Source organism: Pseudorasbora parva, chromosome 23, assembly GCF_024679245.1.
Source record: "Pseudorasbora parva isolate DD20220531a chromosome 23, ASM2467924v1, whole genome shotgun sequence".
NCBI lineage: Eukaryota > Metazoa > Chordata > Actinopteri > Cypriniformes > Gobionidae > Pseudorasbora > Pseudorasbora parva.
This window is the reverse complement of record NC_090194.1, coordinates 16,930,415-17,073,809: the sequence shown is the minus strand read 5'-3', so window position 1 is coordinate 17,073,809 and position 143,395 is coordinate 16,930,415. Positions and strand designations below refer to the sequence as shown.

General features: G+C 38.1%; 2 protein-coding genes across 5 annotated transcripts; one reads left to right on the top strand and one right to left on the bottom strand.

The window, feature by feature from the left end:
• Window positions 1-66,151: 66,151 nt before the first annotated feature.
• Window positions 66,152-90,922, bottom strand: smad2 (SMAD family member 2). Of its 3 annotated transcripts, XM_067434201.1 has the most exons (12): window positions 90,775-90,922; window positions 90,458-90,532; window positions 85,724-86,162; window positions 74,078-74,167; window positions 72,048-72,241; window positions 71,784-71,918; window positions 71,460-71,534; window positions 71,127-71,180; window positions 70,763-70,975; window positions 69,908-70,045; window positions 68,908-69,052; window positions 66,152-66,899 (listed from the first exon to the last, which is right to left on the bottom strand). In XM_067434201.1, exons 3-12 carry the CDS (start codon window positions 85,960-85,962, stop codon window positions 66,776-66,778), a joined length of 1,407 nt encoding a protein of 468 aa, XP_067290302.1. In that variant the 5' UTR covers window positions 85,963-86,162; window positions 90,458-90,532; window positions 90,775-90,922; the 3' UTR covers window positions 66,152-66,775. The 3 variants fall into 3 exon arrangements, with proteins under 3 accessions (XP_067290302.1, XP_067290304.1, XP_067290303.1); XM_067434203.1 differs by lacking the exon at window positions 74,078-74,167; XM_067434202.1 differs by lacking the exon at window positions 90,458-90,532.
• A 2,120-nt stretch (window positions 90,923-93,042) lies between these two features.
• Window positions 93,043-136,277, top strand: si:dkey-88l16.3 (low-density lipoprotein receptor-related protein 1B). Of its 2 annotated transcripts, XM_067432917.1 has the most exons (52): window positions 93,043-93,117; window positions 94,130-94,249; window positions 94,377-94,607; window positions 95,136-95,249; window positions 95,390-95,509; window positions 97,688-97,813; window positions 97,885-98,088; window positions 98,180-98,348; window positions 98,418-98,586; window positions 98,664-98,892; window positions 99,652-99,771; window positions 99,867-100,085; window positions 100,722-101,042; window positions 101,130-101,348; window positions 101,426-101,593; window positions 102,476-102,742; window positions 102,827-103,042; window positions 103,833-104,039; window positions 104,117-104,377; window positions 104,455-104,670; window positions 106,270-106,479; window positions 106,561-106,821; window positions 106,918-107,133; window positions 107,402-107,557; window positions 108,686-108,949; window positions 109,027-109,242; window positions 109,444-109,596; window positions 109,684-109,950; window positions 112,816-113,031; window positions 113,139-113,291; window positions 113,367-113,633; window positions 113,718-113,933; window positions 117,038-117,223; window positions 117,311-117,511; window positions 117,824-117,991; window positions 118,076-118,291; window positions 118,809-119,038; window positions 119,759-119,888; window positions 119,971-120,164; window positions 121,142-121,328; window positions 121,542-121,757; window positions 123,089-123,272; window positions 123,356-123,557; window positions 125,141-125,305; window positions 125,421-125,624; window positions 126,609-127,158; window positions 127,600-127,725; window positions 128,142-128,249; window positions 128,886-129,119; window positions 132,117-132,414; window positions 132,502-132,619; window positions 136,123-136,277. In XM_067432917.1, the coding sequence occupies exons 1-52, from the start codon at window positions 93,066-93,068 to the stop codon at window positions 136,162-136,164; spliced, it is 10,302 nt and encodes a 3,433-aa protein (XP_067289018.1). In that variant the 5' UTR covers window positions 93,043-93,065; the 3' UTR covers window positions 136,165-136,277. The 2 variants fall into 2 exon arrangements, with proteins under 2 accessions (XP_067289018.1, XP_067289019.1); XM_067432918.1 differs by lacking the exons at window positions 103,833-104,039; window positions 104,117-104,377; window positions 104,455-104,670.
• The last annotated feature ends 7,118 nt before the right edge of the window (window positions 136,278-143,395 follow it).

The following is a 143,395-nucleotide window of genomic DNA, read 5'->3' as shown; positions in this document are numbered from 1 at the left end:
AACTTTATAAAGCATTAACAAAGAAAGGTAACTTGAATTGTGCAATGGCCTGATTGTGGACCAGATTTGGCAAACAGCATGTGGGCCACATGAGGATTGTGTAAAAGACCAACTGTGGCCCACATTAGGGTCAGTTCTGGTTTATATCGACCAAAGCAAGGTATTAGATCTGGGCCGGACCTGGGCCAGAATTAAATTTAACTGTGAGCCATATGTGGGCCATATGTGTTTTGTTCATGGCTGACATGTGGCATTGCTATTGCTTGATTGTGGCCCAAATCTGGGAAACAAAAGTGGACCACTCAAGTGCCATCATTTCACACGGTATGTGGGCCAGAGCAAGGTATTAGATATGGGCCAGACCTGGGCCAGAATTAAATTTAACTGTTAGCCAGATGTGGGCCATTTCTGTTTCATGTGTTTTGTTCATGGTTGACATGTGGCATTGCTATGGCTTGATTGTGGCCCAAATCTGGCAAACAAGAGCGGACCGCCCAAGTGCTATTATTCCATGTGGTATGTGGGCCAGAGCAAGGTATTAGATCTGGGCCGGATCTAATACATACACATGAAGCAGAACTGGCCCACATCTGGGCAACAGTTGTGGGCCAGTTCTGCTTCATGCGTTTTGTTCATAGCTGATATGTGGCATTGCTATGGCTTGATTGTGGCCCAAATCTGGCAAACAGGAGCGAACCGCCCAAGTGCCATCATTTCACACAGTATGTGGGCCAAAGCAAGATATTACATCTGGGCCGGATCTGGGCCAGAATTCAAATAAACTGTTGCCCAGATGTGGGCCATTTCTGCTTCATGCGTTTAGTTTATAGCTGACATGTGGCATTGCTATGGCTTGATTGTGGCCCAAATCTGGAAAACAGGAGCGGACCGCCCAAGTGCCATCATTTCACACAGTATGTGGGCCAAAGCAAGGTATTACATCTGGGCCGGATCTGGGCCAGAATTAAAATAAACTGTTGCCCAGATGTGGGCCATTTCTTCTTTCATGCGTTTTGTTCATGGCTGACATATGGCGTTGCTATGGCTTGATTGTGGCCTAGATCTGGCAAACAGGAGTGGACCACCCAAGTGCCATCATTCCACGTGGTATGTGGGCCAAAGCAAGGTATTAAATCTGGGCCAGAATTCAAATGAACTGTTGCCCAGATGTGGGCCAGTTCTGCTTCATGCGTTTTGTTCATGGCTGACATGCGGCGTTGCTATGGCTTGATTGTGGCCTAAATATGACAAACGGGAGTGGACCGCCCAAGTGCCATCATTCCACGCGGGTAGTGGGCCAGATGAAAGTGTCAAGTGTGGGCCGTATCTGGGCCAGAGCAATTTTGCTATCTGGGCCAGATGTGGGCCAGTTCTGCTTCATGTGTTTTGTTCATGGCTGACATGCGGCGTTGCTATGGCTTGATTGTGGCCTAAATCTGACAAACGGGAGTGGACCGCCCAAGTGCCATCATTCCACGCGGGTAGTGGGCCAGATGAAAGTGTCAAGTGTGGCCCGGATCTGGGCCAGAGCAATTTTGCTATATGGGCCAGATGTGGGCCAGTTCTGCTTCATGCGTTTTGTTCATGGCTGACATGCGGCGTTGCTATGGCTTGATTGTGGCCTAAATCTGACAAACGGGAGTGGACCGCCCAAGTGCCATCATTCCACGCGGGTAGTGGGCCAGATGAAAGTGTCAAGTGTGGCCCGGATCTGGGCCAGAGCAATTTTGCTATCTGGGCCAGATGTGGGCCAGTTCTGCTTCATGTGTTTTGTTCATGGCTGACATGCGGCGTTGCTATGGCTTGATTGCGGCCTAAATCTGGCAAACGGGAGCGGACCGCCCAAGTGCCATCATTCCACGCGGGTAGTGGGCCAGATGAAAGTGTAAAGTGTGGGCCGGATCTGGGCCAGAGCAATTTTGCTATCTGGGAGGGTTCTTGTTTGCATACGTTCATGTTTAATGGGTTATTTCAGCCTTTTCTACTGATAAAGTAAGTTTACGAGCTGTTTAATTCAACCTTTTAAGCTTCTATAGACTTGTACAAGATTAGACTTGTGTCCGTGTTTGCGCTTGCGCTTGCGCGTGTGTATGTGTATGTGTGTATTAATGCCCCATTATGTTTGTGGTGTGGGTGAACAGAGCTCGCTGCCTGCATACAGAACTTTGTTTCTCAGCACATTGAATCTGTCTGCGACACCACAGGGGGCTCATCGCCTTCAGTGTGTGTTTGTATATGTGAGTTTTTTTCTGAGACGATATTGGTAATGCTTGAGGGTTTTAATGTATGTGCCTGCTAGTCTTACAAACATATGGAACAAATTCGTTGACATTTGTCAGTGTTTTTAAGTTTTCTTTGCATTTCTGCAATACACAAAGTATGGTTTCATAATTAATTGTGTGTATATTGAAACTGAATTGTTAATGATATCTATTAAAATGTTCAAGTTAACGCCAAAGGTTAATACAGCTCATACCGACATGCCTATAAGTAGCTGTTCATATTGACTGACAGCCCTGCAGATTGACATTCTACAAATGTTACAAATTATTGGGAATATTGTTTTGCTTTATGATAACTTTATTTATGCTGTTATTGTTTTTGTAATTACTGTTACCTAAATGTTGTGTGGTGAATTTATGCTTGTCTGGTCTAGATATATTGATTTAAATCTATCTGTCTATTTGTAAGTAATCTATGAATACATAAAAATGAAATTTAATGTCAATGTCAATAGGTTTTTTAAGACACATTTTAAATATAGTTAGTAGATATTAAATGTTATTAAATGTGATATTATATGTTAAATTTTATGACTTAAAAAATGGAAATATGTTGGAAAGATGCTCTGAGAAATATACCTGCAAAGCCAAGTAAAAGGTTTTTAATGCTGTGACGGATGTGAAGGATGTTTTCAAACAATAATGTCATAAATAGATGTTAATTATCAATGAAAATTATCAAATATGATATTTGGTGAGACATGATGATGGTGAGATCTTATAAGATGTTGGATTCCTTGTGCATGCACATATCTCACTGGATTCTCAATCTCACAAACTTTTCACTGAGAGAAAGGGAGGTAAGAGGGAATTATGCCAGATCTTTTTGATGAAAACACTAAAGCAGCGGCCACATTTACCTTCGTTTTTAAAGGTCGCGATGCCATCTTTCAAACTTTAGTTAGTGTGTAATGTTGTTGTTAGAGCATAAATAATACCTGTAAAATTATAAAGCTCAAAGTTCAATGCCAAGCGAGATATTTTATTTAACAGAAGTTCCCTTTCAAAGCCTACAGCGAACGGCCCGTTTGGACTACAGCAGGAAGTGCAGGGAAGTAATGACGTCACTAGAACCGTTTGTTGACTAACCCTCCGCCCACAAGAACACGCATAATAGGGGGCGTGGTCTTGTTGCTCTCTCACGTGGAAAAGAGCGCGCATTCAGCGCTTGCATCTCCCCGTTATGGTAAGAGGCGGGACCTTTCCGGGCAAAGTGCGCTAAGCTGCTGTCCAATCACAACACGGGAAGCGCTGGCCCAATCAGAACTTGTTACGTGTTTCTGAAGGAGGGACTTCATAGAACAAGGGAATCATCAGGCCGTTTTTAGGACAGAGGAAACAGCGCTGTACAGATAAGTAAATTGTGTGAAAAATACTGTTTTTTTACACACGAAACATGAACTCATGATATATTGCACACTGTAAACATAATCAAAGCTTCGAAAACCCTCGAAGAATGGGACCTTTAAAATTTTCCTTAACAAAATTCAGTCATTTCAATAGGAATTAACACGAATGGAAATTCTGCGTGAATTGCACAGGTTTCGCAACAGGTTGAAATCAGTCACTTTGCTGCAATGACCAACAGGAAGCTGCTCGGTGAATATCAATGCAAAAAAAAGCTGCTCGGTGAATATCCAAAGCAATGACATAATTCGCATTTAGAAGATATAACCATTCAAAAATGACAGTCTCTCACTTCCGCCAATACGGATCAATGATTTTGATGACATCACTCCGCACTTCAGCGCCTCAGATTTTCTGTCCAATCAAATGCTTTCTTGAATCTGAAGCGCCCCGCCCCCTACATTATAAATAGACGCTGAAGCTGCGGCTGAAATCAGTTACGGCGAAATAGTTGGATGGCACATAGTGCACTATATAGGGGATAGGAAATGATGTGCTTTAATATGCTTTTCATTAGGACGAATGAAATCTGGTTTCACATTAGTTTCACGTAGGGCTGGGTGATAAAATGATAACGATAATTATCACGATATCATTTTCCTTGATAATGATTGAACGACAACAACAGTTAGATAAATTCTTGGTATAATGTTTACGCGCTGTGCGGAAAGCTGCGCATCCGTATTGCAGACCGGGCTTCTGGGTGCGGCACGCACTGTTGTTTACAGTCACAGACAGTGATTGACAGGATTGGAGGATCGGAGTGAAGTGGAGCGAGAATAATGAGAGAATAAAAAAAATTAAGCGCTCACGACCAGCTCGGAGGACGCAGATATCGTTGATAATTTCGTTCGCTCAACTTCAGTGATTTGGAGATATTTTAGCGAACCCATCCGACATAAAAGAGCGACGTGCGTGTACTGCTTATCATAGGTTCACCACACGGAATTGAATTATTAAATTATCTTGCTTCTTCGAAGTTCTTCCATATAACATTGAGGCCAACACAGCAGTAAATCTACATTAGATTAATATCAGTTCACGCACAGGCTTATCAACTTGTTAGTTGTAGTGGGTGACTTACAAGCTAACGTTACCAAACTATAATCACTCAAACACCGGACTTGTACATCGCTATCATAATTGGGTTTTTTTTGCCCGTTTGCATTTTTTGTGTTTTACTACTTGCACAATTAGTAGTGTAGAGTAAAAAATGCTGACCACAGTTAAGATTTTAATAAATAAATCTACCTCAGTTGTAATAAATTGTTCACCTGTTTGGGAAGTGAAACCCATGTTTTGACAATAAAGGATAGTTTAAAACCACCATTAACTCTTTCCCCGCCAGCGTTTAAAAAAAGTTACCAGCCACCGCCAGGGTTTTTGACAATTTTCACAAAAATTTAATAGCCCATAGAATATTTTGTTTATTGAATATCTGAGCATGCATTATATCAAAATAAAGAACTGACCCTCTTCTTTTAAACAAAAAACAATACTTGAATATAGGTAGGTGTCATTAAAAAAAGCAAAATTTTGAGCCAAAAGCTGAGAAAATCACGTATTTGTGAAAGACTGTTTCCAGATCAGATTCAGAGTGATGATCAAACACAGATGGAGGAGATCGAGTCCATCAACAGCTCTAATGCATGCACAGTCCTGTAGCTCGTCCTGGGTTCACATCTCATTCAGTAACATTAGGCAGTTTTGATTCATATGCTGTTTATTGACGATGATCACGTTATTTTTCATATGCATATGATGACATGTGATCGCTCGTTTCACTGCGTCTTACTCGCGTGTGTTTTGATCAGGAGATTCAGTACTTTCGTTCGGAAGATGCGCAATAGCGCCCCCTAGCGTCCGACAGTGAAAACACGAAAAGACAGAAAATTCCATTATTGGCCTGGAAGCGTGTTCTCACAAATAACGAAAATTTCTGTGTTTGGCGGGGAAAGAGTTAACTGTCTGTTTTCTACATCTTTCACTCAGGAGCAAAAATATGCCTTTAAACTTTAAAGAAATAAAAAAATACATTTATCGCCATATTTATCGATATCGACTGATATGTTAAATTATATTGTGATCATTTTTTTGGGCCATATCGCTCAGCCCTAGTTTCACATGAACAGCCACAGCGATCCGGTCCAGAGACATGATAGCACAGAGCGGATCATACACGTACTAAGGCACAGACCACAAAGCGTATAAGACCCATTTGAATTCAACACAGAATGCTTTATTTTAAAGCGATATGGAGGAGATCTGGAGGAGAAACAATAAGAGATTAGGAGGAAACTGCGGCTTTACCGAGCTCAAGGACTCTGGCTGAGCTATGATATGTTACCAAAATGCTTGGCTATTTTAAAAAGGGGAGGGGCTGTTTGTCCCGCCCAGTCTTCCTGTTTCAGTGGAAACTATGTCAACACATTGAATAATGCTGCATGTTTTAAGGCACTTCAGTGGGCCTTTAATACATTGGAAATTAACTAGCGCTGTCAAAACAATCAAACCATTAACTTTTATGTTAGATGCAATTAATCGATTTGACAGCATTACAAATTTCACTAATGTGATCATATCGTAAACAATTTTTTGGGCATATCTTTTTTGTGTTCTACCAAAGAAAGACAGCCATGCAGGTTTTTAATTATATGAGGGTGATTAAATTACATAAATGATGACATCATTTCCATTTTTGGGTGAACTATATTCCCTAATCCTAACTACAATAAACCCACAAATATGTATGCTTATGTGGGAATAATTTTGTGTAAAAAAGCAGTAATTGTTCGATGTACATCAACCTTTTTTTGTCAAAGCTCTGTCAAATGTTTGTCGAGCCCTTTCTGTCAGGCAAGGCTATGAAGCAGCTATTGATTTATGCTGATGTGACACCACTGTGGCCCAACAAAAAGTTTCACACCTTTGAGCGATAGTTTACCACCAACTAGCTGTGGTCCCTTCCTGTATGCATGGAGAGAGAGATGTCCTGTCAAAATGCTGCCACTGTATTTCTCTTCCAGTAAGGAGAGCAAATTCATTTTTTTTTCCTTTCGCCTCCTGTTCTTGTACACAGGCCAAGTAATGCTGGTCACTCCATCAAACATTTAGTGCAGGTAGGTTGATTGTTCCCTGGTAGATACAGTGGGTGTATAACTTGCAGCTCTTTTTGTCATGTTAACTGCAGTCGATCAATGACTGGAGGTCAGGGGCTCCTGATGTAGGTGCGAGCTTAAGCGCGAAAGAGGCAGAGAGAGAAAAAAAGTGTCCGAGATCCATTTTTTTTCATCTCATAACACACGGGTCAGTTATTTTTCTCCGTTTAGCACTCACCGCTCTAAGTGGATATTGATCAGGTACCTTAATGCAAACCTGTCAAATTAATTTTGTTGGTAGAAAGCTATGACTGCTCTAAAATTGCCTCTGCAATCGCTGTTAGCCGCTAGCCTATGAATTTTAATCATTATCTGAATGGGAAGCTGGCATTGAAATCTCTCTCTCTCTCTCTCTCTCCCTCCCTTTATACAAAAGCAATCTAGTCAGAAAGTGAAAAGAAAGAATGCTTAAAGCTGCGTTTGCATAGTCTGAGCACAGAGTATCTGATCCGTAGCCATGGCTGTCATTTGTTCTATGAAAGTAGTAATTATGAACTTTATGGATTTGGTTTTATTCAGTGTAGCTTTATATTTCAACAAGAGTTTCAGTTGATTGACACATGATTTCACTCTTTCAGTATGCAGTTCTGACAATGAATATGGCAGTTCTGCGAGCAATGTAGCGAAACGTACTTGAGTCCATCACAACATCAAGGGCATAGAATCCCATGAAAACCATAAAAAAATAAAAGACACTCCTACAAATATTCTGAAAATATGGATGGACATGAAAAGGTAAATAGCAGAGTTTGCAAATATCATATTGGGTGTTACTGATTTGAACAAACCATCTTTGGATGTGAATGTATCCTAAAATAGTGTAACTTGTTTAGTAGAGGTATGTTATTTCTTTTCTAAGCATTTCACCTAATGGCCATCCCCAAACTATTGCCAAGTTGGGAGCATGAAATTGTCCAAAATGTCTTGGCATGCTGAAGCATTAAGAGTTAATTTCACTGGCACTAAGGGGCCACGCCCAACCCCTGAAAAACAACACCACACCAGAATCCCCCCTCCACCAAATTGTACACTTGGCACAATGCAGTCAGGCAAGTACCGTTCTCCTGGCAACTGCCAAACCCAGATTCGCCCATCGGATTCCCAGAAAGAGAAGCATGATTCTCACTCCAGAGAACACATCTCCACTGCTCCAGTGGTGGCGTGCTTTACACCACTGCATCCGACGCTTTGCATTACACTGATGATGTAAGACTCGGATGCAGCTGCCAAACACACAAAGTTTGGAGGTCTGTAGCTATTTACTTGGGGACTTCTGCGCACTGTGCGCCTCAGCATGTGCAGACCCCCGCTCTGTGATTTTTTTTTAATGTGGCCTACCACTTTGTGGCTGAGTTGCTGTTGTTCCCAGTTGCTTCCACTTTTTATTATAATACCACTAACAGTTGACTAATATTTAGTAGTGAAGAAATTTCACGAATTGCACAGGTGGCAACCTATGGCACAGGTGGTACCACGCTTAAATTCTCCTGAGAGGGACCCATTCTTTCACAACTGTTTGTAGAAGCATCTGCATGCCTAGGTGCTTGATTTTATACAAGCTGTGGAAGTTAGGTGTTCCAAACACCTGGATTTAATTATTTGGATGGGTGACACAATACTTTTCGCAATATAATGTATATTCACAGTCCTAGCTTTTCTGGTTTTCTTTTTGAATGATGGAAATAGACTACTGCCACCTGTTAGTATGGAGAGTAATTTCCTCTCACGTATGTGGTATTTTGGCCCAGACACAGGAGAAATTAGGTGCTTGTTCTTTGATGTCGGTTTGCTGTGTCTGGGCCTTAACAATCACCCAGAATACCCTAGTAACCACACAACAAAATAATCCAGAGCACACTGGCTACTGTATAACACATGACAACATAGAAATTTCCTAGCAACCACTCAGAACACCCTAACAATTATGTTACAACCCTAACAACCTAATGTTGCAATTATTCATTGAACTGTACCTGGTTGTTCTTACAGACTATCCATTGCTTTACCTGTTCTCACACATTACTTATTCATTCTCTGTTCAATTCCGCTTCACTCTCATTCCAAACACATTTTCTATTTATTCAAAACCCATTTTCCCCTCAATTCTGGATCCGAAGGATTGGATTGGGTTAATGTGAGCAGGTCTGGTCCATTCATCTCTGCCTCACCTGAGGGCCTGTTGTATCTGTGTTAATGCACTGAGCACTATCTGACTCCAACCTTGACTCCCATCCAAGAACAAAGAACGAGAATGAAGAAATAAGCAAATTGACAAAGTTACTATAACTTTTGACAAATACCAATAGTAGAGCATTCAGAACAATACAGAAACGTAGATGCTACGTGATTGTATGCCCAGACAAAATAAGGTATTACACAAATACAGCAGTAAATTTAACAATCTTTTTCAATAAGTGTCAAATTTGAACTGGGCTCATTCTTAAAACACCGGCAAATCACCCATTTAAGGAGTTTTAACATGGACAGAAATGTTCCATACAAGCCATAATATCATCTGTTTGAGGGTAGGAATTTTGTAGGGGTTTTTACATTGAATATTGTATATTTTTAAAGTATATAAATAATATAATTCTATTTAGCTTTATTTTTACTTAAATTTTAGTCATTTCATTATATTAACTTAGGGTACGTTTACACAACAAAAATGTACTAAAAATGTAACTGTCATCTGTACATGAAAAATGCATTGTGTATAAATGTGAAAAATACAAAGGAAAAACAAAGTTGTCAAAAAGATCCCAGATCCGCATAAACGACGGAAAACGCTGTATTCTGCTGCCAGGCCAGCAGTAGTGGTGATGCCACTTTTTAAAAGAAATGCTATGCACCTATAGACTGAACATGTATGCGCATGATGTCACTGTTTTCCCAAATTCACGTTTTTGTAGTTTACACAGAGACGATAACACTTTCGTTTAAAAAAAATAAAAATGTACACTGTGAATCACGTTTTCCTAAGTTTGTGTTTTCAGGTTCCCAAAATGCAGCAGTCGTGTAAATAAATGTAAATGGCCCCTCAAACCAAACGGCAACCTCCCGCGATCTCTCTTTTAGCCAATACGGATGTAATGTAAACTGCAATTCGTCGACTGGTCACTAGGGACAGGCTCCAGAAGGGAGCAAAATCTCTTTGAGCCCCATGTTAAAATTCCCAACTTTACAGCAGAAAAAAAACATGTTTACAACCTGGTACAAATTGTGGTTTTGGTCTATATGGCTATTTTGCCCTTCATGACAATTGTGAGGCAGGTGAATTTTTTTATAACTCATTCTTTTACATTATATAAAGCCTTAAAGGTCTGCATAATTAAGGGCGTTGTTACTTTGAGTGACATGTGGATAGCCATTTATCCGCCGTCTATAGTCATTGCGTCACCTAAGCTCCGCCCACGTCCTGCCTCTTTACCCATTTTCTGTTATCCGGGAGTGACGCGCTTGCAAGATATTTTACGCTTCAGAGTGGCTTATCGGAATCTTATGGGTGACGTCATGAACACTACGTCAATATTTTTTTACAGTTTAAGCCTCAAACGTATTAATTTTCAGTTTTTTTTTGGTTTAGTTATTTATACTTTATTTCACCTATCAAACGTGATTTTAATATTTCACAGTAATAACAACAGGCTAAGTGGTTAGCTTGCTGAAATAGGAAATGCATGACGGAACAGTAGATTAGCATCATTTTAAACGTTTATTAACTGTAATACAAAGAACCCCTTAAAAGGTACATAACACACACTATTTCTGCCAATCTCATGTTAATATTGAGTGCCTATAGAGTATTGTATCCTTCATATCTCAGAAGATTTTTACAAAAAACAGAAAAGCTGTAATTCTTTCTGAAAACAGCCAAGCTTGTGGAGCCATGCAGTGGGCGGAGCTAAAGATTCACAAGCACGCACGATACATCATCGCATAATCCCTGGATAACTTTCGAGTCACTATACGTTCATGTTGTTTACATTATATGCACTAATTTATTGCCAAAAAACACATAAGATGCTGGTTCACTCACCGCCTGCGGTTTCGACTCATGACCGGGAACAAAAAAACACACACACACACTTGCAGAACTCTGTTGCTACTCCGGAAAAATTAACTGCGTCTAATGTTTCCTTAACGATGGGTAATTTGGGAAGCTGAACAAGATTATCTTTCACTCACAACCTGAAACACACTTTTTTTAGTCTTATTGTTAATTTTATGGTCTAAAAATGGGCTACTGGCTGCTATCATAACCTTGTTACGCAAGGTTGCAAGCTTGTTGATGGTCGCGCTGTTGCTCTCACTCTGAGGTGCGTTTTCCATACAACAACATAACTCACTGCTTAACTACCATAATACGATGCATCGTTGAAGAAATCAACTAGCTAATCACGATTATTTCCCCGAAACCGTATTGTTGCAAATCAGCCATTCAACCACGTTGGTTAATGATGCCATGCAGGTGGTGGAGTAATAGCTGCTTTTAATTAATTATTTTGAGATTGAATTCATGCTAGATTTTTTGCTATATGGACATAGCACTTGAGGACTAATACTTATTTTTCTCAGTTATTTAGCTTTATTTCCAGATTTACTTGAGCCAGCTGCACATGCGCACTCTTAAAAAAAGTTGCTTTAAATCTCTTTACAAACTTAATGCTGCTGTCTGTAACTTTTTGGGGTTCAAAATTATACATTTTTGAGCAAGTACATAACCAACCAGTGTTCAAAACTATCTGCTTACCATGGCTCGATTTTCAACAGTTAGCTTGTAATGTTTTTAATTCCAGTGGTTCTGGTGGATTTCCGCGGGAATTTCAAGCATATCTTTGCGTTATTGCGTCACATCTGTACACATAAAGAAAGAGTCCCGGTTAGCAGGTTATATTGCTCTATTTCCGATTCATCCGTTGTAAAATGCAAAAGTCATCAGACTTGGAGAGGCTACAGAAAAAAGAGACTTCAACTGGGCCAATGCAAAAACAAGGATTAAAGCTACACTGTGTAACTTTTTTAGTTTATTCTTAGCTAAAAACACTTTATAACAAATATATGTGCTCATTAATGTATATTTACTTCTTTCAAGTAATAAAGTATTCTCTTAAGTTTATAATATGCCATTGAAAATACATACGGGTGAGGGGTTCGAATGCCGGTCGCCATGTTGCCCCTCCATCTTGTAAGTACATTAGCCAAAGAGGGACATACCCTTAAATTCAAGCTTCGTTTTTTGCGTTTTAACACTCGATGGCAGTAATGAACGAGGTCGAACTGGAAGCCATGTTAATCTTGGACTAAATTGGCCACCGTAGGAGTTAAAACGAAATCAGAATTGAGAGGAACAGAAACTAATATTCACTGGATGGTCCTATACCTTTACACCGCTAGATGGGGGAAAATATCACACAGTGTAGCTTTAAAAGGGCTCTTAAAAGTGGCGTGAACTCCGTGTTTTGAAGGGGTTTTTCAGCTTTTTTACTGCTGGACAGGTAAGACATTTCAATGGTTGATTAGGCTATGTAACAGTAGCACACTTTTTCGCATAATTCATTCCGTTACAGAGTTTTCTTTGTTCTGCCTTTCTCGTTTCGCTATGTGCGTTATGGCAAACATCAATTATTTTGTGCTAGCTCTGAGAGGAAGCAGTTCACCTCTAACATTTCTCCACATTGCACAGAAATGGAAACTGAACTACTGGTAGCCCTACATTAAATGTAGTCACGCATTGCTGATGTTAACATTAACATTTTGAAAAAGTATAATTTGCAAGGTTTGACGGGATATGATTCACGATGATTAAATCTGAATCACGACGATCGTTTTTTTATTGCGATGCTTTTCCACCCTTAGTTGGTCAGAACAAAAGTGGATGTTAGCTACTTACGTGTTCAGCATTATTATGTCGGTCTTACTTTCAAAAAGTAGAGTCTGTGTTTCTGAATGACGGTATCCACACCGGCGCAGTGACTGACAGCCGCACATTCTCCTCTAAACATCGGATTCCTTCGCGCTGTGCCATCCGAGGCACAAGTCACCTAAAGTTGATACTTCTGCGAATAACTGCAATTGCAGTTTTCGAACAGAGATGGTGACAAAAAGGAAAAACTATGGACTGCAGCTTTAAAAGACATAAATTACATTTGTATGTACTTGAAATAAAAGATATAGATTGTACTAAATGTCAGCTTGCTTATTTTGTTTTTTTAGGATTTATTTAGTCCACATGTCATGCAAACAAGAAACTCTGCTTTACCACAGGTCAAGAGCTGACGTTGCAACCACACAATTTTGCGATGCTGTATGCGAATGTTCGATGGAACGATGGTTTCGAGAAACACTGACTTGTTGAACTATGTTGATAACGATGGAACTTATAGTTGGCTAACGATGCTTTTGGGAAACGCTCCCCTGTTTGATGTGTGCTCGTGCTCATCCAGGAGAAGTGCCCATATGAAAGTCCGCCCTTTATAACATCATACAGGGCCATACTGTGAAAAAAAGCCTTTCCAAAACGTATTCGAATCCTAAAGGAGTGTATTTGCCGCCGAAAGACTCTGTCATACGTCCAACTCGTTTCTTTGGCCATGTTTAGCTTGAGAATCTCTGTAAACTCTCTGTAAATATATAAGTCAGAATGCATGAAATAGAATCACTACTTCAAAACAAAAAACTACTTGCACTGTGTCTTCTCCTCATCAACTCAAATCAATATTTCATGTCCATTTATTTATTTGGTAAGTAGCTGTGTAATAAGCAGGATAATGTGCAGTTAGACAGTACATTAGCCCTTACTTAATTGACATAATTGACATATTTCTTGCTCTCTTAACCACTGGAATCCAAGTGGGGCTGTCAACTGTTTCCCGGCAGATGATTTCGGTGGTGGTTTGTTTCTGGTAGCAGTACATAAAGTATAAAACATGAAAAACCATAGCTTGTGTGAACAACAATAGTTTTAAGATGACTACTATACCATGCCTAACTTTTTTTCTGAGAGTTTTATACGTATTTCTCCTTTCTTTTGGGACTAAACAAACTGGCAAGTAACATTTGTGCCTCAATGCAATTTTCCCGTCTCTGGCCTATCAGCTCACACATCCCTTCCCACAGAGTCCATTACAGGAGCGGCTGAACGGATGCTCATGGCAAACAGGTTCCTCCAGGCGCCGCGGCCACGTTCTCAAGGTAGAATGTAGATTGAAGCAGACATCAATAAATAATTACGAGTCTTGAGACTTTTAAATAGGAATCTATGCAGTGTGAAGCGGCGTTTAATCGAGTAACTTCTGACACTGTATCCATCATTGGAAAAGCAGCAGACATCAGCAGAAAACGAACAAGCCTGCTTCTGAGATTTGCCTTCATTTGCTTTGTCTCTGAAAAGAGGCGCTTGGTGATATTTAAATTCATCAATTGACTTGAATTTGCACTGGTCTCTGGGTGCACTGCAGAGCTAAGAGTGAAAAATCAAACAGAGACTATAATCATAGCAAAGTAATAAAGAGAAGATACGAAGAAAATAACATAAAATTGGTACCTTCGACTCTAATTTAATGAGTCTAGCTATACAGAGAAGTTTGGCTGGCCCATTTGCATTTAGCTGTAATCATATCATTGGTGATATGTATTATTTGTAGAAGTGTACCCAAAATGCAAATTCATGGATTTGATTTTCTTCGCTCCATGTTATGAGTGCATTTCATTGAAATTAAAAGGATTTCATATTCTGTTGTATCATCAAGAGTCAACAAGCAAAGCTCACATTCCCTATATTATCAGGACAGATATGATTATGCTGTACAATACAGTGCTTTCTCCGTTAGAAAACAAGCAATAATTTACATTTTAAAATGCTTGCTGAAGGAGTCTAAATTATACTGGTGTAGTTAGATTCTGTTGTCAATTTGCTAACTTCCAACCTTTGATTACTCATTTTGCATAGCTGAGGAACCAAACACGAGGGACTCGCTACCTGGTTCAGTCATTTAACAAAATATACAGCAATTCTCATGCCGCGGCCCATTTTAAATGGAATTTTTTTGATGTGCTTGTGGCTGGGCTTATTGATTTTTACATTTCTCTGAACTGAGAGTTGGCGAGTAGGTTTATGGAGACCGTGTAAAAGTGTCTCCTGAATAGAGAAGCTCAGCTCCTCCTGGTTATGAATAAACTATCTTTATAAGATGTCATTTGGCCGGCAATAGACAGTAAATAAAAGCCAATGGCTAGTTGCAGTTAAATCAAACTTGTTCGGGATTTTCCAGAGATTTACAAATGACTTCAGGGATTTGACTGCGACAAATGCATTTACGCATCGAGGTGCATGAGAACATGGATAGAGCACTACTATTCACTTTCATTCATTATAGCTAATGTCCTCTGCAATGCAGTTTCATTGTGGGTTTCAGCATGGTGGGAGTTCTTAAATAATAAACCACTGAAAGTTTTGTATAACATTTGTGGGATGTTGCTTAAGTACAGATGGCTGTTAATTTAATGCAATAAAGGAATCAGATATATTTAAAACAGACCAGGAGAATCTATCATAAGTCAGGGCAGTGTCATTTAAAAAAGCAAATATCAGGGAACTTGACCTAAGCATGAAACAAGTCATTCTATGAGCATACTGAGCACAAAAATCTAAGTGAAATTAAACCCGATTAAAATCATAAAATGTAGGTTTGACAAACTTCAATTATATATATCTTATTGCTTATATAAGCTTTTTTAAAAAGTTTATTAAACTTTTTCCTCACACAATTCTTTTCTCAATTGGTGAATTGCGAGTACATTTATTTTTGGACTTTATAACTCTCAATTCACCAAATGAGAAAAAAAGTCACAATTGTGCTCTTAATTTTTAAAAAATTCTTACTTTATAACTCACAACTGCGAGTTTATATAACCAGATGTACAAGAGTTTTCTTGCAATTGCGAGACAAAAAGTTGCCACTACCTTTTTAATTTTTTATTCCATACTATATTCAGTCATACAAATTATATTAAAAATTGTGGAGCAACACTTAACCAAAAACATGGTGCACAATGCAATTTTACTACGATTTAAAGACATTCTTTAAATATTTCAGAAGTTTACTAAAAAACGAATGGAAAAGGCCCCTGGTTTCATAGACTGACATGAATATTGAAAGTCCTGTCAATGCAGAAGCTCATTTCCATATGCGACGCTTTTGCTTAATACTCACCTTAAACCGAGATCATGCATCAATGGCAATTAGATTATTATACTGTATTTGACTGAAATAATAAGACTAAAATAATCATAACTCACTGAGATTGCTTATAGATCGGCCCAGCTTGCACCTCCCTGGCTTCAGCTGCCCAAAAGCAAGGTGCTCTAGAAATCATTTCTGATTGAATCAAAAGTATTGGCAGCTTTCACATTACGGCTCTTCAAATGCATTGTTGTTGGAGCGGGTGGGGGTTCGCTTTGCGTCTGCAAACCAATCAATCTAGGTGAGAATCACATTGGCCTTCTAAGCAAAAGCGCTTGGAGAGATTTCTAGGCCATGGTGTCACCAATCCGATTTCCACCAGTGACCTCTGATCTGCGGTGTCATGGGCCCAGCTGACACACAGTAGTCAACAGGAATCAATAGCCACTGCTGGGGTCACTTCACCTTGTATAAAAAAAGACATTATATATTTATTTGTATTAAAGCTTGACACGTTCAACTTCCACTCGAAATGAACTGCCGAACTAATGAAACGTCAATCTAAAGGAAACTATGAAGAGGGGGAGAAAGAGAGTTTTTGGATGGAAGGAGGAGGTGAAGGAGGTTACATTTAAAAGTTCTGAATTCAGGAAATGTTGCATAATCAATGTGAGTATGTAGCTATATTTAAAAATGATGGAAACATCAGCAAATTACATATACATGTGTACAAAAGGGAACCAAGTACACATTTACTTGCATTGCACATAAAAAATGCGATGATCTTTTTATTTCAAATGTTTTTAATAAAACAAGCATCAATTTACAAATTTACAAATGTGGTGCATATGCATCACAAGGGTAATTGTGAGAACATTTTAACGTGTTGCTATGCAGTTACTAGGGTGATCTTTTTGTTGGAAGTGGTTTGAGTTAGGTGCTGTAGTGGGTTGATAAAGTGGAAGTTACTATGGTGTTTCTAAGGGGGTTGGAGTTGTGGTTTGGGTGTTGCTATGGTGTTGTTAGCGCATTGCTCTGTATCACAAGGTGTACTTGGCGGCTGTTTAGACAGAGTTGTGGCTTGTGTGTTGATAAGGTGTTTAGGGTCATCACTGAGGTGTTTTGGGTGATTGATATGGTGTTGCTAAGGTATTTTAAGTGGTCACTAGGGTGTTCTGGGTGGATTATATGGTGTTTGGGGTTGTTGCTTTGGTGTTGCTGTGGTATTCTAGGTGGTTTCCAAAGTGTTGCCAATATAGTGTTCTAAGTTCTTGTTAGCACAACGCTATACATTGTAAGATGTACTTGATAAGTGGTTAGACAGAGTTGTGGCTTTGGTGTTGCTAAGGCATTCTGGTTAGATTACTGAGGTGTTTTGGGTGGTTGATATGGTGTTTGGGGTTGTTGATTTTGTGTTGCTAAGGTATTCTGGGTGTTGCCATGGAGTTCTGAGTGGTTGCCAAGGTGTGGCTATGTGGTAAAGCCACTACAAGAAATGTGAAATGACATCATACTTGATGTCACATGAGTCATTTGTCAAGACATTGCTATGTGTTGCTAAGGTGCTCTGGGTGTTTTCTATGGTGGTTGGGGGTTGTTGTTTGGGAGTTCGATGTTGTACGGCATTGATCTGCATTGCAAGGTGTACTTGGTGGTGAGTTATAACTTGGGTGTTGCTAAGATGTTCAGTGGTCTTGGGCATTGCTGTGGTGTTCTGCGTGGTTTCCAGGGTGTTGCTATGGAGTTCTAAGTTGTCGTTAGTGCATTGCTTTGCATCGCAAGGTGTTGCTGAGGTGTTCTGGTCACTAGGGTGTTCTGGGTGGTTGATATGATGTTTGAGGTTGTTGCTTGGATGTTGCTATGGTGTTCTGGGTTGTTTCCAGGTTGTTGCTATGGTGTTCTAAGTTGTCATTAGCACATTGTTCTGCATCATAATGTGTACTTGGTTGGTTGAAACAAGTTGTGTCTTGGGTATTGCAAATGTGTGGGGTTGCCAAGGTGTGGCTATGTGGTAAAGCCACTGAAATGAATGTGAAAGGACATCATACTTCTGAGTCATTTATCAAGACATTGCTATGTGTTTCTAAGTTGTTCTGTGTGGCTTGTTCTGGGGGTTGTTGCTTGGGTGTTGCTAGGATGTTCTGGGTGGTTGAGTGTTGCTATGGTGTTTAAAGTGGTTGTTTGTTTGTGCATCTCTTCGCATCATATGTATGTAAGATTATGGCCAAAACTGGTACTGCAGGTGTATCCCCTCTCCCCCTCCTCCCTGACTCACGGTTGCCAGATAAGCTGCAGGATCCAGCAGGAACGTTTGTAGCTGCAGCTGTGGTAACTAGAGCAGATCTGGCAACCCGGGATGCCGAAACACTACTGACTTTGTGATTTGTAAATAGGTGGAGGGTGGAGCTTCACCCCAAAACACAACATTTCAACATCAACATCAGTTGAGGGCTGCAACAACAACTTTTAAATGACAATAACCTGGCCGAACTACTGTTGTCAGTGGTATAAGTATTTGAAATTAACAAATACTTTCTTACTGTTTTTCTTAATGTCTAGTGACATATCATGGCCATTGTATGATTCATTGAAATACATTTCTTACATACAGTTCCTTTAAGTGTTCTGCGTGATTGCCAAGATCGCACTAGCCACACTAGACTTTATGTATGCAAAATTCTACATTTCTTCCGACCCTGCAACTTATGTGTCAATACACTTCAAAGCGATTTGTTAGCACATTGCTATGTGTCATTAAGGTGTTCTGGGTGGCTGCTAGGGTGTTGCTAGAGTGTTCAGGCTAGTTGTTAAAGTTCCAATATTATTGCTATGACGTTTTAAGTGGTTGTTAGCACATTGCATTGCTAATGTGGTTGCTAAGGTGTTCTAGGTGGATGCCAGGGTGTTGCTATGTCTATGTGGTATCTAATCATGCTTTTGAGTGACTTGTTAGTGCATTGCTATTTATTGCTTTAAGGTGTTCTATTAGGTCCCTAGTTGGTTGATTACTGGTCTGCAGTGATGTATCTTTTGAAGAAAAAAAAATGGAATATGCACAATTAATACAGATGCTTAACTTAGACTACAGCCTTAAACCCTTTTATTTTTACTACAACATATGGTGCTCTTATGTAAAGCCAGCCAGTTTATGACAGTATAAGCTCATATATCCATGATGGCTGAATGATGAACTCTCTTAGCCATTAAAGTGAAACATATTTGTCTCATCATTTCTGTTATTACACACATTTGCATCCACCTTAATTAAATTCACACTAATGTATACACACTCGCTTCACAGGCCCATAAAAGTGTATTTCTTGCATTGTGTGGCTGGTTTTATTGTATTCTCAGTGGACTCTAGGGAGGTCAGAGCCCCATCCCCACCCCAGAGTGTGTTGTTTGTGCTGTCAGGGGCCGTTGTTTTGGTAAATGGGGAGTTAAACAGATATATCCAAGCGTAAAATCTGAAAGTGTCCCCGGTGGGAGCCCGAGGGCTAGTGTTTGAAATCAACTACATATCAATTGAGCGGCGTAGAGCAGATCGTATGATAAATTCTATTCCTCAGACGCCTATAAATTACTTTTTCCCTCACTACATCTCCTTCCTTTTTGCGCAGCAGCTCAAATCCCTCTTTTTCTTCGTATCTCTCCCAACCCACCACAAACTACACCTTTAATAGTGTCCCCTGGGGCTCTGGTGCTGCAAACTACAATTTTGTGTGATGTTCAGATGGATATTTTCATAGCGTGAGTGACAATATTAACAGCATGTGTGTGAGTGTGTGTGTGTGTGGCCTATTCTCCAATGGATATTTCCTCCAAATTCTTGGCCTCTCATCCCAGTTCAATCGTCGTGTGTTATCTGGCAGTTCATTATCTCAGTGTTTTCTGTAAGTAAGTAAGCTTAGATTGAATTACTAGGGGCTCTATTGTCTATTTGGAATTCTCCTTCCATGTCGCCCTCGTAATGAATGGGCAATTTGCTCCGTCTTTGTGAAGGCTGCTTGTGTGTATCAGTCACTTAATTACTCTCAGACTGTTGGCGGAGGTTTTATTGGCGATACAGGGCAGTAAAGGCCCAGTGAGCAGAGAGGAGACGGGAAATTCTCAAGTCAAGAGAACCGCACAGCAATGCCGAACAAAGTTTTAGTTTAGCAGTGAAAAAAAAGAATGCATTATATTTATGTTAAGGTGATTCACTTTATTGTTAAGGTTAAAGAAGTTAAAGTTTTGAAATAAAAATATTTTCGAATGATAGCTGGGTTCCATTACCCTTCAAATTGCACAAACTGAAATCGTATTGAAAATACACCGAATGGAAACATAAAAATGTCCATATTTCAAACAAAACAAAAAAATGAAAAATTGAAAAACTTTAATGAAAACAGGTCACCTGGTATTTGAAAAGTCGATCATTCTTTTAAGATGGTATGTTCTTTATTAAACTCATAAAAGACAATACGGGAATACAGGATTCTAAATAACAAAGAAATGCCGCTATTAATCAAGACCTCGAAGCGGATAGGAGGGAGAAACACTCAGAAACATTTCATATGTGGCCACTCCCAAGTATAAAAGGCTTTACTTGCCATTAAATGTGCAATTTGCACTAAATTTTAGCGGCATCTAGTGGTGAGGTTGCAAATTGCAACCACCCACCACTCGCCCCTTCCTTTCTAAGCACATAGAGAAGCTATGGTGGCCGACACAGGATAGCTACCGCAAAAGTTTGTCTGTTTTGGGCTGTAAAAACACGGCTCGCAAAATGGCGACCTCATTGTAAGGGGACCCGCGGTGTATGCAGATGGAAATGGTTCATTCTAAGGTAATAAAAACATTACGGTTCATTATGTAAGGTATTTATGCACCACTGAAAACCACTGCATTTATGTCAATACATCCTCATAAATATTAAACACTGTACACACTTTTAATGTTTGGGTAACACGCCTACGTCTCTTTCGGTTAAAAATAATGGCTAGTGCGGTGGCTGCGATATATGTAAGCTTACCAACGTCCATTGCCATTATTTTTGGAATGACTTGCAAGAGGAAAAAAAAATGTTTTAGTTGCATAACATCTGTTAATGGAAACAGCATCATTTGGCGATACTTTTTTAAAATCAACATCAAATCAAAATAACGCAATCTGTAACGGAAACCTGTCTATTGAGTGTGTACATTAGCATTCTTTTGTGTGCAAGTACAATTTTTTGTACTTGCACACAAATGGTTACACTTTATTTTAAGGTGTCCTTGTTATAGTGTAATTCTACATTTAAAAACTGAGTAATAATAATTGGCTACATGTGTTTACTATAGGGTTAGGGTTAGTATTAGGGTGGGTTTATCTTAAGTAACTACATTTAACACATGTAACATTTATAAATATAATAAAAATAATAACAAACAGTTTAAATTTAATTTATAGTGTTGTGAGAAACTGTAGTTTAAATAGTATATTTTAACACTTTATTTATTCAAATTATTTATTCAAAACAAAAGTCATGGAGCCATATTTGCTGTATAGGGTTCAAAACAACTTTACATGCTTAAAATTTGGTATGGCCTTTCTTGGTCAAAAATATGGATGATGATTATAAAGGAGCAAATGAGCAAATTATACAGCTACCATATAACAATCCTTATTAAAATTGTTTTATAATAAATCTTACATAGTAACCAGTTTAACTAGTATTTAAAGTAAGACCTGTGCACATAACTGGGTTTCTTTTAAAATTCTAATACACATTACAAAAGAAGAGCTAACTACAATGGATCTAATTCAAATTCATTGGATTCTTATATTCATATAATAAACGTAATTATATTTTCTGACAAAACACTGTATTTGGAGTTACTCTAGTAAAACTGTGTTAGATTTTCTAAGGCTTAACCAAAGTATTTAGAAGAATAATAAGAACAATGACATGTTTGTTCAACCCATTAGTCCAAAGATACTCCACATAATAACTTTTAGTATTGAACTTGTTTTTATTGACTGATGTTCTCCATCTGATGTAACAATATCAAAAACCGTGCTGCTAACAAGGCCAAAAGTGCGGCAATGCAAAAGACACAATTGAGACGAATGCTAATTCAACCAAGCCATGGTTCAAAAACCTGTCCTCCTTCCCAGAGCAGAGACAATGCCACTCCACAGTCTCCCCCCATTTAGTACTCAGACCTCAGCCTGATGGCGCTCAGCAGGATAGCCTGCAAATGGGGGATAGAGGGGGGGAGAGAGAGAGAGGAGAGAGAGAGAGAGAGAGAGAGAGAGAGAGAGAGAGAGAGAGAGAGAGAGAGAGAGAGAGAGAGAGAGAGAGAGAGAGAGAGAGAGAGAGAGAGAGAGAGAGAGAGAGAGAGAGAGAGAGAGAGAGAGCGCCGCGGGCCAAACGGTTCTCAACCCCCTCAGAGCTGCCCTGTGCTTCCAGCGGCTGTACCTGAATGAGGAGCGGGACATGGGCCTGCTTCCTCCTCTATGCACCAACAGCCAAGGGATTTGGAAATCTGGCAGGTTAACTGGAAAATCTCCATATGATCCAAATGTGATTCAAGACCCCCATCCAAATAGTGGTGAACAGCCCCCCCAATAATTTCCACAGGGGTTTCAATGGCCACTAAATGAGAGTGAGATTGTTAACAAATTGTGTTTTCTTTATAGGATTAAATAAGGTTTTAAGGATAATTCTGCATTGTGCAAATAAATGCATTGTGAAAATATTTAATATGCATTGTAAGCAAATCACACTAATGCAGTTCTGGGGTTTAATTTTGAATGTTGGGGTCATTCATTAAAAAAAATTATACGATTCGGCATAAATGAATGCATATCATTATTTATAAAAAAATGTATGTATAAATATAAACCAAAGTATTTTAAAATTATCATTTGATTACTTATCTAATTATGGCATTACATTAAAAAAATATGTAAATAATTGTATTTTTGTATCTTTACAGTAAGGATAATTGGGGGCAATCACAATGAAAGAAAAGGTACATCTTAATGACCCTAAATTATTTATTTTATTTTTAATTTAATTTAATTAAAAAAACATGTTTTAGAAATATGACTTGGACTAGTATTACATGGCATTTTATGTCCTACTCCGTTACAAAATTGTACCATGATTACTAGCGTTCCTGCCGAAATACCATAGTTAACTAAGAAAAATTAAACTGTCAAACTTTAATTAAGCCGTGGTAACCATAACTGTCATAAAAACAAGAAATTACAGAAAGAATTTGAAATCTCATATTAATCTGTGGATTTCTACCAAATGTGGAACTCTCTACCCCGATCACTCCGTTTTGTTAACACTATCCCTGAATTCAAATCCATGCCCAAAACACACCTCTTTTCTGAATGTTATAGGTCTTAGAATTAATTCCCCCCTCCCCCCTTATAAGTATTGTACTTGCACTCTAAATTGACTACTGTTGTTCTGTCTGTTCTTTTTGTCAATTTCCTATTATTTGTTTGTTTATTGTAAAGTGTCCTTGAGCTCTGGAAAGGCGCTATATAAAACGTATTATTATTATTAATAATAATCTGTTATTATTATTTTACAGTTACAATAATTGGTATTTTCCAGAGACTATGGTAACCCCAGTAATTACTTGTGTTTTCGTTACAACAAATCCAAACTATTTTTGGATAGTAGCTATTCTTGACCTCTTCAAGCAGTTAAAATATTGACTGAGCTCAAGCAGCCAGGATAAAGTGAGTCAGCTAAACCTGCTAAGTAGCAATTAGTAAGCGTTAAATACAGGTTTAGCGATCATCAGTTTCCACTGTGCGGAGATTAGCCGTGACAGCTAGCACTACAGATGACTGATGACGAGGAAGGGACAGGCTCTCACAGACGCAGCGTCAAGACAAATAGCAGCATAACGACATGAACATCTCAAATATAGCAAGTACATAATGTTTTCTTTACAAGCGTCTTCAAGTAAAAGGTACTCTGAAACAGAAAAGGTAACATTTTTGTTACAGAGTTAAAATGTATTGAAGCTTGTTTCCTTTGCGGAATAATGATGTTTAGATATTCAAACTTTTTTATTAGAGGGTTAGATATAAATATACAGTTCTGAGAAAGAAAGTCTAAACTGTGAGATAAAAAGTCACAATTACCTTATTTATTTATTTACTCCTTGTGATGGTGACTATGAATTTTTGGGACCGTGGTATAGTCCGTTTACAGCATACCTTTAGCTTTTTACTTCTGGTGATTGCATTTAAGCTTCAAGATTCATAAAAGTTATGTTCATCTGTGATAATTATCTTGATGGACAAAATGTGTAAGTATCAATCTTTTGTCCCTCACAGAGCTTGTTTTTAGCGATTCAAAAGCCTATGGGAAAATCCGATTTGGATTTTCTGGAGGGAACCAGGGCAATGCAACTGCCGGTTGGCCTACAAAGTGACGTCATACCTGCTCAACTGGATGGCTGTGCCCATACCACAGGATTGTTGTTATTTGTTTTATGTAAAATTCAGCACAAATACTTCTTCTAAAGACACTATCTCAGTTTACAATCATTAGCTGAGTATTGTGAAACAAACAAAAGGGGTGTCATGATATTCTGATGATATACCCCTCCAAATCATTGAGGTCATCCAGGTGTTCCAGTCACTTCCATGGCCAGACTGCAACAATTGTGAAAGAATTGGTCGCTCTCAGGAGCTCAGTGGATTCAAGCATGGTATCGTGATAGGTTGCCATCTGTGCAACAAGTCCATTCGCGAAATTTCCTCACTACTAAATATTCTAAAGTTAACTGTTAGTGGTATTATAACTAAAGTGGATGCAATTGGGAACAACAGCAATTCAGCCACAAAGTGGTAGGCCACATAAAATCAAAGACCTCCAAACTTTGTGTCGCCTTATATTAGCTCAAGAAAAGTGCGTAGAGAGCTTCATGGAATGGGTTTCCATGTCCGAGCAGCTACATCCGAGCCTTACATCACCAAGTGCAATGCAAAGTGTTAGGATAAAGAGGTGTAAAGCACACTGCCACTGGACTCTAGAGCAGTGGAGACATGTTCTCTAGAGTGATGAATAACATTTCTCTGTCTGGCAATCCAATGGACGAGTCTGGGTTTGGCCGATGCAGGAGAAAAAGTACTTGCCTGACTGCATTGTGTCAAGTATACATTTTAGTGGAGGGGGGATTCTGGTGTGGTGTTGTTTTTCAGGGGTTGGGCTTGGGCCCTTAGTTCCAGTGAAAGGAACTCTTAATGCTTCAGCATGCCACGACATTTTGGACAATTTCAAGTTCCCAATTTTGCCCCTTCCTGTTCCAACATGACTGCGCACCATTGTACAAAGCAGGGTTCATAAAGACATGGATGAGCGAGTTTAGTGTGGAGGAATTTGACTGGCCTGCACAGAGTCCTGACCGCAACCTGACTGAACATCTTTGGGATGAATTAAGCCGGGTGCACACTGTGCGATTTTGGCCACGATTTGGCCGTCTGAGACAAATTTAGCAAATCCTAAAAGATTCCTCTGATCCTAGGCTAAAATCTGACGTCTTTGGTCGTTAGTTTGACATGTTCACCGGCAGCCGATTAATGACCGCTGCGATCAAATTTTACCTCAGACGAAATTCTGGCAGTGTCAGAAGATTTGGTGCACAATCCTGCAGTGTGACTTCTCCTACGACGACAGTCAAATATCTCGGTTTTTCAAGACAAACTATGACCAAAGCGAGAGCTAGAGATTTCTTTGTAGCCAGCATTTCAGTCCTGCGTGTAATGCAGCTCACTGTCACCGAAGGCATCATTCATTGATGATATAAAACACCACACGAGTTTTCTTGCGCTCGTCCGTTTTTAGCGTGCCTTCACTATCGTGCAGTCTGACATTAATGCCAGCTGAGATCTCACAGTGTGACATGGCTTACATCGGGGATCATGTTCGTACAGTCTGACAAGGGACATTCGCAAATGATTTTGAAAAATCGCACAGTGCAGGACCCATTAGAGTGGAGACTGCGAGCCAGGCCTTCTTGTCCAACATTAGTACCTGACGTCCAAAATGTGCTTAAAAAAGAATGGTCAAAAAACCCCATAAAGACACTACTAAACCTTGTGGAAAGCGTTTCCAGAAGAGTTGAAGCCGTTATAGCTGTAAAGGGTGGGCCAACTCAATATTAAACACTACGGATTAAGAATGGGATGTCATTAAAGTTCATATGCGTGTAAAGGCAGGTGTCCCAAAACTTTTGGCAATATAGTGTACATAAGAGCAATTCAAATCTTGCCCTTAAGGGCCAATGCGCTGCAGAGTTTAGCGCTAACCCTAATCAAACACACCTGAACATGCTAATCAGAGCTAAACTCTGCAGCGCATTGGCCCTCCAGGGCAAGATTTGAATAGCCCTGGTGCACATGGTATAGTATTGTGTAAGTCTAAATTAAAAGTTTAAAATATTGATTAATATTGTTAATTTCCTTCTTAAAACTGGCCTCTTACTACTGCAGAGCAAGGACTTGCTACTATTAATAGATACACAGACTCTGCTATGAGCATGTAAGACATGCTGTTGCTGCATAAAGAGACGCATAAAATAAATCCTGATGCAGAACTAGGCCGGTGGAGATGGGGGAGGTGGAGGAGTTCAGAGGAACTTTGATAGTGTGTTGCAGGACTAGCTCAAGGGCTCTCGGCGCGTCCTGCTTCATACTACCATAATATTAATAAAACTAATACATTTGTTTATTCATGAACACAGTTTCTGAGTCCATCAGATTCCTTTCAATCGGCAGTGGAGGTAAAGATTCAAGACTACAACCCCCATGATTTCATGCTCATTCATGGGCCATCAAGCTACGCACTTTGTTTTGAATAAGCGGCCTCTAGTTGCAAAACTTACATACCGTGCCTTTAAGGTGGTTGTCAGTGTATTAAACAGATTTTAGTATTTCAGTAGATTGGTGTATGTATATATATATATATATATATATATATATATATATATATATATATATATATATATATATATATATATATATATATATAAATATATATATATATATATATATATATATATATAAATATATATATATATATTATATATATATATATATATATATATATATATATATATATATATATATATATATAATTATTTGTTTATTTTTTACGGTAAAGTTCTAACAAACTTATTTTGCAAGTTTACTGCACAAATCCCATGCCATGTTGACTGTGAAATTCCTATTTTTAAAAATCATGGGTGTTTCTGTTCTGTCCTGATTTAGACTGCGTTCTGTAATATATTGTTACCTGCCCTGAAAAAAAAAAAATCATTATTGCAAGCTCATAATGTACGGCATTGAACATCTCTCGTAGTTTCTGTCCAGGTTGGCGTCATAGGTTGTCCTTGTGCCACATGTTTAAAATGGAGTAATTTGGGGGTAAATTGTAACTTGGCAGGACTCATCATCTGTAAAACCATAGTTCCACAGGGACGTGTGTGATGTACGTGTGCCTCATGGATTCGTACAAAGCAGAGCGTGGCCCCTTAAACCCAGCCTGAGACTCCAGCAAATTGTCTAAGCCAAACTGCCAATTAACCTCATGTCCCTCACCGGTGGAGAGGGGAGCGTCGGGCGGAGGCTCGCTGGTAGGTTAATTGCTTCATGTTGAAACATCGGAACGTGAGTGTAGCACTCAGAGTCAAGGGACTCAAGATAGACTGTACGACAGATACATACTTGTGTTTGTGCGTGTTAATTGTAACTGTAATAAATTACAATTTTACACATTTAGAGACTGGAGAACCCTGGTAACACATGTACTAGATTGTCTATTTAAAGCATTAGTTCAATCAACAACAAAAAAATGTCATCATTTACTCACTCTGATATCATTTCAAACCCGTAAGACTTTTATTCATCTTCAGAACACAAATTAATAAATGTTCTAATGAAATCTGAAAGATTTATGTCCCTCTGTTAAAAATCTATTCACCCTAAACTCTGAAGAGTTCGTAAAATCACTCAGATATGGTATCAGATACCAATGAGGTTGACGCATTCTCGTGTAGCATGCCAAAATGTTTGTATGGAAGGTAGTTGCGACTTTTTATCTTGGAAATTCGACTTTTTTCTTGCAATTGCGAGATTATATCATAATGTAATGTTTGCTAGTGGGTGTTCTCGGCTTTAAAGGTCCCGTTCTTCGCGTGTTTTCGAAGCTTTGATTATGTTTACAGTGTGCAATATAACATGAGTTCATGTTTCCCGTGTAAAAAAACACAGTATTTTTCACACAATTTACTTATCTGTACAGCGCTGTTTCCTCTGTCCTAAAAACGGCCTGATGATTTCCTTGTTCTATGAAGTCCCTCCTTCAGAAACACGTAACGAGTTCTAATTGGGCCAGCGCTTCCCGTGTTGTGATTGGACAGCAGCTTAGCGCACTTTGCCCGGAAAGGTCCCGCCTCTTACAAAACCGGGGAGATGCAAGCGCTGAATGCGCGCTCTTCTCCTCGTGAGAGAGCAACAAGACCACGCCCCCTATTATGCGTGTTCTTGTGGGCGGAGGGTTAGTCAACAAACGGTTCTAGTGACGTCATTCAAGCAAGGAAGTGCAGGGCTGTAGTCCAAACCGGCCGTTCGCTGTAGGCTTTGAAAGGGAACTTCTGTTAAATAAAATATCTCGCTCTGCATTTTTTTCTCAGATATAATTTTTAAGAGCTATAAACCAATTGTGATTTATAAAGTCAGAATCGAGAGCTGATTTTTCTCCTTCAGACTTTATGATTCTGAGTTTGTCACAAATCTAAGAAAAAAATAAATCTAAATTGTGAGTTAAAAAGTCTCAATTAGCTGTTTGAGCTTCTGCAAGAGCCAATGAGGTTTGTTCTCACGCGTCAAGCAAGTACAATTGAGCTTCTGTTTACCATTTTGCTGTGCTCTATGTATGATAAAGGTTTATATTTTAATAAAAGTCTAAATTAAATCTGTTCATTATATAATGCGATCGTGCCTCATCAGAAGACTATTAAACCACTGGATTCATATGGATTTAGTTTTGTCGTGTCCGTTTTGGGTAAATAATAGACTTTCAAAAGAGGGATGGATATATCTCAGATTTCTTTAAAAAATATATCTTGATTGTGTTTTAAAGATTAATCAAAAAGTGTTATTGTTTGGAACATGAGGGTGTGTAAATGACGACAGAATTTTCATTTTTGGCAGAACTATCCCTTTAATGCGTTTATGTCTAAAATAGATACATTTATAGTGTTACAGTAAGATATCGCACTAATATATTTTCTGTCAGAAGATAAAATTATACACATTAGGTGTGGTCTTTTGGTAACACTACTTTAAGGTGAAGTAATTCTACATGTACTTACTATAGTATTAACAGCAAATTATGCATAATTCCAAGTAACTAACCCTAAACTAAACCATAACTCTATATAATAAGTGTATAATGTGGTTAATTCATATTCCTTAGTACTTATTTGAGTAATTACAATGTAATTATATAAGCTTAAAATAAAGTGTTTATGATGTTTATGATGTCTTGCTCTTTTTAAGATGTTTTTTTGGATGTTTGTACATGAAGAGAAATGTCAGATCCACTGAAAGTGTAAATGTTTTTATTTTGACGAAATGTGCGTTAATCGAAGGTTTGTTCACTAGATCGTAACCACATCTAAAACGGTGGCACTTATGTTAAATGCCTCAAAGCTGTGTGTCTTATCTTTGAGCTCTTTATCTTGAGGCCTGCTTACACTGATCAGACGGTATCTTCTCATTGACTCCTTCCATGTGTTTTTTGAGACGGATCTTATAGCTAATTCATGATGTGAGAAAGTGATATTTAGGGAAAGGTGGCGCTGTAATTACACTCCAGACACATTAGCTAAACTCGTTCTCCATTTGGTTCCCTCTCGCATTATTACACTTTGACGTGACGACTCGAAAGAAGATCCGGCTTTGCAGATGAGCACTTTGTTTTATAAAGTTTTATAAAAACAGCCTGTTAAAATTATAGGAAAAGTAAGTTGTTGTTTTTTTACTTCATATTTCATGTACACAGCAAAAAACATGTTGGGAGATTTATCACCACGGGTGTTAAAATTATCACTTTCCGGGTGAACATACAGGTCCGTCTTTGCTAGTGTTAAAACAACACTGACGAAAGTGTTCGTTATACAAACACTGTGTTAGTGTTTCTTTTTAGTCACTCAAGGTGTTGAGAAATGTATTACTCATAAGTGTACATTTAACACTTTATGGTGATTAATCTCACACACCCAGTGTATTTAATGTTTATTTAATGTAAATACTTAAGTACTAAAATGGCACTGTGAATGAAATTTAAAACAATTTATATATATTATTTTATTTTTTCCCCAAAAAAATCAAGTGACTACAAATTTATTTGAATATTTATTGAAATTGTAATATATCAATTCCATTACATTTATGTATTTGGAAGACACTTTTATCCAATGCGACTTACACTGCATTCAATACCATTTTTAATAAATAAAAAAAAAACATTTTTGTCAGTTCTTGCTTTCGCCGGGAATCGCTACAGTAAAGCCATTGTTGTCACACATACAATTGAATAAAACAATTTCTTGTTATACTCCAATGCTATATCTTACCATGATAAATCTCTACTGCGTTTCAAACAAGATTAAACAAAGAAACATTCCTCAAGTAATGTTTTAATTGAAAATACAAAAATTCAACATTGTATATATTAAATCAACCTTAATGTTAAAAAACTGTCTGGTTTGTAATTCATTCTGATAAAAAATACTATTCCTTTATAAATTAATACATTTACATTTGGCAGATGATTTTATCCAAAGCGACTTACATTGCATTCAATGTACGCATTTTTACATTTTGTCAGTTCTTGCTTTCCCAATTCATCGATCCCACGATCTTGGCGTTGATAGCGCTCCTCAAAATGATCCAAACACATAGTATCGTTCCTGTTAAAGAGACACATTTGGTTAAAACAAACACATTAAAAAAATCTAAGATATAAAGTTTCAAACATCTTCAATCAACAGCAGAGATACTTACATAGCCTGTCTTCCTTTCAGGATCGTTTAGGTTTGTAGAGTAATAATGCCAAGGGCATACATAGATTGTGGCCTTAAGTGGTTTCCTTCTGCAATAATAAACAATATTCCATGAAACAAAAATCCTCCAAAGCAGAAAGCAAACTAAAAGACTCAAAATAATCAGGTCACTTTGTGTTTTACTTCAGGTTATCTTTATACCAACACAAAGCAAGAAAATGTTATATTCAAAACATAAGCACTACTGTTACAGATTTACAATACTACAACTAGAAAAGGCTAGAACTAAGTTGTACAGAAAAAATCGCGCATGGAAGGGCACTAATGCATGTCTGCTCAACTAATACAAAATAAGACAAAAAATGTCAAATAGTATGAGTGTGCAATTTCGGCTTGCATATGATACGCACTTTATGGCGTATATATGACACGCTCTCTTGGGTAGGTTTAGGGTAGTGGGGTGGGGGGTTCGTATGTATAATACGCCATAAATTGCGTATCATATGCACACAAAAAACAGCGTATCATATGCACGCCAAAATGAGTTTTGGCGTATACATTCCACGACATTGCACACTCGTACTCGATCTTGAGTTTCTATATGACTGAAGCAGTTCATGAAGAAAAGCGTGTCCTACGATGTTTTCGACATTTTGGAGCGCTGTACAGAATGGTCGGCGTATGTTATCAAAGTACCACGAGAAGATTGCTAGAACACAGAGAGCATTTCACTCGCAAAATGTTGCAGGCCGATCAGTATGCGCAGCGCCGACAATGATGGACCGTGCTATCCGTGGGTGCTCGGCAAGGGATCGAGCCCCGGCGTCACACAAGAAAAAAAAATAAGAGCAATTAATTCATTCGATTAACGTCTGCTTTCTCATTTGAATGACATTTCAAAACACCAGAATTAACTCGTAGTTACGGGGTGAAAGATATAAACGGTCTTATAAAGGTTGGAAGCCCTAAAGATACTTAACGTTATGCCAAATGAGAAGAAATAACTATCCAAGTCCAGTGAGTTAAAAAATGACACATAATGTTAATGCTGCTACATTATTACAAAATTAATACAACGAAATTAAGTCACTTACGTAAATCTCGTCCTCCATTAACGAATTTAGTGTGTTAGTGGGGGTTATTCAGTTATGTTAAACTGAATGGCGGATCAAAAGCGCGCTAAATTTAAACTGAGGTAAAAAAAAACAAAAAAAAACGCTAAGAGTTAAGTCATCCACATCGGCTACGTTACTCATTATACAAGCTCATTAATAAATCACAAGTTGATAAGATAATAATACTATACTATACCTTGTCCTTGTAACCGTTGTGTGTGCAGGGAAATCCATAAAGATGGAGAGACCGAAGGATGAGCTGGGAAATTTAAAATGCTCTGCACATGCGCAGATGTTGATTGTTAACACCCAAAGGAAACACTGTGCTTTATCACCCAAAGGAAACACTGTGCTTTAACACTAAACAAGTGATAAAGCATATAATATTTGTAAATTAACACCAGATTTTATCACTAGATGCCCAACACCAGGTTTTTATCCCTCAGTAATTTGCTGTGTACAGTAGTCATTACAGCTTAAGCATTTTAATAATAAAAGACAAACAAAAGTAAGTTTTAGCAGAGTATAATGCATCCTTTTAATTGCGACTTATATATCGCTATGTGACAATATGTCACAATTCCATCTTTTTTCTTGTAATTGTGACTTCAACTCACAGTATCTCGTAATGTACCTTTATAACTTATGTGACTATTTGTTATTGTAACATTAATTATTGTAAGTACAACTTTATATCACACAATGTGACCCATTTCTCATAACTGTGATTTTATTTCTTGTAATTGCAACCTTATATCTCACAGTGTGACTTTATTTCTCATAACTACAATACAAAAAATTGTAATTGCGACTTAATCTTGCACTGTAACTTTATAAGTAATGTGATGTTATTTCTCATCATTGTGACCCTATATTTCTTGTAATTGCACATTTTATCTATTGTATTGTGACTTTATTATCTCACAATGTAACTTCTCATAATTGTGACTTTATTTCTCATATTTGCAATTCAATTTCTTGTAATTGCGAATTTATCATCTCACAAGGGTTTATTTCTTACAATTGCTAATTTTTACTCATAATTGTGGCTAAATATCTCCCACTGTAACATTGTAAGTAGTAATGTGCTTTTATTTCTCATAATTGTGATATTATTTCTCATAATTGTAATTTAATTTCTTGTAATTGCGACTGTATCATCTCACAATGGGTTCATTTCTTACCATTGTGACTTTATTCTAAAAATTGTGACAATAATTCTCATAATTGCGAATTTATATCTCACAATGTGACTTTATAACTAGTAATGCTCTGGTAATTGACTTTATTTCTCATAATATTTGACACTATTTCTTGTAATTGTGACTTAATATCTCTCACTTTAAAATTAGTAATGTGATTTTATTTCTCATCATTGAAACCTAATTTCTTGTAAATGTTGTATTTCATTTCTTTTAATTGTGACTTTAACATCTCACAATGTAACTTCTCATAATTGTGACATATCTCAGAATGTGACTATTTCTTGCAATTGCATCTTTCTTACAATGTAACTTTAAAACTACCAATGTAGCTAATTGTGACTATTTCTCATAATTGTGACTTTACATCTTACAATGTGACTTTATTAAACAATCTCACAATAACCTTAAAAATAAATAAATTAAACATTAAAGATGTCATGAACTGGCTTTTTTGTTGTCTAAAATCAACTAATGACTTTTGTGTTGTTTTTACATTCAAAAACATCATAACTAATAAGTAACAGGCTATTTTCGACACTGATTTTGAGGCTCTCTCCTGAATGCTGGGTTTTGATTGGCGTGCCGCACTAGAGAATTGGAAGTAAACGCCCACGGCTAGGATTGGATAATATTTGCATATTTAATGAGCTTTAGCTTCCCTGTCAGTTCAGTTCGCATGAGGGATTGATTTGAAAGCAGAAACTTGGGAGATTATCTCACAGGGCTCGTAATCGTCTTTACTAAACAAACACAAATAATGATTTATTTCTCAGGAATATTATTCCTGTATTACATGGCCCGCATGATCGGTGGATATAAGTGTGAACACGCGCATGCGCGTGCCCAGATCAAGAAAGGACTACTACTACATATAAAAAAGACCTTTTGCTCACATAAGTGTGTTGCACCATTCCTGTCGGATTCAATATAGAAGGCAACGCATTGTGTCTGCAAATCCAGAACTTGAGGCTTGTTTACAAATGATTCCGCAGTGAAATGAAGCAAACACACAAACAGTCTTCCCCATGTGAGTTGGAACTTCATTAAAAATAAATGAAGTGTCACACATTCCTAATATAATCCAAAGGAAACTTATGCAGCGACTGTTCTTCCACAATATCTTGTTATCTTCTTTGACGTGTTTATTGCTGCTGGTGCTGGCTAGCGTGACCCGATGAGTCAGAATTACATGTGCTTATTATTCTGTAGAGGCATGTTTCGTCACTCGATGACGTCAAGATGAAGCTCACGATCGTTTTCTGGGCCTGGTGTCTATAAAAGCTTTTTTTTTTACTAACAAGGACGTTTTCAGCTCAGAAAATTACAGGATAATCTTATATTACCATGATATATTTTATATATTTAAATATCAAAATCTCAAAGGAAAGTTGATTTCTCAATTCATCGCCCCTTTAATTTAAGGTATAGAAAATGGCAGATTTTTGAATCACTTGACTAAATGCATCGCTCCATTGTGGCAGCGTTCTGAATGATGACAGATAAAGTGTATTAAGGAGACACATTTGGATGAGGGATTCTGGTATAGCTGTAGTTCTCTGTGCTGAAGCAAAGACTGGGGCAGACAGTGTTTACTGCGGCCTTGCTAACTGAGTGTCGGCCTGTAACGTGAACGCCAATCTGACCTGAAGTCTAGCCGATAAATAAGTAAAGATGGGATCTCTCAGGTTGCCTGCCAGACTGCTTGAGGAGAGGCCCCTCCGCATACACGTCACCCATGTGCCAATCTAACCAGGCTAACGAACAATATTGACAGCTTGCGATATGCTGATCTGTATAAACTACATGTAAGCAACAGCACTTTTAGCTAATAGAGTTGAGTTGGATTTACTATATTAATACTACATTTATCAAATAAATATACCAAACCAGCATTTAAATTCAGTGCGAATAATAGCTAAATAATGTAAAACGGTGTGTGACAGGGAAAGTGAGAGTATATGTGTGCATCACTGTCAGTAACTTGACTTAACGTCTACAACAAGTCTAACTCAAGGTCAATGCATGGAGATAAAATTTCCATTTGAACGAGAGGCGGACAGGGTGCAGAGTATCATGCATTGCAATACTCCATCTATTGGAATTAATGGAATTTCATCCGATGCACATCCATTATGAAGAAACAGTTAATCCACAAGCCATATGTTACTAACATATGTTACTCACTTTAAAGTCAACATAAAATTTAAACTGACCCTGTGACTTTTATAATCCATATTTCCCCTCATTGTTTACTGAAGGATCATTGTTTCAAAGAAAAAAATATATCTGCGTAATCTTTCATCAAAATACAATAACTTGTTTGTTGAAGGACGTCACAAATTTTCTTTCAGCCCCTCCCGTTCATCAGGCTTCTTTTGTGTGATGCAATATTTTTCATGATAAATCATCATCAACACTTTCTTACCTTTTTCTTATTATCAAATTGTGTTGCGTTTGGAAATGTATCATGTTACTGAAGCAAAATGAGTAATTTATAACTCAAACTTAAAGCATAAATAGCTAAATGTCTATATTTATACAAAATAAGTATCAATGAGAAGCAAGTGTGTTTAATGACTGACCCTAATAACTGAGTCTAAATTCCTCTTTTATCACACAATATAATATGAATATTTGTTTATAATTCAATCATTTTGAGCTAATATGTTATAAGTAAAATCAATACACAAATATCGGAATTATGTTTACTAGCAACTGGTTAAATTGGTTAGATTAACAAAGACCACATTAGTTAATTAAATGACACACATCCTCCTATGGAGAAAGACAGAAGGTCTACAGGTCCCCCTGTAGTCAATCATTTTACCCCTTAAAACTCCTCTTTGATCACCAAAATGATATATTTAAATGTTTTTTTTTTCCTTGTGAAAATGTTTTATTCATGCCTTATAGCTTAAATGTTAATACACCCTTGCTTCATTCATACGTGAAACCATAAATATGCAAATTACCCCACCTCCACTCACTCACTCACAATTTACCCGTTATATTGCTAAATGTACACTGTACGATTTTTCATATCATTAGAAAAATATAACAGGATAACCAGGTTTCTCTTGAGACTCCCCTGCTTCAGAGAATAGTTAATGATATGCTTAAGCCCGCCCACATGTTGACTTCATTGGTTAGTTTGTGATGCAAGAAATACTGCTGGTTTCAAACCATCTTTTTTTTTCACTGCAGTTTTACGAATAAAATACTCAGCAATAGTGTGGACTTATGAAATTGCACATGGTTTGTCTTAAAGCATATTAAATACACCATAAACATAAAAAATTTAAAAAAAACATTAAAAACGTGATTTTCTCCACAGTTCATAACTGAACTAACGATAGCTGTTTCCATTCAAAGTTATGATTTTAACTTATGTATGGCATAAAACATTTGTAAAATAAGGCAGTATTTCCATCCCTTGTGTTCAAGAGAAAAAAATCGTCACTTCCTGGAAAATTGGAGCAAAATATTTGTAATAAAAATGAGAGAGAATTAAACCAAATAATATGTACTTATAGCCTAGAAACCTAGACGCACCCTAGCAGCAGCAAATGTAAATTGCAGCCAGGGTCGTCTAGCAACTCTCCGTTGGCTTGCGAGCTTGAAAAAACAAATGCTAGTCAGGCCAATCACATTGTGTATAGAGTCAGTGTATGGGCTTAACATAATGGTGGCATTGTGATGGTTAAGTGCTACTTGAAAACAAAAAAGCTGGAGAACAGTGTTCTTTCGAACTGATTTTGGCCGTGACTATGGAAGACTTGGAGTTAAGCTTTCCTTTGAGAAAAGAACGGCACTGAAGTCATTCTTAACAAAGGAAGATGTATTCAACCCAATATGGCAAAAGTTTAATCTCTCAACTAGCTCCACTTCACCTTGGTTGAAGCGCTATGTAGGTTGGTTGGTTGAAGCTCAATGCAGAAGAATTTTGAAAGACAACTGTTTATCCCGCTCTTTGAATTGAGCCCTGCCAATGGTGCGTACCCAGATCCAACATCTTGATGTGGGTCTGGTTTGTCAGGCTATGGCACAAATGTATAAGTAAATACTTCACGACCGCTAAAAAAGCATGTAGTACGCCATGTCATTATCATGTGACCTACCAGCGGACGTTATGTCGCTTTACTGCCATTCACAAATCCTCCCCCGTGGCCTCATGGGATAGTAAAGTTTCCAGTATACACACTTTTGCCTACTCAATCTTTTTCATAGATCACAATCTAAGACTTTTCTGTACACAAAAGGCTCATTTCTCTCAAATATTGTTCTCAAATCTGTCTAAATCTGTGTTAGTGAGCACTCCTCCTTTGCCGAGATAATCCATCCACCTCACAGGTGTGGCGTATCAAGATGCTGATTAGAAAGCATGATTACTGCACAGTTGTTCCTTAGGCAGGCCACAATAAAAGGCCACTCTAAAATGTGTAGTTTTATCACATCACAATGCCACAGATGTCGCAAGTTTTGAGGGAGCGTGCAATTGGCATGCTGACTGCAGGAATGTCCACCAAAGCTGTTGCCCGTGAATTGAATCTACCATAAGCCGTCTCCAAAGGCATTTCAGAGAATTTGGCAGCACATCCAACCGGCCTCACAATTTTTGTATTTAGGGATATCAAATACAATAAGCTGATGGAAACGCCTAGATGAGCATGAAATGAGCACAAAATGTATGCACTCAAAATTATGTGCAACACAAAACTAAATTGATTTGGCCTAACCAGAGGATGTGAAGGGATAAAAAAAAAAATCGATATATTCTTACAGTATTAATTTACCTTTGTTAATGTTAATAAAATGTTAATATTCATGTTAGTTCACAGTGCATTAACTAATGTTAACAGAGTAAATGTTAAGATTAACATTAGCTAAGATTAATAAATGCTGTAGAAGTTGTGTTTATTGTTAGTTCATGTTAACTAATGTAGTCACGTGCTATTATCTTGCCTTCTTTTTTAAGTCAACCAGTTCGATTTTGCAGTGCAGCTCAGAATCCATAACGCTACGCAAGACAACAGAAACCGAGAACTGAAGAAACGCCTACAAACACAGGCTGGGCGTCCATGTCACTTCCATTCAGACCGAGCATGTAAGTGTATGTGGGCAACCCGCAAAACATCCTGGCCAGTTATTAAGCATATGTAAACCAATCCGTCACCCCGCTCAGCGGAAAGGCTGGCCGCGTGTCTGCTCGTGTGTTGGGGGTCACAAATAGAGTAATTAATTTCCATGCATCTCATTGCCAGAATTGCTTACTGATCCAGGGAGCAAGATCAGAGATGTCACCGGGTAAATTGAGTCAGAGGCCCTGGCCTTACATCAGGCACTCGCCCAATTTCCACCACACTCTCCTTGACAATGTGACGAGGGGAGAGGAGAAGGGGTCCGCCACCCCTCTCTTGCTGTGACGGACAGGGGGAATTGGCCCAATAAATTGCACCCTGTAAAAGCGGTGTCTTCTTCATTAAAACACAGTGAATCTCCATTGCTATTCATTAGCATGCCGCTGGACTAGACAAGATGTTTAATCTAGCGAGCACGCACCTCGCATCGCCCCGGACGGTCCGGGACACAACGACCGCCCTCCGAAAAAGAGATTCTTATTTATTAACGGGAGGTGACAGGTACTGAATAAGTTGTTGTTGTTCCCATTTCGTCCCACGCTGCTCTTCCTCGGGACAAAATTGCAGGGTTTGCTTATGAAGGGCTCTAATTTGGAAGAAGGTGTCTTCCTAAACCAAAGCTGACAGCACAGTGTTGGGTCAGGTTAGCTGTCCGTAAACATTAGCACGTACAGAACTTTAAAAAAACAAGCCTTTTTGGTCGAAGATGGACTAGAAATGCACCTTCACTGTAAAAAGTGTGCAGTTAAGAAGTAAGAAGCTATTGACTCGGGCAAATGAAATCATTTTCTTGTGTTTTACCACTGGCAAAAATGCTTACATGTAGTGAATATGAAGTTATTTGCAGAAATTAAGATTTAGCCATATATAATTTGTCCACAGAAAAAGAAGATAAGAGAAAGAAAATATTCTAGTTTAAGTTTATTATTTATTTATAATAAAAAGGTAATTATATAATACAAAGTTAGATATTTTGCAATTATTGTCTTGTCTTATATGGAAATGCTTACATATAGTGAATATGAAATTATTTGCAGAAATATAGATTTAGCTTTTCTTTATAACTATTTGGCAACATTATCTAATATATATTTTATATACTGTAAATTTAAACATGATCAGTGTATAGATATATACATATCTAATAAAATGTCATTTTTAATAAGTTTAGGTTAAAAAAATCATTATTTTTTACCTTAAATTAATTTTATTTTACCACAGGAATGACATTTCTGTATTGTTAGCAAAACAATGTTTCTGTACTGTAAATATTTTCAGATTTAACTATTTTTGGGGTTTTTTTGGCCACGTTTAAGAACTTATTTTTAGAATATATATATATATATATATATATATATATATATATATATATATATATATATATATATATATATATATATATATATATATATATATATATATATATATATATATATATATATATATATATATATATATGCTTAAACAATTATTTAAATATATTTATTAGAAAATAAACAGAAATAGTTTATAATAAAAAAGATCTTAAAGTTAAATAAATAACATATACCATTTATGTTATTTATGTTATTAAATAACATTTCACCACACAACTAGATATATTTTGCACAAAAAAATAATAATTAAATTAATAATTAAAAGACAGTTAAAAACATGTTATATATACATATATATATATATATATATATATATATATATATATATATATAATCAATTTGTTTATAAGTAACTTCTAATCAATAATCTAACCAATAACACGCATGCATCATTATAAAATCATCTGGTGTGGGACCCTGCTGTAATACTCAACATGTGTATAGATGATATTTCTGACACTGATGCGTGATGATGATTTGTTGTCGTGGCACGTCGGTTACGTCAAATCTGCAGTACAAAACTGTACAGAGACTTAAATCGGATCAGTCGTTTATCTAATAGTTCAAATAATGATAGATTTGTTTGCTATTAAAAGGAACAGATCAAATGCATTTTTCTTTCAAAGAAAATATTACATGTACTTCTAATTAAATAACAGGCACCTCAATTTATCAGTGATATGAATATACCCAGAGGATATAAAGCTTGTAATGCAGCATGAAAGCATTAAACGAACACATTTACAAGCTCTCCTGCTTAACACAATGACAGCGGCTTCAGCGGTGCCTACGCCTCAAAGAACGACAGCTGGAAATGTCAAAAAGTAGAAAAGAGAGACGTGATATGAAACAAAAAAAGAAAGAAAAGTGCCAACAAGAAAAAAAAAACATATCAAGAACCATTTTTGAAGCATTAATCCCATTGTGCTGGTCTTGGGTTATAGTCAGAAAAATAGAGTTGATTCCCTGGGCCTGGACTCCATCCATTTTCTGCCTCCAATCAATATTTATGAATCCCCAAGGATTTTGCGGAATAAAGCACATAAACAACCAGCGCAGGAGATGGGCCAGAGTTTGTGCCCGGCTGAAGAACACTCAGAAAGCCCAAACCACTGCATTGAGAGCAAGAGGCCTCCATTAGCAGCGCCAAGTCCACGCAGACCAGCTCAATCCACACAGATTACAGTAATATGAGATGATGGGATGGAGTTTGGAAAGCCCTCTTACTGTGAGCAAATGTGCGTGTATACATATATAGATGAAAACTCATATTTTTGTAAGGAGTTAATGACGCAAGAAAAGGCCTAAAAGGATCTTTGGGGGATTTGTATTACTTTGGTTTGGTTTTGTAACACTCCATAGCACATTTGTAATGCACTTAACAAAAATAATGGGACACTTAGATTATATTGAAAATACTCTGAAGTGAAATGCGATTTTGTTTGGTTTTGGTGCCAGTTATTGAACTGTAATATTTAAGAACATGCAGTGTTTTGTCTTTTTTCCTTGTATTTCACTTATGGCACAACACTGTCAAAAAAATCCACTTATTTTAAAAACTTAAATTCAGTTGCTGCCTTTAATTTTTTAGGTATAGTAAAATTGTCTGCAAGTTATATTATATATGTGAAAATATATGTCGGTGACAGTGAAGTTTAATTAGATTTGATTTATTTTTGTTAGCTAAGCCAGAATATGATATGTATTATGTTTAAAATTAAACACGTTTTTGTAAAAATATTAAAATACATGTTTTTCATTAATATGAACATAAATAATAATATAAAAATGAGATAAGATGTCTGCACAATTTCTAGGTCAAATTTGTAACCTTAAATTAATTGATAATTTGAATTTAAAATGTAAAACTATATATTTTATCTAATTTAATAATTAATAATATATGTTATATAATGTTCACCAAATTGATGTATGCACTATATATACATAGTGCATACATCTTTTTTCTGAAATATTTGACTGTTTTATTTTGTGTGTGTGTGTGTGTGTGTGTGTGTGTGTGTGTGTGTGTGTGTGTGTGTGTGTGTGTGTGTGTGTGTGTGTGTGTGTGTGTGTGTATGTATATATATAATATTTTTTTAATATTTTTTTACACACACACATAAAATTATAAAAATAACAATAGCAGAGCCTGGACCAGTTTAAAGCTGAACTGAAGACTTTTCTGTTCAGAAAAGCTTTTGCATGAGATGTGTTGATTGTTTGTATTATTTTATATTTTTACTTTTTATTCATTTTTGTTATTTTTTTCCCTTTTCCATTGTTGCACTTTGAGATTATTCGGAATGAAAAGTGTGTTATAAATAAAATCAATTTTTATTATTATATAAGTCTTAAATAATAAAATGTAATGTGTGTGTGTGTGCGTGTCTGTGTGTGTTACATTAAAATATAAAAGTAAATATTTTAAAATATAATATCTGCACTATTTATGATTAAAAATTGTGACTAAGAATTTGAACGGTTAGAAAATAACTTCTTTACATATTATATTTTTATATAAACAGTCGCATCATTACACGTTAGTATTAAACTGTAAAATGTTTGTTAAAATTGTATATATTTGTGCTTACAGTTGCTTTTATATATAAAGCTATAATTAACTAAATTGTTACTTTTTACGGCTTTATCCCACCATCAGAACATCTCCAATGTGACAGATCCCCCACAATTAATTGATTAATTAACAATTAATTGTGTTTTTATCTCCAAAAATGATATTTGTCTCAGTGCGGCTCCTTTTTGTTTTAGAGTGCACCTATCAGTTGTGCAGGTGCAAACATGGCATGTAATTAACATGTCATAATCAAAATGACTAAGTTTGACACATTGTAATCACTGCATGGAGATTAGCCTGTAGCCAGGGGCCATCCATGCGGCCTGTTTTAATATCATTTGCATAATGAAAGCCCAGCACCAGTAATAGCTTTGGTTTCTCTTATTATCATAATTTCACCCTGGGCAGAGAAGACTGCCACCATGTCTCCTCATTACCTTGGACAAACTAAGAGACAAAGTCACGCTCAACTCGCTCAAACTCACGGCGCTGCGCTGCTGTCCTCTGATGTGAGCTGCTCTCGTAGCGCACCAGCACATAGAACAATGGTGACGCCCTTAACAAGTCACCTTGATAAATTGGGCGAGGGTGAGTGACATTCAAATATGTCATTTTATACATGTAGAAGAATTTGGAATTTTGACATAAGGCTTTCAAGAAATTCCATATAATCATTTCATATATATGTGTACACTCTCAGAAAAAAAGTACAAAAGCTGTCACTAGGAAGCGACCCTTTCAAAAGGTTCTAATAGGCTAATATGTATACTTTGGGTAACAATACCTTTTGAAGGGATTCTGCCCCAGTGACAGCTTTTGTACCTTTTTTTCTGAGAGTGGTATAAAAGAATAAATAGTATTTTTGGTGGTAGATCAACAAGAGTGACTACAAAAGTCACACTAAAAATGTCACTGTTATTACAACATCGGCGACACTTTACAATAAGTGTACCGCTGGTTAACGTTAATACATTAAGCAATACTTTTGTTTATTCATTTATACATTTAATATTTTCAAAACTGTTTTACGATGGATGTTTAACAACCCATAGTGATATACAATGATGCAAACTACTTTCGTAATTTTGCCATTTTGAATTGAAAATATGCAATTATATAAATTATGTCCTTAATGATGAATGTGACGAAACACAGAATTTTTTTTTTACATTTCTGACATTTTAGACATACAAACAAGAGTAAATGGGTGTGTATTTAAAAAAATATGATTTGCAAAGAGTTTAAATGATCAATTCACAACAAAACAGGCTATAATTAGACCTAGAAAAACTCTTACCATTCTTATTTCTTCTTATTCTTTTACATCCATTTGAATAATTTAATTATTAAATGTATTTAAATAAAAAGACCAACCCCCCACAAAAAAAAAACAAAAAAAAAAAAAACAACTTTGTTCCCTCTTGTCCAGTGTGTTGTAGGCAGTGGATAAAGGCTTCAAATAATTGTAAATATCCTTATTAAAACACATGCGAAGAAGATGCAGAAACGAGCGATATCGTGTAACCATATGCATAAAATAACGTGATCATCAACATTAAACAGCATATAAATCAAAACTGTCTTATGTAAGAAAAACATACAAAAAATGCATTTGAAGAAAAAAGTGTTGTGCATAAAGAAAATGAATTAAACCAGAGTTTGTTTGTTTTTTTACTTAAAAGCAGATACTCTGTTCTCTCTTTTGAGATATTGCATGTTCATATATTCATACAACTAAATATTCTGTCGCAGAAAGAGTTAAAGAGTGGACATAGTACAATACAATTTTCAGTGATGAATCTACTATGAGTTTACAATAACTCTTGTGTTAATAACCCTCTGTCAATCTGACTGGTCGTGGGTGGGGATAACAAAATGTGGAAACATAATTTGTAGTTTTCACAAAACGTTTGTGTTTTGTCTTTTACTTACACATTAATTTCTCGGTCCAGGAGAACAAGTAAACATTGTTCATTACCATAGCAACAATGCAAAGTGGGTTGAAAATCAGCAAAGTTACAAAGCACAAATGCACTGTGAAATGACACGAGCATTTTTATTAACTAACATCAACGACAGTTTATTAATACTGTAACAAATGTATTGCTTATTGTTACTTCATGTTAGTTAATGCAGTAACGGTTACCGAAAATAGCGACATTTCGTACAAAAATACTCAAAATCTTATTCAAATAATTGAAACAAAAAGCAAGACACTTAAAAAATAAGACCTGGCAGTGAAAGCTTGATAAGACACTACACTTACTCTCTGTCCCTGGTGTCTTATGTGAAGCTAAATGCACTATAACCTGCTGGGACTCGATGAGATGGGCTGAGTGTTGCCTTCCTATGAGATCAGACAGACACACCCAACTATCACTGATCTGTCATACCGTAAATTCAAATGTATGGACAGGAAGACACGGATCCTTAATCAGTACAAACACCTTGCAGATATGGAAAAGCCAAGCACTACAGTTGAAACATGCGACGACCCCATAGTAACTAGTGGAAACACATTCTATACTAACTATACATCTGTAGTTGTTTGTATAGTTGTGTAGTTGTTTGTGCAAAATTGGCAGCTTTGATTGCTAGAGATTTAATGTAAATACACTGACAGTGTTTCAGGAATTAGGGGAGACATGGCACATTTTATGATTACATTATTTTAATGATCTAAAATCATAAAAAATCTTTTTTGTATAATAGCATATAAATTGGTGTAAACGAGGTGTGAAATGTTTTGCACTTTCGGCCACTTCCATATAATTTATATATAAAATGTAACCACCACAATAATACACCCAGGAGTTAAAATAAAAGACCACGTGATGTATAAAAATTCAACACAACGAATAGTCTAATCACAAACATAAAAAAATGCAATACACAATGTTAAAATAATGCGAAAAATTACATTATAATATTAGACTGTAATAATTTTTCACAGTATTTTAGATTGTCACGTCTACTTTTTTTGAATTACAATTGATAAGCCCCTATAAAGTCATATATATATATATACACACACATATATACACACCGATCAGGCATAACTATGACATATGAGGTGAAGTGAATAACACTGAATATCTCTTCATCACGGCACCTGTTATTGGGTGGGATATATTAGACAGCAAGTGAACATTTTGTCCTCAAAGTTGATGTGTTAGAAGCAGGGAAAATGGGCAAGCGTAAAGACTTGAGCGAGTCTGACAAGGGTCCAAATTGTGATGCTAGACATCTCCAAAACTGCAGCTCTTGTGGGGTGTTCCCGGTCTGCAGTGGTCAGTATCTATCAAAAGTGGTCAGAGGAAGGAACAGTGGTGAACCGGCGACAGGGTCATGGGCGGCCAAGGCTCATTGATGCACATGGGGGTCGAAGGCTGGCCCCTTGTGGCCTGATCAAACAGACATTGCTCAAAATGTTCAAGAAGTTAATGCTGGTTCTGATAGAAAAGTGTCAGAATAGACAGTGGACCATATTTGTTGTGTATGGGGGCTGTATAGATGCAAACCAGTCAGGGTGCCAATGCCCAACAGTGGGCACGTTAGCATCAGAACTGGACCACGGAGCAATAAAAGAAGGTGGCCTGGTCTGATGAATCACGTTTTCTTTTACATCACATGGATGGCTGAGTGCGTTTGCATCACACCTGGGGAACACATGGCACCAGGATGCACAATGGGAAGAAGGCAAGCCGATAGAAGTGTTGACTTAGCCTCCAAATTCTCCAGATCTTAATCCAATCGAGCATCTGTGGGATGTGCTAAACAAACAAGTCCGATCCATGGAGGCCCCACCTCGCAACTTACAGGACCTAAAGGATCTGCTGCTAACATCTTGGTGCCAGATACCACAGCACACCTTTAGGGGTCTAGTGGAGGCCATGCCTCAACGGGTCAGGACTGTTTTGACAGCAAAAGGGGACCAACACAATATTAGGAAGGTGCCATAATGTTATGGCTGATCGGTATATTTTGTGTGTGTGTGTGTGTGTGTGTGTGTGTGTGTGTGTGTGTGTGTGTGTTTGTTCCATAGTATTTATTATATAAAATATATTTTTATTATATTATATCATTATTTCCACCATGTTTGTTTCTACTCTAGTCTCCTTGCATTGCTTTATAAAATGTATAACTTTTGACTCAAAACCACATTGACTAATTTGCCACTTGAAATTGAACACTGCTAAATAAGGTTATATATGATCTTCTTATATCAGTTTCAAAATGGTAACACAAAGAGCAAAAAATCATACAGCATCTTGAAGTTCCAATTTAAAATCAAAGACAGTGTGTGGAGGAAAATGGGCAAAGAAAACTGAGCGAACATAAAAGGACGAAAGATGAAAAAGAAGAGACAGATGATTGTTAAATCTAATGCAATGTTAAATAGACTGTATTCATGAAGTCTAATCTAACACCTGAGGCTGTTGGGGGTGCAGTGGGCCATATCTGATTTAACAAGAAGAAAGACAGCCTTACAATATATTCATTATCAGAATTTACTTAGTCATTCAAATCAACTCGAAAAAACGATGAAAAAGACATCACTTCAGAAAAAAAAACAATATTAAGGTCTAAAGATCTCATATGAATTTCTCCACTGTATAAGGATCACCAGAAATCAAATTAATGTGGCGTTTCGTCTCTGGATCACATTGATTCCCAACCTAAATGAACTATCAGGAAACGTCTCTCTATAAAAGCAGGATCGTGTTTTTGCGCCGTGGAGACGCAGAGGATTCCTCAGACTGATGTAATTCATCGTAACCGTACCGGTCCCACATCTATGAAGTCATAAAGCCCTGATCCAGGCAATAGAGTGGAGGGCCGGACAGAGTGGGATAGGGTGGGCACCCAAAGCCAACAGTATTGACAAAGGCATGCATTTGCTAAAATGATGATGAATATTTCATGTGGACAAGGGTTTCAGAGCTCCTTGAGCGGATGTAAATAAGTCAAGAGCATATGATATTTACCCCAGGATGAAACATTGATGAGAGCTCTGGCTATTTAAGAGGGCTAAACATGACATGGTGTTTACACTAGGGTCAGACAGAAGGGTCAGCCAAAGGCGTATGCTTCCAGCTTTAAAGAGGCGGATAACGTTACAGGGCAAAAAGGCACACAATGCCCCAGAAGTAGTGACAGCCATCAGGCTAATATTCCTCTTTAGATGCTTGTAAGACTGTTCATGTGTCATAGTGTATTATAGAGTGTTGTGTGCAAATGTCTCTTGACCTTTCTGTATTTAAAAGGACAGTTCACACAATTTTGTTTTATTATTTTGTCATCATTTACTCACCCTCATGCTGTTCCAAACCTGTATCACCTGACTCTTCAAACTTATCCAGTTTATCCAAAGTTGTTTTGGGCCTTATTGCCTTTCATTGTAAAGACATTTTTTAAAAAAAACACATACATTTGTCACAAAATCAGCATGAGGGTGAGTAATGGGTGAGTAATTTATGGAAGAATTTGAACTGTTGCTTAAACATAAGCATAACTACATTTTTCCATTTTCATAAGATTAGTCTCCGTCAACAATGTTATCAGTAGTTGTTATCCAGTTGCTAAGGTTTTCTTGGCGGTTCCTTACTGACAAGTCAAAAGAGCGTCTGGTCCCAAGCAGCTCTCCTTCTGGCTCGTATAATTATGCTTATGTAGTCATAATTAGAGCTTTATGTTTATGTTTTTCATAATATTCACAAAGCTCATTCATTAATGGCAGTTTAATCACTGGCTCTTCCCTCTCAGACACTAATGCAGTGCTATCGGTAGATTTAATGATGTTATATGAGAAGTTCAGATTATTCTATTCTCAGTCAATAGACTAACCCAGAGGTTCTCAACCATATTGCTGAAGCTCCCCAACACTGCACATTTTGAATTATGCCTGACATTGTCTTTATGTCTCTACTGACAGACTGATCTCATGAAATGGCAGATGAATGATACGCCAATTCGTATAACATTTTGGAGTGCTATCAAGACGCATAATCGTTTTTTAACGTGTTTATCAACACCCTTTGGCCTCCATTGACTTACATTACCTTGCGATTGTGTGTTAATTTAAGCACACACACACATACACACACCATACTGATCTCATGAAATGGCGTATATATGACACGCCAATTCGTATGACATTTGGCCGTGCTATCAAGACGCATAATCGCTTTTTAGCGTGTTTATCAACGCCGTTTTTCTATCCCCCTACAATGCCCCTACCCCTAAACCTACCCATCACACACACACACACACACACACACACACACACACACACACACACACACACACACACACACACACACTGCCCCTGCCCCTAAACCTGCCCCTCATAAGAAACATTCTGCATTTTTACATTTAAAAAAAAAACATAATTTAGTATGTTTATAAATCCATTTACATTGTAGACACACACACACACACACACACACACACACACACACACACACATAATGGTTTGTTTCGGAGTAGACATTCACACGGCATCACACAGCGCAGACATGCACGCTGAGATGATGGTTCGTTTCGGCGTAGACACACACATACAGACATACATAGACATACACGCGGATAGCTCAAAATGCGTACAGATAACACGCCACTTGGCTTTAGAAAGTGCCTTGTATCTTTACGCAAAGTCAAGATGTCATGTTGCTACTGATGAACCACCTGAATGAGGTGTGTTTAAGGAGACACACCAAATGTGCACTGTTGTGTTGTGGGTTAAATACTTTTAGGGTGCTTTTCACACTTGGCATGTTTGGTTCGATTAAAACATTTCACAAAACATTTGAACATGTGAATGCTGCCATCCGAACCCTGGTGTGCACCAAACAAGCGGACAGAGACCCTTCTTTTTAGCAGTCTTGTTCCGCTTGTTGTTGTTTGCTTCCAAAAGAACTCTGGTGCGGTTCGATTGATATATGAACGCAACACTGACCAAAGACATGTAATCAAACCAAAAAACAGGACGTGATGTCACAAGATGCAACCCTATAAGTCAGCTGATTTGACAATGCAGAAAGATCAATGTATCCAAAATGAGTAGAGGGCATGAGTAGTTTGGTCCGATGAGCATGTTTCGAAAAAGCTAGAAAAAACGCACAAAAAGCATACCTGGTTTCTCTCATCAAATGACCTGTGTTGCCCCTTAAGGTTAGTTAGTACAGATGACGGAACTGTTGTCTCTTTTGTAGCAGATCTTCGTTTCTGCATACAACGGAGGAAATCCTGCTGCTGTTTTGAATTAACATTTTATAAACTCTTCGTGAGTTCTCAGCTGGTAAAAATAAAAACATATGTACACGCATAAAATTATCACGTTGAATCCAGCACACAGCATTGTTTTGAATGTTTGGTAAGCTCTGTTGCGAAATATATGTCATAAAAGCCGGCCAATCAGGTTGTGACCTGTGACGACCAATCAAGTTGCGACCAATCTGGTTTGACCCTATGTCTTTGGTTCTGTAACTTTAGGTTCGCTGTTAAAAATTCCAGTGTGAACGCTAAGTGGACCAGGACTATATGTTTAGATTTTGTTTTTTGGTTCGGACCCAAGTGTGCACCCTTAATGTGGCAAGATACTCTTGTCAAAGCGTAATGTTCTTGTAGTTGCATAACATTCTTGTCACAGTAAACTGGCTGTGGTATTGTGTATTTGGTTGTGAAATACTATCCTCTCTTGTCAATGGATAACATACTGTACCTGTAGTTGCTTTAGATTCTTGTAACAGGGAAACAAGCTCTTAGCATGGCATTATGTTCTTGCTGTGTAATGATGTTCTCGCCATGGCTTGACCTTCTTGCTTGATGTTCTTATTGGATGTGACATTATTTTGCATGTCAGTGTTTTCACCAGTAGCGACTCCTGGTCATAAATGTAGGTAGGGCAGATTGTGGGTCTTAGCCAAGCGGCAACCTCCCCCAGTTTCTGTCTTTAGTGGCTGTTTGAATGCATTCGACCACATTTATGTCTAAACTACGAGAGCATTCCGGTTGAATGTGTTTTCAACTGCCTCTGGAAGTGGTCGAAAGTGGAAAAACCTTAGAACTTGTTTACACATTTAGCATCGTCCAATTGTGGTCCTATCGACCATAATACCAGGTGTAAACAGGACCACTGACAGAAAGTGCAGTTGTAAGAGAGATCAACAGTTTCCGTAAAAAGATAATGTCTTGCCAGATGCACTTCAACTGTTAGGCTACATCTGTCCTTTTGTTTAACAGCAATCCCTCTGCCCATGTTTATTCAGGACACTTAAGTCAGAGAGAGCTTTTTAATGTAAGGTGAATGGAGAAGCGTAAATACTTTGGCAGAGGTCAGAACTGCTGCATTATGTATTTTGCGGGAACTAAACAAGAGGCGCTGCGGTCAGGCCACAGAATAGCCCGAGCACTTCACTCTGATCTGACGCATTACATATTCACCACAGGGAGACTGCCTGTTCGTGTGCATTAGGTCTTCAGTAGCCACAGTTATATGATATAGATGAAGTGGGTGATGTAGAGTGTATGGCTCGTGTGTGCGCGTCCCACAGAATTGACTTACCTCACTAACGCCCCGCTCCAACAACAAGAAGTCAAACTAAAAAAACTAAAAAAGGACTCATGCGTAAAAAAACTCAAAAACGATAGAGTGGCGACGTCAGACTTATCAACAGATCAACAGATGACTGATCATATTGAGTGCCGCCCATCCTTCACAAGCCCATTGTTTGATGACAGAACGGTGAGCTGCCCCTGTGCATCCATTTCCCACAAGCCCCTTTCAATCCCCCTCCTCACTCTCCTCCTCCTCCTTTCCTCCCCCGGGGCAGGAGCATCAATAACACACACACCCGGCCGGTCGAGGGTAGAGAACAGGGCCGCCGTGAACCCCCGAGGCCTCTACCACGCGCCCCCAACATTACAGCCCGGCCATCCGTCATCACCCCGACCCCGCCTGGGGTCAACGCCACCCTCTGACCAGCCAGAGGATGGGACCGTCCAGGGGTCTGGCTACTGGTTCATATCACTCATACATCATATATCATGAGATATGTGTGATTTGTTGTACTCAGTATGTCCGTATGATGCATGTCGGATATGGTGCAAATGACAGAACAGCTGAGCTATGAATAGCGAAATAAAATGTTCAAAAATTTGTCAGGATGACAGCAGGGAAAATGTTGACAAAAAAACAAAAACAAGTATAAGCATAAAGTTTATATTATATATACACACATTCACATATATATATATATATACACACACACAATACAAAACCACACAATGTCCCTACTACCTGACTACCTGAAATAATTTGTATTGATTAATTATTGTTGTTTTGATGATTGCACATTCAATTTTGTTTTGGAGTTTAAATGTCACTACCTGACTTAGGCTACGTTTACACTACAAGCCCAGGGGTGTCCAATCCTGGTCCTGGAGGGTCACTGTTCTGCAGAGTATAGATCCAACCCCAATTATATACACCTGAACCAATTAATCAAGGTCTTATTAGGCATACTGTAAACTTCCAGGCAGGTATGTTGAGGCAATCTGGAGCTAAACTCTGCAGGACAGTGGCCCTCCAGGACCGAGTTTGGAAACCCCTACCTTAGACAATTTTCAAATTGTCAGTCCAAATATGATTATTTGTGTATCCGATTGGAATCTGAACTAAAATTATTGACGTGCACACTTGAATCTCAACTGTTCGGATCCGATTTGTGTGTCCATGCTGCTCTTTAGTTTTCTGGGATATCTGCGTTGGTTTCTATGGCAATGATGTTGTGTTGTTAGGCATAAGCCAAAAACAGCAACAACAATAACCACACCATGGAGGAGTTTGCAATCCAGATGTTGTCTTATTAATTTACAACAGGACATTGTGTAGCCGCCGCCGCACGCCAGCAAAACCGAATGAGTATGAGGCTTTTTTTCTGCCGGTTTCCACCGGTTTCTAAAACATGTTTCAGTTATATTGTCATTTTGTGCTTGAACGACACTTTGCAACAACACAACCTTGTTTCTGAAGCGACTTTCAGCATGTTTTCTATGTGGCATGAGAAAGTCACATAGCACACAAAATCCGATCCGACTAAAATAGATTTTCAGAAATGCGATTTTAATCGGATTTCAAACCACATATGAATGTAGCTCGAAACAGATTTAAAAAAAAAAAATCCCATTTCATAAATCTGATTGGATTTATATCATATATGCTTAAAACTTGGATTTGGACTGAAAGTCTGAACGTAGCCTTAGTGCTCAATTCAGATTTATTGCTCAGATTAAAAAAAATTCTGTATAGCTGTTCACATTGTTTTTTGTTTGTTATGTAAGCTTCGCGTCGGGGTCCTGATCACTCTGTTGGGGTTTATTCTGCGATAACAACCGGCTGGGTGTACATTATCCCGCTTATTACACAGCTACTAGTCAAATAAATAATTATTAGATACAAAATATTGTCTTGAGATTAAATATTTTATTAGCTCTTACGCAAAGCTTCCGCGAAGATAAACAGTTCCAACCTGCTTTAAGCCTTTATCTATTGCTGAAGATTTGCCATATGCCCTTGCTAAATGTTGAAAATGAATGCTGAAAGGGTTAGTTCACCCAAAAATGAAACCAAGCCTATGATTTACTCACCCTCAAGTCATTATAGGTGTATATGACAGTCTCCTTTTAGACAAATACAATCGAAGATGTATTTAAAAAGTCCAGGCTAACGTTAATCCAAGCAGTAGTTGTAGTTGTGTTTGAAGTCCATAAAAAATGCAGCTGTCCGTCAAATTACGTGCTCCACACGACGATGGGTTAATAGAGCCTTCTGATTCGAATCGATGCGTTTGTGAAAGAAAAATATCTATATTAAAAACGTTATAAAGGAAACCCGCCTTGAAGTCTTCCATTGTAACCTTCGGCTGTTTAAGCCACAAGATGGCGCCAGCGTTAAGTATAGAAGTAGTACCGGTCAAGATAACTCGTAGTACCCGTATGAGCGGGTGTTATCTGGAAATAACATACCGCTGGAATGCGCGATTGACCAATCAGAATCAAGTTTTTCACAGAGCCGTGTAATAAATATAGATATATGTGGCCAATATCAGATTCCAGTGCGAACAGATCATGGTCCTGAACTGACCTGCATGAGCAAAAGAACGATAAAATGACCTCACGCAGCACGCTGCCATATGGAGACAAGAACATAAGTGAATATGCATTTATTTATAGCATGATCTGCAATGGCCAGCAAATTTATGCGCAGATTTATGAATTCCAATTTTTCTGTTCAAACTGAGGACGGATAGCGAAACATCTGACCTGAGGGTGGCCAAAATCAGAATCGAAAAGATAAGATTCCATGTGGTTTGTGCTGTTTACACTGTCATGACAAAAACAGATCTGATTCACATATGAGCAACAAAAAAAAGTTAGGGATTTGGCCTATATTTTTACTTGCAGTCTGAATGTAGCCATAAAATGCTGAAATAATGTGTTGGAAGGTTTGCTTTTTGTTTTTAATTAAAATTTTCCTACTACTAAGTTAAGTTTTTTTTTCAGGCTTTTCATTTGTCCATGGCCCATGTGTGAGTTTAAGGCTTTCACTTCCATAGATTGTTTATTTTGTTCCAAAACAGGGACTTCATTTGTTACAATTTGTTACGTTTTCTTTTTTGTTCCCTTTGCTCTCCCAAAGCAACCTTTAAAAGTGTACCAAACTGTGTCCACGCAAGTCACATGCGAGTACAACTGCCTTCTTATTGGTCAGAGTCTTAATTGACAAGTTCGTCCATGAGCTTATTGTGGCTTTATTTATAACTCTCAAAACACACAAACACTATACGAATGTTGCCGTCATTCGCCCTGTTAAATTATATTCTACATTTGTATTTATACTGCAGTAAATTGAAATGTGCTCTCTCTGGATCTTTCAGTGCTCACTAGAGGTTAACTGTGTAAATACCAACACGGTTTCACACCAACTCGTCACATATTGATGCTTGGTCAGGACCCTTTGGCCTCACTTTTTAACACACAGTGTACGCAATTGATTTCAATGAGAAATCTTTGACGTAATATACAGATGCGTTGGGCATGGTTATCGTCATGATGAAATTATATATTGGGATATGATTTTGCCATTATGACATGGAGTGTGATTCTAAATTTAATCAGCAAGCATAATTTTATTTACATTTATTTACTTATTTTATTTACGCTATTCAGACATGTTTGAACATGTAACCCAACCCCATTCCTAAACCTACCCATTTGTAAAAACATGATACAACAGTCAGATACAATTGATTTTTGTGAAAAAATCCTCAAAATCGATCAGCGTCTCCACCCGCTGAAGATCGTAAACACATTAAAAAAAATTGCCGCCCCGAGGAAAAACATTACGTCAGCTTTGATAGTGAAATTGCATTGGCTGTCGTCTGTCTCATGACCAATTGCGTCATTACATCAGCTTTGATTGTAAAATGGCATTGGTTCTCATGTGTCTCGTGACCAAACGCGTCATGCAAAAGAATCGGTGTATCATTTGAAATTTGGAATGAGATATGACTGAGTGGAGTGTGCACGTTCATATTCATAAAATCATGTCTGCTTTTACAAATGCAAAAAAATAAATATATCTTGATCTGTCTTGATGAACATTGGGCAAACAACTGAAATAAAAGGAGATCCCTGCACGTCAGAAAATTATGCCCTGTGCGTTAAAGTGACGCGGAAGGAAACTAGCCAACGTCAATATTAGGGCTGGGCCAAAAAAATCACTTATTAGAGGCACAACACTTATTTTAGCTCTAGGAAAGTGTTTATTACCAACACAATCCAATCAGAATTGTTAGACTGTACCTAACTGTTTATTAAAAACACATATATAGCCTGAGACGGAGTTCAGACTGGCTTTAATGTTGTGTTTGCTCACGTGATAACAGCAACGTCATACGCACATGACGACACGGAGCTTACTGTGGTGCGTAAAGCGAGTTACTCCTCCCACTTTTGCTAGTTTTACTGAGATGTCTTATCCCGTGCGAATTGGTCATTAATATTACAGACATCCTGAGGTAAAATTACTTTACGCCCACATCCCCAGGTTAATCTAATCCCGTCCGAATAGGGCTATAGACTGTAAAAAAAATAATGATCGCGTTTCTTATGTATGAAAAGTAGATGCACACATAACATGACGAGCGGCAAAATCGCAAGAAAAGCTTGTCATGTACTGCGTGTAATTGTAAAAAAATCATCCAATATCATTTTTATGTTTTAGAATAAATATATCAAAACATCCATAAAATACTTCTCACATAATTTTTTTTTGAATAAAGTTGCATCAAAATTGTATTTAACAATTGTATGGATTTGAAATATAGAGATGCGTTCTGTTTTAGTGTACTCAGGTGTACCTAAAATAAAAAGTTTAATATACAGGTTTGTGGCTCTTCATTTCTTTTTAATTACCCATTTATGTTCACTGTTCTTTTTTCTAAATGCCTATAGTATTTGTATTAAATCTTTATTCATTTGAGTTGAATCGAGAATCCAAAATCGAATCGAATCGATTTGAGGGCTTGTGAATCGAAATCGATACCCAGCCCTAGTCAATATGTGACGAGTTGGTGTGAGACCGTGTTGCCAATACACACGCAAGCACTTTACAAATGTTATAATGCAGTAAGAGCAGGAATCAAGGCTTCATCGGGCAGCATTCTCGCACTGAGAAGCGCAATTACACTTAACATTTTAAGAGGTGCTCCTTAGGTTTTTCAACTGATGTGCTCACTCACAGAATCAGACACTACTGCTTTTAATATAGCACATTCCCAATTATGAGTCATAAGAACATTTGGTTCGTTACGTCGGAGTCACACCCCAAGCGAACCATCCCAGAGTTTGATTGCAATCGAGCAATTGTTTTGGTGCGAATGCGAGCAAGATTGCCTTGTTCAAATATGCCTAAACAAACTGAACCAAGGGAGAAGCTCACCGGGTTCCAAAACAAACGCACAGGTGTGAAAGCACCTCAAGTTGGGATTGCTTGATTGTCGAAACCATGGTTGAGGGAGATGTGTTTTAGGAACCTATTTGAAATCTTAATTTGTAATTGTTGCATGTAGTTTACAACAACTTCACAGATTGCGTTAAATTAATTTTGATTTACTAGCAAACACAAATGCCACATGAAAGGAAGCCAAAAGCAAAGCAAGGTTAATGCCCCCTCATTCCACAGTTCTTTATTACGATCTGGGTGTCAATGTCAGGCTTGATGAGCTCGCTGAGTGCTGTACTGCTAATTGAACATAATGAACTTTGGTTGCTTGCCAAAGGCCGCCAACTCCTGGTGGAAAAAAACAGGTCTCTCCCACTTCATTTGAGAGGAAGGACATTAGAGTTTCCCAGGACACATAGACTGGGATTGAGCCACTCTAGTTTAAACCTGATACTGAAAGGTACTGCAACATAAAGTTGCCGAATATCCAGTTTCAGTCGAAATCTTCCCCTACAAGAAAGTCAAGGGTAATCAATACATTTCTAGTTGGTGTCCCAAAATTACTAGTTCACTGCCACATTTAATCAAGATCAATATCACAGATGATCAGCTTAACAGAATGAGACCGCTAACTTATTTTGCACACAATTGTTTGTTTGTGCACTGAAGAACTGAAACGCCATTTTATCCGAGGCTTACCACATGCAAACCTAACGCCTACTGTGTCAAGAATGTTTGCAATTAACAAGAACATGTCTTAAATGAAAGTGTTTTAGGCTTTAATGGACTTGCACAAAAGCCCTTGATAGTGATTCTATTAGCATGCATTACTGCTGTCTTTTCTAAGAAAATTAAGTTAGCCTCAGTCGGTACGTATATTGTCAAGTGTATCTTCTTTATTATGAATAAAAGGCAGAGAATGAAATTGATTAGCAGAACACAGAAGAGTACACTCAAGACAAGAGTAGAAGGGCCAACGCTGTCGCGCAGAATGCGGTTGTTGTTCAAAATGGATAATAAGCTATCTGTACAAAAGGACCATTTCCAAAGACAGCGAGGGCGGGAGGAGGTAAAGCGCGGGTCCGGCTGACAGCAGCCCTGCTCCGAGTGTAATGGGAGGCTCCTTCAACACCTGAGACCGTCGCACACTTTCAAGGCCTCCATTCCTGCCACCAAACCTCTCGCCACACTCGCTTTTCTTTCATCTCTGACAAAGCCCACCCTTTTCCTCCTTTTTTGCTATTTGGTGAGGGGACATCTCTACAACCGACAGAGCGAGGAGGACACAGAATTAAACAAACAAACACAAAGCTCCGTGAAGCAATGCTTAATAGAGTCGCACATGGCTCCCTTTTCATCTTCTCAATAGCTGTTCAGGAAGGATCAACACTCGAGAGCAAGTCCTCTCTCAGGGGCCTTGTATCAGTCGCCACTTCACAAGGGAACTTTCTTTCTTGTTCTGACACACTTTTTAATTAGATTGTCCACCGCACGATCATTTCCACCAGCCCTAGAGAGGTTAGGAGCCTGAGCTTCGCTCTGCATGAAGTTCATAAAACACATGCCATGAATAACACTACTGAACAACTGACAATTCAAAATAGTAGCCAATAATGAAAATTCTGTCATCATTTACTCACCCTCAAGTTAATCCAAAACATTATGACTTTCTTTCTTTAATAGAAAACAGAATTTTGAATAATGTACTTTAATGACAAATTGTTTGTGATTTTCCTCATTTGTGTCAATATGGATAGAAGCATTTGCCAAATTAATAAATGTAATAAATAGATTTTTTTTAATACAGTCTAAAACTGAAATGGTGTTTTCAAATGGTTTTAAAAAACCATAATTTATTATTTAATGACTCTAAAAATGTCACGTGGTGTAACAAACTAAGTAATAACATTTCCCTTACACCTTAAATACATTTGAGGACATATAGTATTCACAAATACATATAAGTATATAAATATTTAAAAAAAATATGGTCACGCAATGAAATTGAACAAACCTTGTAATAAAAAAAACTCAAATAATCAAATACACACACACACACACACTGGCACTTGAATTTCACTGTTCACAAAGGAGACTGTGATTACTGCAGAAAACTTCTCAGATGATCATGCTACTCATTGACTAAATGGCATTTTGACAAACATTACCCTGAAATATCCAAAGGAAATCCATTTGAAATCAATTCCAGATCAAAAACAGGCCTAAAAAATGAGCCAAGCTGACTTTTCGCCTGAGTCACAGATGGATTTTGGAGGGAGGAGGCACCTCTGTATATTTAAGGATTAGCAACTCCCCCTTCCCTTAACTGAGCTCCTTAGTTATTAATTTTACTGTTAAATACCCAAAGAAAAGCACTTTAAAGCAGCTCTCATTAATACGCCTCTCCTCCATATAGCCCAGCTAGGTGAGAACCATCACTGTGGCTAATTATTACCTTCATATGCAAATGCCGTTAGTCATGCTTAAAGTGTACTTTTTCTTATTTAATTAATTAAAACAATCATCTATGAACTTTAAATTAGTCTGGTGTAAAATAATCTCTTTTTATCGTTTAATAATTAGCAGGCAGTAAAGCGGTTGTATTAATTGCATTTAGACTTCCGCCCCAGGAGACGCACGGAGAGGAACGGTTCTCTGCTTCCTGAAATAGCGAATTCCCATGAACTGAGGAGCTAGGAAGGTAAAGAGTGAGAGAGAGGATGAGAGAGAGAGAAAAAAAAGAATAAAAAGAGAATAAACTCTTTTCTGCGTTCTTTCTTTAAATTACCCCTGGGAATCAGAGACAACCCTTAATTAGCCTAGCGCCATGGTAAAATTGATTGAAATGCAGCACATCAATTATTAAGCGTAACAGTTTTTTTTATAACTCTCCCCTGCCTCTCTTTGGGTGGGAGTGGGGTACGGCAAAACGCTTGGGTGTTACCTCTGAAAAACGGCAGCAAATGAGAGGACGTTTCTTCAGATCTTCACAACCCCATGCTGTGGCGTGCACCAAAGTGTCATTGATACTCCTCATGGCTCTTGTCTCCTTTGTTCAGATGCGATGTTTATATAGTAGATTAGGAAACTATGACGCATACTTTTCAACATAGCCATTCATGCACTTAGTGCTTTCAAAGAAGGGGTTCAGCAAGGCTACATATTAGGCCCTTTTCAAAACTGCTAGTTTCTTTTTGGGAATGGGAAGTAAACATCAGAACAGTGTAATTCCATTGGTCTATTTCAGCTTTGAAAAAAAGTTACTATGTCAAAAACATCCTCGCCGAGTTATTGATGCAGCTTGACCCCTAACAGTCAGTTAACTGGGGTGTCACCATGTTTAGGTCGAGACAAGGTCGTAGCGTTCACAGTCTATCTGCTATTGTTAACATAGCCTCTATAAGAATTAACATTTGTCCCCACTCAAAGCCACCTAAACAGCAAGTACTCAGGTAATAAGCAACTGGCACTTAAATTATTTCTGTGATTACCAAAACAGAGCTGTTAGTTAAAGACATTTCACTGGCAAATAAAAGTGTTCATTACTGAAACCGCATCAATCGGTTCAAACTGCAATAAGCTGTATAATTGCTTTAATTACCCTGGCAATAAGAGCAACACAAATTCACAGCTCATGCTTTGGCTGTTGGCCCACACAGATCATTTTCTTTATAACTGCTGCCAGCTGCTGGTAACATCGCGTATAACAGTATTCAGAGGTACATTGATTCTTGAGGATAGGTGGCTTCCCATAATCAATTTAAAATTATGCAAAAGGCTTCAGGGTTAGTTCCATGTTCCAACAATCACCCGCCACTAAATATGAAGACAAGTAGAACTGCCTGTTGGACAATCATTGAAATGTCTTTCCAGAACCTCCACATGATGTTGCCCATATCTTCTTTTAAGTAAATTGAGAGAATTGCCATTTTTGGACGGACTCCACCAGCCCAGGCTCCTGAGGTCTCATTGGGGTCACTTATTGGGAGACTACCTGACCACCCTGATGTCCTGTATATCCTGGTCATTGTCAGTGCTTACCATGGGTGGAAAAACTCATTTGAGCCTAATTAATTCTTTGCAGGGCCCTTATGCTCCAGTTACCGCTGCAGACCTTTGCCAAAGTATCAGGAAAAAGACTTCAGAAGACATCCAACACTTCACACTGGACAAGTCGAAGGGCAGTGCACAAAAGGATCTGCGGAGCCCATTGTAAATGAGTCAGGGTCAAGTATAGGTTAGGGTGATGTTTTAATTAGTTGGCCATAACTTATACATGATTGCTCTTTCCCTATGACCAAAATTCAACAATAGGGCTACTCTTGAGTGATCCAAGCAGAATAAGACGGTGGAGGTGGAGTCATTGTGGAGGTCTGTAAGGTATTATATGTAAAGAAATCACACAGTTAACCAATCATGTGTATGAAGAGGGCTTCAAGTGGCAAACTCCGAATGGAAAACAGTATCGTACTTACATTATGGATTGTTGGACTTGGACATAACAGTTTGGCCCTGAGTACTTACCGGGTTAAGCGGGGAAAAAAGCCATGGCAAAAGGTCATTTGTTCGAATTCGAAACCACAAGGAAAGCACAATAAAATGTATGCCTATACTTTGTTTGAACACAATGTAAGTCACTTTGGAATTTTTTACGTGAATGTAAAATACTGTAGGCAAGTAGGCCTACCCCAGTCATATCGAGAACACATTGACGTCCTCCAATTGTACGCCCATTCAAATCAAACAAGTTATGAACCCAGTAGGCCTATTTAGAATGCATTTCCAGTAAGTCCGTTTGTAAGTAAATATACGTTTTTGGGAAATGTTTTTTTCTGGTGCACATTAACGAGCCACCGGAGTTTACGCCGTGAAATTCAGCCAAACCAGATGCAACTTTTAGACTAAATGCCACATAAATTATGAACTATTACAGTGCAAGTTGGAGAAACCACTTAGTGCCTATCCGAACCACGGAGAGGGGTTTTAACTGGAGAGGAATGATTAACGAATGCTGCGATACGTCTCTGAGCTTTTAGCAACCGGCTCTATGGTCTTCTTGCCCAACACATCGAGGGACATAACCAACCGCAAGGACTTGATTCAGTGAAGTGGCCCAACACTCCTTGACATATTGAAACAAATAATTGAATGTCGTGGATGTATATTCGACGTCTGTGATGACTGTTTATAAAACACTAACCTCAAACAAACTCACCTGCCTAGAACTTGTAACCCTTCAGACCATGATTAACTTGTTCAGGTGTGTTTGATTAGAGCTGAGGCAAAACCCGGCAGGAAAGTGGCCCTTTGAGTTCCCCAATATCCATCATCAACCATTTGAAGGGCAGCTGAACTGATCATCAAAGAAACGACCGTACCTTACTGAAGCAGTTGCGCTCTCTGGTGGCCAAAGTAAAGAGGCACAGCAGTATTTTACCAGTCACCATTCATGTATGGCTGCGTAAGAAATAAAATACTCTCTTAAATAGGTAATTATTTTTAGTTAATTCACCGATAAAAAAAATGTAGGCCATGTTATGTGTGTGTGTGCGTGTAAGGGGTGAGGCATGTTTTTGTGACATATGAGGACGCAATGTGAATAATGACATGGGTATGACAGTTGACAGGAGAGGGTGATATATGAGGACGTTGGCCATGTCCTCACTTTTCAAAATGCTATAATCATAGCTACAGGATGAGGTTTTTTTTAGAAAGTAACAATGCATAATGTGTCCTGTGATTGGGTAGGTTTAGGGGCAGGGGCAGTGTAAGGGGATAGAAAATAGGCTAGGTACAGTATAAAAAACATTACGCTATGGAATGTCCTCATATGTCACAAAAACACGTGTGTGTGTGTGTGTGTGTGTAGTACCTAGGCTAATCCTGACGTAGTATACATTCATTGTTATTATCATGTGACCTACCGCCTTCAGTTCCGTCGCTTCAGTGCCATTCAAAACTCCTCTTCCATGGCCTCATCAGTGTCCATCATATTCATATTCACAGGAGTCATCTGAGTACTTTTTGCCTACATTTGTGAGTATACTGTCAATTTGGAAACTTCTTTTGTCACAAAGTTTTTCGCCTAGTGCACGTATGTGATTTCAGATGCAGTTGATATGTCACTGCTTTTAATAAAACTGCTATACTTGGATTCATCCACCTTGTTCTGTCTGTGCATTACAGAAGATATCTCGTTTTGTCTCAAGATGCACACAGTAGGCCTGTTTGTAAGTTTTTCTGTTTGTAAAAGCTACTGAAATGTCCTAATTGAACTAAGGGTTAATCCTGGCTTAATCTATCCTATCTGTGAAACCAGGCCATAATGTGTTAAAGGGTTAGTTTACCCAAAAATTAAAATTCTGTCATTAATTACTAATCACCTCATGCCGTTTCAGACCACTGAGACCTTTCATCTTCAGAACACAAATGAAGATATTTTTGTTGAAATCCGATTTATTCATTATAATGAATAATAAAGTCGTTTGGAAAGTACCTCTAACCATCCCAAACATGTCACCGAATGAAGCTCTGCACATTTTAGAATATAACCATTACATAACCACACAAATTACAAGGTAGTCATTTTATTGTTACTATGAAAACCAATAAATGGTTAATATATGGTTGGCATTCCTTGTGCATCTTATCTTTACTTTTATCCAGCTTGGATTGGTATGTGGTCTTGATGAACCAGAAATTCTGCCATGCACAAATAAAAGCTACTAAATGTCACCAGCAACTGCAGGACCTTTTATAGCACAACAAAATCCCTACAGGCATATACAGTACTGTACAAAAGTATTAAGCACATTAGTATTTTAACACAATAAAAAAATGGTTAAGTCATTTATATATTTTGTATATCTTTATATATTTATATCTTCTGTGGTGTCCGTAGGAAATTTCCATTTCCATTTTCTTTTTCCATTAATTGCAATAATCCAGTGAGATTTATTTATGCAGTCGCACAAGAGCCAGTGCTCCTGTGAAGAAACTGAAAAATATTTCACCAACTCCAGAAGAACTAAAACATCTCCTAGATGTGTGGAAAACTATGTGCAAGTGTATTACATCATTACTGTAATCAAATGTTCATAATGTAATTCTTAAAATCTTAAGCACATATTATAGTCATTTTTACATTATGATGCATTTATAATTTTAGTAGTAGGCAGATTAAGAGATGTGTTGGTTTTATTTTTGTTTGTTTTTATGTACTGTAAAGGAATACTAATGCTTTATGTTTAATAAAATGAAAATTAATATTCAGATCTGGTGCATTTCACAGGTAGTTTAAGACTGGATTTTGATTTTTTTTTTTTAATAATGTAAGGGGATACTAATATTTCGTTGTTTTAAAAGCCATTACAATTATAACAATCTTGAAACTGTTTATAATGTAATCCGTTTCTCAATGTGAAAAAAAATGAGCTCAATGTAATTACGATTATGAAAATTATTACATTATGAACATTTTATTACAATAATGTAATGCTCATTAGATTGTACCGTTATTACATTATGAGTTGATACACACCAAATATTGATTTGATTTAGTTGTTAGAAGTTAACTGATCAATAAAATCCATTTATAACATTGTTTTCAAAAACATTCTCACTTCACAGCAAGTGCCTCAACCTTTTCACAGTACAGTATCACAGCTCTTCTGGCTTTATCAGTCTCGGTTTTATCCGTTTCTCTATGTAAATCACAATGAGACTCGATGATGGTAAGATCAGATCTCCGTGTGGAGCACCGATTTTTGTCAGACTCCTTGTGCCTACAAAAATCTCACTAGATTATTACAATTAATGGCAAAAAGTATGTTTGGAAATGTAAAATGATATTTCCTACTGATAGACAGCAAAAGATAAACATGCTTTGCCGCAAGCAGGATGTGATATATTCAAGGTAGCCATTGGTGGTAGTGTGGTCAGCATTGGACTTTTTTTTGTAAATCCTTCTGCAAGCTTCAGCCCAAGCTTCTGTAAGAAAGAGTGCACCGATGTAGCTGGGAAGCCGCAGCAGCCGACTTCAATCCTTTAATAGAAGCCAACGATAACATACAACGGTAAAGATGATGCACATTCTTCGTTCTTCATAGTTTAAAAACTTTGCTGTATTTTTGTTTAGGTAATTTAGAGAAATGTATGCAACAAAAAGAGACCGTAAGACAGGCTTTAACATGAGAATTAAAACTTTTTTTATTAGTGTATTTATGAAGTCTGCATATGCAACACGCCTGAAAAGCTTATCGCCTGAAGTTCACGTCCTACCAATACATCTCTCTAATGGTAAAACAAGCTCACCAACTGTTAAATGCTTTGCAAAAGGAGAGAGAGAGAAAAAAAAATAACAGAAAAAGTAAAATAAAATTATATATACACATTTATATGCATATATGTCTGGTCCACTTTCAGTTCTATTTGGTTTTCTTTCCACACACAGTCAAAATGGCAAACAGAACGTTCCCAGTGTCTTATTGGCCGCTTATGGGCTTTAAAAACAGGCCACAACATCTTCGTCAGCTTTTTACTAGATGCACTTAAAGTACAATCGCAAGAGTAGTAAGATCAATGAAGGAAAATATGGAGACAGAGGTGGGAAGAGGGGAATGGATACTTGCAATGCCTGCCACAACAAGTAAAGAATAACAGACAGCTATATCACAGTCATTAGTAAAAGTTGTACAACGAGCACGCACACTAAAGTTGCACAGTTCTCCCTGTTTGGAAGTCTTTTTTTCCCCCAATTGCAAAGAAATAAAACGCTGTGATGTTTCCGTAGGCTGAACATCCCCTTCGGGTAACTTACTTTGAGGTGCGTGGGTTAAACAGTATCGTGTTGTGAACATGGGAGGAGAAGCAACTAAAAGAAAAATTAAAGTCAGATGTATTTGGGGGTGGGGGGTTCAAGATCAGGGCAAAACGTTAACCGGGACAACAGCTTGAATTGGAAGCGGAAGAAGAGGAGAAAAGATATTTGCGCTTATAAAAATTTCATGCTAAATAACGTTTTCGTATGATAGGACATTTCATTATGAAGCCATGTTCCTTTAAAAAGAGGGCATGATCTAAAAAAATATTCAATTCTAATAAAAAGGAAGAGAGCTTTAAAGATCTTAAATATATTTATATATAAAAATACATGAAAATACAAAAAGTAGCTAAAAGAAAGATAAAGGGAAAAAAAAATATTGTAATTGTGTGAAGGATAACCTAGTTTATTAACACTTAAAGCTTAAATACTTGGATTTGTTGCTTTTTTTTATATTTTTTTTAAGATTTGGATTGCGTGAGACGTTTTAACAAGTCTTTGTTCATCCTTAAAAGAAGCCACTTTCTGAAGAAACCAGACTCCAAAACCACTCCACAGCTAACTAGTGAATATTTCACCCAGTGAATAAAAAGTTAATTCTGAGGGGCAGTGTAAGGTTCGAATTGAACATGGGGGCTTTTTTTTTTGTTCAACATTCCTATCAGTTTGAATAAAAGAAGCATGTCTTACAGCAGCATACCTCAAATCAAAGGCAACATTCATATTATATATATATATATATATATATATATATATATATATATATATATATATATATATATATATATATATATATATATATATATATATATATAGTGGTTTGGGGGAGAAATTGTAAAATATTAAAATAAAAAAAGGTATCTTTTGGCATTACTGAAGAAATCGAAAAACATGATTAAGTCTTAACGCGCCAATCTACACAATCATAACGTGTATAAAAACAAAGAATGCGACTTTTTGCCAGAAAAAGTAACCTCCTTGAACGACCGGATTGGGATCGCCATCCAGGAAAAGTATTTACTTCATCAAGGGGGAAAAGCCTTACTGCTACAAGTGTGTGTGAAGTTATTTACTGCCTTCTTGAACTTCCACACATCATACGCACCTTCCCTCCTTCTCGAAAACCATAAAAATAAAATAAAAACCAATATACATTTCATATTCTACTACTAATACATTTAATATCGAGGGTTTATGAAAGAAAACAAGAGAGAATTAAAGGTGCATGAAGCTGATGAGACAGCAAGTGCTGCGTTCAGGTCCGAACGGCGTGAACATCAGTGTCGGGAGATGATAGAGATAGAGAAAGGCTCACGAGTACTATGAAAGAGAAAGAGGGGGCGGGGTTATAGTAAGTCTGTTGTTCTTGTTGGTTGATGTGATTGTAGAATCAGTCGTTTTGGGGGCAGAGGACAGAGAGCTTGGTCGTGGCGATTAGGACATACTGGAACAGCGTACGGAGGGCGAGCCCATCTGGGTCAGAACCTTGTCCAGCCACTGCAGGGGGCCGTTCAGGTGAAGCTCGATCCAGCACGGGGTGCTCGTCACTGTCTGCCGTCTACACAACAACAACCGAAGGGTCACAAGGTGCATCATGGAAAACAGTATTGAATATTAATATATGCAATAGGAAAATCTAATTTGGCTCTACCATCATGGCTCATGAATATTAATTAGCTTCCAAAAAAAGTAGCATAGCAACAACCTCACTAACATGCATTTGCCATGGTAAGATTGGCAGTCATTTTTTACCATCAATATTACCAACTATACAAAAAAAATTTTTTCCCAGTTTTGAAACACTGCTACTTTCTAATTCACATGTGCTTGACAGCGTGGATGCCAACTCTTTCCCCGCCAAACACGGAATCTCCTGTTATTTATGAGAAAATGCAGCCAGGCCAAAAACGGAATATTCCAGCTTTCTGTGTTTTCACTGTTAGACGTTAGGGGGCGTTATTACGCATTTTCTCTTAATGAGTACTGAATCTCCTGATCAAAACACACAAGAAAGACGCAGTAAAACAAGCGATCGCATGTAATCATATGCATATGAAAAATAACTTCATCAAAAATATCATCATCATTAAACATCATATGAATCAAAACTGCCTAATGTTAGTGAATAAAATGTGGACCCAGGACGAGCTACAGGACTGTGCATGCATTAGGGGTGTTGATGGACTCGATCTACTCCATCTGTGTTTGATCATCGCTCTGAATCTGATCTGGAAACAGTTTCACAAAAACGTGATTTTTTTGGTCCAAAATGTTAGTTTTTTTTGTTGATAAAAAATGCAAGAAGCTAGAATAAAACGTGTTTTTTGTTGTTGTTTAAAAGAAGAGGGTAGACTCTTTCTTTTGATATATTGCATGCTCAGATATTCATAAAAGAAAATATTCTATGGGCTATTACATTTAGGTAAAAATGGTCAAAACGGTTGCTGGCAACTTTTTTTTTTTAAATGCTGGCGGGAAAAAGAGTTCAAATTAACTTGGTTTTAGATTATTGATTTGGTTGATGCATATAAGACAAGCTGAAGCAAAGCATGAAATTTGGTGTTGTAGTCAACTACGAGTGTGTTCACACTTGTAGTTCGGTTCTCTTGGGTCTTTTGGTCTAGATCAAAAATAAAAGACAGATCCATTTAATGCTGGTTTGTTAAGGTTCACACTGTCATTGTAAAGGGGTGGCTGCATGCTATTTTACTTTTTTAACTTTAGTTAGTGTGTAATGTTGCAGCTTGAGCATAAACAGTATCTGCAAAGTTACAGAGCTGAAAGTTCAATGCAAACGGAGATATTGTCTTTTAAAGTTATGGCAGTTTATTGCCTACAAAAACAGCCGGTTTGGACTACAACAAGCTTCTTCCTGGGTTGGTGACATCATAAACCCTTGTTAGTCACCACAGATGTGACTTCTGCTCGTAATGGGAGGGGGGGGGGGCGTTTCCGGACAACCTGTGCTTGGCACTTCAGCCAGTAAAAAAAAATAAAAAATACATGAAACTATATTTGACCATCTAACCAATCTAAGACCATTGCGTTTTTTGGAGGGCTGGGCTTCATAAAAGCAGGAAGCAAACGAGCCGTTCAATGGACAGTGGAGACAGCGGTGTGGAATAAAAGAAAATATAAGAAAAATACAGTGTTTAAAAAAAAAAAAAAAAGAATTATTATACTGCGCCCCATAAACACAACCAAGCCTAGAAGAAAAACACGCAACCACCCCTTTAACGCCAAACCTATAAGAGGATCGGAATAAATGAGGATAGGGTCACTCACAACCTGATTGGATGGCTGTTATGATGCATTTTATGACGAACATCCAAAACAATGCTGGGTTATTTTAGTGCGTGGACATAAGGTATTTTCCTCAACTTACAAAGAGCTTATAAAATGTGTAAAGGAGTCAAAACAGCAGCAGGAATCCCTCCATTAAAAACAAATAAATGAAAGTTCAATGTGTTAAATAGTGAATCAGTAAAGCACATTTTTAAATGGCAGAATCTAAGACGTCTATGCTATTGGCAGAATCGTCAGTGAGGTGGCGAGCTTCTCCATACCTGTACTCGGCTCCCCAGCCTTTGACAAAACTCATGCGAATGGTGCACATCCTGGTCAACTGATATACAGCCTCAAAGCCCTGGTTCACTGACTGTGCCAGCAGTGCCGCAAACTCCTGGTTATTGAAGATCTTCAGGTTACAGCCTAAGAAAGACAATATCATGATGTCAATAGTTGACGTAAATTGGCACATTCATGGTACATTCTGATGGACGGTACAATGTAAGGTGGGCGATATGACCAAAATCTAATCAAATGATACGAGTAATTTTATTTTTTACAATAACAAGATATAAATCGCAATATTAGTTATATTCCACTGAAATAAGGTTGTTGTGATACCGTTGAAATTTCCTAATTACCAATACCATTTTTGATATCACAGGAAACTAACACTAACTTAAGTAAAAAAATTTCAAGCTTACAGAAGGCAAGAAAATCACTAATAAAATAAGAACAATAAAACTATAAAATCAAATAATGTGCTTACATTTTTTTCAGTAAGCTCTTCTACAACAGAAGTTCAATAAAGACTTATACAGTTTTTTTCCCCCTTTTACATTTAATTCTCTTATTAATTAAACATTGATTTTCTACCAACTGTGTTTCCATGAATACTCGCCAAGAAAACATGTTGCTTTAAGCGTAATAAATTGTAAACAAGAAGTCAAACATTACTCAGATGTTGTGACTGGCGGCTTTATGTGTATATGCACAGAAACAGTCTCTCAGACAACGCTTGAGTACCAGATTGAGTTCTCTTTTGCAGTTTACTACACATGAAAGATTTGAAATGGCTTTAGTATTTAAACTGGTAAGGCTTAAAAACAACTGCAAATGATACACTTTATTGGCCATTCATCACCGCAACGTCACAAGCCCAACCACAATATGAACAAACAAAAAACACAGGTTAACTCGTTTTTCCCGGTTTATTGAGTCTACTGCTATATCGCCCACCTATAGTATTATGGACCCTGAAAGTGAAGAATCTCTTACCTGGGGGGATTTTACAGACTGTTGCAGGGTGCCAGCCATACCTCTGATTGCAGTTAGGGCTTTGAACGAAGATGGCGCTATCGCTAAGACATTCGGCAAACACTTCCCCACCAATATAATACAGCCTGACCCCTCGACCTAATCAAAAACAAACAGAAGTGAGAAGTTGATATTTTCCATGTGACCATTTCTCAGGTGTCTATATTTGCTACATACAAAGGGATAGTTCAACCAAAACTGGTCATCTTTTACTCACCCTCACGTTGTTTCTGTATGATTCACTTTCATTGTATGGACAAAAAAATACATTTTTCAAAATATTCTTTTGCTTAGAAGAACGTCAATAAGGCTTTTCACACTTGGAACTAGTTAATCCTGAGTCATTCTAAAACCAGGGTAAATTAAATCCTGGTTTATTTTGCTTCACGAATCAAATTGCTCATAATTTAGCTGGGGTTAACAATTAATCCTGGGTATTCATTAGATGGCATTTCACACACCTAAACCCTGGGTTAACATGATCCTAATTTGCATATTGTAAGTGTCAGTGTCAGTAACTGGAAGAATGCAGTACACATCTAGCATTCAAGGTTGCTTGCACATCCTTGAATTTAATCTTGCCGACTATACTATAAAGTTTATCTTAAAGTTTATCAACTGCTGAAACATAGCCTACTGTTTATACAACACATGTGATTGGCTGTCTGTTGGCTGAGTCAAAAGCCCTACAGAGTCATACAGTTTCAGACTGACGTGTAAGCAAATATAAGATGTCAATTTTAGATTTTGGGTGAACTGTCCCTAAAGTTAAACTGAAACACTTGATAGTAGACCATTTAAAGATGTCTTGGATACCTATGTGTCTCCGGGTCATCTCCACGGTGGCGTTGCGGTTGACGTTGGACAGCAGGCCCAGGCAGAATCGTTCTGAATTGGAGGGGTCTGTGAAGCCGTCCACAGTGAGGGAAGGCTGAGAGGCGTGGAATGTTTCTCCAACCCGCTGGTTAAGTTCATAGTAAGCTATGGAGCACCAAAATGCAGGCTCCGAGTAAGTCACTGGCTGCAGGTCTAAAAGATGAGAAAGACCAATAGAAGGGAACAAGTTGACAATCTTGTATGCACTGTGCATAACCATTATATTGACCTCTTGACCGTTTCTTAAGATTATGAGGACTTCAAAGGTCTTAAGAGTGAGGTTAAGCAGTTAGTGAGCTCTTACCCATGCCATGATTGACAGGCGAAAGTGTGCTTGGTGACAGTTCTGCAGGAGAACCTGACAAAAAGAAGAGGTTTTTCCTTACAACAACAAAGTTAATGGAAGCAACAAGAAGAAATAACTAGATTATTTGGTGCTTGCCAATGTAAAACTTGTCATCACCTTGTTAGGGTATTCTGGAAGTCACAATTGCAATTACAGAAGATATTTTAGGGATAGACTAGATGGAGTTTGGAAAGGAAACTCCAGCAGTAAAAGCACATTAAGCTTTACTGTCTAAAATGCAAACATGAGTGGCTTTCATTCCCATGTAGTGATGTCATGGTGGGAATGTACCTGTGTCCATACTTTGATTCATTTGCTGGTCGCTGGCCTCTCCATCCTCACTGATGTATCCCGGGGGAGGCGTTTCTGAACAGATTTACAAAGCAAAAACAAAGATCACTAATTTTCTCTAAAGGCAAGGTTTACACCAAGAATAATTACTATATGCATGTCCACAACCAGGCATTATATCTTTTTTTATGCCTAGCATGCTTAAGTTTAGCTCTCTACAGCTAAATGAATTCTGATTGGCTACACAATAACACAAGGTATTTGTCCCTAAATTTGGTGTGAAACGAAGTGGTAGGACATTTGGTGCAAAACGTGTGTTCCTACCTGGTATGTAATTGTTAGGAGGCTCTATCCCTGTAGGGAAGTTGGTGTTTTCAGGTATAGAGTTGGTGTAGTCGTCCAAAGGAGGCAGCTCAGTCAGGATCTCTGTGTGTCTTGGCACGAGGACGGGAGGAAGAACTACAGGGGAGATGTTCAGAATCGAGAGGACTGAATAAACATTCGGCCTAAACTTCACACATTAGGAAGCGTTCAGAAATCAGTTCAGTTTTAATCTTTTCTTTGCAACTCAGTTGCCAATTTCCACACCTGGCGTCTCCACCCGTTGGTAGTGGTAGGGGTTGACGCAGACCTCATCCTTCTTGAGGTTGAATGCGTACTCGCAGGTCTCGATGGCGCGCAGCTCGTGGTGGCTGTGCAGGTCGGGCCATCGCCACAGACGGCAGTAGATGACATGAGGCAAACCTTTACGGTGAGACACTTGCAGACGCCCGTCCAGAGATCTGACCCGAGCGTCCACAAAGAGAGGGCGAGAGAAATGGAAGAGAAGGGAGTGTGCCAAATGACCAGAGAAAGACATGCATGGATGGAGGGAAGAGGGAAGATGGTGTGATTAGACAGCAGGTCATGACCAACAACAGAGATGCAAAGTTCAATTATTACAATAAAAATGCCTAAAAGTATATATATACAATAAAGGAATACCAATATTTTAAAATCAATGGTTCTCAACTGGTGTGTTGTGACCCAAAAAAATGGCCCGTATACCAGCCAAAAATGGCCTGAAAAAAAAAAAACGATTTAACCGCAAAACAACCACATAACGGTGTAAAGGCTTAAAATGTGAGGGGAAGGAGTTAATATTAATTTGGTACCACTTAATATTAAGTGTTTTTAACTAATGTGCTAACATTAGAAAATTAATAATTTGATTTAATGCACTTATTGTTGACAGGTGTCAATTAAATACAGCTGTAATTAATGTAATTACATCTAGAATACATCAATGTTGACCCTTCCCCTACCCCTTACTCCACACTTAAACTACCCTTACCACTAAACCAGTCTTAATCTTACCCATATCCCACCTCAATTGCAGCAAAAGTGCTTTGCATCACAACATTACACAATAAGTACTTTACATTTCCATATAAAAAAAATAATTGCCTAACACAGTAGTTAAAGACACCTAGGTTACACTTTATTGTCATTGTTAAATCGTAATGATATATTTAAGTAGAGTAATATTAATTAACTACATGTACTTACTATAGGGTTAGAGTAGGATTAGGGTTTGGTTGAGGGTTACTTGCATTTAATTATGTAAATTTACTGTTATTACTATGGTAAGTACATGTAACATATGTAACAAGGACACTGTAAAATAAAGTGTTACCGACACCCAATATAAAGTGGGGCCCTAATTTTGATATACATCCAATCAAATGGCATAACTATATAATACATGTATGTACATGCAATTTTTAAAAAATCTTTATGAAAATCTCTTCTGCCAATCAAAGCTGCATTTATTCGATCAAACACAATAATATTTGGAAATATAACTACAATTTCAAATAATTTTTATGTGAATATGTAAAGTATATGCAAGTATATTGTAAAATGTAATTTATTCCAGAGATCAAAGCCAAATTCAGCACACACACAAAAAAAAAAAAATATATATATATATATATGTGTGTGTGTGTGTGTGTGTGTGTGTGTGTGTGTGTGTGTGTGTGTCTTCAGTGTCACATGGTCCTGCAGAAATCATTATATGTGAATTTGAGGCTCAAGAATCAGTTCTTATTAGTAGTAATGTTGTAAACAATTGTGCTGCATCATATTTTTGTGGACTTTTTCTGGGTTCTTTGAAAGATGTATTTAATACATTTAATGTGTCCTTGCTTTTATTTCTATTTTCTATTTACTAACCTCAAAACTTGAATAAAATATAAATATAGGCTAATATACAAAAATAGGACAAAGTACACAATCACTTCTGGATAAATTCTGGATAAATTCTTCTGGCAATATGTTGGGCCACCATTTCAGGGAAATTTGGGAAACCAGTTGAGAACCACAATTTTAAAGTTTCATTAGTGAAGAAAATGTATGAATTGTGAAAATATGTCATTCTGCTTTAAAGCTAAAGCTATTGTAACATTCAGAGTTAAAACTCTACAATAAAATAAGAGATGCCATCTGCAAGACATTTAAATCTAAATCAACTATAATAAAGCACGTTATTTCACGGCCCCTGGAGCCCCATGTGCTCGTTCATCCCCACCTGTGGCTTGTGGGGTGAGTGTGGCACAATGTCAGGAGAGGATATTCACCTGGTTTGGTCAGGGTAGCTGTAAAGGCCTGAGGTATCCCACTGTTCTATCGTATTTGGTGTACTCAGTCCCCAAATTTCAGAGCAATTGCTGTGCACAGAAAGTAAAAAAACAAAAACAAACAAAAGAAAAAACAAAAACACAAAAGAAACAAAAAATAATAATGATAAACATGGGGCATGATTCATTCAAAAATACCAAGATGAAGTACCATGGGGGGGGAATCGAAGGGCACTGTTTCTTTTATTTGAGATGTTTCGCGCAGGTCATCAGAAGATGGCGACCAAAACGGTCCACCTCAAATAAAAGAAGCCTTTAAATGGAAAATTCACATATAACAGTGAGATGAGAAAACCGAAGAGAAACTGACAAATGTATTTAAGGTTACAGTTAGGGCTGGGCGATATATTGAATAGTCACAATATATTCGCAATGAAAATTAGGCAGTATAAAAGTATGCCAGTTTGATGTATTTCCATGAATCAGTTCAGATTGCCAACTTTTTCAAAACTTGAATTCAACAATCATCTCAAGTCAAATATTCCTGGACAATTTACATATTTTTTAAATGAAACAAATGCTGCGGCTAATATTTTTTTTATATAGGTGCACAAAAATGAAAATATCATACATTTTGTGGAAACACATGCCTAATTATTGTAACACGACTATTTTAGCTATTCAGATTTAGATATCTAATATCGCCAAAAAGCCAAAATTAAAAAGACATTTTCAGCTACACATCGCCCAGCTCTAGTTACAGTGCATAATCTCTTCCCCGGTCATCATGCAGTGTTATGAGACAAACAGGGCAATTGACGTTATAAAAGACGTTTCATTCAGGTGTTGATTTCACATCAGATATCAAACATTTACACATGCAGCACAGGACAGGAGCCTATGACCTACTGCCGTTCGACTACATCACATTTAAGATAAAGAATGCTATCAGTCAATCAGACAAGCACACAGACCTTCAGTAGTTCTGAAAAAGAAACATGGGATGAGAAACAGACATGGTGACGTGACAGGAACAGGACTCGCACAGACTTGATATGTGATGAATGAAGTTTTGGCCCCCTGTGGTTTAACGGTCTCTGAAAAGGGACTCGAAAGACAGAAACTCACAAACACGTGCCAGACTCCACCAGCAACCTGGAGTCACGTCTTATCGCAAATGTTCTTGATAATCTTTTTTTTTTTAAAACGCTAAGACTGACTGATTTTTTTTTATCTGTCCTGCAGCCGTGGCCCTATGGGATACAAAAGTATTTTTCCAACTTACACTACCAACAACCTAGTGAATATACAGACTCATGTATTTTACAAAGAAAAATCAGCTTTAGAAATCCAATGTAAGTATATAAAGACATTTTCAAAGATATTAAAAAAAGCAATGCATTTACTATTTTATAACAAAATTCAAAGACCTTCATTTCTACTTAGACTCAAACCCTACCAACGCGTAAATAACCTTACTTATGAGATACAGAAACTGAATTAAAAAACAAATAATAATAAAAAGTTTGTGTGTGTGGGCATGTTTTTGTGACATAGGACACAAATGTGTATAATGACATATGTATGACATGGGTATTACAGGGAGAGGGTGTAATATGGGGGCATTGGACATGTTCCCACTTTTCAATATGCTTATAAATCATACAGGATGAGTTTTTTTAGAAAGAAAAAAGGCAGAATTTGTCCTGTGATGGGTAGGTTTAGGGGTAGGGGTAGGGGCAGTGTAAGGGGATAGAAAATACGGTTTGTACAGTATAAAAACCATTACGCCCATGGAATGTCCCCATATGTCATTTAAAAAAATGCATGCAAATTTGTTTGTGCGCGCGTGTACATACAAAGTAACAAACCGAGCAAAAACGCTACTTCCAGTGTTGGTCTAAATTGTGAGCACTGAAAAATGACCAAACACAACCTCCAAATATGTCCTTTGATTGTTTTCGCTAATATTTCATCTCAATTCTTAAATTTCAATTAAATTGATAGTGATCACAGAATTCCCAGAAGGTTTGAGGCAAAATATATTTGTTAAATACTTGTTTACCACGGTTTCTGACACTGTTTTATTAGTTTATTGTAAATGTGTTAAATAAAAGATTGTTGCCTCTTAAAAAGATTTTTAAAATGTAGCTACTTTGTAACAATTAAAGGGATAGTTCACCCAAAAATTTACCCCTTGATTTACTCACCCTCAAGCCATCTATATGCATCTTTTTTCAGAGGAATACAATGAGTTATATTAAAAAATGTCCTGGCTCTTCCAAGGATTATAAATGGCCAAATCCAAGTGCGTCCATCCATTATAAAAGTAATCTACACGGCTCAGGGGGGTTAATAAACCCCTTTTGAAGCGAAGCGATGGGTGTATGGAAAAATATCCATATTAAAATTTTATACACTAAAATATCTCGCTCCCACCAGACCGCCTTCCGTTTTTAATTTACGAAATATTGGATGGATGCACTATTTTGGGCTTCAAATTTCAGGCTGCCATAAAGCTGGGAAGAACTAGGATATTTTTAATATAACTCTGATTGACATTCTTCGTTCGGACAAATACATATACACCTAGGAGAGATTGTAGTAAATCATGATGTAATTTTTATTTTTTGCGTGAACCAACCCTTTGAAGGGGCAGATTACTGTGTTATTCACCTTCATGTTCCAACCCAGACCCTGAAGATGTTCCTTTTTTTAAAACAAAAATGAAGACATTTTTGATAAGACCCGAGTGATTCCTAAGTTGAAAGTCCATTCCACTAAAACTTTGACACCTACATTAATTGATCAATTCATATATAGCATATCAAATATGGCAAACAATGCAAGAACTTGCTTAAACCTCTCACTTCATATAGATTTACTTTTACAATGTCTTTATGAGGTTTAAAGGCAGAGTAGGTGATTTGTTCCAGAGACATTTTTTGTTATTCTGCTTGAAAGTTTTCATATCCTGATAGCAATCTCTAAATTGAGTGCACTTAATGTATTATTATCTATATATATTTTGTCTGTGGAAGGCGTAGGACCATTAAACGTTTGTCCAATCATTGCAGACTGAATGGATGGAAACCAGTGACGTTATACTCAGAGCAGTTTGTGACTCGAATTTATTCATTTGGCAACACTATCAGCAACTAAATTAATCTGCAGCAGTCAGTTGGAACAGGTCAGAGCTCTAAGAGGTTTACATTAATTATTATTGCAATGTTATGTGCTTTGAGACAAAAGATATTTAACACAGTCTCTTGTGACACTTTTGTTTGCTCCCTGCAGTGTGTTTATTGAAGACATGCGTTTTGAAAGAGGTGCGATGTTAGAGATGATCTGAGAGAGGGTGGGATCTTATGCTTTCAAAGCTAGCTCGCCATTGCTAGCCTCTCTAAAAATCGCCAACCCTACCTTTAAGCGTCAAAGTTTTGTTTGCATAGACTTTCAAAAGGAGGGACAGAACTTTCTCAGGCTTTATAAAAAAAATCTCCATTCAGCGTCTGAATGCAAATGGTCTCTAAAATCACATTTGCATTTTTGGATGAACTCTATTTTTACTTTTTCAATAGACTACTTTGTGATGTGTTTGAAGCTTGAAACTCGAAGTAGCCATCGACGCTCCTAAGAACAAGTATTTATATAAAAAAAAAAAAAACCTACAATAAAACACTTAAGGAGACAATAGGAGTCTGTAATGTTCTTGAGGAGAACATTAACATTAGAGCAGGTTATCCAAGCGGCGCGTGTATCGCTAACCCTTGACCTGTACGCTCGCTGCTGCCTGATGTCAAAAGTTAATGAGAACGACCCTTATGTAACGATGTCACCCGAGATATTGTGCGAAGCTTGCTAAGAGTATAACGTGTCCCTATTCCTTCAGGGAATTAAGATTTCATGATGCCCAGAGAACATGATCGATAGGCAGTTTTAGTCAACGACATGCCAGGAGAGTTCACAGATTAAATCCTTCTACTCATTTTTGTGTGATGAGATTCATTTGTAGAACTTTACTAGAAACTGGTTTAAAAATGGCTTTGTTTTTGTAATACTACATGTTTTTGCTACAGAATTCACTTAACTGTATTCATGTATAATATTCAAAATCTAATTGATAGTATTGGACCAATATTCAACTATGGCCAGTACTTAAACCACAATCATGTAATGGCTGATAACAATTAAATAATATTCAAATGCTATACACCTGCATCAAAATGCATTAAATAAAACACAAACAGTTAAGCTATAAAATGTTAATTTAGGCATCATAACAGAGTCTATTCATTTTAAGATTTAGGTTCAAGTTTTATTAATCTAATAAATAATTTATTTAATATAAATATTAAAGTTTTAAAGATTAACTTTGAGCATTAAAATGCATAATTACATAAAATATCGGCAGGGTAATTTTTTTTTTAATAATCCCCACAACACCAATACATTTATTTTTAGTCTCAATTTGAGGTTAACTAAAAAGTGAATTTAAAATGCCAAGCAGTGTTAAGGAGGGGGAAGAGAGCAAAGTGAATGTATATGTGAAACCATTAAAGAAGTGAAACCACAGAGTTTACATAAACTTACTTGACCTGCTTTAGGGGGATGGGGACTTCAGTTTCAACAGCAGTAGATGGAGGGTTTCCCAATACTCTCTTAAAACACACGCTCAGCTCACAATAGAAACCAGATTCAGTATTAACCCTCAAATTAACAATAGAGCAGATGGCCGATCACTGTGTGATATCAACAGAGGTGCACTGAAGCATGTTAATGATAATTCACAAAACTATGATGAACCATTTGCAGGAATTCTATCAATATTACATGATTATAGATGACTGGCAAAAATTGTTACGTTTATTAGGTTACTTCAGCAAAAACTAATACTAGGTTAACTAACGTAGCCAAGTAAAAGGTCCTCAAAACAGTTACAGATTACAAGTAAATAGTCAGCAATACAATAAGAAAAGATAAACTGAAAAATCTGATAAATAAATGCAACAGAACAAAAATAATAATTAAACAACACTAACTTTTAATGGTAGGGCTGTCATTTTTTAGAAAAATCTAATTCGAACGGATATCAAATATCAAGCAATGTATTAGAATATATTCGAATATCTACGAGCCTACATTTGGTCATCATGGGCCTACGGTACAATTTGTTTAAAGCGCACTCTATTGGATGAGATGGCAAACAATAAAATAAAATAAATGGTCTAATCATAAGCCATGTTTACATGCACACGGTGTCATCCCAATTAACATAATTATGATTTAAAGATTCAGTTGACTGTTTACATGAGACGTTATCTAAACCGATCTGGGTTTTACATGTGCTGACTTTCAGTTGGAATCATTTTGTGACATGCGTGCACAGTTTGTCTGCGACATCAGAAATGTTGACGCTGTCCTCTCCAGCAGCTGGAATGTGTTCACTGATGCCATAGCAACTCTCAATGACCACCAGGACTTGTACTGTTTTTTAAAAGCTATTCATTTGTTTTAAAGTGAAATAATCATCTCAGAAAAATTCATTCTTCTGTCAGGTGCAGTTGCAATAAAAAGTGCTTTTGGACAAACGCTGTTAAGATGATAAGAGTAAAGCAAAGCTGTCTGTGCCATTATTCCAACATTATCTTCTTAACTTCATACAAAATAAAAAGTGTATCCCTCAGAAAATCGAACGTTCCTCTCTTGTCAACATTATTGCCTGGTGTCGGCATGGCACACGCTCTTCAGTGTTGAGGGCGCGTGCGGTCTATAACGCCATAGAAGGATGCGAGCAATCAGATCAGCTCGTTTACATGCTGAAATTTTTTGATCGGTTCATGAAAAGGTTTATCCCACCCCTCTCAAACCGATTACAATTGCATTCTGTTTGGGTATTTTTATTCTGATTGAGGTGTTTTATATGGAACATTTTCATTCGGATTGGACTTTTAGGGTGCTTTCACATCTCTAGTTTGGTTGATTTGATCCGGACCAAGGGCAAACAATTATACATTGTTGCATTTTTCATCTTTTTTGGTTCCGTTTCACACCACACTGATTGCTTTGGTCCAAACCAGTTGAAACGAACCAAAACACTGGCATGTGGCAACATCCACATCACTCATTGGCAATGGCATATTTCCTAAACTGCTATTTCAATGGGTCAGAATTTACATTCAGCAAAATTCCAACAGAAGAGGGAAAGGCAGCAAACCATAACACTATGGAGAGATGACTGCAAGGGTTGGTTTTCTCCCTGTGCGTAACCTACTGCATTGTGTGTATTTACCACAGTATGCAAACAATACATTTCTATAATGAAGCGTGGATGCGACTTTGAAAACAACGTTCTAATGCACTGCAAACGGCGAGCGCGCACTGCTCGTCACTTCAAGCGGCAGCGTGCATTAATTATTCTTAACTCTGACATGCTCAGTCAGAGTTCATATGATGGCTTAGGGAGGAACTAAAAGCACAATGCTGTATAATAATCATTTTACCATGGTTATCTTGTTTTTCATAGTCAAAGGAAGCCGAAATCGAAAATCAATTACAATTAAAATCGCACAGCCCGAATTCAAAGTGACCAGAACCAAGATGATAATTCTGGATCCCACACCAGCATCACTGGGTGTCCGTGTCCCAGACAGATGACACACTTTTGGAGGGAATTAACTCTTATCCTGGTGAGTGGAGACCCCATCCCCACTAAACCACAGAGTCCATCTGCTGGGCGTGTCTCACTTGGCTCGAGATGAAAGCAAAAAAGCTGTTCTTTTAAAACGGCACCTTCTTTGAGTACCAGGTGACTAGCTAACAAAGCAATATAGTCTAAAAATACAATAGAAATGTTTAGCAGGCACACACCATGGGCTGTGTATCAAAACAAACCCCGGGACAGATTAAAACAGAGGCATCACAAATAAACCATATGTCTGTCAAATCTCAGGATGATTCCTGCAGATGAACAGTCAATGTGTGTCCTCTTTCAGGCCAAGTGACCAACATCTAAATCAGTCACATGCATCATCTGACGTCTGAATAAACAATTCAAGATGGTCTTTTTAAACTCTGCATAAAATGTTAAACCATAAAATGATTTCCTTACACATAAAATGCGTATCCTTTTGTTTAAATGGCTAACCTGATTGTCTCTCCTACGATCTCAGTAGTATTAATTAGCCTTTTTGCTGGCAATTCCCAAAATACAGAAGCTAATTTATTCATACAATAACAAATATTCAGAATAAGTTGTGATCTGAGAAAAACTTTTATAAAGATATTGATAGGAAGAAAAAACATTGACATTTTTACCTTAATCCTAAAGTAATTTATCAAACCAAATGAAAGCCAGGCCTTAATTATTGTATGGAAAAGCAGACAGACAACAGAGTCTTCAGGTTACAATCAATAGACCTGAAAAAGACACAGCGCCAGTCGGTTCTGTCCTCATGGAGAAACGCTCTTCACATTCTTACACTCACTTAAGGCATCTTACAGATACACTATCAGCACTTCTATACAAAAGACCAGCGCTGAGATCCTCAACAGGAAGTCAGGTCGAGACAGATACGGGTTTGTTTTCCCTTTAAACAAGACTAACGTAACAAGTAATGAAAAAGGACTAGACATCAGCTAAAAATCAACGCTTGTTCACAGTGGTTAGATCTGGGTGTGCACATGCAGGAACATTTTGATAGCATTCAGTTTGTGCAAATTAAACATGGCATACAGCTGGATCTGTTTGGAAAGGATTGAATCGAGATTGATTTTCCAAGCACCTATAGTTTTTTTGTTTGTTTTTTTTAATGCCATGCCAGCTTCTGTGGCCTTTTTCATGGCGAGAAAAATTTATCCAAGCACCTATATTATAAAAAGATCAACTAGACTAAAAGAATAAACCTGGTATTTTAAAAGCACATGAGAAATCATTCACTTGAAAATGCTTGTGCAATTTTCAACATCGAAGCTTCAAGTCTGGTCAGTACAGTAACAATGCAGCAGATATGCTGCTTATCCTAAAAGGGTATGATTTTTGTTTGGAAGTGCAGGGCGATTTTGTGCGTCTCTGCTTCACTTCTCGAAAAAGACAAGAATCCATTTCTCTAGCACAACAAAATGAAGAAAAAGTTGAGCATTAGGCAAGTAATTGAATTGAATTTGTGCGGTTGGATGTATCAAATATACAAGATACGCACAAATTTTGTATAACACCAAACTGTGTCAAATTTGGTCGAACGTATGTTGAATGGATTTACTGTAAATTTGTTAGTGCTGTTGATTGTTTAATTTTTTTAAAATTAAAAATATTTTTTTCTGCAATTAAAAACAGTTTTTAATATTTCAATTACTCTCCAGATTAAAGTAGAAACAACTTAAAGACAGCATATTTTACATTTAATTTGTTGTAATGCCATCTTTTAATGAATGAGGGCCAGAATCACTGATACTCATACAGCTACTGATGTCTCTATGAAATAGTTTATTTTTTATCATAGACCTTTAACATTACAGCATAATTAAAAAATAACAGTATTTAAAAAATATTCACAAACTCACTATAATAAATGTCATATTTACCTGTGGCCTTCATATATAATGAATATAGGCTTCAGAAATTGAATAAAAAGTTAACACTTTACAATCACTGCATAAATAATTAATTTAATCTAGATGAATCCTTTTTAAAGCAACAATTTTCTCTGTTCATTTTGTTCTGTGATTGACATTAATGAAAGACAGCATTAGTGGCTGCTGTGAAACATATGATACGGATCTGACGCAATGTCACATGCATTTCATTTTCTCACAATTCTTACACATTCTGTTCATTATTTAATTGCGCATTAAATAGAAAAAAATAATTGAATGCATTAAAGCACCAATTTTGACAACACTTGTTAAAATGATACACAACAACAAAGACTAAATTAATTTCAGTCATCAAAACATTTTTACACAAACACTAGGAACCAATCCATTGTATGATGGGAGTAAACGTTACTATCAAAGTTTTGGAACGACAAATTTTACTTGGAAAATCATTTCATGCCAGCTTCTTTAAAAGGGTGCCGTTTACATGCTCATCTCATGAATATGATCATTTCTAAATAACTTTCATGGGCAAACCACGTTATGAAAAGCACTCAAGACAGGAAAAACACAGGGGGGAAATTTGACGCATCACTGGATGTGAGTTACAGCACAAATCTGAAATCTATCTTCATTTCATTAACAAGCTATTATGCCCTTTTATAAATGAAGAACACTCAAGAAAAGTCTAGCTGAGCCTTTTGTTCACAGGTATGTGAGGCAGGCTGGAAAGGACAGTTGGGGAGGCTTTTGACGTTGACATTACCAAACATGACAACCAGCAGACACAATGACTGATCCAGCCGTTCCCACAAGCCTCCAAGGTTAGAGAACAGATTAGCAGCCGAAAACACATGCTGGAAGCAAAGTTTCCCACCCTTTCAATCCACTCTCAAGGGAAGACAAAGCCCTCTGGATGACTTGGTAGCATTTCTGAAGGTCTGACCTGGGCTCTGCATCTAAGCAGAGAAAAGCCATCATTTTCATGTTCACTTTCACAAATTTCAGCAGGAGGGAGGTTAGATTTTACCTGCATTTATTGTAGGCTATACGGTCTTAATGATCAGGTTCACTCAGCAAAACCTCTTTAGGGCATGGTGCCAAGCCGCACAGCATTTTCACAATAACCATTGCACAATTTTTCAATAAAAAGTAAAGGGATATATGCATTTCAAGCCAGCATTTGGTAAATTACACTTATTAGAATTGATTCAAAATGGATTCAATGGAAATAACTCTCTCTAGAACAAAGGGCAATGCATTTGCCATTACAAGCAGCTGGCATTATTGCTTTTGAAAACACCTTTTCAAATGAATTAACCCAGGAAATGTTTAAAGCTGCTTTCATGCGATTATGTCCTTTTCAAGTTTGTTCAGCAACTCGCATCAAAATGTAACTATATTAGAAGGCAAAGGAAAAGAACCCATGATAGACCATCTATCTCTTAAAACAGACTGAGGTATATTTTACAAATTGACAGTGTTATAAAATTAATCAACAACAGCGGTTTCCATCCAAAGTTGCAAATTTAACTTGTGCGCAAAATGTGAATAATCGCATTAAAACATTTGCAAATAATGCAGTTTCCATCCAGTGAGTTGAAGAGAACAAAATCGCTTCCTGATAAACTGGTGCCAATTATCACATAAGAAAAATAGAAGTTGCTGCAAAAGCAGAAGCCACTGTAGGTCTTTTTTCGTATATAATCAATGACTTGCGCACAGATGAAACATAATAAACGCGGTCACGTTATCTTGAATTCGGAAGCAGGTGCGTTCTGTTTGGGAACGCAGTCGTGCAAGACGAGGCCAAGGCATTTCAGAATGACCAAAACAACATTTCAGATGACGTGCAACGAGATCGGTCTTTAGAATTTAGGCGCATCTTGATTTTCCATCCAGCGTTTATGCGATATTCTGAAATGCGTATAAAATTAGATAGATGGAAACAGCTATTGTGAAAAATCATGCTTATCTTGCACTTTGACCAACTGCAGATCTTAAAGACCGCTTTACACGTGACTCATTCAAAATAAATTTCCCTTTGAACTTCAAAACAGACCATTCAGATTACCATTATCACTACTTGTGTATTTTTTTAATCATGTATTGTACTATTTTATTGACGGCGATGCATAAATAACTGATTACATTCTCATTCTTGAGTTTATCTAAAGAAAATTATTAAGGATGTTAAACTAAATATATTTATTTAAGTATATTTTATTTTTAGGATTTAACTGCAAATACATCAATGTATTTCTCTCAAATATCACCAAAAGGCTGAAAACAGATGTAATGTATCAGACATCACCCAACCCTTGTGTATCTGTAACGTCTTGGTTTCAAACTATTGATATGTTGTGGCTCGGACACACAGCTCATCCTCTCCTCTTAGCATTTCCCTAAAATAGCAGCGCTGATATTTCACCATGTGTCATGATGAATGGAATAAAAGCAGCCTGATGGTTGATATCGCAGACATTCATACAGCATGAGAAGCCTCCGTGAGCTCAGAATGGAGGTGATGTGGAGCTGTACAGAATGACCTTAACTCAAGTCGAGACAGATGGAGCAGAAATCATTTAAAGAAACAAAGGGAGTAATGCTGATATTTCACAACAGTAGACGCAACTCAGCGTCATTCCTTCACCTTCACTCACGAAGCAACACACGCAATGATACGGCTAAGGTTACTTCTAAAATTAAATAAAAGCATTTCTGATTCATTAAAGGACTTTTAATGCCTTATAATAAGATGAAGACTCAAAACATTTACAATTACAATCATGGGTCTGCTACTCAAACCGTATTAAAGGGAAACTTCTAAAACGAACCTAAAAATATTTAATTGGCTTCAGTTCACTTATACTATTCTTACACAACTGATTAAATTACAACATACTTTTACAAACGATAAGAGGATGAATAAATGACAATATTTTTGTCCCCTTAGGTTTTTAATTTCAAAGATTGAGGCGCTAGATTCACGAGTTTAAGACGACACTGAGCTAAAAGCAGGAATGCGAGCAGCTTTTGATGTTGGCGTACCTGGGGATGGTGACACACTTGGTGTTGAGGTTCTGTGTGGTGATGGCTTTCTCCAGCTCGTCCAGCTGGCCCGTCTTCTTCAGCTTCTTCACCAGGCTTTTGACGGCCTTCTCGCACCATTTTTCCTCCTGGCCGTTCTGCTCTCCGCCCCCTCCCGCTCCGCTCGAACCGCTGGCCGACTTCTTCCAGCCCAGCAGACGCTTCACCACGGGTGGAGTGAAAGGCAAGATGGAGGACATGTTTTTTGGGGTGTCCAATGAGCGGTCAGCCCCCTACTGGGCAGGTGGAGTTAGAGAGACAGATGGAGGCTAGGGGAATGGGGAGGAACAGACCCAACGTTCCTAACTGGCTTTAGGAAGAGAGTCTCTGGGCTGATTATGAGGGGGCAGGGGACAGAGAAGTTTAGGAAATGGGAGAGGAAAGGGGGGCGAGGGGTCACCTGAGTAGAGAGAAGAAGAAATCAAGAACAGCTGATGATAGACTCTGTAGAATACAAACTTCATGGATGAGACTAGAACCTCCATCCTGTCTCTTGCCCTAATCGCAACAACAAACTAAAGACGTCATTCAATTGTATCTATCTATTATTTATTGTTATCTTTTGTTTTACAGCTGGTCATTTGGGGAGATGGGGTTGGTGAGATACTTTAGATTTTTTTTTTGAAAGAAACTCATAGCCAGTGTCACGTGATTTCAGCAGTTTGGCATTTTGACACGCGATCCGAATCATTGATCGATTCACTGATTCATGACTGTTTGAATCTTTATTTGAGGTTTGACAAACGCGTAAGACAATGCTGAATAAAGTTGTAGTTTTTGTTATTTTTGGACCAAAATGTATTTTTGATGCTTTAAGAGATTCTTATTAACTAACTGATGTCACATATGGACTACTTTGATGATGTTTTTATTCCCTTTCTGGACATGGACAGTAAAGTGTGCATACACTTGCATACGCTCTCGGACTAAATCTAAAATATCTTAAACTGTTTTCTGAAGATGAACAGAGGTCTTACGGGTGTGGAACGACATTAGGGTGAGTCATTAATGACATCAATTTCATTTTTGGGTGAACTAACCCTTTAAGTGAACTGTATTCAGTCGAGAAAGACGACACATAACCGTGGATTAGGTCTTAAAGGGGCAGTAGCCTTTACTGCTGTCTGTTTAATGTCAAACAAAAGATAAGGACATCCCTCACTGCTTTTGATTGAATAGCTTTTGTAAGTTTAATATTGTATTGATTTTATACAAGAATTTCATATTAAGTGACTTACATTTTAGACACCATATTGCCCATGTTTACCATTTCGCCAACGAGAATTCATTAATTCAATAGCGATTATTCATGTCTTTTGTGTTAATTTTCAGCTTTCATTTACAGTACTGGTAGAAGTTGATAAGAGAAAAATGAAGCGGCACAACCCAGAAAAAGATTATTTACAATTTATTGAAAATTATCTTAATGGCAAATGCCACACCCAATCTGTGAGCGCTTAATTTAGGCCATTAATGCTGACACGCATGCATGTGGCCAGGTGCTGTCCTTATAGCCTATTTCTCAGGTCTGTCTTCAACTAGAAATAAAGCAAATACAAACACTGCATAAATAGATTTTATATGGCTGGAGCTGTAGGTATACAGATAATCACATCAATATGTCTTAAAGCTACACTGTGATATTTTCCCCATCTAGCGGTGAAAAGGTAGATGACCATCCAGTGAATATTAGTTTCTGTTCCTCTCAATTCTGAATTTGTTTTAACTCCTACAGTGGCCAATTTAGTCCAAGATTAACATGGCAATCCGCCTCTTCACATTCAACACGGTGCCATCGAGTGTTAAAACGCATAAGTCAAAGCTTGAATTTATAGGTATGTCCCTCTTTGGCTAATGTACTTTCAAGATGGAGGGGCAACCCTGTGAAATCGTGTCCGCAAGGACCCCAAGAGCGATTCTATTGGCTGAAAGAAATTTTAATAGGTAATCTGTTCAGAGCCTGATTACAATTCTTACACAATCGCGTTTTGATTTTTGCTGTTTAAATTGTGTTAAAATAGTCTTTAATGTCTTACAAAGCATATGTTTCATATATTAGTAGTATATAACTGAAGCTATAAGTGCTTATGTAAGTATATAATTCAGAACATGTTTTTACTCCCATTATAGCAATCAATTAAATATTTTAAATAAATGTTTTCCGTGTGTACTTATTATGGCAATGAATTCATAGTTTATTAGTTTATTATTTAGTTATTTTCAAACAATTAATTGTCCAGAACCATGTATAACAACTTTTGATCAGGCATTTAAAACCGCTACCAGCGGACACGATTTCACAGGGGGACAGGATTTGTCATGACACCGGCATTCGAACCCCTGAGCCGTATGTATTTTCAATGGCATATCATAAACTTACGAGAATACTTTATTACTTGAAAGAAGTAAATATACATTAATGAGCACATATATTTTTGAAAGAACTAAGTGTTATTAGCTAAGAATAAACTAAAAAAGTTACACAGTGTAGTTTTAATAAATTAATAATGGATCTGATTAAAATCACCCTATTCACTGTAGAAAAGTCACTCACAAACTTTATTTGCTTCTACTGTAGAACACTTGATAGTTATCTAATCAAAATATGCTAGTGATGTTAAAAAAAAACAAATGACTCTGTGAATTTCTGAGATTTTTGGACAAAAATGTATTTTCGATACTTCAAGAGATTCTAATTAACCCACTGATGTCACATATGGACTACGTTGATGATGTTTTTATTACCTTTGGACATGGACAGTTTAGTGTGCATATACTTCCATACGCTCTCGGACTAAATATAAAATATTTGTGTTCCAAAAGATGAACTGAAGTCTTACGGGTGTGGAACGACATTAGGGACATTAATGACAAATTTCATTTTTGGGTGAACTAACCCTTTAAGAAATTAAATGAATATAGAGGTGCGATTAGTAGACTAATGGTTTAAATGAACGACTACTAATCAACTAGAAAAACCTTCAGTCTCAGCCACTCAGATTTCAGTAGTGACTCAACCCTAGTCAGCAAATGAGAGATTTCACTGAAACTACCATTTTCTACAGGAAAAAAAAACAACAACAACCTTGCCTTTAATTTAAAATGGTTTAGAATTTAATTTGAAAAGAGGTTCCACATAACAAGAAAATCTATGCAGAGAAACCAGGCAAATATTGCCAGGTTGTGAACATGGGGAAGTGAAAGTCGGTCTGCTTACGACATACCCTTACTCTGAGTGCCATTTATAATAATAGGAATGACAGGCAACTACTTCAAAAAAAGCACTCAAGAGGGAAAAAAAGAAAGATGAAGTGTTCAAAACTTCACGAATAAAAATTATTATAACAGGACAAAAGATGTTAACAGTCAAATCAACAACTTTGGGAATGGATGACATCAGAAAGGATTTAATTAGCTGACTTTTCAGACACTTTGCCAGCCAGCTGAATAAGTTTAACTATTCCAACATTTAAAATCTCTATCAAGACTGTACAAATCGAGGCAAAAAATTAAACAGAGATGATGATCTTAGTGAACGGTCAAACTTGACTTGACAGCGCTTTGGGCATCACATGCTAGCTTGAAAGATTTCAATAGAATATTCGAAGCCTTTTACGGCATCAGATTCACATCAAGAACGTTTAATTTGAACCCGATTAGAAGATTTCGGAAGCATATGAAATATTTATTTTGGGGCAACATGCATGTTGGAAATCTTTAAATCAAACATACCAGTAATTTTAGAGCACATTCAGCTTTTTTGCCAACACACACCCATTTAAACAGTTTGAATTAAAGGAATAGTTCCACCTAAAAATTATTTCATTATTTACTATCCCTCAAGTTGTTCCAAACCTGTATGAGTTTCTATCTTCTGCAGAACACAGTATATTTTAAAGAATGTCAGTAACCAGAAAGTTGATGGTACCTATTGATTTCCATAGTATTCCATAGTATAAATACAACGGAAGTCAATAGAGACTATCAACTGTTTGGTTACCAACATTCTTTAAAAAATCTTCTTTTGTGTTCAGCAGAAGAACGAAACTCATACAGGTCTGGAACAACTTGAGAGAGAGTAAATGACAACAGATTTGTCATTTTAGGGTGAACTATTCATTTTAATATTAAACGCATAGTTGAGAAATTTCTTTTTAAGTTCAAGTTTTGGTTTTATGATAGACCCAACTGGCAATTACAAAATAAACGTACCTGGCACACTGTAATTATTTTAATTGAATGTTCAAAGAATGTGAGCGTCACAAGTGCTTTGGAAGTTTCAAAAATGGAACATTATTTTAATTTTTTGTCTATAATTGGGATGTTTTATTCTAACGTTTTGGCGCGTTCCGGGTCAGCAGCATTTAGTAATCTGACTTCGATGTGCAAAAATGTTGTTAGGTAGACAACTCTGTACGTTTTGACAAAGCCAAACCCTGAGATGAGCAATACACAGAGGCAGGAGTAAGTCATATCACAATATTCTTGTGAATGCATTTGTGTGCAAACGCCAAAAGCAACAATACATTAATGGGCAAAGCAAACATCACCATTTAACGTTACATCTGCTCGAATCATTCTAATCATGCATTCTAATCATGCAATCAAGACAAACCAAACAGACCCTGCTTGTCATCATCTCATATGCAAGCTCTAAATGACAGATAATTGTTATTAAATAAACGCGTTGTTTACCTTCTCCAGTGATCTGATGGTGTACCCAGGGCTCGTTATGGCTGCATGGGCCGCTAATCGACTCCCTGTCCCGGTCTGCCAACGATATAACAAACCCCAGGATCAATACATTTACATTAATCGCTGCATTATAAACTCTTTCATCTGTGCAAAAGCGAAAAATCGCAATTTGCCTGCTTATGCGAGTTATGTGAGTTTATGTGACTATTGAGTTTGTGGAAACCGCTAGCAGCCTGCGCTACTTTCTTTGACAGAAAAATAAACAGATTTCAAATGGGGTCGCAAGCCGTTATCTTTTTATTTACCCTTCAACTCACCCTTTTAGCGGGAAGCGTTCTCTGTAAGGAAGGAGTAGCGTAAAATCCCAGCGAAACTGATTATTCGAGAGTGGGTAAAAGTCGACTTTAAACAATATTTTCCTTCCCCACTGTAGCCGAATTACAGCAGCAGACGACGGCCTCCAGCGCGCGCAACCTAACTTTAATGCACGCAACGCGATACGCGCTGTGCATAAGCCCCGCCTTCTATCTGTCTATTGGATAAGCGAGAAGTCTGTCATGGATACATATCTCGTCGATTGGCTCATCAAACCGTCAATCGTGATAAAAATTGAATATGCAAACAGCAGTCGATTTTTATTGGCTATTTAGATTGTGTCTTCTAATCAGTGATTTTTAGGTTGTAGTTGAAGGCAGTGGTTTGTCAATGGGGCTGTCCATCTATTTACTTCATAATAGACTGTAACTAAACGGGGTGGGGAAACAGCATGCTTAGTTACTGCCTCTAAATAACATAACTATGAGATTGTGATGTTTTGTGTGCGTTCATCCGCCATTCAGTACGTAACAGATAGGGCTAAAACATCTCATAAGCTTGTGCTGTAAACCCCATGTGCTCCTTTGCGGTAATAAAGCATATATAATAAAATAATAATAAAATAATAAATATTACGAGGAAGCGTGCACGCAAAAAAAAAAAAAATGTTTTTCTGCCTTCAACAGTGTAATTATGTTCGCTGTAACGTCGAGAAATGGGCAAAAGTGTGAGATGTGTGCACCACAGATGTTGGAAGTCATAAGCAATAGGTCAAGATTTGTACTTTTTTCATGGAGGTGATGTAAAAATGAAACATATAGTCCCAAAAATATATTCCAGTGTTAAAGCACACAAAGCAGTGCCATCTTATAATCACTAGATGTCACCATTGTCCATTATTCAATCGCTTGTTTAGCTGTCAAGAGTATGAAACGTGTACAGGAATGGACAGAGTCGTCATACATGCAACATGACATTTGCACAAAGTAAAATGATAGAATTTATCTATTTTTACATATTTTGTAACTATTACTAAAAATTTGACTGGACTTTGACTAATAACATATTCTCATATTTTCTTGCTACAAAGTAAAATGTTCGTGAAATGTTAATGATATGAATGATTTTCAATAAGGTGCACAATCATCCAATAGGTATTTTGTTCATATGCAATGTTTTACATTTAATTTGATGTTTTGTTTTATTATTTTATTATAATAATTTTCTACTATTTATTATATATTTACATTTTGTGGCAATGTTTTTTTATTAGGAGTGTTTAATATATACCAATTAAATTGTGTTTTTGTACTGTAACTTTCTAAAATGATGATTTAAATAAAATAGGCACTAACAATATTCAACATTACGCCTTCAATATCCAGCTTTAGACTCATCAACCTATCTGATACTCTCTTTACCTCCAGAACATTCTTCACAAACTCCTCCTTTAGGATCTATCCAACTTTTTTCTTCCTGTCCACACCATTATAAAACAATTCAAACCCTGCACCAATGCTTCTAGCCTTGCTCCCTTTCCAGCTGGTCTCCTGGACACACAGAATGTCAACTTTCCTCCTCTGCATCATATCTACCAGTTCTCTGCCTTTACCTGTCATTGTACCAACATTCAAAGTCCCTACTTTCAGTCCTAAACTCCTGCCTTTCCTCTTCTCTCTGCCTACAGACACGCCTTCCTCCTCTAACACACTTTCCCTCCTCTCCTTCTTTGACTAACAGTAGCCCAATCATAGCCTACCAATTTCCACAAGTGCCCTGTATAGGCTAACCTATAAATATAAAGAAAAAATAATTAATTAATACTTTTTATGCAGCAATACACATCGAATTGATCAAAAGTGAATGTGAAAACTTGTATAATGAAACAAAAGATTTCTATTTTAAATAATACTAACAAAATGTCATGGTTTCCACAAAAATATAGTTTTCAACTTACATATAATTATAAGAACCATTATTTATAATTAATTATTAGTATCAAATCATCGTTAGAATGATTTCTGAAGGATTACACACTGAAGACTGCAGTGATGATAAAAAAAAAAATCTGCTTTGATCACAGGAATAAATTACATTTTAAAATTGGGGAGTTATTTGACAATATTTTGGAAAAATATTAATTATTCCATATATAATATATACAAAAAATATATAACAACGTATATTTTATTTTAAATGCCAGCATGACGTCATGATTGTCCGGGTCTCGTGCAGCGGAATCTTATAAAGGATTGTGATTGGCCCCCACACGCGCGTGGTTCCAACAGGTGTGATGGAGCTTCGGCGTTTTATCTGCTGCACGGTAGTGTTCGCCTTACTGTCAGGTAATATATTTTTGCTCCATTTTAAATTAAAAACTTATAAGAGGACAGGACAGTATTATTATTTTTATTTCAATAAAATTAGAAATCGGGGCTAGTTGTTATAAGGCGACGCTCCAGTTTTGAGCGAGAAGTGGTTTCTGTAAAAGTGGTTTCATTTGTGGGTTTTAGACACTTAAATTGCAAGTCCCCCCCCCCCCCCCCCTTTCAATTCTGACCTTTAAAAAAAGCATATTGGGTAACACTTAAACACAAAACCACGTACGCTAACATTCAAAATGTAGAATATGTTCAATTAATTTCTGAAAAGTGTGAATTTCAATGGATATAATAGTTTGTTTGTTTTTTATCCATGGACTCCGATGGTCTTTGTATTAAATAAAATGAAAACTTTTCAAACTTTTAAAATGGGGAAGAAAAAAAAACTTTCTGGGCACTAAGACTTGCCTTTAATTAATTATTTAATTAAAGTCTGTTCGCTTTTATGTAGGCCCTATGCTTGTACGAACTATGTTTTACCTTTTTTTATTATTATTAGTTCATTGTAAGTAACCTTTGCAATTTTGCAAGTATTTGCATTATTTGTGATACCTTGGCATTTAATTAAAGCAATGCATTGGATTGAAATTGTCATTAAAGTCATTCACACTGTCACAAAACAATTGCTATTTAAAATAAATGTTGTCTTTTTGAAATCTCTGTATCATGGTTTCCACAGAAATATTAAGCAGCTAAACTGTTTTTAACACTGATGATGATAAACATAAAAGTTTATTGAGCATCAAATAATCAAATTAGAATGGTTTCTGAAGGATCATGTGATATCTGAACAATCATGTGACACTAAACATTTAGAATTTTACCTCTTTGTATGTCCTGGTTTTAATAAAACCATTTGTAATTATATTAAACCATATAAACCATTTGTAATTATATAAACCATTTGTAATTATATAAACCATTTGTAATTATATTCTGTATGTGTCAAAAGCATTGAAAGTGAATGTTCTCTCAGGTGTGGATGGAGACTGCAGCAGGAGTCAGTGGCAGTGTGATGATGGGGTGTGTGTGCCGCGCAGATGGCGCTGTGATGGTTCCAGTGAATGCCAGGATGGATCTGACGAGATGGACTGTTGTATGTATCAGAGACCACCTGCTTTTTGAAAAGTTCTGTTTCTTTACATTTCAAATGATGGTGTTGAATTCAATCAATTGCAACTTTTTATGAAAGAACACCACCTAATAAACAAGCATACCATTAGTATGTCAACCAGGGGATTTGGAGTGTGCAGATGGTTCCGGGTGTGTGCCTGGGTCGGCTGTTTGTGACGGGCGGCCCCAGTGTCCTGATGCTTCAGATGAGTGGGATTGCAGCTGGCGTTTAGGGTGCGTCTCAGGTGACTGGAAGTGCAAGAACAACATCTGCATCCCACGAGACCTTCTCTGCAATGACGTCAATGACTGCGGCGACAACTCTGATGAAGAAACGTGTGGTAAGAAGCGTAAACACTGACCTAAACTGAGCTAAACACATTTATGGTGTATAAATGTCATTGCATAAGATCAGCCAGAGAAGTTGAGACCTTTTAAATGACTGTACCACTTGCTTAAAGTATATGCTAGAAGAGAATAGCTCTGAGTATAAGGGTCCTAAAACAAGGAAATGGAACATGTTCACATAATTGAATGGAAAAGTTTCAGATAGTTGTATTTGGTGAAAAATGAAGTGCCTCTATAATGCTATTTTAAACCCTTTCTTTTTGAGTCTAACTTGCTCTGATTGGTCAGACGGTCCAGTCTGTTGTGGTTGGACTACTCTGCTCTGATTGGTCAGACGGCCCTGTAACCTCTGTTTAGTTTCAGATATACTGTCAGCTACTATTATAGCATTCTCTTTACACACAACATAGTCAACTTTCTATCCTGTACAGCATTTCAGTTGATATCTAGAATATTATAATGTCCTTTTTATTCATGTTTCTAAGACTGATGTTTTACATTTGTGTGAAATGTTTTTCTAGGGTCCTGCGGAAAGATGAGCATGCGCTGTGCTGATGGCCAGTGTCTAAGCCAGAGAGAGTGGTGTGATGGAGTTGCTCAGTGCTCAGATAAGAGAGATGAGCCTCTTACATGTGGTAGGTAGACACCTGCAATATTGTGTGTTTTTTGTTCATTGGCGTAGTTATGCATTTTGTTTATTATTTATTAGTTTCTTTTGGTTCGTAATGTATGTTTTATTTAATAAAATTCTTGTTTCACCTCTTTTTCCAACTAGGTAAAAGTTGTCATAATGCCAATGGCGGCTGTAGCCATACATGCGTTGACCAGCTTTGGGGAGCGCTGTGCACTTGTCCCACTGGAATGACCGTTTCTGCAAATGGAGTTGATTGTGAAGGTACATTTGTACATTTCTTGTACAAATACCATAGACTGTAGCACATGACATCAACGTCATCGTTCATAGCCACTTCCTCTGTTCGCTGATTGGGCCGGAATTTTGATCCGAGAAAACCAGAGAATATACCTCAATCCCAGCGGAAGTGCGTAGGAGGGCGGAGCCAGGCTAGCACACTACCATACCAGTCATCAGTGTTGGGCAGGTTACTTTTAAAAAAGTCATTATAGTTATTTGTTACTTATCACAAATAGTTACTGAGTTAGTAACTATAACTCTTTTATTTGATTTGATTTATTAACCAATTAAATTTTAAAACAAGTACAGTCAGGCCCAAAAGACCATTTCATACATATAAAAAAAAAAACTGTAGAGGATAAAATACACAAAAAAGTCATAGGCTTATTTCCATTGTGGTCCTCAAATGGAAGTTACATCATTATAACAATAACTAATTACCAGGGAAAGTAACAACTATGTTACTTTTTTAATTACATTTTCAAATATGTCAAATAACTTTGATGCCCCCAATATTAAATTTGTTAAATTAATGATTTGGATGGCATTATTATAAATCATTGTACGTTAATCTACACTATTATAATGTTGCTGTGGGACAATGTGAGACAACTATCGAATTCATTACATTATTGTAAATATTATCAGTACTATAGTGTAAATATAGTCAGTACTATACTACTCCTTTGGTAGTGGAGCTCACGTTATCACTTCACCTGGTTTCTTAGCCAATAATTTTATGGCGGCACGTGGCGATGTAAGGCGCTTCATTAGATTAGAATTACTTGTCACTGACGTGCACATTACATAAACATACTTTCCTTTCACCTCAATGAGGGGAAAGTAGTGCTTATACTTCCAGTTTGTAAAAACTATCTTTGAAGTCGTTGGACTTGCCATCGCTCTGACTGCTCCTAGTCGTTGGTGTGTGCGCCTAGGCATATGCTGTGTGTGTGAACTCTACCTAGCCCAATCATCATTAGTTGTGGTTGGCTCCCACCCACAAATCATCTTCAGTTATGTGCCACACACGCGCACAAACCACCCAGAGAAAAGGCTGACAAGAAAAAGCTGGCCCGGCTGACAAGAGCGCACCTGTTTGAATGAAGACCACTTCAGTGAACTCAATTATAGTAGCGCCACATTTTTTTCTCAGTAATGGTAACGCCGTTGTAACGGGAAACAGTAAATTGTATGATTACTTGTTACTGAAAAAACTAATTCTGTTAGAAACGCCATTTATCTATAATGACTTTATTCCCATCACTGCCATTCATGCAATTTCTGCAGTATTTATTATCTATACTGTTAAAACTGTTCTATGGACGTAAGAGAATCACTTTATTCCACCTTATTTTGCATTCCTATGAATGTGTGAGACTTCTGATTTATTAGCCACTATAAGTAAATAAGCTGGGAGAGTAAAGCAATGCAGTAAATGTTAAAAAAGTGTTAACCAGAGTGTTTGACTATGATGATAAATGTAAAATATTACGATACCATAACAGTTTGCTGTATCAAGCAGCAAAATGCTTTTTGTAGGATGAATTGAATGAGTGGGACACTATTTTCAAGTCATCTCAATGGCAAAAATTGTCCCTAAATGCACCCTACAATGGAAATAACTGAAAGTGGATGAGCCCAGAAGCCTCTACACATTGAATTTACAAATGCCTGCTTACACATGAAAAAATCAAGTGAATACATTTGCTGAATTGTGCTGTATTATCCATTGCATACTGCCTAGAATACTGGATCCCACAGCTGAATGTGATTTCCAATATTGCGACTGGACAAGTAGTCTCAATTTCTCTTGAGTTATTTACAATTTATTAATTTACAAATTAAACAGATTTCTTAGGGAAGAAAAAGCTGCACTGTCAACTTGCTAGTTGCTACAAATTATGTATTTTCCAGAAAATATTCAAATTAAATTGACTTTTGCAAAGCCACTTTCAGTTTAGAGAGATGCCAGTGCAAGTTGCTTTCAATTAAAACGGCTCAACCATGCATTTTAGTCTAAGACTAGCTTAAGCCTTGTCCGGGATTAATGTTTTTCTCTCACCATAAATGTCTTTATACTGTACTGTACATGAAAAGTGTTTGGGTCTTGGCCCCTACGGTGGTGTTTTTATTAAGGATTGTTGTCTTATATTCCAGATGTCAATGAGTGTGATCAGTCTTTCGGACCTTGCATGCACTTGTGCTCAAATACACTAGGGTCTTTTCGGTGTCTCTGCCAGGATGGTTTCAAACCTCTTGGCAATGGCTCTTGTGACGCTCAAGGTAATTTACGGCATACTTTTTCAGAAAAACAAGTATTCACAATACAGAAAATGTCAAATGTTTTTTTCAAGGGGCTGTGATGAAGATTTTGACAACCAGGAAAGGGCTCATTGGGTTGGTGAATGTGAAGACCAGAGTGTATGAGCCTCTCCTTACAACTGAGAGTGACCCTATAGCCATAACCTATGATATCCAAAAGAATATCATTTACTGGGCTGATCAAAAGGGGAATATATACAAGGCTTATACCCGGAAGAGCACTATTCTATATTCAGGTTAGTTATTGTGAAGGTAATTATTGAAGGTTTTTGCCAAGTCCATGCAGAAATCCTTTACATCCAAAATGTTTTATTCTACACTTATTAGGACAGTCTAGTGTGACGAGTCTAGCCATCGACTGGCTTACTGGACAACTGTATTGGGCAAGTGTTACCCAGAAAGCCATCTACACTGGTGCAGCTGATGGTAGCGCTATAGGCATAGTCATGTCCAAAGAAGTGGACCCAAGTGATATGGTCCTCAGCCCGATAGAGAGGTACAAACTGCTTTTCCCTTATTACAGATTTGAGGAGCACCATTATATGGCTTTTTTTCTTCTTCGTAGTTTCATATTTTGGATTAACAAAGGAACGAATGAAGAAATTACCATTGAGAGGGCGGAAATGGATGGTTTGAATCGGACAACACTCATGTTTGTAACTGCACAGCTTCCAAGAAGTCTTACGTTGGATGTGGCTGCACGGCGGCTGTATTGGATCAGTGTTTACAAAATGGTTTGTTACATTTGGAAAAAAAACTATTTAATTGACAATTTTGTATTTATTTTGAAATCTTGAAATTGATATTCCAGTCAATTGAGAGCATCAAGACCGATGGCTCTGGGCGGCACACCTTTTGGGATTTCTTTCAAGGAAGTCGCGCTCAGACACTAGCCGTCTTTAACGGCTGGTTCTACTGGGCTGATGAAAAAAACCTCTGGCAGGCTCCTCAAAATCAGCCTGCTGCCAAACAAGATGGATTCATCCTAAAAGCCTCACTTCCTGTTCTGAATGTCTACCATGCGCTTCAGCAACCCCAAGGTAAATAAAAATAAAATTTAAAAAAATCTGAATTTATCAGCGTTTACTAGAGGTGTGCAATATAATTGTCTGCAATAATTTTTATATTATGTTGTCTACTATATCGTAACTTGTTTTTTTTAACTGTAATCATACATTGAGTATGGCCTTCACTTTGCACAAACCAAATGAAAACGTGCCTAGAGGGTCCATACACTGCGTGGTGTAGCCTTTTTGGTTCAGGTTAGACTACTGCGTGTGCATGATTTCAATGCATGATTGACTCTATTAAAATGTCACGCATGCTCCCTCCGAACCTTTCACAATTTGAGCTGATGAATCTTGACATTGTCATTCTGGAATATGACTGTCTTTCTACATGGTTGTTTAAGAAATTAAATTTGAATTTAGACTACTTCTCTCCATTTCAAAGATGTTTTTTTGTTGATGCTTGTCATTTTTACTGGTAACTGCCATATAGTGTCTTCTAATCTTAATTAGTTAATTTTTAAATGTGGTAAACATCAATTTAAACTTATTGGAAAATGTATTGTCTTTCACTGCTGCGAAGGGCAAACTAACCACAACAAAAAAATATAAAGAATGAAACTCTAGGAGTCAGCTATCCACGGCAGGCCAAAACCTGGCAAGATGCCAGCGCAATAACACTCGGCAAAATATCGAAATAAAATATTAAGATAGAATTTGTCAATATTGCACACCCCTAGTGATTTACACCACATCATTGGTCTAATTAGTGTTTCCTTGATGTACGTGTAGGTTTTACACCATGTAAAAACTCAGGCTGCCAGCTGTGTTTGCCCTCCAAGGAAAGTGCTGTTGGATTCACCTGTCTGTGTCCTGAGGGACTGTTGCCCATGTCTTGGGGATCTTGTGAAAGTGTGTTGTTTGTTTAGCATTTAATACTAAGAATTTATTTAAAGATTAGCCTATAACTTGGCTTTTGACGATTTGTTTATTCTCATCATTGGCAGATTTTAAGGTTACTTATGCAACCGCCACAACCATATACAGTTTGGAGTTTGCAGGAAAGACTCCTGTGAAAACTGAACTCTTTACTTCAGATGAAGACATCCAGTCCTTTGATATGTACTGGAAGCGTGGATGTCTGGTTTGGTCTAATGGGACGGGCCACGTAAAGGTCAACATGCATTCTCCGGATTTGTCAGAGTACCTTCTGACTTTAAAACCTGGTAAGTTGTTACTTTCACATAAGGCCTGGAACATCTGCACACAAAATGTCAGGGTGGTACAACTCTCCAACTCGATTGAATAAAGCCTCATCAAAAGAATGAAAAGAAGTTTGGTATATTTTCTATCCATTGCTTTTTATCTTGAATATATTAAACGTGGAAATTGATATGGAGACACTCATGTATAGGTATAAGCAAAATCATACTTTTTGATTAGTTGCACAATGGTGTATGGTATAAATGTAAATACCAAAAAACATGAATACCAAGATTACTTTTGTAGGAACTTGGCACATTTCTATTTTTGTATGCATTCATTCATGCATGAATGTTTTTTTATCATGGATATTTTTGTTTGTCACTGACCATACTGTCACAGAAACATTAGGATGCATATCAAATATGTACAGTGTCCTCATGCTTGCAAGACATCAGCCAAACATTTGTTTGTGTACTTGTGCAGTAGTTCTTTTGATGCATGAAGCACCGAAACTTGCAAATCAGACTACGTATGTTCATGTTTTGAACATTTAATGAAAATAGCCATTATATTAGACACAGACTTTTAATAATTCGATTATAATTTGATTTCAGCTCATAATGAGTAATTATTACTTGCCTTTTCCCTTCCCTTAGCCTGCGTCGTCAGAGTTGACCAGAGAACCGGGAATCTGTATTGGCTGGCATGTGATGAACTTTCCATTGGCGTTTCAACCATTGGCCCCCTTGAACAAAGTATTTCCAGGCAGCTATATCAAGCCAAAACCGCAATCCTAGATCTGTTTGTGGATTGGCAAAGAGGAAAGCTGTACTGGCTAGAGGGAGGTCAGATCATGAGAATGAAACTGGGCCTATTTGGTGGAAAAGCAGAAGCCATCTTCAGCTTTGAGGACCGTGAAGTCGACAGAGTTGTGTTTGACAGAAAAGCGAATGGCTTCCTTTGGAACATGGAGTCTTGTAAGTGTCCTCTTCTTTCTAAATTGACCGTTAGGGTGCACACTAAAGGTTTTCATGTACCTAAACTGAAGGTGATGTTTGCTTTAGACTTGCAGGTTATGAGTCTATTGAAGATGAGTAACTACTCAGCTGGTTTAGACTGGATCGTTCCTGGCTCCATCGTGGCTGCTTATGAACCCTACATGGTGGCACTGTACAATAATGTCCTGACAGTTTGGAATCGTAAAGATGGCGCTCGTGTCTCTGGGGTGGCAGTAGAGAATGGAGTTGTTGGGTTATCTGTTGCCCTCAGGGAAGTCCAACAAGGTTTGTAATAGTCTTCTGGGTTTCATGTTGTGCGATTATGCTACAGTTACTTATTTGTAGTTTTTAATGCACTTTAGATAAGATGCCCAAAGTTGTGCGTCCTACTGAGGTGGCTTGCAAAAGTCCCCTAGTCTTTTGTCGAGGCTCAACTGTGTGTATCAGTCGATCTCAGCGGTGTGATGGGAAGAGAGACTGTCCAGATGGGTCTGATGAGGCCTCATGTTTGCACATGTGTGCAATGCCAGGTATGCTTTATGACAGGCATTGTTCACCCAAAAATAAAAAAGGTAATTTACTAACTAGGGATGTGCACAAAGCCTAAATCCAAAATGTATGCCGCATTCTCTGGTGATTCCTAAAGGGACATGGTTATGCTTGATGCAGTAGCCGGTTACATTTACAGTACATGAGGTTTTACTTCTCATGTGATGATACTAAGGAGAGCTGACTGACAGGACAATGTTGGAGATTTGGTGCACAACAGTTCCTGAGGGTCATTGAGAAATATCTTGTCAAATGTGTGGTCAGTACCACCACCTCCAATAGACAGTCTGCGAATTAGATAGTGAAAATAAAAAGCGAGTGTGCGTTCAAAAGCGATTTTTTTTTTTTTTTTTTTTAATAACCTGCATATAATTTGCGGGCACCAGGGAGCTTTTATTAATATGCAACATAATTACCCAATTGTATAAAAGACAACGCAAAAGCATTGAAATAGATTTTTTCCTAGAATGCTTAATTTCCTGTACGAACATGGTATTCGGCTTCGGGCACATCCCTATTACTGACCCTCATGTCGTTCATATCCTGTCACTTTTCTTAAGATTTCTAGATGCTTAAGCCCTGTTTTTACATTGTGTTAAAATACACTGCAAATAACACATGAAAGAATTGAACAAGTGTATAATACTTGTTGCATAACTTTTTTTAAATATTTTAATTTCATTCATCATATTTAACCCAAAAGAGTACTTGAATAGTCAGTGTCAATATATCTTTTTTGGTCTTATTCTTTTTTGTTTAGCATTGCTTTTCCTTGCATTTAAGTTTTTTAATTACTTTCTTTGTGTGCATGGGTTACTAGACTACAGGAAACTTTAACTGAAAAAAATGCTGTGTTCCTCCAGATGACTTCCTGTGTAAGGATGGAAGTAAGTGTGTGGGGAGAGATTTGGTGTGTGATGGTCGCTCTCACTGCATTGACGGTTCAGATGAGATGGAATGTCCCACCATGGCTTCTGAAACCTCAGCCACAGCGCCATTTAAGTGTCGTGTGGGCTCTAAACCCTGTGAGGATGGCCTTGAGTGTGTCCTGTACAGTCATGTGTGTGATGGAGAGATGGACTGTAAGGATGGATCTGATGAACGAGGCTGTGAATATAAGTGTAAATCAGGTAAAGCACATGAAGCTGATTCCTAACTCCTTTATGTAACCAAGACATGTATAACTGATATTTAATGCAAATGTTTCCTCATAGATCAGTTCCAGTGCGCTCATGGGAGGATGTGTATCGACAAAAAGCAGGTGTGTGACGGCACACCTCAGTGTCAGGACCGCTCTGATGAAATGGACTGTTTCACTCGCTCACACGACTGCAAACACCAGTGTGACAATAAAACTCGCTGCATCCCAGAAAACTTCCTCTGTGATGGAGAGAAAGACTGTGTAGACGCTACTGATGAAGACAACTGCTGTGAGTGTATCGTGATTTATTTCAGGTTTTTGCCTAATCTATGGATATTTATATTCAACATATTGAATATACAGGGTTTCCACACCTTTTGACCATGAGTTTTCATCCCTTTGTATAGGATTTTTTAGTTATTCATGAAAAGCTGTTATTCAGTTATTTAGCTGAACCCCTTTTATCTAAAATATTTGCATCTATTCCCTGAGATGAATTTTATGAGTTAATGTTTCGTTTTTTTAAAAAGTTACTAAAGTTATTTGCAAGTTCACTGTTTTCTGATGTCAGTTAATGGTCACATGATGTGCAGGTAAGCATTGTATTAAAGTATTAAATTTAGCAAGTTGTGTATGTATATATTTAACATGAATTTTCCATTCATGATTTAACTATTAGATTTCATAAACTCGTGAACCCCCTGTAGTTCCCTCACAAACTCTCAGGGTTTCTCCAATCCCGGTTTGGGAAATCCAGCTTGAGGATCTTTCAATGTTGTTGGTGTTTTTTGGAGATTTGCGTTTACAAAGAACAATTCCTAGCCTGTGAAAATGTCATGCTAAATATAACTACAAAAAAAACATTTGCTGTTCAAATGTGCTTGATTTTTACATGCCACAATTTAAAAATTCCTTCAGATTTCCAGGATTTACTTAACCAGTGAGTGTTTTTAAACTAGTGATTCTGGCGCTCTTGTGCTTGAATATAATCACTAGTAATTTATGCAAATTATTTTGGACCGTCCAATGATGACCTTCTATTTAATACTATTGATGAATTGTGTATTTTCTCTGCTTAGCTAAGACTAACAGAGGGGAAGTAAATGTGCAGACACTGAACAAAGGCAACTCAGGTTTTGCACCGCCGCCTCCGATCTGTAGAAGTCCATCCATGCTGTGTCCAGGAACATCGCTGTGCGTTTCCCAGGCTCTGCTGTGTGATGGGAAGATGGATTGTCCAGATGGTTCTGATGAAGTTTCGTGCATACATGTTTGTTCAAAACCTGGTAAATCTTCATTTGATCTTCACTCTAAAAAAAATTCTTAAACAAGCAAAGCACTGACATATGTAATATTGTGCCAGATGACTTCCTGTGTAAGGACCAGAGGAAGTGTGTTGATGGGAATCTGGTGTGTGATGGCCACTCTCACTGCCTTGATGGTTCTGATGAGGTGGCTTGTAACATGGTGGCTAGATCCTCAACCACAGCATTGAAGTGTCGTGTGGGCTCTCAACTCTGTGAGGACGGACTTGAGTGTGTCCTGTACAGTCATGTGTGTGATGGAGAGATGGACTGTAAGGATGGATCTGATGAACGAGGCTGTGAATATAAGTGTAAAGCAGGTAAAACACATAAAGCTGATTCCTAACTGCTTTATGTAACTGAGACATGTGTAACTGACATTAATATTTCCTCATAGATCAGTTCCAGTGCGCTCATGGGAGGATGTGTATCGACAAAAAGTTGGTGTGTGACGGCACACCTCAGTGTCAGGACCGCTCTGATGAAATGGACTGTTTCACTCGCTCACACGACTGCAAACACCAGTGTGACAATAAAACTCGCTGCATCCCAGAAAACTTCCTCTGTGATGGAGAGAGAGACTGTGTAGACGCTACTGATGAAGACAACTGCTGTGAGTTGTCAAAAGATGGAGGTTGTCATTTGTTCAATGCGTTTTCATATTTATGCCCACTCCGAGAGTATTTAAAGTTGAACTATTGTCTGCAACAATAGGATTCCCAAACAGAGTTGCAAAAGCTTCCCAAGGTTATATAAAACTGGAGGTGAAAGCAGGGGCGTCGTTTTACAAAAACTTAGGGTATGGCATGAGTTAACGCACTTAAAGGTGCACTATGCCACTTTCCGCCATTTACAAATAGTTGGAAACATTTGGGATATTGCATGTACTCAACTGAACAAAATGTATAATACTGGCCTAGTGGTTTTTGGATATTTTACCGCAAAAATACTACATAGTGCACCTTTAACAACAATACAAAATAAATGCAGATAGCTACTGAAACAGCCCTATAAGCCTTCACTGTGTCTTAACCAAATGCAGCACGTGAGGAAAAATGATCTTGTCCATGTTGGAGTTGTTTTAATAGACGCCTTACTAAAAGCAACCATGGATTCACCTCAGATATTTCAAATAAATTAAAGATAGCACCTGTTCAAAAAGTCAATGCAAGGTAGACCATCAAGTGTATTCTATGATAAAAAAAAATAAAAAATCAGTCACTCAGTATGTATTTTTTAATCATGCTAAAATGGTCCAAGATTTAGGAATTTGATACTGTACTTATCCATTTTGTTGTGAATTCAGTCAGTGCACTTGCTGAGAGCCCACCCACACGCTCTTCAGATTGGCTGTAATTTTTGATTGATCTTGGGTCGAGTCTGGTTTGCTGCTAATGTCACAATGTGTCTGGTTTTAATTTGCTTTTCAAAGCTGCAGCATCATGAGCGGTTTATTTCCCCTGCTTGTCAGAATGGCAGGGTATGGCAACTGCCATACTCTGCCATATGTAAACGGCGCCCGGGTGAAAGTATTCTAACATCAACAATGATATGCATGCCTTTAAAGGTGTAATATCCCGTTTAATTTTCCCCATGAACTACACTAATGTTGTATCACTGTTTCTTGCACTGAAAATTATCATAATTTCTAACACTTTCTGGCTTTTTTTGCCACTATCCGGTTGTTAAGGCTGACGTCACGCAGCAGCACTTCCGGTCCAAATGCTCTTCTTATACCACAAGAAAAACTACAAATGGTGCTAATATACACACAAAATGTGTTGTGTAATACTACAAAAAAGTTATAATCATAACCTTTATCTCCATACCAAATTTCCAGATGGCCAGACAGTGCTTCATCTTTTATAAATCGTTAAAATATTAATGTCTGTAACGATGTGACCATAGAGACTGTTGTGTAGACTGTAAGTATTTAAAATGTTTAACTTGTTTTAAATGTTTGAGGTTTAATATGAAAAAATAGCGCTCATAAACGGGCGTCGATGGCATTCTCAAGTGAAACGAGTTGAGGCTCGGACCCAGAAACGGCGTTCCTTACGTCACAACTTAACAAGCGGATATACTTTTAGGACCTCTATGTAAATGACATCTCATTATTGTTAGTTACCTCTCAGAATTGTTAAATCTCTTATGTGCATATGTTCGGTGTTTAACCATTTTTGATAAATGCCTGATCTCCATGTGTTCACAGCTGAGATTAAAAGAGGGGATATAAATTTGGTGACCAACAAAGACCGCTCAAGTTTTGCACCTCTGCCTCCGCCTCCGATCTGTAGAAGTCCATCCATGCTGTGTCCAGGAACATCGCTGTGCGTTTCCCAGGCTCTGCTGTGTGACGGGAAGATTGATTGTCCGGATGGTTCTGATGAAGTTTCGTGCATACATGTTTGTTCAAAACCTGGTAAATCTTTGCTCGTTCTTCAATCTAGATGCTCTTTTTCTAAAAACAAGCAAAGTACTGACATCTATAATATTGTGCCAGATGACTTCCTGTGTAAGGACCGGAGGAAGTGTGTTGATGGGAATCTGGTGTGTGATGGCCGCTCTCACTGCCTTGATGGTTCTGATGAGGTGGCTTGTAACATGGTGGCTAGATCCTCAACCACAGCATTGAAGTGTCGTGTGGGCTCTCAACTCTGTGAGGACGGACTTGAGTGTGTCCTGAACAGTCATGTGTGTGATGGAGAAATGGACTGTAAGGATGGATCTGATGAACGAGGCTGTGGTCATCAATGCCCGACTGGTTAGACACATTTGAGTACTCTAAAAACTTTATATCATGTTTCATAACAATTTGGCAATTATATTCAAGTACTGACCCTTTGTTGTACCACCACAGGGCAGTTCCAGTGTACGTCTGGAGGGAGATGTATTGAAATGAATCAGGTGTGTGATGGGACTCCTCAGTGTTTGGATGATTCTGATGAAGCAGGATGCTGGAAACCCTCAAGAAGCTGCAGCATACGCTGTGACCAGGATACTCACTGTATTCCAGAAGTCTTCATCTGCAATGGGTTTAGGGATTGTCTGGATGGCTCAGATGAAGCCAACTGTGGTGAGCCAACAGTTCTCCTGAACTGTAGTTAGTCTAAGATTATGTAATAACTGCATTACAATTGTAAGCAGTGGAAGTGAACCAAACTTTATGCCAATATCAAAATTGTATCAGTATTTTATCAGTATTGCTACTTTCCAACTTTTACTCTGTCATGTCCACTTTTTAAATAGTGTCATATTTCAAATATTTATTCTGTAGCCGGTGGATAGAATTAAATCTTATCCATAACCTAATAAGACCCTACCTGCTCCATGTGTTCTGACAGCTGTATCCAGACCAGCTGAGGTGAGCTGTAAGAGTCCCTCTGTACTGTGTCTGGGAACATCAGTGTGCATGTCTCAGGAGCAGCTGTGTGACGGCAGTAGAGACTGTCCTGATGGATCTGATGAAGCTTCTTGTATAGATGCATGTACTTCTCCAGGTAAAATAACAAGTTCTCCCAGCTGGAAAAATGCTTTAACCAGCCTTAGGTGTTTTGATGTTCTTGAATGGTTTAGTTTGTCTCCCAGCCTGTTCAGCTTAAGTGCTTTAAATCATTCTAAAACTACCAAACTGGTCCTGAATGAAAACCAGCAAACAACCTTAGGCTGATTTTTAGGCTACTCCTCCTTCTCAGCCCTCAACCTTATTTCTTCTCCTTTCATCCTTTTAATTTCATCACCCTCAAGATGTTTCAAACCTGTATAAATTTAGTTTTTTCTGCTGAACACAAAGGAAAACATTTAGAAGATTGTTTGTAACCAAGCAGATCTCTGCAGCTATTTACTTCCATAAAAAATAGGGGGGAAATGCTTTGGGCGTCAATGGATGCCGAGATCTGCTAAGTGACAGAATTTAAAAATGTATCCCTTTAACCTTTTTCCACCTTTATTTTTTCTCCTCCTCGTTGCTCTTCTCCTTGGCCTCCTTATCCTTCTTCTGCTCCTCCTCTTCCTTCATTTTTTTCTCCTTCTGCTTCTGCATTCTACCTTATCTCCAACCTCCTTTTCTGTCTTCTACTTTCCCTCCTCCATCTTTTTCACCTCCACTTCCTTCTTGTTTTCTGCCTCCTTGTTCTTTTCCTTGCATTTTGCCTCATTGTTTCCCTTGTTTGTCTTTTGCCTCCTCAATCTCTTCCTAATCATCCCCCTTACTGTATCCTTCTCATCCTTGTTCTTCGCCTCATCCTCTGCCTCCTTATCCTTTTTATTCCAATCATGTCTTTGGTCTCCTTGTCCTAATCTGTCTCTTCCTCATCATCAGCTTCTGCCTCATTGTATGTTTTTCTTCTCCTCATCCTTCACCTTTTTCTCCTCCTTGTCTTTGGCATCCTTCTCATACTCATGCCCTCTTGTTCTCTTTTTGTCCTTCCTGCTTCTTTGTTCTTCTCTGCCTCATTGTTTTCTTTATCCTTCCCTTCCCTATCCTTCCCTTCCATCTTGTTCACTTCTTCAATCTTGTCTTGTATTCTTGTTCTCTTAATTTTACTCCTCCTCCGGCATGTCATTATCCCCAAAATATAACTTGTCATGGCTTTCACATTGTGCTGTTTTCCATTTTATTCATACAGGTGACTTTCTATGTAAGGACAGGAGGAAGTGTGTTGAGGGAGCTCTGGTATGTGATGGTCACTCGCACTGCCTTGATGGTTCTGATGAAGTGGGATGTCCCACTATAGCAGCTCAAACTACAACAACAGCGCCCTTCAAGTGTCGTGTGGGCTCTAAACCCTGTAAGGATGGACGTGATTGTGTCCTGTACAGTCATGTGTGTGATGGAGAGATGGACTGTAAAGATGGATCTGATGAAGAACTTTGTGAACAATGCAATCCTGGTGAGATGTTACCATGATTTCACAATCTCTACTCTAATAAAAATGTTTCTTATCTTTTTCTGGTACTTCGTTCACAGGGATGTTTCAGTGTATTCAGGGAAAGAAGTGTATCGACTTCCGGAAAGTGTGTGATGGGACTCCTCAGTGTCCGGATAACTCCGATGAAGCAGACTGCTGGAAACCCACCAAGAGCTGCAGCATCCGCTGTGATGGGAACACCCGCTGTATCCCAGAGGTGTTCATCTGTAATGGCATGAGGGACTGTTGGGACGGCTCGGATGAAGCCGACTGTGGTGAGTCAGCTGTAGAAAATCGCAAATGACACATTTGCTTCTACATATAGGGTCTGAAATGTGATGAGTAATTTTTTACACCACTGCTGTCAATAAAAAGTCTCAGCTTTCTAATGCTTAGATTTTTCTGCTCAACTGTAAGATAGTAATTTAAATCTTGCGAGAGGGTTTATATTTTACTTCTAACTCAATGGGTTGCAGCCATGCCGACTCCACCATCACCATGCAAAAGCCCTTATGTGGCTTGTCAGGGGACATCACTGTGCATCCTGCAGCGATATTTGTGTGACGGGAGAAAAGACTGTCCTGATGGCTCTGATGAGAGACCGTGTCTCCGTAACTGCCCATATCGCAGTAATGAACACATTTTCTTTGTTTAACTGCTAACTTATTTCTTGAGAGTTTTTGCTTTGTAATGACTTCAAAATCACTTTTTGTCAGGTGACTTCATGTGTAAGGACAGGAGGAAGTGTGTGGAGAGAGGTTTGGTGTGTGATGGTCGCTCTCAGTGCCTTGACAATTCAGATGAGATGGATTGTCCCACCATGGCTGCTAAAACCTCAACCACAGCGTTGTTAAAGTGCCGTGTGGGCTCTAAACCCTGTGAGGACGGACTTGAGTGTGTCCTGTACAGTCATGTGTGTGATGGAGAGATGGACTGTAAGGATGGATCTGATGAACGAGGCTGTGAATATAAGTGTAAATCAGGTAAAATGCATTATTATTCTGATTCCTAACTGCTTCGTGTAACCGAGATTTGTGTAACTGACATTTAAAGCAAGGATGGATCGCATGAAGCTGATTGAGATTTTTAGTTGTAAAACAGGTAGGCAAGGCAAGGCAAGGCAAGTTTATTTGTATAGCACATTTCATACCCAATGGCAATTCAAAGTGCTTTACATAGAAATTAATTAAAACAGTGGTAACAAATGCATGAGAAAAAAAAGAGTACCATATGGACGAATAGAAATTTAAAACAAGCATAGTTAAAAACAGTTGTAAAGACAATAATAAGAATAAAAAATAAAAAATAAAAATAAAAAGGTCAGATCCCTGATATAAAAATAAACATTCTTCAGTTTACAGCCTACATACATGTACCATCTTTATTAGAGCACCTCTCATTCATTTCTTTCTCAAACACGTTCATAACATCCATTTTAATCACTATTCCCTGATTTTTACTCAGTAACCTTCTTGTTAAACCCATTCTCACTCATCATACCCTCCACAGATTTACACATACTCAAACCTTTTTGTCAAACTTACTATTTCCATCAAACCCAGTTTTCACTCATCATATTTAACTCAAAAGAACATATAAAATAAACAATAACCTAAAGATAAGAACAAAGGTAAACTAAAACAATTATAAAAAGAATAAAGAGTTAAGATAGGGTGCAATCAGTCGGACATACACTGCTCAGGGCTCATTCAGTAAACGCACAGCTGAACAGATGTGTTTTGAGTCTGGATTGAGTCTGGACACTCAAGGTAGTCAAATTTTATACAAACACTTCATAAATATCTTCACATAAAGTATTAAGAAGTGTTCATTTATTTTTCTCATTTATTTGTATGCGTAATTTTGTTTGTTTATAGTTCTATGCATTTATAATTCTATTTAGTTATGACATTTGTCTGTTTACACATTTCATTTTATCTATATATCTGAATTTATGTGTATAATTTTTTTTTTATGTATGTTTTATTTATATACCAACCTGTCTTAGTAGTCACTGAATAGTCATTATTATTATTATGAACCAATTGTATCTGTTAGTCTTCTTCCTCTTCAAGTCTATAGCTGCCTTTAGAACTCTATGGTAAAAAGTTAGACGAACTTGTGAACATTAACCATAGTAAACATTAACTGCAAACTAAAATGTTTTTCATCCTAAAAATGTTCCTGCCACTTTTGAATTCTTTTTCAAACATCTTCAGACCATGCCAACAAAAAACATGGAAAACAAGTTTAGTGAAACCATTCTTGAATATGCTGTATCTCCACAATGCTTTGGTGTATTCAGACCATGGACTGTAAAAAAAAATATGGATGTAGTGTCTGTGACGTCACAAAACGTTGTTTTGGTGCGTAAAGTAGAGATGAGCTGGACGTTGCCATCTTGCCCGTGAAGGGCAAAATTACCCATATAGACCAAAACCACAATTTGTACCAAGCTATAAACATTTTTTTTCCCTCTTTTTTTCTGCTATATAGAATTTTAACATGGGGCTCCATGAGATTTTGCTCCCTTCTGGAGCCAGTCGAGGAATTGCAGTTTGTTACTTCCATATTGGCTTCAAGAGAAACTGCAGGAGGTTGCTACTTGATTTAGACCAAACTTGCTGTGTGTTGAGAACAATGACCTAAGGTTACCTGTACACTTTTAGTGCAGTGCCACCTTGTGGTCAGGAAACGCATTTTTTATACTTTTGAACAGTCTCTTTAGATTTGGTGCAGCAAGCCAAGTTACAATTTTCCCAATTCGACCATTTTGAGCATCACCCATGTTTTGGGTGAGTTTTGTAAAATGCTAAATTTGATTAGTCTTCCATAGCTCAATCTCAACTTTCATTGGTCAATGGCTGCAAATAGGCCGTCTGACCGACGTGAAGCAATTTTGATTACCTTACATCATGTTTAGGGGGGTGAAAATCTACCCCTAATGTTCCTACGATAACCGACTGGTCTGAATCTATAAATTATTCATTCAAATAGGTTGTGCAAGTTTACTGATACAATGATGCTGCAATTTTCACATACTTTTGAAAATCCAACGTTTAGTTGATCCAGATTAGCATTCATTGTCACAGTTGTGAACACGACAACTTTCTTTTTCCATGAGGGAGTTTGGCATCACCATGTCAGTTTCCAGGCGGACCATTAAAGAACACGACACAGACATCTCACAGAAATCCAGGAGAATTCAACCAATCAGATGACTACTTCGATGCTCCGCAAGTGCTTCCCATTTTGTGTGCCATATGTATCAAATGTTCAGCCACTGGTCCGTGGGCAGTATGTCTGAGGCTAAAACTAGCATTTTACTAACACCGGCCTTTGTTTCATTTTGCACTATGCCCTGAAGGAATTTGGAAGTTGAGACAGTGGTGTCTTGTGGTCAAATTTATTTCAAAAAACGCTAAAAGCTTTTGATTTAATTAGTCAGCTGATTTCCCTTACCACTATTTTGATGTTTAATATCATCAAATATTGAATGTTTAATATCAAAGTGTTTTATATTAAGTGTTGTGGGTGTTGTCTAGCAACTCCAATACAGTTCTGAGCTGTAAAAACCAAGCTCTGGTCAGGCCAATCGCATCGTGTATATTCAGTGGGCGGAGCTTAACATAATGACGGCAGAGTTGCGCTTGCTTGCTTTGAAAGAAAACCGTTTATCCCGCCTCTAGGATTAAGCCCCGTCAATGATGGATTCCAGACCAAACATCTTGATGTGGGTCTGGCTTGTCAGGCTAATTGACACCAAACTTTGTGTAAATGTCACCCAACACTGATGACCACACCAGATCAATTTGATTTTCTGACATGGTGATTTTGTTTCTCCTCAGGGGAGTTTCAGTGTGCCCATGGAAGAAAATGCATTGACGCCAAACTTGTGTGTGATGGCAAACCTCAATGTCAAGATTTATCTGATGAGAAGGATTGCTTTACACGCAGCAAGAGCTGCAGCCATCGCTGTGACGATAAAACTCGCTGCATCCCTGAAAACTTCCTCTGTGATGGAGAGAAAGACTGTGTGGATGGCACTGATGAATCTGACTGTGGTGGGTATCTCTGATACAGAGATTTTTTTTTTTTTTTAGTTCTGAATTTAGTGGATATCAAAATCAATCTTTTTTTTTTTTCTCTTTTTAATTTTTTTTTAAATCAGGGTACCCCACTAAGGTGGTGAAGTGTGAAAGTCCTGCTGTATTGTGTCGTGATGGATCTCTGTGCATCCCTCAAACTAGTCTCTGTGATGGCAAGAGAGATTGTCCTGATGGCTATGATGAAACGTTTTGCTTTGACAGATGTCCAAACTCCGGTACTCAAAGGATACTAACTTAATTGCACAAGCTATGGCTGCGTTATACTCAACTTTCTACAACTTTACTTTTAGGTGACTTTCTATGTAAGGACAGGAGGAAGTGTGTAGGGAAAGATTTGGTGTGTGATGGTCGCTCTCACTGCATTGACGGTTCAGATGAGATGGATTGTCCCACCATGGCTTCTGAAACTTCAGCTACAGTGCTATTAAAGTGTCGTGTGGGCTCTAAACCCTGTGAGGATGGCCTTGAGTGTGTCCTGTACAGTCATGTGTGTGATGGAGAGATGGACTGTAAGGATGGATCTGATGAACGAGGCTGTGAATATAAGTGTAAATCAGGTAAAGCACATGAAGCTGATTCCTAACTCCTTTTTGTAACCAAGACATGTATAACTGATATTTAATGCAAATGTTTCCTCATAGATCAGTTCCAGTGCGCTCATGGGAGGATGTGTATCGACAAAAAGCAGGTGTGTGACGGCACACCTCAGTGTCAGGACCGCTCTGATGAAATGGACTGTTTCACTCGCTCACACGACTGCAAACACCAGTGTGACAATAAAACTCGCTGCATCCCAGAAAGCTTCCTCTGTGATGGAGAGAAAGACTGTGTAGACACTACTGATGAAGAAAACTGTGGTAATTGTTTTAACTGATGCTGAAAATGCTTTATAATTAGGTGTTTAAGTTTTAAAACTTTTTTTTTTAATGCAATTCTTTAAAGGAGGGGGTGTAATACTATTTCATGCATTCTGACTTATTTACGCTGTTAAAGAATTGGATTCTCATGTTAAACATGGCCCAAAAAAAAGTTAGAAGTATGCGACTTACAAATGGGGAGAGCAATAGAAGCAACTGAACAGACTCGGGCAACAGCATGAAAGGTGCAGTAACAAGTCTCTGTTAATCTAGCTGAGTACACATAGTATAGTGTACTTTTTTTAATTTTATTTTTTAAATAAACAACGATTCTGTTAATTTTTCTGTTTAAGTGCTAGTCCTTATTGGTCAGGTGCTGCTGGTGTCTTAAAGGTGCACTATGTAGTATTTTAGCAGTAAAATATCCAAAAAACCACTAGGCCAGTGTTATATATTTTGTTCAGTTGAGTATTTACAATATCCCAAATGTTTCCAACTATTTGTAAATTGTGAGAATTTCTATTTTAACCAAGGACTGGGAAGTTTCAGCATAGTGCTAGAGGGAGTCGCCTGTCAATCGCGTCATATCTGCGCTACCCTCGGTTTTATTCTGCAGAAGCGCTTTTCTCTTAGCAGTGTAAACATGTCACAGCAGCGCTGAGCGAACGCACAGAGTAAGGTCATAACATAATTTTAAACACACTTAAATGTATCTAATATGATAAACAGAGCTGCTTTACCTTATACTGTGAGCGCTTGAGAGCGTTTTGGCAGGCAGCGTTTTTTTTTCTTCAGTTGAGACTCTTTGCTTATGATACGGAAAATCTGAGGAAGTCTTACTAATTTCACAGGTAGTTTGTCTCTGTATTGATTCTATATAAAACTGCAGATCCAATGTAAAGTATTTGCTCTGGCTTTTGTTTTAAATAATTTTGTTGCGTTATTATTGCTTGTTTTCATCTGCTGACGACACGCAGAATGTGGCAGTTGGTCTGTGTAGTATTAGTCCCGCCCCTCCTCCACTGTGATTGGACGGCTGAGTGAAGCGTGACAGTGATGAGCGCTGCATTTTACTCAAAGTTGAACATTCTTCAACTCTTGGCGACCAGTAAAAAACGCTGAGCGCTCAGCGCCTCGTTGCGCTCCAGGCGTTCTAAAAACGCGGCGGTCCCATTGAAAACAACTGAAAACACCAGCCAGCAGTGTGAAAAACGCTTTGGTGGACACACGGCCTTAGTCTGAACAAGCGAGTTTAGGTATATTGGTGCAGAGCTGGTGGTTGAATTTGATGCGAGCGGCTATTGGCAGCCAGTGCAATCTGATAAAGAGAGGTATGACAACCTATGAGACCACAAGAAGTTCTGTTTTTGCAAGATTGAGTTGATGGTGATGCTCCTTCATCCAGCCAGAAATGTCTGTCAGGAAGGCAGTGATACAAACACAAACGGTACGATCATCTGGTTGAAATGAGTTGTCATCAGCGTAGTGATGGGAAAAGCCATGTTTCTGAATGACAGAGCCTAATAATGACATGTAGATGGAGAAGAGAAGTGGTCCAAGCACTGAGCCCTAGGGAACCCCAGTATTTTAAAGTAAAATTTTGTTTTTAGACGACAAAATCAACAATGTGACCTAAAGACGTGTGTTTCTAGTTGTGAGGGGAAATAACCTTGTTCAGCTTCCCAAATAATCCAGCATAAAGGAAAGTTTTGGTTTTCCGGCGCAGCATCGGAGTTCGGCAAGTGTGTTTTTGTTCCCAGTCATGTCGAAACAGCAGGTGTTGAGTGAAACAGCATCAAATATCTGTCTTTGGTTAGTGCATATATAAACAACATTATCATATAGCGAAGCAAGTTATCCAGGGTTAATGTGGTGTGCGCTCTTGACTCTTTCCACCCACTGCACGCCTCTATACGAGCTCAGCTGTTTTCAGAAATAATCTGTTGAGCATATCTGTCTTTTATAAATATAAAACGAAAGACTCCCAAATCGTCCCAATGGAGGCTAACGATCGGCGGTTGAAGGTCGCTGCCCGTTCGTCTTTTCAGCGGGGAAAAGGGGATTTTATTCCAATTCCTCGTTATCTGACTCCATTTAATGATAATTTAGAATTTAGGTTAGAATGCCAATTGGTTTTTTGGTCATTCATTTTTAATAGTTTAACTACACATTTAATTATTCCGTTTAACCCTTTTTTGAAATTATACCCAACCTGAATAATTCCAGAGCAAGTCAGAATCTATCAAAGTGTAACAATTTATTTAACAGTCAGGTAAATGTATAAAGCCAATTACATAGTCAATTCAAAGGTAATCCATATATAACATCAAATACTCTGAAGTAAAGAATGAAATGTATACCTGACTTCTGAAAATTACATAATGCTGGCTATCTTGAGACATCCAGCATTACGGGCTGACCGGTTTAAAGTGTCAAGCCCTGAGCTCTTTGCAACATTTCCTTAAATACCCAGAACCAGATACATGCCCATCACAATAGGAATTTGCATTGATCAAGTTCTATAGACTTGATTAGAAGAGAGGCCAAATGGCTGAAAGCCACACCCACCATACACCAAGGAAAGATATCTTTAAACCCTTAAAACATTCATGATGTTCTAGTTTACTTCTGTGGAGTTGAGATATTTGTACCAGTCGCACTGAGACATTTCAAACGATATCAAACACATATGATACTCGATCGTGTGGATTGACATTGTAATATAGAGATTCTGGATGCATTTTCAGTGATCTCAGCATGAGAGAGGGAATGAATTGGGGGAGAGGGAGTCAATAGGGAAAGATGTAGATTAGCTGATAGTGAGGTGAGACTTGCGTCTCCAGTGGTGTGTGAGGGACAGTTCAGATGTTAATTTCCTTATTTTCTCAGAGAGTCTTTGTTCTTCATTCAGACATTTCGGCATATACTAGTTTTTTCAGTCTTACAGCAATATGAAGGATGCAATACTACACTATAGATACTCAAGATTAACATGAGACTGGCAGAAACGGTGTATATACCCTTTAAAAACCCAAGTTAAATGCATTATTAAAAATTCACTGAGACCTTAAATGTACTCATTGACTGTTTTTTTTTTTTTTAAGCTCCTGTTACTGACCCATCCGTCATGGACCCTTCTAAAATATCAACCCAGCCAGTCTGCATTAGCCCTTCTGTGTTTTGTCATGAAACCTCAAAATGCATGACCCAATCCCAACTATGTGACGGGAAGGCCGACTGTCCCAGTGGAGCCGATGAGCAGTTTTGCATATATTCATGTCCAGATCCAGGTAAGATGTAGAGTTTGTCCTATTCTTATATGTGATTGTTCAAAGTCCAAAGTACACTTGATGAAAAGGGTTTTGTACTCCAATCAGACCAGTTTCTGTGCAAGGACAGACGGAAGTGTGTTGTGAGAACCCTAGTGTGTGACGGTTACATTCACTGCGCGGATGGATCAGATGAGAAACAGTGCCCCACCTGTGCTTTACTTTGCGACCAAAAGGTGTGCCTGACTAACCAGCAGCTGTGTGATGGAAAACCAGACTGTAGAGATGGTTCGGATGAGAAGAACTGTTGTAAGTTCACACCTGCTATTTACAGAACCTTTTTATTTAATTATTTACATTTTGTTTATAACCCAAATAATTCTTTGTTTTGTGGAAATCAAAGTGATATTTCTTTAATTTATGGATTCAGACCGTACTATATTCAAAGTCTTTGGAAGCCATACTATATCTTTGTGTGAGGAGCAGATATAAATGGAAGTAATTTACTAATTGAAAATCTGCACAGTAGAAATGTATGTATCTGGAACATGAGTATAATGACTCGTATTTGGTTAACTTTTTGCATTTAAATTTGTCAAATAATGATTTTTTTTGTTTCAGACACTAGTCGTGTGGTGGCAGGTGCTTCCTCGCCTCTGAAATGTCCCCTGGCATCCAAACCTTGTAGGGATGGGAAAGAGTGTGTCCTGTACAGTCATGTGTGCGATGGAGAGAAAGATTGCAAGGATGGATCTGATGAGAGGAACTGTGAGCGCAAATGTAAAAAAGGTATTATTTGCAGTAGAAATACAATCATTCTTTAAAAGACAATACAAATGGGCAATTTGACATTTCAATGATTAAACCCTCCAGGGCAATTCCAATGCGCTCATGGCAAGAAGTGCATAGACATGAAGCTTTTATGTGATGGCACACCTCAGTGTCAGGACCGATCAGATGAAATGAACTGCATGAAGCTCTCAGAGGACTGCAGACACCCATGTGACAATAAAACCCGCTGCCTTCCTGAAACCTTCCTCTGTGATGGAGAAAGAGACTGTGTGGATGGCACTGACGAAGCCAACTGTGGTAGGTCAATGTCACACTGTTCATATTAGTTCATTGGTAAAGAGAAATAAAAATCACAAAATCAGCCACAACACATACTAGTATACTTCTCATGCTATCTTATGGCTTGTCTTTCTATGGGAGAAATTAAATGGTATGCCGTTTTGTAACCGCCTTTTATTTTACTTTCTGCCATTTCAGTCACATTTTTTGTATTTACTGTATCAACGTTTTGCCATGTTTATTTTTCTTTGACCATTTTTTTTGCATAAAATTGTGAAATAAATGCTCATAAATCTCTTTAGAATGAACTAGCCTGTGTTTCCCAAAGAGTAGGTCATATAGTAGGTTCATGTTAAAATATGGCATCTAATCTTAAAGGCTTATTTGGTGACTATTATGTTAGCTGAATAGTGCCCCTTTGGAATCAACTTGTATAAATCCATACCTTTTTTACCTAATTTGTGCCATTTTAGCAATTTACTTTTTTCAGTGTTTGGACAGTTTCCCTTTTGCTTGGGCTTTATTTGTCCTGCAGTGGTAGAGCCGTGTTCAAGTGATCGGTTCCAGTGCAGTAATGGTCAGTGTGTGGCTCTGGCCCTCCGTTGCGATGGGTACGCTGACTGTCGCGATCACTCGGATGAGAAGGGCTGTCCTCAGCCTCCGCACTGTCCCGTTGAGCATCGCTGCCCCCACACTCATGAGTGTCTGTTGAAAGAATGGCTCTGTGATGGAGACAAGGACTGCAGTGACGGGTCTGATGAGAGGGTGAGGAAACGTACTGATCCAGTCTTGTTTTAGGACAACCTACTACTTTGTCCTTTTCCTTAATGCTGGTGTGTGCAGGTGTTGTTTTGTTTTTTTGTTTTGTTTTTTGTGGCGTTTTGTGTTTGTAGTGTTTTTGCACTTGTGCTATGTTTGGGATGTTATGCATGTTTGTTGCGTTTGTGGTGGGTTTTTTGTTTGTAGTTTGTGGCGTCTTGCATGTTGTTAATTTCTGGTCGTTTTTTGGTGCGTTTGTTGCTGTTCGTTTGTTTTCTGTTTTGCTTCTACTTGTTCTGTTTAATGTTGTGTTTTGGTTTCTGTAGTTTTTTTTTAAGTGCTTGTAGTGTTTTTTCGGGAGGGTGTTTTGTTTTTAATGGTCGCTTTATGATCTTTTTGTTTTACAGTTGTACTTTGTTGTTGTGGTGTAATGCTGTTTTTACGTGTGTTTGTGGTGTTTTATTTTAGTTTGTGTAGTTTTTGCTGATTTCTCTAAAAATGTGCTTTCTACATTGCTCTGAGTAGCCAGTGGTATGAGTTTAGGGCAGAATTAACTCTTGTTGAACCATCGTGTATGGGGAACCTTATGAAACATTTGTTTTTTGCAATTTTGTCTGGTGCCATTTAGTCTGTGTTTTAAACTAATTTGCAAGTTGATGCAATTATGATGAGCCTTCCTACCCAATACACAAGTTATCAATCTGTGCCTCTTCTCTTCCTGTTTAGAACTGCAAGGAGACTCCGCTGAAGTGTGGGGAGTTCCAGTGGTCATGTGCATCTAAAACTCAATGCATTGCGACGATGTGGAGGTGTGATGGTGTAAAAGACTGCAAGGATGAGAGTGATGAATCTGGATGTAAGTGCATGTCTAAAATTATAAACTCCATACCAGAATGCTTTCAATAATACTAAAGTCTAAACACTTACATGTTTTGTAGGTGGTCACGTGAAATGCCCGACACACTTGTTCCGTTGTGGAAGTGGGGAGTGTGTGGACCCAGATCTGGTGTGCAACAGTGGCTCTGATTGTGCAGACGGTTCTGATGAGGGTGTGGGCTGTCTGAAGAACAACTGCTCCAGTCCCAGCAGCCCATCATGCCAACACTACTGCTTCAACACTCCACATGGAGCGGTCAAACATTTCTTTAATTTTGTATAGTTTTATAATACCAAGAGCCAGATTTTCTAAACTCAAGTTAGCGAGATCAAAAATCCCATAATAGTGCCGATGGGAGCGGAAAGTTTATCTGCTTACCCTTATTGTAGCCAACAAGTAGGTATCTTTGTTTCTTTAGTAGAATACAAATGAAGATTTTAAACTCCAACCGTTGCTGTGTGTAGGGCATATAATCATGTGAATGGGTAACATTCTATAAGAGCAAAAAAAAAAAACATGCTTGGAACAACATGCCCAAAGAGCCCTGTGGCTCATGATGACACATTGATATCTTAAGACATAAAACGATCCGTTTGTGTGAGAAATCGAGCTGTATTTATATAATTTTTTACCTCAAAAACAACGCTATATCCAACAGCCTGGAACACGCTTCACTTCCGGCAAGGTCAATATCCACACTCTGGATATGGGCTATATGAGCCAAAGCGTGACCTTACTGGAAGAGCAACTATCGCAGCATGACCAGTTCAAAATGGGTTAAGATGATTTATTTGTATTAATTTTTCTCTCGCTCTCGTCAAATAACGGCACTGATACCAGTAAATTGACTACCGGAAACCTTAAATCATGTTGCACGATTTAAATACTCTCTTCGTATGTATTTTACTTCTGGAAGGGAAATGCCTAAAAATGCATATACATTAAGGTCAGCTGCAGAAAAAACTGTCTAAGCCATATCTTTTGTAATTTTGGACAGTATTCTTTTAACAGCAAAAATGTTTTTATAAATGTGGCTCCAAAAGTTGTATTGTGCATAAATGATCCTAAATTCAAATCATGATTAAAATGAATTAAAATTGTAGATTTGTACACCATTTAGTATGATACCAAACTGAACCTTTATCAAAGCAATCAGCTGTATGTTCAAAGATTGTCTTATGTGTATATAATTCCAATCAGCTGTATGTTCAAAGATTGTCTTGTGTTTCCAGAGATGTGGCTGTAAGACTGGCTTCAGGCTTCAGTCTGATGGTTTAACCTGCAATGACATGGATGAATGTAAAGAGATTCAGCCTGCTGCCTGTAGTCATAACTGTGTCAACACGCTAGGATCCTACCTGTGTCAATGCCACCCTGAATTTATACTGGAGCCAGATGGTCACAGCTGCAAGACAGCAGGTATCAATCTATAGCAGCTAGCTAATGTTGTGTAGCCAAACTTAATATTATCACTAAGAATGTCTGATCCACTTGCTGATTATTCTGGTCGGGTTCTTCCAGGAAGTTAATGTTTGCAAAGCTAACAACCACAGTTGTTACATAGACACCAAAATAGGCTGGTTTTTATTAACTTTATTAATAGTATCTCGTGTGAATCATGTTTTTGTGCAGAAGAGCCCAGTCTTTTGGTCTCTGAACAGTCCGAGCTGTTAAAGTTGGGTCTGCGAAGCTTCAGTATTCAAGCTCTCATCACACCTGGACGGAAGCCTGTCTTCTCTCTGGACTATGACCAGAGAGAGCAGAGGGTTTACTGGGTCAGTCTGGAGGATGAGAGCATCAAATATGCCTTCCATGGAGAAAAGGACAACATTGGAACTATTGTCAAAGGTACTTCGTTTTTTTTTTGATGAGGTACGAAAAAGGCTGTGCTATATTGTGAATAGTCACTGTTAAAGAGCGTTGGTAGGCATGACAACAAGGGTGTTTTCTAAAGGTGTTGTGCAGTGACACACCTGTTTGGTAAAGCGACCATAGTAAATATAATGTGGCTATTGACCAATCAGCATCAAGTACATGAACTATCCATTTTATAAGTCATAATCATAGACTATTAAAAAAATTAAGATGGACAGCATGTCTTTCCACTGTAGAAAAAGGAAGCCAAAATATGGCTCATGGGACAGGAAGTTTGATTTTTTTTTTTTCATGGAGACGGCAGGGTTTAAGACCTGTGCAGCCAGCCACCAGGGGGTGATCGAAAGGCTTTGGCTTTACTTTTCAGGACGTGTGCGGCACACTTGGTTTGTAAAATTACATTTAAAAAAGAAAAAACAGAAATAAAAAAAAGATGGAAGTTTACATGCATTTGATGTAACTTCAGAAACCTGTGAATGTGACTAACCAACATCAGAGAACTGAATGTTAAATTATCGAAAAATTACCTTAATCTCAGAGGGTACTTCAAATACCATATTTTCAAGAAAATAAGTCTCACCTGGTCAAAATTGCATTGAAAAAAACCCTGCAGTTAAGTCATGTTTTATTACATTCAGAAATGGTCAAATACAGGTAAATTAAACAGTTTTACAAACATTAATATGTATTTTAGTTCCATCTCATTACACAACAAATCCTTTCTATTTAATATTATTCAGAACAGAAATAAAAAAAATATATAAATATCATACAAATTATAGTGGTATTAATTATAAATAAAAGGTCACTTTAGATTAGGGTCCAATTATCACTACTAGGACTTCTACCTAACAAACTATTAAGACACAATCAGGAGTTTGAGGTATATGTTAAACATAGGTATTGGGTAGAATTAAGGGATGTAGAATATGATTATGCAAGAACTAATAAACAGCCAATATCATAATCAATATGCATGCTAATAAGTAACTAGTTAATAGAAATAATTGGACTCTTTAAAGTGCTACCAATTCATTTATTTTAACCACCGAGCCTAACTAATTTCATTAGTGTGAAAACTGAAATTACCGACACTTACCTTGGGCTCAATAAGCTCTTATGCAAATGTGTGTGCTTTACAGGCATTTTGTGGTTTGGCATTTAATTATTACATCAATTGCTTTGGAATACAAGTCACTTCATGCTTCAGAGGTATTATTGCAGAAATGCAAGTATTTCAAATGTTCAACTTATAAAAAAAGTTTGTGAATCCATTCTCCTAACCAAAAATCTTGCATGTCCAGGTGTGAAGTCCGACTCCATTGCAATTGACTGGATGGGAAGGAACCTTTACTGGGTTGATGGTGTTGCTGGGCAGATTCTAGCTGTGAGATTGACCAGCAGTATTGTAGATCCACAAAACTACATTGTAATTCTGGATAAGGATTTGGAGCAGCCACGCTCACTTGCGCTGTTGCCGCAAAAAGGGCAAGTACCACCTTCACAAGTTGGCACCATTACATGATTGTTCATCTGTTTGGATGCATAATATCTCTAGCCATTGCTTGCAGGATAATGTTCTGGTCAGAGATCGGAGGTCAAGCACAGATTGAGCGCTCTAGCATGGATGGCTCAGACAGGAAGGTTGTGATCAGCCGTGGTCTCAACAGGCCTGTCTCTGTGACGGTGGACATTTTGACTGACCGGCTATATTGGACTGATGCGAAGCTCAGATGTATAGGCTCAGCGACATTGGATGGAGAAAACATGAGGGTAATTTGAAATGGCCACTTACAGCACAGTAAACATGGAACAAGTAAAAAATGATGCAGGGTTGACTTTGAAATTGAAGTCCATGAAAACCCTTAAACAGTCCATGAAAACCCTTAAACAGTCCATGAAAACCCTTAAACAGTCCATGAAAACCCTTAAACAGCCACATTTATGAAAAGGTACTTGAAGTGCTTAAATTGTTAAAAGCCAATATAGGTGAAATTAGTTCTTAACTTTAACTATCTTTTCACAAAAAATGAATGCTACACCCCATCTAATATAGATGGCCATTTTTCATAACCATTAGTGTGATATTGCTCATAAAAAGTATATAATACAGCTTTTATTCTTCAGATTAATCATTCATGAGGAAAAAAACCTGTTTGAAATAAAGCAAGCGATATCTTTTTCATAGTATATTTTAAATGGTTAAAGCTACCACAGTCTTTGCATGTGCTGCACTTTATTTGTACCATTTGGTTTTTGTTTCTATTTAATTACCCTAATTTTTTAGATTTTGAAAAATGATTAAGATTGTTTAATAAATGAGATCTGAGTGTAGTCCTTGAAAACCAAAAAAAGTTATGCTTAAAGTCCTGGGCCTGTATTCATAAAGAATCTTAGTGCAAAGAGTAGCTCCTAGTGACAAAATTACTTTAAAAATATATATATACTTAAAAGCACTCATTTTTTCCCCTTTTTGGACAACCAACCAATCAGTCTTCAAAAGACTGTCATGCGTAGCAACGGGCTCAGCCCCGCCTCTTCACTAAGATAAGTTTTTGTATTTTCCTTGCTCAGAGTTGCTCTCAGATCGGTCCTGAATAGCTCTTAGCTTAAAAACTTTTACGTAGGAGTCTTAGCATAAGTTACTTTTCTTAGAGGACTCTTAAAATCTTTATGAATATGGGCCCTGGGATTTAATTTTACTCTATATGTACCCTGATGGTGCAAATACTTTTTGTATCCATTTAAAGAGGACATATTAAAAATGGTAATTCATTTTATAAAGTGTCTTTCAGGATCTCAAGTTTGATTGAAAAGAAATAGAAAACAATAAAAATCAAGACATTGTAAAAGTCTTTGTTTTTGGGGTCTACTAGAATTTTTCATGCTTGAATGTTAAAAAAAACACCTTATTTTTCCCATATTTGTCAGTAATGCTCTGTTTACTTCCTGTCTTTGAAGCCCCTTCTTCTGAAAAGCACAATGTGCTGATTGATCATCTGGTTCAGTGTGTTGTGATTTGGTCAATTTCTTCGAGTGCGTTTGGGAAATGTCACGCCCCCTTACCATAGCAGTCTGAAACCCGTGGTTAACTAACTCAGCCAGGCCCGCCCTTTTATAATATGCATATGCCTTGAGTGGGAATTATTTAAATGAGGAATATTGTGACGTGTTTGTTTTTTCAGAAGAAAAACTCCAGACTGCTATTGATGCATTTTGGGGAGTTCAGAAACTGCTATAGAGAATAACTCTCATTGGAGTGACTTTGTGCTTTGTAACTTTGCAGAATTTTTTTATACTCAAAAAGGAAAGTTAAACACTAAAGACAGCATATGTTCTATTTTTGTTTTTTGCAGTTGCTGCAGCTGTCAGAGATGCCCAGTCCTTTCTCTGTGGCTGTGTTTAATGACATGGTCTACTGGTCTGACACTCGTAGAATATCCATTCAAGGTGCTAATAAACTGAATGGCAAGAACCGCAAAGTTCTTCTCAAGAGACCCGGACAGCCGTTTGATCTCAAAGTAAGAATACATACTGTAGACATTTAGTAATGTCAAAGCTGTCTTAAGCATCCATCTATATAATACTTGCATCACTGTTGCACCATGAGCGTCTCCTTTTTCTGTCTTGGTGTAGGTTGTACACCCTCTTTTACTGCCCAATGTGTCCAACCCCTGTAAGAAGCTCAAATGCTCCCACACGTGCTTGCTGGCTCCCGGGCTCAAAGCGGCGTGTCGCTGCCCGGCTGGACTTCTCTTGGCCGCGGACGAATTCACTTGCGGCACACCTGATGACTCCTCCTCTTTCCTTATGCTACTTTCACCTACCATGATTACACAGGTAACCCAGGAGAACGACTGAATGGCTTGTGACGCACAAAAGTTTGTGGACCGCACTGTGGTGGACCACCTTTAAAACCAACAAAAAACATAATTTTAAATTATAGTGCATTATAAGATGAAATCAATTTCCCTTAGTTAGTTTATTGCACATCCCTTATATTGTGCTTGGTTCATCAGTTTGTATATTTTTTTATTAAAATGACATCACCCTAGGAGATTTAAAATTGTGATGGCTAGGACTGTTTCAGAGCATCTCCAAAACTGCAGCTCTTGTGGTGTTCCCGGTCTGCAGTGTTTACCATCTATCAAAAGTGCTCCAAGGAAGGAACTCTGGTGAACCCACTGTTGGTGCTTTCGGATGTGGACATGGGTCAGCATGGGCACCCTGACTGGTCTGTGGCTATGCAGGCCCGTAAGCTACACGATGCAGTGTGTATTGACACCTTTCTATCAGAACCAGCATTAACTTCTTGAGCAATTTGAGCTACAGTAGCTCGTCTGTTTGATTGGACCACATGGGCCAGTCTTTACTCCCCACGTGCATCAATGAGCCTTGGCTTCCCATGACCCTGTCACCGGTTCACCATTGTTCCTTACCACTTTTGATAGATATTCCCCACTGCAGACCGGGAACACCCCACAAGAGCTGCAGTTTTGGAGATGCTCTGGCCCAGTCATCTAGCCATCACAAATAGTCCCTTGCCAGACTCGCTGAAATCCTTATGCTTGCCCCTTTGTCCTGCGTTCTAACACATCAACTTTGAGGACAATGTTCACTTGCTGGCTAATATATCCCACCCACTAACAGGTGCCATGATGAAGATCTAATCAGTGTTATTCACGTCACCTGTCAGTGGTCATAACGTTGTTTATATAAATTAGGCTTTTTGAAATCTCTTCAGCTGAACTTTTACTAAAGCCTCAAGTGTTCCTTTTTGGAGAATATTGAGTTTAATTCACTGACCTCCCTTCTCCTGCTCAGATCTTCACCAAGAGCCTTCAAGGAAAGGTTGGGCTGAAGACCTGGCCAGAGCATCGTGACCTGACTCTCCCTGGCGTGAATGAGCCTTCAGACTTCGATCTGCTCCTTAAAGACCGCACCATCTCCCTAGCTGATGCTGGCCAGGGCTCTGTAGCTCAGCTCATACTCAGCAGCTCTGGCTTCACACCAATAGGTCACGTGCTTCAGCTCAAAGGGGACCTGGTGACCACTCTGGCTGTGGATTGGGTCACCCGTAACCTGTACTGGAGCAGCATCAAGAGCCCCCAGCTTTACGTCACTTCCCCTGGAGGAAAGTACACCAGCCTGGTGCTGCAAGCTGAACTCGAGGGGACTATCTCCATCGCCCTACACCCTCCCACAGGTAGGATGTGCTTTACCGCACTGGGTCGGAGGGGGTCCGAGCCGCTGCCCCAGGTCGACTGTGCTCACATGGACGGGAAGAATCGCACGCTGCTGTGGAGCAAAGCCAAGATGCCTGCTTCACTCGCATTTTCTGAGAAAGGAACATCATTGTATTGGGCAGATATTGGTGTGTACAAAAAAAGTTATTACCCTTTCCACAAATAGTGTACAGACTGTCCCCTTATTAAAGAGAAATGTATGTATTTTAAAAAATGTTTACGCTCTATTGTACTTTACATTTTATGTAGATTTTTCGTTAGATCGCTTGTTTAAAATTTTAACATTATTAATTATAATTCCAATAACCACCAAAAATATTTTATTAATTTTGAATGTTTTGGTAAATACAATTGTCTATGACTGCAAACCAACATTTTGTCCTAAACCTTAGTCCCAAATCTTAATTTAGGCTAAATCTACAATCTAGTTATGCACTTATTTTAAGCTCCATTTCATTTTCTACTTGGCATAAAAAAAATTGAATTTTGAATTAAACAAACAATCTGTGGAAAATCTCTTTAAAACTCATCAATAAACCTAACTGATTTTAGTTTTTTTGTTTTTCCAGGCAGTGAACTGATTAGCTCTATTAATATAGACGGCTCTGACTATAAGGAGTACAGTACTGGACATGCCTTTGTTGTGTCTTTTGCCCGTATTGAGAACATCAACTTCTGGATCACCCTGGAAAATGGTAATGATTCAAGACCTCCCGAAATCCGATTTATTTCCATAGAATTCAGTTCTGTGTCTGTGCCACTAGATGGCATGAAGCCATTAACTTCCTGTCTTTAATCTTAAAATATACACACTTTAAATCTTCAATATATTTAATATTAAAATGCAGTATTTCAAGGCTTTTGTGACCCAAGTCTCAGATAAAACTTGGACATTAACTTATTTGTTGGAACTAAAATGTATAAATATAAAAGTATAAAAACTCCTATAAATATCAGTATTTGCTAAGAAAAGATTTCAAACAAATGTAACTCGGGTAATAAAGACATTGCATTATTCATGCACAGAAAAGCATTTAATTAATTAATGTCCATTGCATTAATGCAACATTTGTGTCAAAAACCATGTCAAAATTTGTACTTCTTGAAACAGGTACGACTAATGTGTGGTACAGTGATGGCTTCCAGCCAAAGCAGATGTGGTTTGAGGTGAAGACGAACATTATAGAGTTGAAGGCTTACAGCAGGTCCAGTCAGAAAGGTACTTCTCAGGTCCATGAGCGCGTGAGTGATCCGATCTGCGCTGAGGGGCACGTCATGTGTTCAGGGAGCTTGGCTGCACAAAAGACACATTTAGAGTTCTCATTTTACTGTCCCACACCCCTCACTGAACAACTTGTCCAGGCACTAAGTACTTACTCACTCGACACTCCTCAGCTGGCTTGGTTCAGAATGGCATAAAGTTACTATTATTGTACAGAGTATGTAAATGTGTACTTTTTCTGTATACTTGAAATGCTAGAATGGTCCAATACATTTGCCAAAATGCACACTATACAACAGAAAACACTGTGGTTAGTACTTTATGCCATGATGCACTCCATTTCGCCTTGCATATCCAGTGTGATGGATAAATTAATTGATAAAAACAATCTGATTTCACTTTCTTACATATTTCAACTTATTTTACTTTATCAAGATAAATGCCAAGATAATTGTAATTGTTCACTTTTTGTATAGTTAAAAAAATATGGTAATTCAATACATCTATATATTTTTATCGTGCATTTTTTTCAGTAAGCTAGTATTTCAGTCCAAACACTACAGGGCTGTTTGAGCTGTTATCCTCCCTAAAGTCAGTCATGTTACTTTTTTTTTTTTGTCTTCAACCCACCAGGAACCAATGTCTGCTCTGAAAACAATGGGGGCTGCAGTCACCTGTGCCTGCCGTATCCAGGTGGACGCTCTTGTCGCTGTGCACAGGACTTTCTTTCTGTGAACAAGACTAAATGTGTTTCCAACCTCAAGTGTCCTGTTGGCAGTAAACCCTGTCTGGACGGCCTCCAGTGCATCCCTGTGTCCAAGTTCTGCGACCAGGTCCCAGACTGCCAGGACGGATCGGATGAGGACTGTGAGTCATTCTTAGTTGTTCTGAACGGCATTATAACGTTACGACCACTGACAGGTGAAGCGAATATCACTTATCTTCCTCTCGGCACCTGTTAGATAGTGGGATATATTGGGCAGCAAGTGAACATTTCGTGCTCAAAGTTGAGGTGTTGAAGCAGGAACAATTGGCAAATGTAAGGATTTGATAGTCTGACAAGGTGATGACTAGTTCAGAGCATCTCCAAAAGATTGTGTTCCTGGTCTGCAGTGGTAAGTATCTTCCAAAAGTGGTCCAAGGAAGGAACAGTGGTAAACCGGCGAAAGGGTCATGGGCGGCCAAGGCTCATTGATGCATGTGGGGAGTGAAGGCTGGCCCCTTGTGGTCTAATCAAACTGAGGAGCTTCTGTAGCTCAGACTGCCCAAGAAGTTAATGCTGGTTCTGATAGTAAGGTGTCAATATAGCCTAAAAAGCCAGACCCACATCAGGATGTTGGGTCTGGGAACTCACCATTGGCAGGGCTCAATCCTAGGGTCGGGATAAACAGTTGTCTTTCAAACTCCCTCTGCATGTAATTGGATGGCGCTGCAACGTGAAGCAGAGCTAGTTGATTAAACTTTCAGCAAATCAGGTCGGCAAAACCCCAAACACATCTTCCCTTATAATAAATGATTTCAGTCGTTCTTTTCTCAAAGTAAAGCTTTACTCCAAGTCTTTCAGAGTAGCGGCCAAAGCCGATTTGAAAGACAGCCGTTTGCAAAGCTTCTTTGTTTACAAGTAGCCTGCAACTATGCTGTCATTGTTAGGCCCGCCCACTGACTGTACATGATGTGATTGGCCTGACCAGAGTTTGGTTTTTACAGCTCAGAAGTGTATTGAGAGTTGCTAGACTACACTAGCGGCAGATTAGATTTGCTGCCTCTAGGGTGCGTCTAGATTTCTAGGCTAGTCCGAATACACAGTGCATCACAGTTTGTTGCATATGGGGCTGCATAGATGCAGACCAGTCAGGGTACCCATGTTAACCCATCCCCTGCCAAAAGTGCTAACAGTGAGCATCAGAACGGGGCCAAGGAGAAATGGAAGGTGGCCTGCTCTGAATCACTTTTTCTTTTACATCACATGGATGGCGAGATGAGTCCATCACTTACCTGGGAACCACAACACCAGGATGCACTATGGGAAGAAGGCATGCCGGTGGAGGCAGTGTGATGCTTAGGACAATGTTCTGCTGGGAGACCTTGGGTCCTTTCATAGTGACAGTATTCCCTGGTGGCTGTGGCCTCTTTCAGCAGGATAATGTGCCCTCCCACAAAGCAAAAATGGTTCAGGAATGGTTTGAGGAGCACAACAACAAATTTGAGGTGTTTACCTGGCCTCCAAATTCCTCATATTTTTGTCCAATCAAACATCTGTGGGATGTGCTGAACAAAAGTCCTATCCATGAAGACTTGCAAGACTTAAAGGATCTTCTCCTTACATATTGGTGCCAATTACCACAGCACACCTTCAGGGGTCTAGTGGAGTCCATGACTCGAAGGGTCAGGGCTGTTTTGGCAGCAAAAGTGGGACCAACATTAGGACATATTGTTGTGCCTGATTATATGGGTACATTTATATTAGGATGATCAGATGTCCTGGTTCCCTGGGTATAGTTTAAAGACTAGATTGTAGACTTGCTGCAACAATGTTAATGTTTTGTTGTTGTTAGCATGTTGCTATGAAGTTGTTTTATGGTGTTCCAGCTGTTGCTACTAGCTGGGTGATATTTGCCAGAGTGTTCTGGGTGATTGTTAGCACTTTGCCAGTAAGTTGCTGGAGTTCTGCTACTGGTTGATTAAAAGCAACCTCCCAGAACACCTTTGTCAAAGGGCATAGGTCCTCTTTGCAAAGTCTTGATTTAAAACTTAGCAAACACCACTAACTAATTGATTGTCATTAAACCATATTAAATATAGGCACTAAAACTGATAGGGTTGCAATCCTAAGACCTGTCGCAATCCTGGTTTCTGATGGGTCAGTACAGTGTTCCAGTAATGTTAAAATACACATAGTAAAACTGATAGTGTCAGCCCTTGATTCTGATTGGTTGAGCCGTGTTTGAAGCATAACATACAGCTGACCGCATTACATCAGTACTGCTGCACCACTGAATGTGTATGTTGCTTGGCATACATTCTGTTATCAGTATTTCGGAGCCAAAATGTTGGTTTCATAATGTCAAATTTGGTTTTGAATTGATTTATTGGGTCAACAAAGCGTAGATGAGTGGTGGAAAGACTAAACCGAAAGAGGACAAAAAGCAGGCACCCTGAAATCGAGGAAAATTAAAGAGCTGGAAGTCACGAAATTAAGCTGGTACTGTTAAACAGACCATATGGGGTGTCTGCTGTTTTCAGTCCTGGTATGCCGAAAGATATTTGGTTATTGATTTTCAAACGATTTAAACATTGCTCCACCAGTTTTATGCCACCATGAAAAATGCTAAATGTGAACCCTATGGTTTCAGCAGCTATGTTGGCCTATATGCAGGGTTTAAAGCAGCCGTCACCTGAAACAGCTTATCAATGCCTTCATAGGTATTGATTAGCTGTTTCAGGTGTGTTTGATTGGGGTTGGAGCTAAACTGTGCAGGACAGTGGCCCTCCAGGACTGAGATTGAGGACCCCCTGGTTTAAAGGGATAGTTCACCCAAAAATTAAAATTTGACATTTATCTGCTTAGACTCCTACACCTTGGATGGCCTGTGGGTGTTTCTTCAGTAGAACACAAATGAAGATTTTTAACTCCAACCGTTGCAGTGTGTAGGTCATATAAACATGTCAACAGGGTCTATCACCAGTAACAGTCTTTGTGAAAACCTTGCTGAGACGGACGTGACATCTCCCCATCAAGCATTAATATTTTAGTGGCTATTTGTAATCTTGTTGTAGAGCATGTTTATTTTTATATAAATAATTTTTAACCTGGTTATTAATGTTCAAAACTCCTAAAACTTAAATTTTCTTCTTTGGTGACAGGTGACCTTGTGAAAACCAAACCTGGTGTCAAATCCAAATCGCTCGGCTCGGCTGTCGACCTCTCTCCATCCAGAGACGGCGAGGTTTTGGAGCAGAATCTGGGCAGTCAGTCATGTGATGAGCGATGCGGCAGTCATGGGAAGTGTGTGAGCATGAAGGGTGAGCCGGCGTGTGAGTGTGATGAGGGCTACAGCGGGGATCTCTGTCAGAACGCCAACTCGCGCTCCACTGCCCTCGGTCTCACGCTCGGCTTTCTCTTCGGAGGAGCTCTGCTGGCCACTGTCATCCTCAGGAGGAGGTTTACAATTTGTTTAGTATAAAATATACATATTTTATAAGCCACATACTTGGATTTCATACTATCCCAATATGATTTCATTTGCAGAAGGGCACGAGCAGCAAGGGAAGTGGGTTCTGAAAAAGAGACGCTTGTGGTCACTGAGAAAGAGGAGCGCACGACCTACTCTGAAAACTTTGTTAATGAGTTGTATGATCCAGAAGAGGTACATTGAGTTTTCTCTCCTTTTTTTCTTCTTTGTCTGTCTGTCGGTTGGTCTTTGTACCTTGAGAATTCTCTTCTTTCTTTTTTTCTGTCAATCTTTGTACATTGAGGTTTCTCTTCTCACCTTATTTTATTTTATTTTTGGTCTGCCTGTCTCTGTCAGTCTGCTTTTCCGTCTGTCTGTATTTCAGTCTCTGTCTCTCTTTTTGTTGGTTTCATTCTTTACTGTCATTGTATGAAAACATTTATGGAGCACAGGGAAGTCACCTGTAGGAGGGAGGGGAAAAAAAAGACCCACAAATCTGTTTTTTGAGGTTCAAAACTGACCCACAGTTTCGCAAATCATCCGTTAAGTTTCTAATCCATATGCACAGATTCTTAAATTATACCCTCGGTTTCCAATCCATGCGCTCAGATTTATAAACCATTTTTCAGTCCGTACCCACAAATTCATAAACCATTCCCTTGTCTTCACTATCACTCTGATTTATGGCCCTTCCCTCATTTTAGAAGTGCTGATTGGACTATAGCTCACCTCGGCTATAAAGTTTTTTATACTATAGGGATTTACTATAGGGATGCTTTTGCGATAGGTTTACATGGAAATGTACTAAAATAATAAATCATATGGTGTTGAATGAATAGAGGCATGGAAATGGAAAATTGTAACTGGAACAATGAGAATAAATGGAAAAATGTTATTTTGAATTAATGTTTGCCATTAGAAAAGTGCTGGGGTAACAAGCTGTTTTTTTTTTTGTTTTTTATAAAGTGCAACCCGTGAGTGTATTAGAATATCACCAATAAAGAGATGGGACAAGATTGACACAATTCTTAAATCATTGTATAGTCCACCCTAGCCGTAGCCTTGGATGGAAAGTTGATGGAATACTGGATACATAAGCCACACAAAATGGGGGAAACTGGGAGTTTTGAATTTTCCACAGCCCCTAACACGATGTAGAACAAAGCAAACTGTGATTTGGTTGCTTTACATGTTGGTCAGGCGGCCCTTGACCAATGATATCGAAGATGGAGTCCAGACCTTCTGCCGTCAGTCTGAAAGTCTGGGCACGAGACTCAGTCCACCTAGTCTCCACTACAAACTAGAATTTAAAGGGTTACTTCAACGATTAGCATATGGCTTTGTATCAGTAGAAACCCTGGAGTATATTCGAATGATTGTGCTCCCCCTCCTCATATCCCGAGACAAGAGATTTATGCGTTTTATTTCTGGAAAATGTGCTCCCATGACGCAAATATCGTCAATTTGCGTCATGGGAGGAATTTTTGGCCAGAGGCTAAAGACTACAGCCAGCAGAGGGAGCTATTTCCGCATGTTTTCAACTCGCACATGGGGGATGGGATATGGAATTACCTTTGTCTCAATAAAACTGAACGAAACTTTTTCAGAAACTATCAAAAATATGCCTTTACAAAAGAAGAAAAACATTGAAAAAAAAAGATGAACTCATGTAACAGGATATTCAGTATGCTTCATTCTTTGTTAATGTTTTTCAAAGATTCGTTTTCGCAATTTGTGGATTGTGAATGCATTGCCAAAGATTTCGCTTGCGTTTCTCAGTTTTTCGTTTGCTCTTTTGACACACACCTCTCGTGGGGGCGGGCTTAACAGTGATCTACTCTGATTGGATAAATCGATTTTAAAGGGGGGTAAAAGGTGTCTTATTTTGGCAAGGTTGCCTGCTAAAATTCGCACTCATGGGTCTATATATCACATAATAGCCGCATCAACCTGCGGACATAGAAAAAAACCAGCGGAAAAAACGCGGACTTGGCAAGTGCAGTTGATCTCTGTTGACATTTGACAATGCGTCGCTTCGTTGCTCTGATTGGTTGTAGGTCTATCCAATTGATGTCTTTCCTGGTTCGGTTGAAACACGCCTCATAATCACAGCCCAATGGAGCAGTTTCAGACTCATATTCTGACTAGAATTGAGAATGACCACGTCAGGCTAGCATAGTGCACCTTTAAGAACAAGCAAGTGATGATGATGAAGCCGCCGCCGCTCCTGAAAGATCATCTTTACGAACTAGCCTAATACAAAGCACCGCGAGATCATTCCACCTGTCTATCAAAAGCTCTTTATCCAATCAGAGTAGATCACTGTTAAGCCCGCCCCCAAGAGAGGTTTGTGTCAAAACATCAAACGAAAAACTAATATATATCTAATATCCTGTTACATTTGTGCGACTAAGTTAATTTTTTCTTCTTTTGTAATAGATCATATTTTTGATCGTTTCTGAAAAAGTTTCATTCAGTTTTATGAAGTTTTATTGAGACAAAGGTAATTCCTTAATGGGGGATCGCGCTCAGCTCTCAGCCTCACGCATTCATGTAAAAGGTGCAGCCGGAGGAGCAAAGAGTTTCAACTTATCAAATCAATTCCTATGAAAGTTAAGCTTCCAAAAGCATGAACTGAAAACGTGCCAGATTGAACACGCGCTTTGAATCTATGCCGCGAGTGTGGTCGCGTTAACCTCAGCTCATGACGAGAGCCCATTCAGCTCATCACGAATGTATGTAATTTGACTCCTGCAGTTTGCGCTGTGACACTCTCAGTGGCTAAATCACATATTGAACAGGCACGTTCTGTTTTTAATTGTAGTGTCTGTTCTCTAATTTAACTGATTTTATGAAAATGAACGCTGTGGGAAAGTGAAAGTGATCCAGTCACAGTGATTCAGTAGCGTTGGCTTTGGGAGTGGCCTTGTAGGGCAGCGACGCATTCTGGGAATCGGTGTCTTTCATCCCCATGAGACAATACATTTTCTGTCTCTTCTCAGTCTAGAAAGCACCAAATAAAAATTCACATTTCTACTACATTAATGACCCAGTTTAAATACAGATTAATCTTCCCTGCGCTGAAGTACCCCTTTAATCATGCAATTAAGACACAATAAAACCATATACACAATAGATTAGTTAACAGAATGGAAGTTTGTTCTCCGATTTATAAAAGGAGAGACGGGCCACAAATCCGTAAATAGGCCTACTGTTGGAATGAGTTGTAAATGTGTGGGCACAGATTATAAATTTGTGGGTACAGATAAAAAAACAAAAAACGAAGGTACAGTTTACAAATCTGAGCACACGGATTGGCAATTTTTGGGTTTGGTTTATTCCAATGGCGTGATTTTGTTAAAACAATTTTGAATATGCTTTGTAAACTGAGGGGAGGTATTAAAAAAAACTGCCCGAGGATTTGTGGTTCTTGCTCTTTTGTTTCCCTTCTACAGATGTCTTCCCACACACAATTATAACTTAAGCAGAATGTCCAAGCTGCTCTTTTCTATGGCGCAGCTTGGACATTATGCTTAAGTTATAATTGTGTGTTCCACAAAAGAAAGTGTAGTTATAGAGGTTTGGAATCACATGCGGGTGAGTAAACCAAAAGAATGCAAGGATGAGAAATGAATGTTCTTCTAGAAAGTTTGAATCAGAATTCAATCTGACTTTTTGTTTTTTCTTCCTCCTTGTAGGCTCCGATTACTCCAGCTGTCACCACCCCTGTTGTCAGCTAAAAGAAAGTGTATATATATTTTTTAAAATGTCAAATAAAACAATGTCATTGCAAGGAATAGGGTGTGTTTACTTACAACGGATGTCGAAACTGCAAGTGAAATAATTACACCGCACTTCTATTGAGCAAATCACAGTTAATGCCAGGACAGAAATGCGATTCATTGTGAAACCAAAGAGTCTAGTTTGAAACTACTTTGCAAGAAAGATGTTTGGCGATGACCTGATCTGTTCAGTATTATAGTGTATTTCTATCATGCTTAATTCTACCCTTATTTTTTGAATATGAATTTTCAAAAAAAAATCTTGAAGTTGGGTTTTAATACACACATAGTGGTGTTCCTCTTTGGGCTGGAGTCACTTCAGTCTCCATCTAGGCACAACACAAGGCCTGTTTGGTTATGCAAAACCATGCCTACTTTCAATAGCCTACTTGGTTACTCCACCCCATCGCCCTCATTGAAACATGAGCTGTCTGAACAAGAGGAAGAGACTCTCTGGTGTGAGTCAGGACTGAGGGCTCTCTGTGCTTTGTTCATGTAAAGGTTAAATTCCAGTGTATTCATGAGATTTGTTTGTTTTTTGACACCGTGATCAGGGACGTATGTTGATGTCATAAGTGGTGTTTTGCCAACAAATGTCTCTGCAGTTAGTTTTGATTTGTGGTCGTTTCTATTTGATTTTACTCGTTATTGGCCTACTTGACATTTGTTCATTATGTGCTATAATATGGTAAAGTTGAAAAGACCAGTGTCAAATTACACAAATGCAATGCAAGGGATGTGGGGTGTCTCTATATTTGATTAAAATTCTGTATTAAATCTAGATTTTCCTGTGAGTTTCCATACTGGGGTCCATGATAAGGTTTTATAACAAACTTGTGTGGCATGTAAGCTCCACTCTTACAAAGTTACTGTTTATAATGGAGATTAAAAAACATAAAACCAATAACCAACACAGAACCAATAGAAAGTATATCAATAACACAATGTGTGTATTTCTCAAAACCACAAGTTGTTTTGCCACTGAAAAGGGACCAAATGTGACGACTAATGCTACTTCACGTGCTCTCGGAATTATTGTAAATATGGGTTTCCTGGGTATTGCACAAAAACACCCTTACTTGAAACTTCAATGCAATGAGTTTGTAATCATGGAAGCGTTTCTGCGACTAAATAAAGAGTAATTGCGACTTTTTATCTCAGAATTCTAACTCTCACAATTGCGAGTTATAAAGTCAAAATTCTTACTACTTTTTTTTGTCACAATACTCTGAATTCTGACTGAAAAAAAGTCTGAATTGTGACTAACTCGCAATTGCTAGTTTATGTCTCAGAATTCTGACTTTATATCATAGAATTCTGACTTCATATCACGCAATTGTGTAGCCTGACAAGCCAGACCCACATCAAGATGTTTGGTCTGGAAACTCACCATAGACAGGGCTCAATCCGAGGGGCGGGATAAACGGTTGTCTTTCAAACTCCCTCTGCACGCGATAGGATGGAGCTACAACCAACCAGAGCAACGAAGGTGAAACAGAGCTTGTTGATAGATTAAACATTCACCGTATACAGTCGGCTAAACTCTGAACACATCTTCCCTTTTTAAGAATGACTTCAGTGCCGTTCTTTTCTCAGAGAAAAGCTTAACTCCAAGTCTTCCAGAATCGCAGTCAAAGCTGATTCGAAAGACCGCCGCCGTTCACCAGTTTCTGTGTTTACTAGAAGCACGCAAACGCAACTCGGCCGTCGTCATTATGGCCCCGCCCGCCGACTCTATACACGATGTGATTGGCCCGGCAAGAGGGAATACAGCTCAGAAAGCTATTGAGAGTTCCTAGACGACACTTGCGGGCAGATTAAATTTGCTGCCGCTGGGGTGTGTCTAGATTTCTAGGCTAGCAATTGTGAGTTTATCTCAGAATTCTTACTTTATTACTCGATTGTGAGGAAAAAAGTCGCAATTACTTTTTTTTCCTATGGTAGGGCCACCAAAGATGGCGGATAAACAGTTATGGCGCATTTACTGGGACGAACAAAACATCAACAATATGATTTAGCTACATAGAATATTCTCTTCTGCCCATACTTTGACTACAAACTTGGTCTTCAAACCATTACGTACTTTCCAATACATGTAATGTAGCGATGATGTTGCACTATTTCTATAAGTAATAAATGGCTAGTAGATAATATAACGGTAACTAACGTTACAGTATGCAAGTAATTATTCTATCGAAATGTAATGCTAAATAAGGGTTGCTAGTACATTATTTCAGCAACATGACAAGCCAGTGAATTAGTAGGTTTCATAGTTGCTTTGCAAAGTGCGTGACATTTTATCGGTAGCCTATGTAAGAGTCAATGGGCTCCGAGGAATACACCCACAGCGACTTCCAGGAATTAAACAAATCAAGCAGGGATACCTTGTCAAGCTGCATCGGTTTTTAGTCCTTTCAGGACACTTAACGTTAGCTCCGTCCACCTCGGGAAAAGCCACTTCGATATTTACCCTCGTTTTATTTCGGGCTAATTCTTTCTTTTTGTCTTTTTTATCAATTTCATCTGTCTTTTTCTGTTTACCAGTCTTTATTTTATGAGCAGGTGCCACTCAAGGAATTGGCAGATTGGATTGTTCGTCCGCCATAACCAAAGCTGCAACACCAGTGTTCTTGATTTTGAGATTTGAATGCCTTCCGGTGCTGTGCATGAGAGTGCACACAAGCTTGATTGACACTCCTCCTGGCTCTGATTGGTTGTTTCTTACCGGGAGCGGTGTATTTCTGCAAATGGCAATAGGACCAGCTAACAATTTTAGGTTATAAGAACGTTTCCCTAACATTCTCATTAAGTTCTAAAAACGTTTTTGAACGTTCTAGGAACGTTGAAATGTCCAGTTTGCGGAACGTTGTATTAACGGTCTCATTAGGTTCTAAGAACGTTAAATAATGATCTTATAAGGGTGTGGAGTATGATCAAATAAAATATTCCTGTTTTCTCCTTTAATGTACTTGCTTTTGTTTATTGACATCTTATTCTTTCTTAAAAAAAGCTAAAACCACTTTTATAATTGACTTTTATATTTATATTACATTTATATTTAATACATAATAATTTTACTAGATTTTTCTTCTGATTGTAAAAAAATAAATATATACTCGAAAATAGCATTTAAGTGTCATTAAGTTGTCTCTGGATATACAAATTATGTATCTGAAGTTTGAGAAAAAAGCTGTATGACTAATTTGTAATGACATACTTTTTTAATGTAGTAACGTTTTTAAAACGTTCCACTAACAATGTAAGAAAAACGTTTTATAGGTAATGTTTTTAGAACGTTACTCAACAGCAAATAACGTTGGCACAACGTTCTAATAACGTTACTGCAAGAACGTTTTTTGATAACTTTGAGAGAACTTTTAGAGAACGTTAGCCAACGTTCTGAGAACGTTCCCTGTTAGCTGGGTAGGAGGAGCAAGAGGAGCTTGATTTTTTTCACAGATTATCTATCTCATATTCTACTGTCAGAACATAATGAACGGTTTAACAAATATGTAAAAAAAAATAATTAAAAAATACATATTTACAACTAAGAATTATGTTCGACTTGAGGCAGTGCCGAAGCCACGTGACTGTGACGTATGTCAACAAGCCTACCACCAGCGATTGGATACCTGTAGGCATGGACATATAATGTCTATGCCTAGTTCGTCTATTTTGCGCAGCTGCTCCAGTCTTCTATTCTAAAACCATCAGTTCCACTAATGCTCAGAAATATTTATATAGGCCTATATATATAACGGTAAAACCTTTTTTCATGTAGTCGCGATGTTGTATTGTATCAAAAAATAAAATCTAATACAAATATAGACCTCACTTTGATAGTGTAGTTGAATTTTATTCTTGTTGAAAACAGACGGTGTATTACATAAAGTAGGCTATTGAATGAAAATGTCTCTGAAACGTGCATATGACAAATAATGCATTTATTTCACTTCAGCTGTGATAAAGTATGCAAACAGCCCGAGCGTCGTTTCAGCTAATCCCGCCTGCACGCGGTTACTTTCGCCGGTTGTGCTGCCCACGTGAGCAAATGAGGCGCCGACACACCGTGAAGAGCGGGACTCGTCGGAACTGTGATTGTTTGGGTGTCAGCGCCCGCGCCCGCGCCCGCATTGTCTACATGCAACACTGATTTAAACGTTGCCAAACTGCTACTGCGCTGTTATCTTCATCTGGCCCTTATTTGTCCTGAAGTTCACTCCTCTTTGCCCATGGTAGGTGAGCAAACAGGAATCCTGTTTCACGGAGCGAGTTGTCCTGGTGTTGTAGTAAATGGGTGGGGTTATTTTCTGCTTGAAAAAATTGCTCTTCTCAAGCTATTCAGTTCCTCTAAAGGCATTTCAAGCTCCGGTTTCTCTTTTACATTTGTACACAGATAAACACCTAGAGATTTGCCTTCCTGTCTCAATTACCTGCATACTTGGGAAATGGTGAGTATTTGTACTCTTGCTGTAACTTAGTTATATTGTTTTAGGGCTGTACACTTTTTAAATGCTTCCACAGGCACTTAACCAGTGTTTCAGATGTCTCCATGTGTTCATTTGCTTACATTAATTTGCATTAAAAAACTACAATTACTTCTGGGTAAGTTTAAGTTTACACTGATGTTATTTTTTCTAAAGAATTAGTTTGCATTTCATAGTAATTAAGAAGTAATATGTTTTAAGATTACATGCATTTCCTTTCACCTCTCAGCTGTTCTTAGTTATCCTTTGTCAGAAAAGAAAGGCTCAAATAAGAATTGAATAAGATCGTCCTGGTTGGCACAGAATTAGAATTGCACATTTGAATCTGTTTATGTGTTTAATTTTTTGATGCTGTTTGAATTGGTGTTAGAAATTAAATTCACATTTATTTAGCATGAATTTGCTAAATCATTTGCTAATTGAGTGTCTCAGTCCACTGGTTTTTATTAATTATTACTTTTTTTGAAACCACACACTTTAAATATGTGGTTTAAGGGGGAATCACAGCTCTGACACATGCAACTGTGGCAGACGCATGCATATGAGAGAAAATGTTACTTATTAAAGGGATAGTTCACCCAAAAATTAAAATTTGATGTTTATCTGCTTACCTACAGGGCATCCAAGATGTAGGTGTGTTTGTTTCTTCAGTAGAACACACATGAAGATTTTTGACTTCAACCGTTGCTCGTATAATGCATGTCAATGGGTTGTTTCTATGAGAGTCACTATGAGAATAAAAAAAAAACAGACATACGAATCCATATTAAACCCTGTGGCTCGTGGCGACACATTGATGTCTTAAGACACGAAACAATCGGTTTCTGCGAGACACCGAGCAGTATTTATTTTTGATTTACCTCATAGCAAACAAATCTCATCTACAATCATAGATATGTTTACATAAGCCCCTTTCACACTGCGATTCCGGCAAATACACGGATAATGCGACCCGGCATTTGTTCCTGGGCCGCTAGATTTGGTCCATTCACACTGCCAGCAAAATACCGTAATATGTGCGCTTTCACACACAAGGCTTAACGGTCCCGGAACGAGTTGACGCGTGACATCCGGATGTGACGTATAATGGCGAGCGATCTCAGCTTCAGCGTGGATAGTAAGGAGCTCTGTGGTCTCGACTTGTCCAGTTTGCACACATTTCTGCTTGTTTAATTTTAGTTTCTTTTGTATACGAACACTCTCTGCGTTTAAAACACAGACTAGCTCTTCTGGCACTGCAGGGTTGTATTATTGAAAAAACAAGCTCTAGGAGTCGCACGATAACTACGTACACGTTGCGGCATTTGTTTCGGCTTTTGTTCACACAGCGCTCGTCCCAGGTCGAATCCCGCAATATTACTAGGTCCCCGACCCGGGTCGAATTCGGTAATCAATCCCGGGACGTGGTTGCTTTCACACAGAAGGCGACCCGGCAATGTTCCGGGAATATTGCGGGTCCGACGTGCAGTGTGAAAGGGGCTTTAGATGCCTCATTCAACCGATCCGCTCAGGCACTAATGAGGAAATATATGATCGCGAAATATATGATCGCGAGGTCAAAATCCCGGCGTGATCATGTATAGATTCCTCATTAGTGCCTGCGCGGATCAGTTGCAGAAACCGATCGTTTCGTGTCTTAAGTCATCAATGTGTCGCCACGAGCCACAGGGTTTAATTCGTATGTCTGTGTGTTTTTTACTCTCATAGAAATACACCCTATTGATACGTATTATACGAGCAACGGTTGGAGTTAAAAATCTTCATGTGTGTTCTACTGAAGAAACAAACACACCTACATCTCGGATGCCCTGGAGGTAAGCAGATAACATAGTTTTCATTTTTGGGTGAACTATCCCTTTAAGCATTGATAATAATCGGAAACGTTTCTTGAGCAATAAATCAGCATATTAAATTATTACTGAAGGAGCATGGCTCCAGCCCTAATCAATGTCTGCAAACTAATCAATGGATTGCTTGGGCTACAGGCAGGTGAGGTCTTTTTAAGGGTTGGGACTAAACTCTGCAGGACAGCGGCACTCCAGGACGGACGATGCCCATCCCTAGATTAGAGAAATCCTGAAAAACAACTAGGCGTAGTTTCCTAGAGCGATGTTTCTCAACTCTAGTCCTGGGAACCCACCTACATGCATACCTTTTAATAAAATCATCTGATTCAACGCTTTCAGCTTCTTTGTAAAATAACTGTAACATCCTGCGAGGTGAGTCCCGGGGACTGGATTTGAAACACTACTTTTGTAGTTTTGTACTAACTTGTAGGAGGTGATGCATTTTACCCCGCTCTTCACAACCTTGCCACGAAGTGATTTTGAGGTGTAAGTCTGTGTTCTTTAAAGCAGTTGTTTATGCCATTTGTGTGTGTTTTACTTCAGAGTATCGGCATGTCCGCTCCTGCCATCAGCTCTCTGGATGAAGATGGTAACGTGACTCGTCTTCTGATCGCATGTGACCATGTCGTGTGCCAGTATGGTAGATGCGTGCTGGTGAACGGGGAGCCCAGCTGTGAGTGTAAGCTGGGATACTCGGGAGACTCCTGTAACGAAACCATCAATGAGGCTCTGTCTGTCCCACTCACCGTCGGCGTCCTGGTGGTCATCGTCTGCTTCGTCATCTTCATGTTTGGGCTGGCATTTTTCCGACAAAGGCAAAAGGCAAAGAAAAGGTGAGGCTTTACAGATTCCTTT

Bases quoted from the DNA above. Each gene is read 5' to 3' on its own strand.
- smad2 (XM_067434201.1), bottom strand. From the start codon at position 85,962: ATGTCCTCCATCTTGCCTTTCACTCCACCCGTGGTGAAGCGTCTGCTG. The intron at 74,168-85,723 runs GTACGCCAACAT...TTCTGTGCACAG, and splicing joins AAGTGTGTCACCATCCCCAG to CAATTGCTCTGAAATTTGGG. The intron at 71,535-71,783 runs GTAGGAACACAC...AAATCTGTTCAG, and splicing joins TCCTAACAATTACATACCAG to AAACGCCTCCCCCGGGATAC.
- si:dkey-88l16.3 (XM_067432917.1), top strand. From the start codon at position 93,066: ATGGAGCTTCGGCGTTTTATCTGCTGCACGGTAGTGTTCGCCTTACTG. The intron at 107,134-107,401 runs GTGAGCCAACAG...GTGTTCTGACAG, and splicing joins CTCAGATGAAGCCAACTGTG to CTGTATCCAGACCAGCTGAG. The intron at 117,224-117,310 runs GTAAGATGTAGA...TACTCCAATCAG, and splicing joins ATATTCATGTCCAGATCCAG to ACCAGTTTCTGTGCAAGGAC.